The 112,644-nt window shown below is 40.9% G+C and overlaps 1 protein-coding gene across 1 annotated transcript; it reads right to left on the bottom strand.

Annotated features, from left to right (window-relative positions):
- Positions 1–27,950: 27,950 nt before the first annotated feature.
- On the bottom strand, positions 27,951–111,115 carry galnt18b (UDP-N-acetyl-alpha-D-galactosamine:polypeptide N-acetylgalactosaminyltransferase 18b). The gene is made up of 11 exons (XM_066647549.1): positions 110,101–111,115; positions 70,752–70,947; positions 68,818–68,984; positions 56,502–56,685; positions 54,615–54,812; positions 53,305–53,419; positions 41,232–41,417; positions 39,673–39,810; positions 37,044–37,139; positions 32,963–33,127; positions 27,951–28,592 (listed from the first exon to the last, which is right to left on the bottom strand). Exons 1-11 carry the CDS (start codon positions 110,336–110,338, stop codon positions 28,446–28,448), a joined length of 1,830 nt encoding a protein of 609 aa, XP_066503646.1. The 5' UTR covers positions 110,339–111,115; the 3' UTR covers positions 27,951–28,445.
- Between the last annotated feature and the right edge of the window lie 1,529 nt (positions 111,116–112,644).

Here is a 112,644-nt window from a genome sequence, read left to right on the forward strand (position 1 = left end):
GCATGGGTTTCCTCTGGGTGACTGTTTGTGAGGAGTGTGGTGTGTTCTCCCTGTGTCTGCGTGGGTTTCCTCCGGGTGACTGTTTGTGAGGAGTGTGGTGTGTTCTCCCTGTGTCTGCATGGGTTTCCTCTGGGTGACTGTTTGTGATGAGTGTGGTGTGTTCTCCCTGTGTCTGTGTGGGTTTCCTCCGGGTGACTGTTTGTGAGGAGTGTGGTGTGTTCTCCCTGTGTCTGCGTGGGTTTCCGCCGGGTGACTGTCTGTGAGGAGTGTGGTGTGTTCTCCCTGTGTCTGCGTGGGTTTCCTCCGGGTGACTGTCTGAGAGATATGTGGTGTGTTCTCTCTGTGTCTGCGTGGGTTTCCTCCGACTGACTGTCTGTGAGGAGTGTGGTGTGTTCTCCCTGTGTCTGCATGGGTTTCCTCCGGGTGCTCCGGTTTCCTCCCACGGTTCAAAAACACACGTTGGTATGTGTGTGAATGAATATGCGAGTGTGTGTCGCCCTCCTCCAGTGTGTGTTTCCACCTTGCACCCAGTGATTCCGGGTAGGCGCTGATCCTGAATTGGATAAATGGTTACAGATAATTAATGAATGAATGAATGAATGAAAGGAGCAGATTTAAAAAAAGGGCTATAACTTGATGCCTTTTATCTGCTGTTCTCCATGATCTAGGTCCAAGCCTTCTGCATCTTTTATACTGCGAAAGACAACACAGTAGCACAACATGAGGCTCTGATTATATAGCTGCCAGCAGGGAGGTTCATGGGACATAAGGAGCAAAACCAGATCTAGTGTCCAAGATTGTATTTACCCAAGTTTTTTCTCCTGTTTAGTCAATGTAAAATCCCACATGCTTTTCAGATGAGGAGGCCTAATCCTCCTCAGGCCTTCCACATAGTTAGATGACAGATGGTACAAAAGGAACAGGGCATATTTATTAAAAGGAGGGCTGATTTAATGGGGGGTAAATGTCCAAAGGTGCTAGGTCTGGGATGAAATCATCAGAGCATGTCTTAGCACATAAATTGCAAACCATATTGCTGTCAGCAGTAATGCTCTCTGTTGGAATGAGAGATCTGGTGCAGCTTCATCTATGTAACACACCGTGTGCTATTAATCATTCCAGGCCTGCCTCATTAATAATGTCACACACTCTCCTGCTTTCTCTTCACAATCAAAACATGTGACTCAAGTGTTGTTTGTGGGAGTGCGTTGTCATGTTGTACCAGCGTATGAGAGAGAGAGTGTGTGTGTGGGGGGGTTGTGTCTTCCTCTGCTCCCTGCCTTCTGCTGACAGGCCTGCGTCTGTTTGAGGCACATTGACACTGATAGCTGGGGCCCACATGGCACAGCGCCGAGCTTTTCTCCTGGAGTCTGCTTCACATGATGACAGATGTCACCGAACATAACCGCAGACGCGGAGCCTGTCCCCGTAGCGAGAAGCGACTGGGTGAGAATTGTGCCGCGACTTGGGGGGGGAGAGAGGCTCCATCCGAGCTCGAGTAATGTGCTGCCATTCCCCAGAGTCTGCTCGGCACGGAAGGAGACAAGCCTCCAGTCGGACGCCACGGAGGCACGGGCCGCTCCTGTAATCTGTCACAGGAGATCAGACTCAGGGGTGGACTCTGAAACCTCGCTCAATCACACAGCCGTCTGCAGCCTCTAGGCGCTCAATGCTGAACCCACCACAACACAAAGAAGAGGATGGTCTGACCAAAATAATCGAAATAGATATCGCTGTATTGCTAAACTACATTTGGGCACAAATGTACACAATATGGCCATAAGACAATACCAATGGGCAGCTCAACACACCTGGAGGAGCACACACACTGCCCAGTAGTGTCACGCCCTCGTCCTGTCATGTCTGTTTTCTCCGCCATGTGCTCTTTTAGCACATGACTCTGTTTGTTATTGTCCATGTCTCTGCCCATGTCCCGCCTTTGTTCCACCTCCTTGTCCGTCCTCCTCGTTATCTGTTTCAGGTGTGTCTTGTCTGTGTTATGTATTTAGGTCCCCTTGTCTCACTTCCTCCGGTCGGTCATTCGTTCCTATTCCCAGTCTTGTTGTTTCCTTTCCCAAGTCGTGTTGTGTTCTCGTTTCACTCCCTAGGTCATGTTCTCATTCTGTCTGTCTGTCTCTGTTATTAATCGTTTCATTTTCCATTGTCTTGTTGCTCCCAAGTCTGTCTGTCTCTGTTGATCCTCTTTTAGGTTTGTTCCCTGATTAGTCCTCTGTTTATGACTCTGTCTAGCTCTCTAGTCTGTATATCCCATTAGCACTGTTTAGCACTCCATGTTTATGTTTAGTCTGTTTTGTACTCTGTTAGGCTTCGTCTGTTTAACTCCTAGTGTCCTAGTTAAGTTTGCTTAGCTCCTTATGTCCAAGTCTCTGTTAGCTCTCTGTTTGTTTTCTTATTATCACTGTTTTAGCGTGTGCGTCCGCAGGGCTGTACCATATCATATCGTTTGCAATAATATCATATTTTTTTTAATGATAATATCAATATCATGATAATCGTGATATTCTGACTTGTTTGCATAAAAGTATTTTTCAGTGTTTTGTTCATATCGCCAAGAATATTATCGCCAAAAACCCCTGAAATATCATGATATTATTTTAGAATCATATCGTCCACCCCTACTGCCCAGTTCTGTTATGTTAACTAACAGATGACTTTGTTATTGGGAGATCATCAGCATGGTTGAAATCCATGAACTCTGATGATAAGGTCAATGCTTAGATACTTGTGACACTCAGGAGTCCCTCACAAGCTCATTAATGCATACATGATGGTGTGCCGTTAAACTCAGTAACTATTCCATCTTTAGGAGAGTCCATGACTTTCCCTCTGCTGACAGAAAGACGAGGCCTGGTGACACGTTTGTGTTTGATGTCGGAAAAGGCACAGCTCTGGTTCATGTGCATCAGGAAACATCAAAGCTAGGAGAGTTATGCTGCATCTGAGCGCTGGTGGGAAACGAGAGCAGAAATGTCTGAAAGTTCAGAGAGAAAGTAGACCTCAGAGGAGGCTCCCTCAGATCAGTCCCACTTCTGTCCATCACTGCTTTTAATCATATGTTAATTAAGGGTTGCACAGTAGCACTGGTGCTTGTTTCATAGGCAAGGCTAACAGCATGTTAAACTCTACTCAACTGTCATTTATAGAATAAGCAGAGAGCTAGAGTGAGGTATGATTAGTCATTCAATCATTCATTTTCTGTAACAGATTTATCCTGATCAAGGTCAAAGTGTGTCTGGAGTCAGGGGGTGCAAACAGGAATAACCTGAATAGGGCATCCGTTCATCGCACACTCACCCAGTCACTCACACTTGTGGACAACTTCACACAGCCAATCCACAGCCAACATAAGTTTCTACAGGGTGGGCCATTTATATGGATACACCTTAATAAAATGGGAATGGTTGGTGATATTAACTTCCTGTTTGTGGCACATTAGTGTATGGGAGGGGGGAAACCTTTTCAAGATGGGTGGTGACCATGGCGGCCATTTTGAAGTTGGCAATTTTGGATCCAACTTTTATTTTTTCAATGGGAAGAGGGTCATGTGACACATCAAACGTAATGGGAATTTCACAAGGAAAACAATAGTGTGTTTTTAATGTAACTTTATTCTTTCATGAGTTATTTACAAGTATTTGACCGCTTATGAAATGTGTTCAGAGTGCTGTCCATTGTGTTGGATTGTCAATGCAACCCTTGTGCAAGATTGTGGGAGGAAACCAGAGGACCTGGAGGATACCTAAGCTGGCACAGGGAGACCACACCAAGCTCCTCAATGACATCGATTTGAAGCAAAGATCAAAGCAATGACCCCAGGACCCTGCAGCCATGTAGTACCCTACAATTAGGTATTTGCCGAAATAAACCAATATTTTTCATGACAATTTCTAAACCTTACTCTTCTAAGTCTCTGTAAATCACATGATGCTAAATCACAAGCTTGGAGGGTGAAATCAAGCACTTCCTCACATCACATTGCAACTGGATAAGAAAAACTATATCTTCCAGTGGAATAAGACACTTTCACAGCATAAACTGACTTTAAACTAACAAAAGATGTCTTGAAATAACTTGATTAACCCTGTAATGTTCTTACAGTTATTAGACACATTGACAAGGTTTTGCTCTGATATCATTATGTGCCGTGTATAATCAAGCAGCCGGAGCCAACCCTCAGATTTCAACTCTTCCCTGATCTAAACCGAGCTTTCTGCTGCTGTCTGTGGGAGGTTTGGAACAGGTCGATATGCATGACTGATAGGAGAGAGATTTTTCAGCTTGCTTTGTCTCTCTGTTTTAAACTCTGCCCTTCAGACCACGATTTAACAGTCCACACCGCTGAAGCCAACAGCTTTCCGTAGCACCGAACCTCTCTGAACGTAATAAATGACAGTGCCACGTAAACTGCTGATATCCAAGATGTCTTCATACATTTGTTTATGTTTTTTTTTCTTTAAATGCCACACTCCGGGTGGCTGTCTCAGGTGGATTAGTAATGAGCTTCAGTCCCTCCATTCTGCTGGGCCCCCGCTGTGATCAGAGCCGGAGCCTGGCTGGATGCATTGGCACATTTTGTGATGAGAATCATCTGCTTTTTTCAGCGGCCTCGAAACTGCATAGAGTACACTGGGTTTGAACAGAAGTGGCTCGTCTTGGGCACTGTCTGAAATGTGATCAGGGCCCTGTCTTGATCTGATTGAGGAAATGTAATCTGATATAACGTTTGTGCTCTACATGCAACCTCCATTTTGAAGAGGCTATTTTGTGTTCCAATTATACACTACAGGGTTCAGAGTAAATAAAGATGTTAATACTGAGTTTGTACTCAATTTCCTTCAGGAAAGGATTTAACCTTGATATTATAAAGTTTCAGCGAGGATTTGGTTGCACTCAGCCACATAAACATTAGTAATGGATGTAGCTCCATTACTCCAAAGAACACTGCTCAACTCCTGGGTGTTTATACCCCTCTGTCTGATGCTTGGCATTGAGTAACCTTAATGTGTGGCTGCTCCAGAGCGTCCCATTTCATATTTTCATTGCATGGTATCGGGTTTATACAAACTGTATGTGTGAAACTGAACCAATTGTATACACTTTATTCCAGACAAACTCCATCATAAGGGGTATCTACAAATATTTAGAAGGTATACAGCATTCCAAATGTCATCCTGAGGGAATGCAGACAATGAACATCTGCATATGCCACTGTACAAGGTATTTAAGTAATCTTTCAAAGCTTTCACAGCCTTTAAAATCCTTTTGGTGCACCCGTTCCAATCATTAAAGGAAGCTGACTCTATTGATGTAATCTATTATCGCAAGACGCACATGAAAATGAAGTCAAGGCACCAAAGTAATTGGAGTAAAATAACAACTCTGCTTATCAAACCATACTGAGAGGTTACTTCATTCAATTAAAGCAGCTATGTTTATCACTTCATGAGTGAAAATGACTACTAATTGGCAGTAAATACACAGTACTGAGAGAATTGAGAGAGAGTAGGAAGGGCTGGGCTCAGTATTCTGCCGATGCTTGATTTGGAACAGCAATGGATGATTCCAGTTCTGGCAGGACACATCTTCTGAACCTCATTCAGCTCATCAAGGCTTTGGTAATTAGCTGTGAAGTTGAGCCAGGTGTCTCAGAGCAGGAAAATCTCTCTAACTATCCAAGGCTTAGAATTGGCCACAGTTGACGAGTTCTGTTGGCCTTGGACGAATTGCTTTTTCTACCCCTTACTGCATATATGTCATCCATCCATAATATTTTACTGTGAGCTTTACCTCCTGTTGGTACAGCAACATGAGCAGGAAACACTGACTCCTCACAATTTGCTTACTCAGGTAAACCTACTACGATATGCCAGCATGAGACCCTGGGAAAGACTCTTAACACTACAGTTACTTCTGTAGCAGGTTCAGAATTGATTGACTCTGGATAAGGTAATTTTTATTGACTTTCAGAAGTAAATGTGATTAAACACATTGTCTACAGTGAACGTAAATAGGACATTTTTCTACAAGTTTTAAAGCACACTTGAAAAACACGCAAACAAACAAAAACATGTAATTTAACCATGGTGCCCATAAATGTGTATACTACTGTATGCCCCTACTGCACAGAAAAGAATAGTTATGCAATGATAAAAATAGCAACATTTGTAATAGGTCTGTGTTGAGCTGCTAGTGAGCAAGTAGCAGTGACAAACAGGGGACTTGTTTTTCACTTGTTTTGACTAGTTTTGACTTGTTTTGTTTAGAGAGAACACAGGACAAATTTTAATATTCATTCATTTATGTCACACTTTTTTCTGAGAATTCAATCCACCAGCCAATGTGTGTTTTTGGACCATGGGAGGAAACTGGAGCACATGGAGGAAACCCAAATGGACACTGGGAGAACACAGTGATTTAAAAAAAATTTGATTTCACTTCACTTTGATTTGTGTGAACGGTGGTGCAGCAGGTAGTCACACAGCTCCAGGGACCTCTAGGTTGTGGGTTCAGGTCCCGCTCTGGGTGATTGTGAGTTTAGTGTGTTCTCCCTGTGTCGGTGTGGGTTTCTTCCAGGTGTTCTGGTCTCCTCCCACAGTCCAAAAACACATGCTAATAGGTGGATGTGCGATTCAAAAAGTGTCCATAGGTGTGAGTGAATGTGTGATGTGTGTTGCCCTGTGAAGGACTGGCGCCACCTCCAGGGTGTATTCCTGCCTTGCGCCCAATGATTCCGGGTAGGGTCCGGACCCACCACGACCCTGAACTGGATAAGAGGTTACAGATAATGAATGAATGAATTTTCACTTCTTGCATTTATTTGTGCTTGGATCAAACTACAAAATAATGCAAACTCTTGAAAGTTAATTATTAACATGATGTTCAACATTAAATGCGTCACCACACAGTGGCACAGCAAAAGAAATAACTAGCTGTCCACTATTGTCATGCACTGACTATATATATTTTTGGGCTTTGTTCCAGCCACAGGAAGCACATATGGGTTTGTGTGAAAGTAGAGGCTCAGTGGGAGAGACTACGACAAAATTAGAGCTTTCTCCATGGCTGTGAAAGCTCATTAAATGTGCTCTTTCACACTGAAGCTGGAAAATGAAGTGGATATAACAAAACAGAGTAAAGATCTGGCTCTAACACCACACAAATACAGAGCTATCCAACAACATTTCACCAGCACTGTCTGCTGCACACACTGTGTGACCTACTGTACAATGATACAATTATTAAAGTATGTAACACAAGGAAAGGGTGGAGCCCAGGACCCTGAGATCCTGGAGCTGTCTGACAGTGGCGCTGCATGCAGTGCCATGTGGCGACCCACCACAGAGAATAACTTACAGAGTTATAATAAAAGGCATGAGGCAGGGGCTGAAGCTTCTCTATAGCTTCTATTATAAGTGCTTTCAATAATTGTGGTTTTCTTTGATAAAATCCCAATGTATAATCTATAGAAATCAACCATAAGCTAGACATGCACTAGACAGAGACTCAGCTCCAAATCTCAGTAGTGTACCTTTAATATCCCCAACAGAGGAGGAAGCACAAAAACCAACAAATATAGAGACAAGGAAACTCTACTTAATAAACAAAACCAGATAAATCACCTTCTCAATACAACAGCAGCACTCACAGTAGTTTGTCTGTTTTTACCGTTATCATTTCCAGGTTATTAACAGGGTCTGCTGCGCTAATAACTGAAACTGACTTATTGGAAACACATGAACCTTCATTAGAGCATGAGAGCGAACAGGGAGATTAACGGAAGACGAGCTGCTGGGCCTCTGTCTTTATCCCCGAGAGCTGAATTAAAGAAATACTCCAGTGCTTTTTAATCTAATCTCTATCAGCGGGATCATCCAGTTGAATACCAGACACAATAACTTTGATGCATTTTCCTGTAACACAACGTCATGAAACACAATCTTAATAAGAGCTGCTTAAAAAAGGGCAGCTTTCCACTGGCTTTTATTATGTGTCATCACTAAGTGCTTTACTTTTCTTTTCAACTGATCACAGGGAGATAAAGGAGGAATCTCAAAAACATAGTGGCCAATTTGTATTTAAAATACGAGTCTGTGGACTCTGTTCCTTTAACAATTCTACTGAATTTAAGGTGATCACGTGGATCAGACGCAGCAGTGCCGCTGGTGTTTTTAAAGCTCTCAGTGTCACTGCTGGACTGAGAATAGTCCACCAACCAAAAATATCCTGTTTCCACTGATGAAGCATTAGAGGATGAGCTACTGTGTCTAACTTTAAATCTACAAGGTGGACCAATGAGGTAGGTGTGTCTCAAAGAGTGGACACCTTGTGCAGCCCTGCTGTGTCTAATCCGCACATCCCAGTGCAACATACTAACACACCAACACCACATCACTGTCACTGCAGCGCTGAGAATGATCCACCTCCCAAATCGTACCTGCTCTGTGCTGGGTCCGGCCCATTGCAGAACAGGGTGAACTGAGGATAATAAAGTATGCAGAGCAACAGATGGACTACAGTCTGTAATTTTAGAACTACAAAATGCTCCTGTAGGGTCAGTGGAGCTGATTAAATGAACAACGAGTGATCATTCAGTGTATATTTAAATCAACAAAATGCATGTCTTGTCCAGGGGGCGTCAACATTCTACCACATTCTCAGAACAAAGGAACTCGTCAGAAATGATTGTCTGTGGTAATTGTATACGCAACATGCGGCAGATCGAGATTAGGCCTGAAAATAACAGGAGTATTTCTTTAACAGGCCCCTGGCACAGGCGGAAGCACAAAAAACAAAATGGCCAGCGTATTCTGGCAGTGGTGGGAGGAACAATTAAAGAGCGGGGGATGAGGAGAGGTGTAGCTCATTGAGGCAGAGAGCAGCTCCGCGTGAGGGGCAGGAGAGGTCACCTGGATCTCGTCTCCGGGCAGATGAGCGCAGCTGAAAACCCGTCCTCTGAAGCCTGGGTTCTGGCCTCAGTCTGGCTCGGGGTTAATTAATCATGGCCTTGAGCATTGTTCGGTTTCTGTGTCTTTGCAGTGAAGACCGCTGCACTTAAACACTTCGGGCAAGTTCCGCACAACACCCCAATCACAAAGGAAACAAAGCCGCGAGTCCGGATTCCCGTCGAGACACTTAACCAAGCACATTGTCTATTGATTTTTTTTTTGGGCGCGATTAAGAATGACAGGCATTGTGGCTACATTTAAATGGAAGTGCACTGAGGTTTTAGGGACTCCAGCGGCGCATTTGTTGCCTATTCTCATTCGCCTCTGTGCATCCACTGTATAATTAATTTGGGTTCAGTGTCCTTGCCGCCAGAAACAATTTACTGAGGATTAGGGCTTTTCTCTCAAACAGTGTAACTTCTCCCACCTCATTAAATCTATCAGCACAGATGTAGAGTGGCCCCAGGGAGAGATTCTGACTCACAATAACAAAAGCAAAGACAAACGCCCCCTTCGTGAAGATCTGATGTCAGAGTTTTGATGCATGACAAATTGTTCGACAATGTGGCCGTACCAACGTCTCCAAAGAGGTCAAGACTAATGAGTAAATTGTCCCCAGCTGGGAGCAAAATGTGTCCTCTAGGATACAATTATGATGAAGGTTAGAGGAACTCCCAATATCCATCCACAGCATCACAGATCAATAGGAATCTCATAACAGAAAAGCTTTGTGCAAAAGTTGAAAATGCATGCAGATAAACAATGGGTAAGTCACGCATCCATCCATTATATTTTAAAACAATAGACAATGCAGCTATTTATTTATCAGTAACAAAGCAACACATTACAGAAGCCTCATTGACACAGAACTTATAGTTCAAAATTTAATGTCCAGCTACTGCAGTGGTATTCAGTTAAAATTAAGTGAGGACTAGCGATTTAAAATCCATCCCAGCAAAGGTCCAAACTTCATAAAGTTTAAATAATGTCTAATAGCCTACACCTCTGCCATTGGTTAAAATCAACAGCTTTTCATATACTTATAATATATGTCGTATGATATTTTTAAGACAAGCCTTGAACTTGAATGGCACTTGAATGGTAAAAGATAACCATATTTACCAATACTTAACCATATATATATATATATATATATATATATATATAAAAAATTAAGAAATCAAGACAGAATTTTCAGAATAAAATAATTTAGAAAAAGTGCACAACCAGGGGTGGCACGGTGGCGCAGCAGGTAGTGTCGCAGTCACACAGCTCCAGGGAACTGGAAGTTGTGGGTTTGAGTCCTGGTCCGGGTGACTTCTGTGAGGAGTTTGGTGTGTTCTCCCTGTGTCCGCGTGGGTTTCCTCCGGGTGCTCCAGTTTCCTCCCACAGTCCAAAAACACATTGGTTTGTGAATTGGCGACTCAAAAGTGTCTGTAGGTGTGAGTGAGTGTATGTGAAGGACTGGCGCCCCCTTCAGGGTGTATTCCCGCCTTGCGCCCAATGATTCCAGGTAGGCTCTGGACCCACCATGACCCTGAACTGGATAAGCGGGTACAGGTAACAGGTAATGAATGTTAAAAGATTTTAAAAAATTCAAAACTAGGGATCTAAAAGGATGTGTAACTATCAAGTAACTAGTTCTAAGAGTAAAGTTCGACGAAAAAAATGACTTTGCAGGTTTCATTAAAAGCTATGATAAAGCAGTAAATCTGGCATTATTATTACAGATCCATTTATAATTTTGATTAAATAACTTAGAATAATTTTTGACATTCAATATAACGTTATTTTTTCAGATGGAAGAGATGGCAATATTTAGCATTCACAGCTAATGCAGTTAATATAGCAATAGATTCACTTAATTAAATCAGTCAAATGGTTTGTTTATCCTGCATGGTTAGATCACTAAAGAGAACGGGAGTGAAACTTGGACAACACGGCTTGCTTTAAAAAAATGTTTATAAAAATGAAAAAGCTAATTGAGGGAAAAGGGGTTCAATGGTTGTGCATTCATTCATTGTCTTTAACCACTTATTGAGTTCAGGGTCATGGTGGGTCCAGAGCCTACCTGGAATTATTGGGCACAAGGTGGGAACACACCCTGGAGGGGGCGCCAGTCCTTCACAGGGCAACACATACACATACATACACTCACACCTAAGAACACTTTTGAGTCGCCAATCCACCTACCAACGTGTGTTTCTGGACCGTTGGAAGAAACCCACAAGAAACTAGAGCACCCGGAGGAAACCCACGTGGACACGGGGAGAACACACCAAACAGTCACCCAGAGTGAGACTCGAACCCACAACCTTGAGGTCCCTGGAGCTGCGTGACTACCTGCTGCGCCACCATGCCGCCCTAAACTTATGTCAACACATTATATTTCTAGCTCTATTAGCATTTTTCAAAGCATGGCCTTTGATTTTAGTTACAGCATTTATGAATTTTCATTAGCGCTCAAAATACTTCATAACTATATGGCTTCATACTGTTCGGCATTCTGAAATGGCATGTCATGGCGTTGTCACATGTCAAATCTGTGCTAATTCTCTGGCTGTTGCTCTTTTCCTGGGCGCTTTGAACCCGCAGACAGACAGACAGACAGTGTGGGAGGTGTAGGACCTCCTCTGGGAGCATGAGCCTGTCTCCCACTGCTCAGAAACACAATGCAGGAGGGGCGGTCTCTCTGGGACCACCATGCCAATCAAAACCTTAAATAACACAGCAACTCACAAGCTTTTCCCTCGCGCAGGAGCCAGGAACATAGCTACAAAGAAAATAAAGAGAACAATTATATGTGCTTAAGCGCTAATGACAGACTCTGAAATCCAGCTTGAGCCTCAGCCAACGCTGCTGTTAGCATTAAGAGCTAAAGGTACCCCCAAACGCCAGCTCTCGCTCTTCCTCCGTCTGCTCCTCTGCGCGACTTTATTAGCACTTCAAACAGCTCCAGCATGTGTCACACTCATGTTAAGAAACCACACACACTATGTGAACAACCCTAACCCTTAATTGCTTGGCGCCCTGTGTTATTACAGTCAGGTGTGTTCAGTAGCACTAGATCCTTGGGTGCATCTGTACCTGGATTATAGGCATAATTTACTGAGTGGACATGCATTAGATAACTAGCACCATGCCACCAAGATGGAAAGCTGGGATGTCTAGTAGACAGTTCAACTCGCTTGGATGAGAACCCTAACTGCAGTCTTCTGTTATATCAGCTAACCGGCTCCTGTGGGGGGCAGCATTGTGCTAAGTGAATGCAGAGAAGTGAAGGACTCTTAGACATCTGCTGTTAAATGGCTGAAGCAGTACAGAGAATTGAACCATTCAATGACAAACTGATGATTTTTGTAGATTCCCCATTGAGAAGACAGTGGTTTAGTTTTACACCTACATCTTGTATAATCTCTATAGAGAGGCATGGAAAGTTGGAGCACTGGAATTTAAGATCTTCATAGCCATTGTGCTACAGTTCTAAGCCACCTGCACTGGGCTGTGGAGTAATGGAACTGTTTCGTTTGAAATGATGAAGCACCATTCATTACTTTTGGAATGAGTTGGACTTGCGTTTTTATCCAGAACTAATCATGCAACATCAGTAACTCACTTCATTCACGTTCATGTAACAGAATGCAATTAAATTCTCACAAAAATGTTGCAATATCTAGTGTAAAGCCTGTAATTCTTTACTGATCCTCACTGATTCTCTACATTTCAGAAGAAATATTTGTTGATATTTTTTTCACTAGCTCCTCTCAATTCAGTAACACTTTGGCTTTATTCGGAGGTCTGTATTTTAATCCATAGCACAGTGCTTCCTTCCAGAAGCTGCAATGAACAAGGAGACAAGGCTCTATAGATAAACTGCTAAACAAACAGGTGAAAGCAAACCCACACGCTCCCTTGTCTCATTGAAACCCCAAGGCTGTAGAGAAAGCAATGAGATAATGGCGCGTCTGGTTGCTTTTCGCCTGGAATACTGACGAGCATGTGTGTGTGTGTGTGTGTGTGTGTGTGTGAAAAAAAAAGAGAGTGAGAGAGAGTTTGAAGAGGTGTGTTTGTGTGTGCCTTGGTGGTCGGCAATGATCCTGAGCTCCTCCAGGTCTGGACGTATTCCAAACAGCAAGAAATGATGCGATGGAGGAAAATCTCAAAATACCTGATTTTGAGATGGACTTAAGAGTAAGATTTTGTAAATCTTTATTGACACATTTACTTGTTCAGTAGTAAAAAACATCTTACTGTGTTACCAGATACCTTTGCACATTTTAAGGGAAAGTCTTGAAATATCCAAATTACCTGTCAATATGGTGAGATATTCTTGTTGATAATTTTCCTTAAGCCCTGTCCAGAGTGTGTTCCTGCTTTGCTGTAAATGATTCTGGGTAGACTCTTGACCCAACATGACCCTTATCATTATGAAGCAGTTACAGGAAATGAATGAATGAAATATACTTAAAAGGGTCATAATATAATTATCATTGCATGTTTATATTCATTTTTGTATCTGGAGCCTACCAACCTACAAACTGGGAAACAAGACCAACCAAGCAGTGGTCTGAAAATAATGAATTAAAGAAGCTTTTCTGATTTTGCTTTAAACAGAGCAAAACAAACAGGATTTTAAAACAAATATTGAGAAGAAAGAAAAGTAAACAAAATGAGAGCAAAATGAGAAAGTGGGTGAACTGTGAAGCTGATATGAGTCGTTCTGAACAGGGCTGTTTAGATGGGGTGAACGGTGCAGGGCTGTTTGATCCTTGTGGTATTTTTCCCAAAGAGGGAATTGTGCTGCTTTTTGGAAAAGTGGTATAAAAATGTATATATATTGTATATATAATGTATGTATATATATATATATATATATATATATATATATATATATATATATATATATATATATATATAATAAAAAATATCTACAAAATTATCAAAAATCAAATAATATTTTATATAATATATTCTAATTTCCAAATGGGTCATATTAAATACAAATATATTTTTAATATAGATTAAAGATGATTTCATTTGCCAACACATCATTTTTCACAGTCTAATCAGTCCTGCAGTTGGTTTGAGTCGCAGGAAGATAAAGGCCGCACGATAACGGAGAGCAGACAGACCGCATTGCGGAAGCTAATAACATCAGGGAACCAATGAACCAATTTACACACACCCCTCCACCAGCATATATTAATGCCCAGGGAACACTCTCCACTCGTTGGGCTCAGCCCCAGTGTTAGGTCACGTTGAAGAAGCCTGACACAAGAGACAGAGGCTCAGATTCAAATTATGATTACATTTAATGCTGTGTCTGCGAGGTTCTCCCATTGCTTAAGCTGGTAGGGTCAAAACAGAATTAATATTTATTCCAGCACATCATTATCTGTCAGGGGTTTCACACAAAAATGAAGATTAATAGAGTTAAACTGGTATGCAGGCCATTTTGACCAGGGCTGTTTATGACTATGAACTATATAAGTAATCGCTTAAGAGCCTCAGAGTCAGCAGGAGGTCTGACCAAAACATTCTTAGACTCAGTGAGTTTATAGTAATGATGTTGACACAGTCTCTAGGGGCTCCTGATATTCTCAACCAAAGACAATGAGACAGTGAGCAGCTTTTCCATTGCATTGACTCTTTAATGGTGTAGTCATGCTTTCGCTATTGATAAACACCACTGTTGCTTTTCCAATGCATGGTATCTACTCGGCTCGACTTGGCTTCACACAAGTTTCCTGGCACTGGTTGGTTTTCCCTTACAATGGCTACCCAGTTCATGTAGCCGATGACATTTCAAAACACCATCTCTATGGGTGGTGTGGACTTTGGAAATCACAACAATGGCAGTGTTAACGTTAAGTGCTATTTACTCGTTGTTTAAGTGTGTTGTTTTTCTTTTTGGTGGGGAATGGAACTAGGCTCAATTCAGACAGATCAGTAGAGTTTATTAATTCCATGTTGAATTTACACTGAATTCTTTAGTTGGCCACAGATCTAAGGAGTGTTTGAACCCCTTCAAAAAGGCACGGTGTAATTTTAAGCGCTGCAATTTAAAGTCAGAGTCAGATGAAAAACCAATGTGAACTCAACTGTAGTGTGGAGACTTTACAAATGCCTAGTTTGGGCTGAATGTCTACTTTTTGTCATGATTGACATGTCTCTTTGGTCAATCAGCGCTCTGCAAGGTTTACACATCAGGGTTAAGTCCCTACTTGGCTCACTTGGAACTATAAGCATGCAGGCAGTAAAATAGTACCTGGTTCCAGGTACTATGCATCAAATTAGCCTGAAGAAAAAGCAAAACATTAGAGTAGAGCTGATTCAAGTAGGTACCATGCATTGGAAAAAAAATGTTGATATAACACTGGTGAATTTGCTGTGTATATGTACACTGATCAGGGCTCTAAGCCTCTGGTTTAAGAACCCAAAGACTCACAAAGGAGTGGGGTGGTGACCCAGAGAAACATAAAACAACATGACAATTGTGCACACACAAAATAACTGAGTGGAAAAATACAGTGCATCAATGAGTTGCAGTGTCACCTGCTGTCCCACCTTCCTTTCTCTCTCACACACACATAGCTCAGTGTATGCTGCTTAGCGTTCATGGTGAGAAATACCACAATAAAATGCAACATGAAAGGTGCCACAGTTAGCATTGTGTATAAGGCAGGAAGACACTCTGTGGACACGGTTGAATAGCCATTCCACCTACCAACAAGTAATTTTTGGACTGTGAGTGGAATTCAGGGCGCAGAAGAAACCCACCAAACTCCTCACACACAGGGACCTGAGGAGCGGTTTGAATTCACAACCCCAGCACCGTGCAGCTGTTTGAAAACCCTAGCATTAGCATTCATTTTTAAAATTCACGATCGAATGAATGATGACTGATTGACTATGTTCTCACCTAGAATTACGTGACCAATTTGGGAAAGTAACTGAGGTAAGTTGTGATTTAAGACTTTTTCATCTTAAAGAAATGCAGGCAAGAAAGACATTTTAAAGTTGGAAATAATAAATGAAAGTTTTAGCTTGCACAGCTACATTAGCATTTTTGTGTGGGACACATTCTAGACATGGTATTAAGTCACAAAGGAGACTAAGACCCCGATTTAATTTATGATAAAACGCAGAGTTTCTCTAGCAGCTACTATTATGCTTAAGCTAGCCAGAATGAAACCAGAATTAAGATTCATTCGAGCACATCACTATCAGTCATTTCCATAGTCGCTCAGACGAGTGTGGACCTGAGGGCTGGTGTCTGGGCAGTGAAGGCCTGCACTCATCCGGGAGACGTCATTACGGAGGCTAATTCTGCCCTGAGCTCAGTCTTTCTCCGTTCTCCTATTAGCATAGCTACGCTATCGCCTTTGACAAGAGCCTGGGATATGCTGACAAATGAGTTCCTGACACATTGTCTGTTTTACTATCCAATTAGCCCCAGACCTTGGATCATCTGTTAAAATCCATCTCCACTATGTAGGACTGAACACCCCTAGCATATATTTGGTTTTTTTTTAACCCAGATTTTTTGTCATAGTCCATCCATCCCATTACCTATGTCTCCCCCAGCCCCACAATGCTACAAATCCTGCAGAGTAAAAGCTAGAAAATGCTTGCTCTGGCACATATGAAGCAAACCTTTACTTCTTTTCAAACAGATGATAATATGGCATTTTTGAGTTTAGCACATTTAAAAGAGAGTGCCTCTTGTCTGGCACCACGTAATGGGAAGATGGAGTGTCAAGCTAGTTGTGTTTGGACTCCCAGACCCTGGATATCCCTTCATACTCAAGATTAACATGAAGCTTAGGAAGCTGACAGAGCTTCAAGATCTGTGGAAACGTCTCCAGAAATGGCTGGAGCTCCATCGCTCCTTACCACCACAATGACAGAGCAGTTTCAGCCCAGAATTATGTTTCTCTGTGGTGGAACAAAAGGATCAATTTTACAGCTGTATGCCACGCTCTAGGGAGTGTTATGAATTGTAGGCAACACTGGGTTCTGAGGCAGCTATACAATACTTCCTTTACTTCTAGGAAAAAAAGTACATACACCATTACAGTGCTGTTAGTATAACTTCACAACTCCGTCACTTTTCTGCCTAAAACTCTGTGTATGAGAAATATAAACAAAAATTAAACGCATCAATTGGTTAAAATAATTTTGATCTGTGTTTTTAAATATATGCAATATGCAAATATATAGACTCAATTAAGAATATAGAAGCAAACTGCTGTACTTGTTAATCATTCTGTTACTTATTGTTGTGCAGCTGATAAAGTAAACAGGTTTACTTCTTTATTCCTCTGTAATGAAACATAGAATGATGTGAAAAAATCACTCAAACTTTAAAGATAAATGTTCATCACTGATCTAATTCTCTCTGTTTTTTTTTAGGCCACTGTTATGAGTGACACTATGATTTCTGAGTCAGAATTGTTGCCAGTATTATGGTGGGAAGACGTCTATGATGTTCTTCAGTGGTTTGAGTGAATTTTTGGGAGCAGATTTTAACTGTTTTACTGAGATGACTGTTGCTAGTGAAGACAGTAGGAAGAATTTTGAAAATGTTGCTTCAGTATGGGGCTGTACAGTAGCGCAGCAGGCAGTGTCAGTGTCACACAGCTCCAGGATCCTGGGGCTGGGGTTGTGGGTTTGAGCCCCACTCCACATGACGCTCTGTGAGGAGTTTGGTGTGTTCTCCTCGTGTCCGCGTGGGTTTCCTCCGGGCGCTTCGTTTTCCGGCCACGGTCCAAAAACACATGTTGGTAGGTAGATTGGCGACTCAAAAGTGTCCGTAGGTGTGAGTGAATGTGTGAGTGTGTGTCGCCCTGCGGCGGCCTGGCGCCCCTTCCAGGCTGTGTTCCCACCTTGAGCCACATGATTCTGGGTACGCTCCGGACTCACCGTGACCCTGAATTGGATAAGCGGTTACAGATAATGAATGAATGAATGAGCTTTAGTACAGTCTGAAATGCATGTAACAATTCATAATAAGGACATTTCCTGTTCTAACTTATTGTCTTAATTTTTCATTGAGGAAACTGCAGCACAGTCTCTCATTCTGAAACACTTCCAATGCTTTAAATAGTTCTTTCTTTGATGACAAGTAGAATCATTCAAAACATCAATGCAATTTATAAAATGATATAAAGTTCATAGCATGATAATCATGATATTCTGATTTGTTTACATAATGATGTCATGCATTTACCCATAATATCATTTAGGCACAGCAACAAGTACGGCAGAAGTGTCTCAGTGGTAGGAGAACTGTTCCAAAAAAGGGGAATGCCTTCAGCCGTGAGGTTTGTGTACAAAATATCAAAGGAACAACACACCACGGTAAGATATAAGATATGCAAGAAGCCTGGGGAAACACAGCTAATCTGTTTCATCACCTCAACCAGAACCAGAGAACAGCTGAGAAGAGTCGAGAACAATACTAAATTAAAACATAAACATTTATTTGTTTGCAATAGTATGTTCTTTCAGTGTTTTATTATATCGCCACAAAAATCATTATTGCAAAAATACCCTGAAATATTACAGAGCCATATTATCCACCCTGAACGGCAGCTTCTTATTATGCGTTGAACATGGAAGTGTGCAAAGAGTCTATTCATTGTGGTCAAGGGTGTAACATATAAACGAATACAAGCTTGGCTGAAGAACTGTTGCCTCGCAGTGGTTTCTGCAATGAGTGCTTTTATGTTTACATCAGTTAAAGTCTCTGATTTTGCCATTAGCCTCAAGGGCCCTATGCACAATCTGGCAATCAGCACTCAGAGACCTCACTGTGTCCTCATAAAAAAGCAGAGCTAAGGGACTGAAGTAGCACGCCCAAAAAGTTAATGAAGCTAATGGAAAACATGACTGTATTCCATTTCTTTCTCCTTGTCATTGATGGTTATTATTATGTATTCTGGCTGTGTGAGTGGTGGCTTGGAAGGCAAAATTGTGTGCGAGAAGATAAACAACGCTTGGTTATGAAAGGACTTCAGTCACTGAAATATGAAAATCGTGGTCCACACGTAGCACAGCAACCCAGAGAAAGCGAACCCAAACAAAATTAAACTTTAATTTGGTTGACATGCACTAATGAGGGTGAACGTCTGCGGGATGACTCCCGTGTTTGCGCGGCGATAACCAAACAAACAGCAAAACAAACATCAAATTATCCTCTCTTCCTTTTGTGAAATAGCCTCTGTGTAAAATCTGATTAAGTGGGGTTTTAAAAAGTAGTGCTTTTCCAAGGTTTTAGTGGTAAGGGAAACTATAATAAATAAATCATTAAATAAACAGGAAAAAGGATTAAGTATTTAGTAGATTCCTCATAAAGTCAAGGGTTATTTTATTTGATCTTTTCTTATTATGTTCTGTTAAATGTGCGTGCTGTGAGAGATGGCAAAGGGCTGGGTGAAATCAATGGATCCATGAATAGACACGTAATTAAAAAAATAAAATAAAAAACACAGACCCAAAGACTAAGCAATATTTGTTGATCAACAGACATGAAAAAGCTTGCTGTTTGCTTTGCAGGTAATCTATGATTAATCCTCCACATAAACTAAACAGCTCTGATAGCTGTATTCAGTCTAAACAGAAAGTTAATTACCCTGCATGTGGTTCAAAGAAAAACAGTCTGCTAAACCAAGCCTCGTTTTATATTGATTTTGTCAAAAGAACACCTTTTTTTTTTTTCCTTTTTTTGCTCGAGCTGCGCATTTTCTTCAAAAAGCCGCTTGCTTAAAGCAGAATCTTTCTCAGAGCCAGACAGGATGTACCTTACTCCTGCAGCAGATAAACTCCTGACTGAAGAAATGCTGACCCCTGCGAAAAAGAAAAGTTTCTGTCTGGGTTTGGATGAAGTGAATGGATTGGTTGATTTTAGGAAAGTAAGATTAATGTGGCCCCTTAATATGGCACTACTGCTTCACGTTTCATCTTAACCTTCAAGGGTACATTCAAAGAGTTCCTCCTCCACAGACACTACATCTGAATGAAAACAAACCGCCTCATAGTTTATACCTTGCATTCACACGCGATTTCAGGAACCGGATCACGTTCGGATTTCACTTGACATATAAAAGGCCAGGTTTAACTCTTGGCACTTTTCCACTGCATGGTACCTACTCTACTTGACTCTACCTGGCTTTACTCACTTTTTTGGTGCCTGGTGCCTGGATGGTCCCCCTCAAATTGTGGCAAGCTCTGTTTACTCATCGTGTATTCATTGTTCAGACCTTTGTGTGTGTAAATGCAGTGTGATTTGATCTGTGTGTGTATAAACACAATGCATCTTGTTGGCATTCATGGTCAAATGAGGCTCTGCTCTCATCTTTCTATTGTTGCTGCTCATCTCATTGTTTCTGAGGAGATCTTTTCATAGGAAAATCTGACTAGGACCAGTGTAATTGCTTTGTGTCTTAACTGGATGAAGATCCAATCACAGTGATCGGATAAGGCCCCTGTGTTTCTGGGACTTTGCGTAAGTAAAATTGATTCACCTGGTCAAAACAGAAACACATTTCAGTGAAAAATGTAAACAGAAATAGACAAATTTGAAAATGAAACACTCGTTATTGCAGGGTGTAGAGAGCTTCATAGAAGAGATCCGTGATGGCTATATTATGCTGAGGATTATTAATATTTAAGCCACTGCAATGGAACATTCGTTAACTTTCTCAGCGCTGATGGAGTAATCAGGATAGGCAAGATGGGACCGACTCTGCCCAAGTGAGATTTTATAATTTTGTAGCAACACGAATGCTACGGCAGAGCGTATTTCAGACATTAATACTAAAGAGCACTTGGAAAGAAACAAACGTGCTGATGGATCACAGTCTGTATTCGCTCCCAGTGACGAATGCTGAGAACAATAATACTCAGGAACATTGCTTTGTCTGCACTGGGATGACTGACAGATTCAATTACACTTTGTATAAATCTGGACCTGAACACTCAGCTTGCCTTCCGTTTATCTGTGTGTAACACTTTGCTTATGCCTTTGCATGTTGGATGTGCAAAGCAGGGCCTGACCGATTCTAAGGGTTTTAAATAAATAGCCATTTTTAAAGCAAAACTATTTTTGTGTAATTTATATCAGCAAATATGAACAGACAAAAATACTAAAAGAACAATCAGTCAGTTATTGACTGTGTGAGGCTGTTAATTTTCACCTGTACATTGCCAATACACTCTGAGCATATCATTGCTCACTAGCAGCTCAACGCAAAGTCACTACGTTTCAAACACTCAATTTTCAAACATTCAATAGGAAAATAGCTGAGGGATATTTATACTGGACAGTCTTCAACTCTGGCCTTTTGTACTCCACTATACCAATAACCAGTGTAATATGATTAAAAAATGGAATTCACAAGCAGGATTTAGGAGTTAGCTACATAACTTAAGCTCAGAGTTCAATACGGTCCAGTAGGAATGTCCCGCAGCACTATTCCAAATTGACAGTTTTATCTCTAGCTGACTTTAATGCACAGCCCGCAGAGTGACTTCCAGTTGTAATCACCTGCAGAGTTAAAATTCTTATTGATGTAGCATTGGCTGGTTACACAGGTGGGGATTTGTACCTTAGTCTGATGTGTAGAACTCATCAGGTTTACCCATTACACTTTACAAACCACAACATCGGTCAGTTTTCTGAATACATTTGTCAGGCCCTAATGCTAAGGCATGTGATTAAAATAGAAAAAAAAAGAAAAAAACAAAACATAATGGCTCTGATTGCATGCCCATGCACTCCTTATCTCCATTAGGCACAAAACTAGATTGAGTACTGTGGCTTTTTTGCAGGCACAATGTGCTCTTCTACATCTACCCACGGAAGGCTGCAGTAAATTAATGGTGCCATTAATGCATTTGAGGGGAAAAGATGTTAAAAAAAATGTCTTTTTGACCCATTTCGCTGATTAGCGCCAGGCTCAGCAGGAAAGTTCATTTCATTAAGTTTTTAATAAAGGGGGCCTTCATGCCTATGTGTGTGTGTGTGTGTGTGTGTGTGTGTGTGGGCAAGATTAGAAACATTAAACTGGGGCAATATCCACTCACCTGTCTATTCTGTCGTCCTTTTTTAATGAAGTGAGTCTGCTCCATCAGCAGTGACCCATGGGTGCGTCTCATCCCAGCAAAGAACATAATAACTGCCTGGATGTGGCGGGACGTCCCCGCTGCCTCAAGGCAATCATTCTAAACGACACAGAAGCACATTAGCAGCATCGAGAAATTACACGAAACGAAACCTCTCAGTACCTTATTGAAGTTTAAAAAATGGTTTCATCTAAAGTTTAACAAGAGATTCCATTCTGTTCGTGATGATCTAAATTGAATTGTTTCGAACTTAAATGCAGTGAATTAGATTGAATTTTTGAACCCCTGAAAATGTACAGGCTTTATGTGGAAACACAATTCATTATTCACAAAAATATAGAACTTACACACTGTTACTGGGAAAAAAACCTTGCTTGTTTCTTCTGTCACGCCCTGGCCCTGTACTGTTTGTTGTTCCCACCATGTGTTTATTTAGCACATGGCTCTCTGTTATTGTTTTGTTCTTGTCTCCGCCCTAGTCCTGCCTCTGTCTTATTATTGTCTGCAGGTGTTCCTTGTTTGTCCTGTCTTTATATACCTCTGTGGTTTGAATGCTCCTTGGTCTGGTGTTGTGTGTGTAGATGTGTGTTTCTCAGTCTTTCCGTTTACACGGGTCTACCCTGGTTAACGGCTCTTCCCTGTCTGTCTTTGTTTAGTTCATAGTTTAGTCTTGTCTAGTTTCCCTGTATCTACCCATGTTTGTTTTGTTTGTATTTTGCTTCTGTCCTGTTTAATAAATTCCTTGCATTGACGTCCGTCTCCTCGCCCTCCCTGCAGCCGTGACATCTACACATTTTACATAATCTGAATGTAATAGCTGTCCTGTACACTGTGTAACACTGTAATGTAAGTGGACCAACAAAAATGCTCAAAAAAACCTTCTTCTTTCCTCAGAACTCAAGAATGTTTTCCTTCTCCTGTCCAAAAGTGACATCGTAGACACCCCTGAACCCAGACTGCATACAGATAGCAAAGATGGTAAAGATGTGGCACTTCTGCCCCACTGTCAGCACTTCTTAAAAATGCTTATTTGGCACCTTATGTGAATACCTCAATTCCACTTCTGGCAAAGATGTAACTGTGATGGATGTTCTGAACTGGATGTGAGCCACAAATGACCAAGAAAGAGACTTCTGGCGATGTGTCGCTAATTTGAAGTTTATGTAGCCCTATAAGTGAGTCATTGCAAGTTTTCTTTTCCAGTGCACCAAACTAAATTTATTGTGGGTTTCCTGGGGAAAATCACAGGGTTTAAACCTGTGGTAAAGTTTCCACAACAGCTGTATCAACATTAGCACAAACTAGACTACAGCTGCTAAAGCAACCAAGCTATTTCATGAAGTTTGCTGGTTTGTAGAAGGTATTATAGTGAATTCGCAGGTTTTGATGAGGTTGCCAGGTCTACGATATCAATTCAGTGTGAAGCAGCGTTAGCTTGCAGGTAGCAATCATACTTAGGCTTCTTAACAACCTTGCTTTTCTGAGGATCTAGTGGAGATATGTCTGCACAACAGAACACAGTAACTTTGGAAACACCTTGGGCTCACACAGTTGCTATTTATGAAAGCATCATTCATTTTTCTCACAGAGAGGACCCACTCAGTTCCTAATATGGGTATGACACCAACTATAGCAACAATGATAGAGGTCCATTGCTTGTGTGGTATTTGCTAAACTATTAGCAGTATTCATAAAAATTCTACAATGTCAACAACACCTTAATTAACCAATTGGTTTAGAAGCTCTGGGATTACATTAATTATATTCTGGAAACATGAAATCACTCGGATTGGCAAACGATTTGTGTTGAGTCTGTCCATAAAGCAAAAAGTACACATGTGTAAAGCTAAAAGGTCAGAAATGAATGTTGCATGAAGCAAGAGACGGGGTTTAGCGGGCTTGTTTGAGAGCTCTTACATGAGTCCATGCCTTGGGGTGTCTAAAACAGCTCTGATTCAAGTCTAGTAACCATGGGAACATGAGGAAAAGCCCTCCTGGCTCTGCGGAGACGGGGTGAAGGTAATCTGGAGATTAATACCGACTGACAGTGACGTTTAACTACTCCACACTCAGGATTTATCTCCACAAATCTGGCCCAGCAAAGCTCTTTGGATGGAGGAAGGGGCGTGGCTCTGCAGAGGAAATTAAATAATAGATTAAAGAATAACATCATAAAGCCCATGGCTCTTCTGTGACTATTAAATACGTTTGCTCCATGGCAGATTGTAACATGCTTTAAACCGCAGAGTCCCGCAAGGATTTGATGCTCAGGTTAATAACATTAATATAAACGGAATATAAATCTGTGGTTTAAAGGCAATGTTCACTCAGTGTTTCCTCACCATTTGCTAGCTCTCCAGTCTGTTTACTCAACAGAAAATATACAGTATTTCTACACAACCCTGTCTCAGTACATGGGAAATGTTTTGGTCTGAACTGGCTCAGAAGCCCTCTCCCTACGTTGCCCACTCAGAAAGGGCAGCGAAATGGCATCTGGAGTCGTGTGGATAGTGGAGAAACTTATTTCTACTCTTCCTTAAGGAGGAACTAACTCCAAACTGCATGAAAATAAACATAAACCGAAAATGCTAAAGTGTGAAGCCTTAACCATCCATAGCTAGGTAATGACTAATATTTGGAGCTGAACATTTATCAAAAAAAAATTAGGGAGACACAAAACAGCTCAGTACTGACAATGTAAACTGGTAAATGTAAACTACTTACAGGGTTAATGACTCTTAATATTTTTAGAAGCTCTAGGGCTATTTCTGCCATGATCTTGAGACTACACTGAAGGGTAGACGGATTAGACGCAGATAAAGGACACAAATGTGATGTTAAAAAGTGTCCTGTCTCTCGGTGGTAGACTCCAGCACCTGTGGCATACCTGCAGCATGCAAAACAAAGAGGAGCGCTCTTCTGCTCCACTGGAGCCAGCAGAGTCTAGCGGGAGGCGCGCTCATTCTCAATTCAGCTTAGCTGCTGGCTCCCTCCATATGCTCAACCCCACCTCATCTATTCCCCTGCTTATATTCAACTTGTTTGGTGCCAAAAATATCTCTCTCTTTTTTTTTTTTTAAACTGGTGTTGTTATATTGCTGCGTCAGGGGCAGCGCTGCCAGTGTGAGTGTGTTATCTATGTGTGTGTGTGTGCGCGCTCCATTCTTTCATCACCATCCCCCCAAGAGAGGGACACCTGAATAATAGATCCAGTCAGGGGCAGAGACAGGGGAGGGACATTACTGCTTTATCGAGCTTATTGCCTTTGCTTTTTTTTCCACCCTCACACTGACTTCCAGAGGAACAAAAAGAGAGGAAAAAGCCCCGCAAGCACGAATCATGAAAGCCAAGTGCCCTCACACTGAGGAAATGAAAGTGTTCCAGACAATAAACCCACGCCCGATGGTCGCCACTTCTGGCCAATTTAAATGCTCAAGTTCCTCGTTTCTCACTTTCCGAGCTGATCTTATTCCTCGTCTTCCTGTGCAGAGGGAATGTGTGTACTCTCAGCAAACACTGTACGCTCAAACATTTGTAGACACCTGCTCGTCCAACATTTCCTCTGGAAGAAAGGGCTCCATTAGGGAGTTTTGTTCCATTTTCCATTTTGCTGCAGTAGCAACAAAGGCTTTCCACTAGATATCGGAACATCTGATGGCATTCAGCCACATAACCCTTAGTGAGATCGGGTACTGATGTTGGATGATTACGTCTGGATCACAAACAACACTCAAAACTCATTTGAAATGTACTGGATGGAAAATCACTCCAAAGAATGCTGATCCTTTGCCAACACTGAGCTTTGTGAAGAATGGAGAAATTAAACTAATCAAGAGGGTCACTTTTTTGAATGTTTTCTTTGTACATAATTCATTCATTCATTCACTTATTCATTATCTGTAACCGCTTATCCAATTCAGGGTCACGGTGGGTCCGGAGCCTACCCAGAATCATTGGGTGCAAGACGGGAACACACCCTGGAGGTGGCGCCAGTCCTTCACAGGGCGACACACACTCACACATTCACTCACACCTACGGTCACTTTTGAGTCGCCAATCCACCTACCAACGTGTGTTTTTGAACCGTGGGAACAAACCGGAGCACCCGGAGGAAACCCACACAGACACAGGGAGAACACACCAAACTCCAGGTCCCTGGAGCTGTGTGACCGTGCCACCTGTACAAAAATCATTTAAAGTAATTATATATATTAGATTTAAAAGCTGTTTATCAGAGCAGTACACGTACATTTGCTCACACCAACCCCCCAAAAAACCCTAATATTAAAATAAGAACCACATTATTGCAGCAATAGTGATACTGTGTGTATGAATGTGTTGGTTTAACCTTTTCCAGATCTCTCCTTGTGGCAGTCAGGTATTATCTGAGGTTACCATCCAATACCTTGTTTTATCCGTTAATAAATACTTCAAGGGTGCTGTTGATTTACCAAATTCATACGATTAGAGAATACAGAAATTAACTTTGTTTTTCACACTCACTCACAACACATTTACTACTTAAAAAAATCCATTTACTTTTATTCTGTTTGCAAGTTTGTTCCACGCTAACATTTACCCTGAGATATAGCGGTGTTAGACCTAGTCCAATAAGCCTGTGTGCACTGTGCGAGCACGTGTAGGGGAAGAGGACACTCCAGGTACCAGCCTTATCTTTTTTTTCCCCCACAAGGGCACTGCAAGATGAATGGCTGAATGAAATATTGATTCCACAAGTCTCCTTTAAAACAAATAGTTCATAGATGACTGCTGACGCTGTTCTGGCGTCCTGGGTTGTGGCAGGGAAAAGTGAAGCAGTGAAGCTCTGTGACACTCCTTCATCTTCGCAGCAAGATCATGAAAAATTCAACTTTTTTTTCCTCTCTCAACAATCTTGTCTTTAAATGAAACACTTTCAAGGGCAAAAAGCGGACACACGCTAATTATGCATCAAAAAGCACACTCGATTTGAAGTGTATGTGTGTGTGGGGGGGGGCTGAAAATTGAATGAAGATGTGTTTTCCATGCACGGTGATGCTTTTTCTTGAAAAATATCATTAGTCAAGAACAGACAGAACTTGGTAGAGCTTTGAAAATCTGTCCTTAGCTAAGAAAGCTACAACATTAAATAGCTGCGGCTGACTGTTGTGGCGTTTTAAGGCTGGTGCAAAACGAATGTGCATGTATATTTAATAGCAAAATTCCCACTGGCCCAGCAGGAGTGTAGATGGTAATGAGGACTGGCAAGTCGAAAACCGAAAGTGCCACTTGTCTCCTCCTTCCATCCATACACAAGGGAGAGAGAGACACAGACATTAAGTAAGAAAGAGAGAGAGAGAGAAATAGAGAGAGTGAGGTTTAAGAAAAACAAGAAAACAAGAAGCAAAATCTGTCCACTTCCGCAATCTGAAAGTGAGAGTGCGTTATCTGAGACAAAAGCCTGAGATGTTTAAAATATAGATGAAAAAAAGAAACGTAGGGGAACACAGGAGATGGTGTGGTTAGTACACAGCAGATTGATAGCGCTTGCATCATGAGCGTACACCGAGATACAGCTGAACAATTCCAGGCAGAGAACATGCTAACATGACTGTGATAATTGCCCATAGAACTTGACTTTGAGGCGGATGGTACATTATGCTAAGCAGCATGGCATTAAGCCAAGTACGTACTGACACGCACACCAGGGGGAGAGCATCCGACGGCACTGGAGTGTTGCGGAGAACTTACTCACCTGTCAGCTGCCAACCACCGTGATAAGTGTTTTTATCAAGATAATGGTTTAAGGTCACGTTTTTCATGAAAATAAACAAACGCGGCTTGTTTTCTATCACCACCTCTTCCTTTAATGTCGTATATTATAAATACTGAGGATATTTACAGGTAAATATAAAATACTTGATTGTATCTAGATATATCCCAACGTATTGGTATGTCCCCAAAATGTACAGCTTGATTTCAAAATAATCTCCAACTACAAACCTGAGACACTAGAAGGAAAGGAATACAGCAAGAAACATTGCCAAAGCTTGCTACACAGTAGCAAAAATATGGGCAGAATACATAAAAATCATTGCCTTGGGCCCAGTAAAACCTTCAGGTCAACACAAACTCAGGGAATACCTTGCACAAAATAGAACAGTGTGGAACTTCATAAATGCACAATGCGGCTCATGCCAAACGTGGCTGACGCATATGCACATGTACAGTAGCTAATAGGGAAAAATGTGTAACATTTATCATATGATGTCAAGTTCAAATAGAGACATCCAGGTGCATCACGGTCTTGTCAGAGCTTCTCGGTGGCGTCCAGTGTAGTGACTCCAGCTGCTCTTCACTCTGAAAATTCCATTACAAGGTGCTACCAGGCAGTATATTGGTGATAGTCCATTTCTGTCCAGTGCATTTTTGGAGAGCCAACTGATAGCCGAACTCATTGTCATTGCTTTCCACCAGCTCTAGGCATCGTTTTGACTTTCTGTTCTGTATGGAGCCTCCCTGGAAGAAAAACCAAAACAAAAAAAAAGGACAGATTGAGTATAGACATGTTTTGTTCTGATGCTGTTTCCTGCTGCGCCAATTTGAGCAGCTTAAGGTTCCTCTGCTCAAAATGTCTGAAAATCCCAGGGTGAAAATGCACTACGGCATAACAAACATTTCAGCCTGCGCTACTCCAAATATCCTTCACAGCACAGCAGAAGAGGCAACAGTCTGAGACGGACAGTGATCAGAAAACAATAGTGACTCAAGAGATGGAAAAAGTTAGGGGCAAAAATACATTCCGCCCAAAATTTCAAAGCATGTCGAATATATCAAATTCATCTTCATTTTCCTTCATATTTTGCCTGCTTTCCTAAGGTGGGGGAGGGGGTATCCTGGCACTTTCTCCACACGAGGGGGGGAAGTCAGAGCAACGCATTGAGCCTCAGACATAAAAGTGAAGGCTAAGGGCCTAAGGCAGGGAGATAGCACTGATCTCCGGCCTGTGGAGGAGAGTTTACAGAGGCACATGTATCTGCCTAACTCTTCCCCTGCCAGCTCTCAGGTCAGAGTGCAGTGGAGCAGGCTTTCAGTGCTAACACCAGGGTTCAGGACGGATAGAAATCAAACACTATGACTGTGTCTGCTGGTGGGCAGAAAGAACTCTTTAGAGCAACAGTTCGGAAAGAAATCAATTTACACAATCCCCCCTTTAGCCCTTCATTCAGCCAAGTCATGCTTAGCGTGTGTGACGTTCGCCTCTGTATTGTTACACTGCAACTAGAGGCCAGTGCAATTAGCAAGTAATGGAAGCTTACATAATGATTAAAACGCAATGGTTGTTATCAGTACAGACAAAATCCAACCAGCCATGACATTACACCCCCTCCTCGTTTCTACACTCACATTTTATCAGCGCCACTTACTATGTAGGTGCACTTAATGGTGTTCTAAAATAACATACTGTGGTCCAGCTGTTGCTAAGCATACTTTCTTAACCCGCTTTTACCCTGTTTCTTTAATGTTTAGGATCCACACAGGCTGGTGGATCAATCTCAGCACTGGTGGTGGCGTGTTAGTGTGTGCTGTTCAGACACAGCAGTGCTGCTGGAGTTTTTAAACACCACAGTGTCACTGCTGGACTGAGAATAGTCCACCCACTCAAGTCTCTGACTTTATCTACACGGTGGTCCAACAAGGTAGAAGTGTTTAATAAAGTGAGCACTGAGTGGCAACTCCAGAAGCACTGCTGTGTCTGATCCACTCGTACCAGCCCAACACACACACTAACACCACCACCACCACTTCATTGTCATTGCAGCGCAGAGAAAGATCCACCACCCCAAATCATAGATGATCTGTGGTGGTCCTCAAAACATCAAAAATGACAAGGTGCACCTGTATAGTAAGTGGTATAGAGGCAAACGTTATTCTGTCAACGTTATTGCTGATCATCTTCCATCCATCCATCCATCCCTCTGTCCACCTAGTGACTAGTGACCTACCTACCTGCGTATGGCTATAGTACAAGAGATGAAAACACAGGGCACCAATCATGTCCTTCATCTGATTTGACAATAAGACTTGACTGAGTGTCTGCAGTGGGGGTCAGTAGATTTAAATTAATTTTTTGCTGCTATTTTAAAAGCAGAAGGGGCCAGTTCTGCCGCATTTATCCAGCAGCAAGTCCCATTTCAAGCCTCAGTTCAGACTCACAGTACACAGTACACTCGCAGGATGATAATGAGTGCAACATCACATTACAGCACCATACAGGAGGTAGTTCAGTTTAGCTGCTCATTAACGGCTGTGTTCTAAATCGCGAAACCATGGTTTACTAGTGTAGCTGTCAAAATTCACTGCAAGGGTAATTAATTATGATTCTGCCACAGAGGCGTCCTGGTGTGTGGTACATACAGTAACTGTGGTACAGATTTAGTGTTGTTTTGTGTTAGTGTTACTTTTATTTTTGTTTTGTTTAGCCCTGTAAGGCTGACTTTCCTTCAGGCCACTGAACAAAGTAATTGCCTGCTTCAATGCACTGTGTACAACACTGGGAAGATAAAGCTCATCATTTCAATGTGTAATCTGTTTCTAATCCGTCACTGTGAGTTTGCACATGAAACAAGATGAATCACTCGGAGAAAGAAAACGAACAAGCCACTCGTGCAAAATCTGGGATGCAGTTTAAACGCAACATATTTATCTGAGTGGGGCAAACAACATAAGAAAGAGTGTGTATCAATAATTACTCAAAGTGATCTAGACAAAGACAATGGTGATGAAAAAAGAAAACGTACACAAAACACGGAAAATGTCTTCTGAGGCACTGGTTCTGGAAATCTTATTAAAAAATCTGTTTGTGGACGAGCTTTGTCTTGTTTTCATTTATCTAGAAATGAGATAAGCTCATCTTATCTTTAGGACATGAGTTCTAGGGTCTAGATTCGTGAAATAAAAAAGGGCATCTAAACCAGGCAGAGGATGCAGAGTTCTGTGCTTTGCTATCATCCTATTTTGCCCAAAGCAATGTCAAAAATATTCTCGGCTCATTGGAAACACTCACAAGTACATTTATTTCCCTAGAAATCCTCCTCACTTCAACCTAATTTCACTCTGATTTGTCATGCTGCATGGAGCATTTCACATTATAAGCCGGAGAAAATCACCTGAGGTAAAATGTCTCAACCTGTACACATAGTGAGTGTAGGTAAGAATTATAACATTCAGATGTTTCACTGACCTCATACTTTCACGGCTTTGAAATGGGTCCTGCTGAGACAAAAAAGAACCAATCTATAAAGGGCCTATGAAGGTTCTGTTGCATGAAAAAAATCAAAAATAAAAATCCAAGCTCCACCCACATTTACGTTCACTGGCAAAATAATCACATAATGAGAAACCATAGACTAGTGGCTAGGCTGCTTAGAAGTGTCATCTTTTAATCTGAAAGCAAAATTAATTTGGGTATCATTCATATATCTTTACATAATAGAGCATTTTTTATTTATTATCTGCTCTGATTTATTTTATATGAAAGATCTGTCAGTGATCAAGTGAATAACTGCTTACTCTCTGCTTCAGAAACTGGATTTTTCTGGTTAAATATGACCAACATTTTGTCCAATGCTGCGGCTTTAAAGTACAGTCTGAGGGCTATACGTTATATTTCCTACCTTCCTTTTATATTTGGAAGTGTACATTCTTACCATGGTGTAGTTTGCCTTTAACTAGCTCCTATTCGGATGAAGAAGATTATGGTGTAGAGTGGGTTTGGATGTGACTTTGTTTTGCTATTTGTGGAAACTAAATTGCCTCAGCAGTATTCGCTGCTGATGTACTACCTGAGATGGACCTTAAGTTGGCAGAACCCCAGGCTGCTTTCAGCTGCCTCTTGACTGAGTGTGTGTGGGAGAGTGCCAGACCAACACATTGATTTGCTATAAAGAATAGGCTGGGTGGCTGTTATGATAATTGCTGTAGGTTCAACTTCAGGGTTAGGGGGTGAACTAACTTGAGATCACTCTATCACTACATTGATCCCTTCCATTGATATATAGACAGGAACGTGTGTGCGAGTTAAAAGGTGAGTGTGTGTATGTGTGTGTGGAGAAAGAGAGTAGGACATTAATGAGTTTTATTCAAGAGCAGCAGAAGATAATTTTAAGGTACTAAAGCTGACTACAGACAAAAATGATCTAAAAATAAAATTTGGTGCATTTGGTGGGGTACAACTTAATTAATGAAATCACTAAGAGTGAAAATATAATAGTGCCATCGTTATCTTTCCTCTGAAATAAAACCACCTTAATCAACAGGCACCAAATCCCTGGCCTAACTTGCACCAGACGGTGTAATCAATGGCGTTAAAAGTCATTATCTTCTGTTAGTTCTATTTCCAGAATCTCTTTTTTTCTGCTTTGTAGTCAGGAAGTCACCAGACACTGCCTGTTCAAAAGCTCATTGTTTTACAAAACTGTTTTAATTGCATCTTCATTTGGCTCTTTTCTTCAACCAACTAGTTTGATGTCGCCTTCGTTATGTAGCAATGCTCAGGGGCCCAGGCACATAATGGGCAGAGGGAAACTCGTTACAATGCATTTACAGTTCACAAGTGAATGAAGATGAGGAATGTGTAAGTCTGTGTGCATGTGTGTGAGTGTGTGTGAAGTGGAAGGGTTTCTCTGTATCCTGCTGGCCTCCGTGAGCTCTAATGAGAGGTCTGGATTAGCACATAGAACCAAATCCCTCCCAGTAGCTCAGCTTTCTACCTCACACAGTGCTTTCCTCTCTGGCTCATTTAAAGCTTGTTTTTTGGTCCTCTCTGAGCTCTACATTTTTGTTCCCTGGTTTGTCTTTTGTTTTCTTGCTTTGTGAGGCTTTCTTACCTGAGTAAAAAGCCAGTGGAGCTTCATGCGCTTAGCTGCGGCATAGCTGCACTCAATCAGCCTCGGCCGGCTGTTCACGTCCACCAGGCACTTGTTGTCGTCGTCGTCGATGGTGGGGCTGAGAATGCCCACGTAGAGCTGCTGAGTGCTGGTGTAGTACACATTCTGAAACAACAAAGAGCCTAGATTAGAAAACAAGCAATTGGCAGGGAGTATAATAAAAATAAAACAAAGGATTTATAAAAAGCTTGCAGCCTGTTAGGCTTTCTGTTTCATGAGCAAAGGGTGAAAAAGAAACAGAGAGTGTATACGGGTGAAGACTGGATTTGCCGAATGATGCAAATTACAACGGCAGAGAGAAGCAATTAGTCACTTCTATACCTCCTGCTCCTGTAAGAAACCAAGTTAACAGATAAATACATCCAGTTTATGAACTGTCAAGCTGCTTGTGAATATGGTGTAGCAGCAAAACAGTGAGCCATGTAAACACAAGGAAATACTAGAAGCTGTAAAATGAGTACACCATGCGTTACCGCCCTTCAAAGTCTAACAACAAAATAACAGTCATTCCACATTCACCACAGGTACCCCCCATGAGCAGCCACGCTGTCACTTATGGAAAATTTATGTGGGAAGAATTAGAGAGCATGCACTGCATGCAAATCCAAATCGAAATTTTGCACCTGCGACTGCAAATTAGGAAGATGTAATAATGGTGTTTTGATACAAACTGCACCATTTAAAGCTATAAAAAGCTCAGATGTTTCCAAAATACCTTTTAAATGGAAATGTGCACAAGCTTTCCTCACAAGTTAATTGAGCAAGCCACGTCATGGCTGCCCAAAATACAGTGCCCAAAAAAGTGGAGCAGATCACTCCTTAAATCTGTAACCATGACAACATCCATCAGAAAGAACAAACATTTGCAGACGACGCGTCCGCAAATAAAACCTCTCTCTCTCTCTCTCTCTTAGTGCAAGCTAAAAATTTATTTTAAAAAAGTCCAAGAATGACGTGTCCAATGCATGACTTGCATGCCAAAAAAAAATGCACGCTAAAAATACTTAATGTGAATGAAATGTAGGTGTTTTATTTGTGCCGTGAAGATTTCCTAGGGAGGATTAGACATGACAGGATATGACTTTTGTGTCATGGAAAGAGAAGAATGAGTCACAGATCCATCCAGCACGAAACCGTAATGTGTCCTTGTTATTTCCTGCAATTCCTGTGTTTCAAGGGCACACATTTGGGAGCAGAAAGTGCACTAGGAACACTAGTGGCATCTGCTGAAAGCAGGAAAAATAAAATGGACAGCCACCACAGATGGCAATGGAGTCCCACTGCAGTTGACTGGCATACTGGAAGAAGGAACCTAAGATGTATATTTTCAGAGGGGATGAACATAAGGGGGCACAACCCAGAGGCTGAGTAACATCTGGCAGGCATGTCTTTCACTCTGTGCCTGAGGCAAGTGAGTGCCGAAGTCATGTGTCCACTTGTCCTCAGAATTCTCACACTTCGGGGCTTATCTGTCTGAGTCTAAACACACACCAGAATATCCAGCTTGTTTAAGGTGCACCCACTGTGGACACAAATTCGAGTTTGTTTAATCTTTAAGCACTAATTTTCAGAGTTCCCTCATCATCAAAAGATGTGTGAAACATCTTTTTGAAGATTATTAGCATGGAGGGGAGTGCTCATGCCTTCCACACTGGTCTCTAGGCAATAAGAGAATCATAATTTCATGGCAAGCAACACAATTTGACAAGAGGTCAAGCCGAGTGGAACAAGGTCAGCACTGAACACCTGATTGCTTCAAAACCTTTGTTGTAAAGAACACCTGTTTTTCAAGTTTATAATGCAGTGGGTACTTGGAATCCCTGCAATATTGGATCCAAATAGTCAGACAGAAATTGCTTTTGAGAACTTTAAAAATAGAAAATACATCATACTGATTATTTCGTACAAGGCTGGGTGAACAAACTATAACAGCTTCAAATCAATACCAAACTTACATCACAACTACAAAGCCAATCACTGAGAAAGCACTTCTGAACCTACTTCATTTGTAAAATCACAAATATAGCTCTGATCAAAGCCGGTTGCTCTGTTTTAAGCCTGTCATAATTATTACTAAATCTGATTTCAATTACAAAAGCTCACAGCAAATATGTCCCACATTCTGCTGTAACATGTTTATATATTTCCTTACTTCATTTGAATATGAGTTCCATCTTTACCACTGCGTTAAAATTTCACAGTAGATCGATGCATCAAATTCTGTGCTCCAGAATGTCTTTATGTAGTTTTGTAAACAAAACAAACACCCATAAACTGTCCTCAGTTATTAATATATCCATTGGCCGTCATTAATAATTTCATGGGGATGGGCCAGTTTTTCACTGTTATTTCACTATTCACTGCATGCACCCTGTTTTTATTTTAGAGATGGTTTGGCATGGAGCCAGCACAGCAAATCTCCTCAGGTAAACAACAACGTGTGCATCAGTCTGACCCGAGCTAAGGCAATGTCGAGGAGTGGCCTCCAGCAGAAACAGTTATCAGCTAACGTCTGCTCAAAGTCGACCAAAACATATCAGCTCTGAACAGTTCCAGCTATCGTTCCTCCTCCACACAACAAATGGCAAGTGGAAGGAGAGAAAGAGAGGGAGCGAGAGACAGGAGTTAATCTCCTTGGGAACAGTGCAGTATCCATATATTCAATGCGCTCAGTGTACTCCAATGAAGTGGCCTGAGACCAGCTCAGCAAAATCAGACACATTTTCATAGACGCTTGTGTCTCCTATCTGCTGTTTAAACAGAAAAAGTTCTGTTTTTTTTTTAATATATTCTGAGATATGATGTAGGTTTCCAGGGATTCTTGCCTCTCCTTTTCACTGCTGACCGCTGGATAGGGCAGTGGATGTTTTACTGTGGAGAGGGGATGATGCTGAACTGGGCTTTAAAAAACTCCTCAAATATAAATGAGCGTCCTTTGTGAGAGAGATGAGAAGCGAGGGAGACAGTTCAGCTCCTCGGCTGGCAGCTCTCCACCTTTTTAATAACTCCACCAGCTGAACGAGGACTCGCTCCACACACACTCCACGACATTATACTGTGAGTCATGGTGTTTATGTGGAGTACACGCACACACGAAACAAAGACAAGCCTTTGTTCATCCAGGAAGGCTCGGATACAGAAGTCTAAGACATACTATTATCATCTGACCATTTGTGGAATCTGCTGAAGGAGCTCTGAGCTCGATTTGAAAATAAAAGGTCTGTTTCTTTCCTGTTAGAACTAGAAAGGAAATGTAAATTAAACAGGTGAACTAAAAAAAATCTAATTTAACTGCTAGTCTCAGAGTGAATATTATATTATGTTAATATTGCTGCTGTGTTTACATTTTGTTTGTTGTCGTTAAAATCGCCCCCTTCTGGACACAATTCAGACTGCTAAATAGTGGTAAGCAAGTTCCATATCTGCGTGCTTAACATAACATAAACAAGTGATTAATTTTGTTACAGAGGAGGCACATTTCAAGCTTTATTCAAGCAAGTTTTTTTTGTCTACTTTTCTTGCAATTCAAATAATACAAATCTATCTCCTCTTCAGCTCATGAACACACATGTGGTATCAGCTCACAATTCCAAATCAGTACTCTGGATATAATTCCTTCCATTATTTCAAGGAGCTCCTAGTGAGATTTAATAACAAAATATTACATGTTTTGATGCAGATACCCCATGGGTGATATAATGGGAGCAAACAAAAATTCGCTTTTTAATTCTGGGTTACTGCAGCCCTCAAATGTGATTTGGTGAGCACATAAGTGGTCTCATTTAAAGGAAGGACAGCTCTCAAATGAACAGAGTCCTGATTACAAACTCCTGTGGGGGCCCTCTGTTAACAGGACCACATGCATGAATTCAGGCAAGGATTAAAGGAACAGGCTGGGCCAGGACTGGCATGCATGTGGTGGATCAACAGACAAAATGATCAGGGTCATAGGAGTAGACTGAGAAAGAGGAGAGCGGAGAGAGCGTGAGAGACATAGAGAGAGGTTAGGAAGGCTACCCACCTGAGGAGTCATCCCGTGGCAGAGGTACAAGATTGGAACGTTGTCCGTGTCTGGGCCCTGATCCAAACACAGTTCACTCTTCAGAGAGTTCTTCAACTGTTGACAAGACAAAGACACAAAACAAAACACGGTTGGAACCCAGAGTTTAAAAAATGACGATCAGTAAAGATCTCTTTAGAATCCACTTCTTTTTTTATTGGTAAAAGAATGCTAACAGTGGAATTATGGCTCAAGGCTGTTTCTTTGTAAATGGTCATTGTGTCACTGCTGTCCCTCAAGCTTTCAGGATTGTTTGCTATTTTCCCTGAGGCTGCATGGCAGCATTTCCTCTACACTACAGCCTCTACCTCATCTTTCAAAAAGCATCTGAACAATCTACATCTCTAATACATATAAATGTATTTATTGTGTATTATTAATAATCCATATGGGAAGCACTATGGCACTACAGTGTCACTGACACACAGTTTTCAGGTCTTGGGTTGTGTGAAACTGTCCACGGGTGCGAATCACTGGGTGTCTCTGATGTATTCACCCAAGTTCTGATCGACGGTGACCCTGCTCAGGATGTTACAAAAATTACTAAGTGAATGAATGAATGAAGGAAGCACTTGCTTATAGTGCATACCCTTAGAAAACAGTGTCTCTACAAGAAGACTGCAGTGGATACTACAGATAAACAACACTGAGTTAGCAGTGTGCTTTCCCATATTGGTGAATCAATCATGTGACTTGGTTAATGATTAGGCGTAACTGCATTCATTTGATTAAAGTCATTTACTTTTGCAGGACAGCTTGAATACATTGGTTCACCCCCCACAGATACACTTATCTGGAGCTGCTATTGCTCAGGGCACATGCAAAACATTTTCTTAAAGCTTATTTGAATATTGAAGCCTTCTGCTACTCTACCATTTAAAAGTGAATCACCACCCTTCATTTATTTTTTTCCCAGTAAATATGGACATTAAGCACAGTGAATACTGAACATTTTAAGTATTTGTGTAATTTATTGTTTAATACATAGCTGGTGTCCAAAGAAATACATGCATCTCTATTTTTGTGAATTTTTATTATAGATCACTTCATAATTTGTACACAGCTTCTGACCTCCATGTTGAAATGCTCCAAAATTACTCTGAATTAAATCGTTTTATGGACCCCACTTCAAGATGTGCTCCCACCTTGCGCCCAGTGATTCAGGGTAGGCTCCAGACCCACTGCGACCCTGAACTGGACACGCTTTTACAGACAATGAATGAAAATGAATAAATCTTTTTACATTGTCTTCCATTGAAAGTTCAGAAAGTTACTACATTGGAGATTGAAGTTTTTCTATGCTTATTTCACCTGAAATACAAATAGTTATGACTAGAAATTAAATAAACGAATGGTGCATGTGCCTTTCTCACAGTGATGTATATCACAATTGCTAAAGCTAGTATTTATTTTCTGAACATTGTTTTTTGTGGCTTATGACTCTGCATTTTAGTGCCCTGTGTTCAGCTTCCAGACCCCAGTTTGATTGACAGGCCGTGGAGTAATGAGGGCGAGAGTTATTTCTGAACCCTTTTACTCTCAGAATTAATTTTAATAAGGCTGACCTATTTTCCACACTGTCTCCACCTTTTCATTTCAGCTAGGAAAAACACATCAGAAGAAATCAACCAGAAAATGAACAGGCCACCTTCAAGAAGTGGAGTGTTTGTGTTTGTGGAGAGGAGAAAATACAGAGGACGATTTGTAGGGATTTGACATGAATGGCGAATCGGAAGTAGCGGAGGTACGCTTCAATGGCCCGGCTCAGAAAATGCAGACAGCGTTTTGTCAAGCAATTCAGGAAATCCCATTCAGTTTCCTCAGACAGAACAGGGAGTGGATGTCACACGTGGCAAGCACAGCTCCCGAATTCCAGCTCTGAGGGACAATGCTGTGCATACACAAAGAGCCCGAGCTGCAGCTTATTCAGCAGCCAGAGGAGCAGCTTTAGAGGCAGCCAGCGATGCACACGCCTCAGCTCTGTCCGTCACTGCCACTGCTCCGGAGTGGATTTGCTTTGGTCTCCAGGATTTTACCATATCACACCAGCACATATACAGTACTCTCTTAAATATGCACAAAGATCTGCTGGGACAAGCAAGGTGAAAGTATAGCTTAGAGTTTTCCACCACCTCATGCTTTTATACAGAATGAAGATAAATGTGGAGCTGGGCTACACTAAAAAACTGGGATTATTCCCATTACCACTGTCCTACCTGCCAACTGCTGCAGCCCAAATCGACTTTCATTTGATTTAAATATATTTATCCTGTATGTTTTTTTAAACAGTTTTGTTGTTGTTGAATAAATAATGAAGTGAACTGCCCTGTGATGGACTGGTGCCACATCCAAGTTGTGTTCCTATGCTCAGTGTTTCTGTGTAGGCTGCAGACCCACTGCGAACCTGAACTGTATAAGAGGTTACAGAAATCATCATTTTTCAAGTATATTTGAAGTTAATGATAACGTGTGACTACATTTCCTTATTTCCCAGGTCAGCTTTGTCGGGTGTGTGTTTAAAACAGGTTTAACATACTCTCTCTGAGTAAGTCCACAATGAATAAATAAAATAAATAAAGTGAATGCTCACCACTCCATAGGCAATTGTATCTGTATACATTCTCATTTCAGGGTAGATGTTCACCAGGTACCATCGGAACGTCTTACACTGCAGCCTTTTCCTCAGGGCTTTCCTTTCTGAGATGTCTCCAATGTCTATGCCTGAATCCTAACACACACACACACACACACACACACACACACTCCAGGGTAAAGCAAGATAGCGATAAATCTCTTTGATTTTAATGCTATTCTATTAACTGTACCCTTCTAATAGAAGAGAAGAACAGTGGACTCTACATGAAAGAGAATAGTAGGTTGGCACTCCAGGAAAAGAGAAGTAGTAGAATTCCTAATGAAGGCTTAGGAAGAGCTGATCTATTCTACAGATCACGATCAAGCGCATCTCTTTACATCAGAGTTTCTCTTTGGTTTAACTTTGGTTGCCTCTTATTTGCCAAGCTCCTGCTGCTTTAATTCACCCACCTGTTTTGATGTCTGTTACGTCCAGACTGACCTTCAACAAGCACTCTAAGACGTATAATAATGACCAAGCACTGGGAAACAACTCATCCATTTCACTTCCACCAATCAAGTTCCATAAGCTCGGGTTGGCGTGGCTGAACTCATGAAGCTCTTTATGCTGGCTCTCTGGCACTGAGGCATGGCTTCTACAAAAAACAATGACCTTCCCGTCACTGAAGCTGAAATATGAGGTCTCGTCTCAGCTCATGTAATTCAAAGCTCAGAACGATTCCGAGATCCAGAGCCCACCGTATCCTCTCTCTCTGCCCCTCTCCCAGCAGAGCCCCAGCATGGCAATCCACAATGATCTGACTATGCCTTCCGTTCCACCCCAAAATTATCTTAATTGCTGTCTGGATGATAAACGCGTGATCCGGGCCGAGGCTCCTGAATACGGGATGAGTGGCTCGAGGACACGAGCAGGGCTAGGGAACTATAAATGAGGTAATGGCTGCTTAACAGACAATAACAACACGTGTATTGCTCCACGCCGCCTAATTGTTTCTCTGCGCACTTTTCTAATCAGATCTGTCCCTGCAGTGCACAGTGAAGCAGGAGATTAGAGTTCGGAGATAGATTAGACAGCGCAGAATTCTGCACGTTACAGCACACTATAAACTAGGAGAAAAACAAACATCGGCCTGGAAGTGATTACACAGATTTAATCTTTAAGCTCACAGTTGTTAATATCTGCATCAAACAGGTGTCGGAAAACCTGACACAGCAGTATATTTACAGATCTGTACATGCATATTGCTGCTTCTGGAGCATGATCCTGTAACTGCATTTTAACATGATCTTGTACCTGTAACTCTTCAGGACTTGTAAATGAACGAACCAATCAAAAAGTTAATCAAAGAGAAAAGTCTCTTCCAACAATGACAGTATTCAAATATACACACAATCTTTACTGGGGTCACTGAGACTACAATCTTTCTGAAGGAACTTAGACCGAGGTGTTAACAGCTCGTCACGCTGTACCTCATACCACCATCAATGTGCCCTTATTAAGTTAAACAGTATCGCATTTGTAAGTTAAAAATGAAAACCACTGCTAGCTCTCACCTCCTGTGGAATGTTCCAGGCCATGTAAACGTGACTCTTGAACTCGTCCATCCACACCTCAGCCATTCTGAGGGCGTTGCGGCGCACATGTGCGGTTAAGTCCTCTGTGTAGGGCTTATGAGCACGCTCAATGTGGGCGATTCTGGAACATGGCAACACCTCCACGCTGCCACCACACTGCCATACCTACACCAAGATAGATACATACACACAAATGTACACAGAAATCAGGCACTAGTTCTATAATCCTGACACAAACAGAATGATAAATCTAGTCAGAGACCACTTTTCATTTATAATTTCTAGTCGCAGCAGTCACTGAAAACACATTATTCATATTTCAAGCTTAGGATAAAAAGGAAAACATACGCTTTATGAAACAGAAAACATAATAGCATCCGTTTTATTACATAATTCAACTTAAAATGTCTTATTTTATTATTTAATAATTTATACTGTGGGCGGTGCGGTGGCACAGCAGGTAGTGTCGCAGTCACACAGCTCCAGGGGCCTAGGGGTTGTGGTTTTGAGTCCCGCTCAGGTTGACTGTCTGTGAAGAGTTGGTGTGTTCTCCCCGTGTCCGCATGGGTTTCCTCCGGGTGCTCCGGTTTCCTCCCACAGTCCAGAAACACACCTTGGTAGGTGGATTGGCGACTCAAAAAGTGTCCGTAGGTGTGAGTGTGTGTGTGTTGCCCTGTGAAGGACTGGCGCCCCCTCCAGGGTGTATTCCCACCTTGCGCCCAGTGATTCCAGGTAGGCTCTGGATCCACCTCGACCCTGAACTGGATAAGCGGTTACAGATAATGAATGAATGAATTTATACTGTCCACTTAGTTTAGGTTCAGTGGTCTTAGAATTTGTTTGCATTTTGTGCTTATTAAGTTCTGTACAATACCAAACACATTTAATGACGCTGAGGTCTGGTTTCATGATTGTGAGGCCACTGTTCTGCAAATAGCACTACCTTCATCATTTTTGCAAATTTTCCTTTTCTCTCAACAGCTTTTAGAGAGCACCTTGTCCTTTCAGACACACATGACAAGATGGACAAAGACACCAGTGGATTTTTTAGCTCTGAAAGATAAAAGTGTATGTACTACTTATCTGATGACGACAGTATTGGTGGTCTACCTCCTTTATCACAATTGTCTGGAGGCTATTCAAACTATCATTCAGAAACTCCTTCTTAAGGCTAGTGGATTATATTAATTGTAATCTCCCTGAATAACTTCCTGAGAAATTAATAATTTGAAACACCTGGAAATGAACTGGAAATTAAATAAATGATAAAAGAAGGGTTTTGACTTTTGCAGAGTACTGCATATGCCTTCATAAAAGTAACTGGGAGAATGTGGGTTTCTTTGAGAGAGTGTGAGATTGATTTCTCAGACATAGACAATCCTGTCTCCAGGGGAACATAAACTATGAGCTATACAGCCTGTCTCTGCAGTACACCTTTAATCTAATGCACAGGCCTCAGTAGGACAATGATAAAAAGCTGACATCCACTTTGAAAGTTAACTTTGTACGTTATTTATAACACAGCAAATGCTCTTAATGAGAAAGCCTCATACACTGCGTTAACCACAGCCTATATACACAGGCTGAATCTCACAAGGATGCGCCATGGAGTCCGCTTAATCTTCAGCTGCTCTGTTTTATAATGTGGAGAGCAGAGCTGCTGGTTCAGCTACAATGGGCTGGGACTTGACTCGAGAACAGGGCTGTGTGTGTGTGTGTGTGTGTGTGTTTGAGCTTGAGTGTATGCACTGACTCATACGCTTCTCATATTCAAAGCCTGAGAGTGGCTAAGGCAGACAGTTAAGGCAAAACTGTCGCTGCGCTCTCCACTCTACTCCTTTGTCAAATGGAAAGCAATAATCAAATAGCCATGGCTTTTGCACTGGAAAGTTCTAAAATGACCCATAAGTGCACTTTTTCTTCCATCAAACTGCTGAACACTCCAGAAGATGGAGGTAGGAGAGACAGGCAGGTAGAGCTTAATGGCTTCAGTGCTGAAAATATAAGCTACACAGTCGATTTCCAGATGACAGTATTACCTTGACAGAATCAGAGTGCCGACGCAGTGGGGAAGGGATAATGTGTTTCAAACTAGTCAGTTTCCTCCAGCCTTTAATGTCTGTAGGATTCCTTCAGAGACACAAGAACTGCCTCCAAAATTTGCAACTGCTTTTCCTGCCCAGTTAGATGCACGGACATCAGCCTTGATCAGGTTCATCTGCTTGTCTGTCCTCCATGCAGTTAGACCACCAGGAAGCCTCCTGCATATGCATTTGACCCCAAGGTACAGACTCTACTTGGTGTCAACCACAGGAACAGTCTGATTACTTTTGGATAACAATATAAACACATTGTCACCGTCGGTGTGGAGTTTGGTATGTTCTCCCTGTGTCTGCGTGGGTTTCCACCCACAGTAAAAAAAACAACAACAAACAAACAAACAAAAAACGTTTGAGTGGAGATTTTAGACTGAATTAATGAACTAATTAATTAATTAATTTGTTAGTTTCACAGGGATAAAAATCCTAACCTATAGAAGGCTTTTCATAACTGTCCTAGGAATGTCTAAATTGTCACAGGAGGAAAGTGCCTAGTTGTAAAGGACAAAAGTCAACAGTACAACAACTGAAAGCAGTCAATAAATTATAAAAACATAACAATTTATTCTGGTAAATGTAAATTTTAGACATGAACAGTTAATCCACATTTTAGTTCATTAAAGTTCCATAAAAATCCATTAATTTCTTCAAAACATGCTAGCGAGCTAAAAACAGCCATTTCTCAACCTCAGTGTTTGTTTATCACTTCAGTCACATGCCATGACAACAAGATCCTCCATTGAGAAAACTACAACCACATCCAACATGACATATAATATCTGATCTTACTAACTCTCTCATGGCCCAGTGCCATCAAATCCTGTCAGAAATGTTCCAAATTTAACTTAAAGCCTTCACAGAAGAGCAGAAGCTGTTAGTGCAGCAAAGACTCATTAATACCCTTCAAAAGAAAAGTGGGTACAACAGTGTCCACAAGCTTAAACATATAGTATAGTTACTGAATAGCACTCAGCTCTGAGTACTTCAACGTCTCTACATCTTTAAAGTCCAACAGTGGGAGTTATGCAAGACTGGCAAACTATAGTATGGCAAATAAAGGCTTTAACTTCCTGCTGTTCAGTTCTCTGCAGGGCTCTCAAATCTGTGTTTGTGTGGATGATCTGCTGTTTGTTTCCCACTGATATCCACTGTCTCAGTACCTAGCGAGCTGACTACAAAGGAAGCATTTGGCAGCAACAAATGGATTTTTTAATATTAATGTAGTGGTGTTTAGTCATTTGATTATGTTCGGTAAATCAGTGGTGTTTTTAGCTAGCTCTACGAGCTCAGGCTATTTTTTCTACTAAGTAAGTTGCTAGCTAACTTGTTAGCATGGGCGTAATCGTCACTCTCCCTTTGTAGAACATTATTACTTGAGTAAAATTAACAGGAATAATCGCTGATTTAATCACTAAGTAAAGTGATAAATAGCGTTATGTTTGTTAAAATGCTGCTGAACTTACACAACACCTATAAAGGCAATAGGAGTAAGGCAACTCACAAGAGATTGAGAAACACCCATCACACACTTGCTCAAAGCTAACAAACAGCATTGTAACTTTCCTCACACTTCACCTGGCCAAGTTTCTACACCCTCCAACTGCTATGCTCTGTTATGCAAAAGTTTAGTGGCTCAGGTCAAATTCAAGGTTCAAGAGTTTTATTGCCATGTGTTTAGTTACAACGAACAATGCAAATCTTATTCTTCAAAATAAACTAAAAATATAAATACTAAAAAAAAAACCCAGAGAAATAAAAAAGGGAAAAATAAGAAAAATAAGAGCATTTACTATGTACAAATGAGACAGGGCGGTATATAATGTGCAGCAAGGCCACAGAATAAAGCTTCAGGCCTTAATAGTTCTAGTGCAATAAACAGTCCAATTGCTCAAGTTGAAGTCCAGTGTTTTTTGTGTGTGTTGAAGCTAATTAGAAGTTGGATGGATAGTGTGTTAGTGGTAGTTTCTGTGTGTTGTTGTTTTTGATTTTTCACTCCTTGATGGCATATATTATCGATTTTCTAAGAGAAAACATGCACATCCTCAATACAGAACATCATGCAAACAACGTATTTAACGTTTAGAAAAATCAACAAAACATGTAATGTGACTAGGGCTATCCAAACTTTTCTAAATAACTGCATTCACACAAGCGTGCTACTCTGTGCACCATGTGAAAAGCTGCCTTTAGAAGTTTTCGGCTGGCGGCCAGGCTCACTGACTGAAGTGACAGCTGCTCTTGCTACTTATGTTGCATTTGCTCCCCAAATGCTGACTCACCTGTGCTCCACTTTATCCCACCATGCTAAATACCGACTCTAAAGAACATTTTAGTTGAAATGAAGTGAACCGTCATTCATACTTTTCAGCAAAAATTTGTTTGGTGGAGCCTCCATTCCAGCCATTCCAGCACAGAAGATCTCTATTCATTCCTCAGAGCAGGGAGACGTCTGGGCTAGTGAGAGCAGAACACACAGGCCTGCCAAGTGCCCCAGCTCTCTCTAATCTGTCTGTCCAGAGCAAAGAAAGCCAGTCACACACAGCTCAGAGATCTGGCAGAAAGATCAGCCTAAAAGCCTGCCACGTCCCACACACAAAGACGTGCACAAACACTCACTCACACAAACACTTGTTTTTAAAAGGATGTCAGGACACTTATGTCCTATTTAATACAAGGATTATGTACATATCCTTCTTAAATATAGCACAGGTACAGAACAAAATAAACCTACATTTTTTAAAATTACATACAGCATTATAACCGCTCTGGTGTAGAGCAGACAAAAACAGCCAAAACTGCCCACAAATATCACATGAATGAAAGCTTATAAGTTACAGCGCCAACTTTCTCAAATATATCTGTCCTGTACAACAGAAAAATCTGCCATTTTCCAGTCAGAATGAACATTAATTATTGCCACTTTATATCAAGGTTATTTTAATGTTAGCAATACTAATACTAGGGGCGGCACAGTGGTGCAGCAGGTAGTGTCGCAGTCACACAGCTCCAGGGACCTGGAGGTTGTGGGTTCGATTCCCGCTCCGGGTGACTGTCTGTGAGGAGTTGGTGTGTTCTCCCTGTGTCTGTGTGGGTTTCCTCTGGGTGCTCCGGTTTCCTCCCACAGTCCAAAAACACACGTTGGTAGGTGGATTGGTGACTCAAAAGTGTCCATAGGTGTGTGTGTGTGTCTGTGTTGCCCTGTGAAGGACTGGCGCCCCCTCCAGGGTGTATTCCCACCTTGTGCCCAATGATTCCAGGTAGGCTCTGGACCCACCACGACCCTGTATTGGATAAGCGGTTACAGATAATGAATGAATACTAATACTAAGCATAAATAATTATTTAAGTAATGACTCCAAAAATAATTTAAAATGATATAACTAGGGTTGGGTGGTATAGGAATAATACAGCATACCACAGTATTTAATAATGTGGACTGTATCTCAAAAAAATGAGGGCAGTATTTATGATGTGTGTGTGGTGGGTCAAATATCTGTTATGCGTTATTAAGTACAAGGCCAGAGTTCATTCTTGTGCATTTAAGAGAGCCACAGGGAGGGGGAGCTTGGCGCTCAGTTTGGGTTAAAAAATGAACCTGAAAACAAAATATTCAAAAGATCCTCACTTGACTTTAAACTGACATTTAACCTATAAATGTGTGCGATTTGAGACTCAGTTTCAAAACTCAAATTTGAGACAAGTGCCTAGTAGGTGGCCAGCTATGCTTCTAAACAGCGTGGGACCTGCTTGTTTTCAGCAGTCTCTCAGAAATATTTTTTTTTTATAGTTAGCAGGGGTGTCGCTGTTGGGCTGTGCTTAGCTGAAGTGCCCAGTGCAGAAAACCCTGCATTCAAGCCACACTCACATATGAGGCTCACGCAGCCCAACAGTGCACTCTCCGCCCAACCCCCCCCCCCCCCCCCTCCACCCCCAGGTAATACTGTACACCGCGACAAAATTTTGAGACGGTGTGATAGTATGAAAAATGTGGATGTCATTACATCTCTAGATATAACCCTTGTACAAAGTTAACAGAGTTACCTGGGGTCAGCAACATACTTTAAAATACCACAAGGATCAAACAATACAGCACCTTTCTCCTCATTCCATTCCATTATTATTTTTTTTGTCAATTTTTGTTAATTTTTGTTAATCAATTTTTAACAGTAACACATAAAAAGCACATATGCAAATACATAGGTACATTGTAATGCTTAATCTTAACCTTAAACTTAACCTCAACCATATCTTGAAAATTGTAGAAATGAAAAATATTTTTTCTACCAAAAAAAACTGAACAACCACATCAGTGCCATACGATGAGTAGGCGTTCAGAAGATGACATTTTGCTGCTATTCCAAGCATCAGCTTTGCTCTCAGTTCACGTCTCTACAACTTTGTGAACACTCCACATCTGAAAACTTTCCCTCTTCTACCTCTCTGGAGTGCAGAGCGAACCAAGGGCGGAACGGCGATGTTGGAGCAGGCTCGTTAGTCAATATTGCCCCTGTGTCCTGGGCCACCGGGGCGGGTGAGTGGAGGGAGCTGCATCGTCTCTCCCTGATTGGAGAGAAGCTCTAAGTCATTCCCATCAACCTCCCACCATCCTCCACCACAGAGCACTGCTTCATCAGCAATCAGCAATCCTGTTCTCTTCAGAGAGGCAGGGGACACAGCGAGAACCAGTGAGAGAAAGACACACTACGAGAGAGAGAACGAGAAATAGGAGGAAAGCAGAGGTGATAGGTGCACAGTCCTGGGCCACGTACACAATGGTAAAACATTATGCTTTTAATAAGCAAAAACAAATAACACCGTGAAGTAACTTAGTACAAGAAACTTGACTCCAGGATGAGATCTAGGGCCAATTCTTCATGGCTAGCGTTCAGCCTCTGAACTGGGGCTGAATGAAGTTTATATCACTATTCCGATATCAATATGAACAGAATAAAGTCCACTGAAAAACGTCCAAGAACAAACAAGAAACATGACATCACCGTCAAACCAAAACCAATTGGCTTTGTCAATATTAATACTTTAAAACTAAACCGATATTGAATTGTCTTGAGGTCATTCCTCTTTTCATGAGCAGGAAGCAAGCCTTTTATATTCTTCTTCAAAATTCTAAAAATATCCGTTGTTAAAACCATTAAAACCTTTTTAGTTTAGCCATTTCTGGCTTGTCCCAATTGTGTCAGCAGGGGAGTGAAGTCTAATCCTAAACTTAACCTGAGTGAGAGAGAGAGAGGTAGGAGAAGGTGATAAAGCCAGAGAGAAAAGAAAGTAAGAATGAGAGTGTGGGAGGAGGTGGCCTCACACAGAGCTGCTTATTGTCCTTCAGAACCTGGCCCTGAAATAAAAATACCTGTGACCCTCTCTTCCCTTTATCCTTCCCTAGACTTGTTCAAGCACCGGCCAGTGAAATAAGCACTGCACCTTTTTCCCCGGCACCCTGGAACAATCAATGGCACCTGATTTATTTAGAGGGTAAAAGGAAAAGTTGGAAACCCTCAGGTGAGTTGAAGGATTATTTTTAGGTGAAAGTAACGCTTGTTATGTGAAAAACTGCAGCTCATGACTGAAAAAAAAACAGCATCATACAAGCCTCCAAGACAGCAGAGATCCCCTTCAATCCTGCAAGCCAGGGAAACTGTTGCCGAGCTCCCGTGTCGAGTCAACACACTTCATCATGAGACATTCATGTCTTATCCAGGGTACATTATTCCTCCCATACATCTGGTGAGGAATCATTTTTTATGTAATGCTGTTCCAAGCATTTGCATAAATGCTTTATAAGCTTCACCACTGTGCATTTGGCGCTATATTTTTCACCTCAGTGAGCTTGGCAGTCAGAGTCTGTCCCACATGTGATTCATCACCACAGACTTACAAACACAATGCAGACACTTAAGGATTTTCTTTGAGAAATGTTCAAGCAGAGGAGCCTTAATACTGCAGCTTCTTTGGGGCCTAGAAATCTGCGGCTCACACTAATGAACACACTACTCTGAGCTTGAATAGAGGAAATTAGCTTCAAAGAATCAATTACTCATTTCTTCAGTGGTTCTTCTTCAGTTTATGAAACATCTCGTATACTGACACCTAGTGGGCTGGATGTAAAAAAAAAAAAAACGTTTCTGTCCTAAACATAAGGTCACTGTGTGTATGTTCACAGGGCAACACACACACACCCTCACACATTCACACCTACGGACACTTTTGAGTCACCAATCCACCTCACAGTCACCCGGAGGAAACCCACGCAGACACAGGGAGAACACACCACACTCCTCACAGACAGTCACCAGGAGGAAACCCACACAGACACAGAGAGAACACACCACACTCCTCACAGACAGTCACCCGGAGCAGGAATCGAACCCACAACTTCCAGGTCTCTGGAGCTGTGTGACTGCGACAACTACCTGCTGCGCCACCGTGACGCCCTCTTAATTTACAATGGAAGACAATGTAAAAAAAAAAAAGCTTAGAATGAAAAAAAAAACACATTTTGGAGCATTTCTATTGGTCGTTTCATTACAGAAGTTTCGAAAGTCACTTGAAGTGTTCAAATGATGTAGTAAACTGCCCTGCACCTGTGAGGTATCAATGGTCATGTGACATGTTCTGTCCTGTTTACACTGGCACTGACCAGGTTTGAGCAGGATTTCTCAAACATCAGCCGGGCTTAGGTTCTAATTTCCACATTAGACGTTTTCAGCTTTTTTTTATGCATTTACTTTATTCATTTTACCATCAGCTGAGTTCACCCACATCCATGAGCCCAGCATGAAAACAAACACGTTCTAGACGTGACGTGAATCCACATCAAGGTCCAATTAATTGCTCTGAAAAAAGCACAGTAAAAAGCAGGTTTATATAGATTCGGACCAATATGTCAATCCTGATTGACCAAAAATTGAACGCTTGATAAAAGAAGCCAAAACCGACAAGCTTGATTACAGTTCTAGTTCCTGCCTCCTACAAAATAGCAGCCAAAATAGCAGCTAAATTCTGGTTGGATCCAAAAATGTCAGGCCTGATTAAAGTTCTACTTCCTGCTTCCTATAAGTCATCAGCCAAAAGAGCAGCTGAACTCCAGTTAGGTCCAAAAATTTCAGGCCTGATTGAAGTTCTTGTTCCTGTCTCTTGCAAAATAGCAGCTACAGCAGGAAGTGACAGAGCAGGTGGTCAGCAGCTAGTCCCAATATGTTGGCTGCAGCTGGGCTCTGCTGGGGCTGAAGTGGAGCTCCTGCTCTGGGGGCAGTGCCAGGGCTTCTGTGGCACTGGTCCTGGTCCTCTCTCTTTCTCCCTACCTTCTGCTTGGTGACCATACTGGGATGCAATTAACCCTCAGGACCAAGGGCACATCCCACAGAAAAGCCTCTACCTCCTGCTGCTTGTAACCTGCGATGAGCAAGGAAGCAGGATGTGTGTAAAAATCTGTCAAGCTGGGCCTCTTTTGTGATTGCTAATGCAATCAGAATGATTCACGTGTCTTATATATCCCAGAGGGCTGGGGATGTCAGGAAAAGAAAAAACTCTCTGAAAGAAAATTGAGCATGATCCCGAAGAAAAAGCAATCAGCAGGCCATTATCAAGAATAAAAATCTTAAAAGCATGTCATTCAGGGATGAAAAATTACCAAGGAGGGCCATATCCCACTCCTCCTCATCCTGGCCCTTTTACACTGATTAGTGATTAATGATTATATCATTGTGTGTGCCGCAAATGGTTCTGTACGTACCACATGCAATGGTCAGTCGGGCAGTCCACTGCTCTACTGAGATTTTTACACCTTTACTACCACTTTTAGAGAGGCTTACTTTCATTCTCTCCAAGAAATAATAGCTTCTCGACAGCTCCTTACCCTTTCAGACCCATAGTGGTGAGTTGTGAGATGTCATGGCTGTGTTTGTGCTGCTCCTGCCCTTAATGCATGCTCTGCTTTTTTGCTCCCTATTATTAGCTTCGCTCTGGGACCTTAACACCTCTTCTGGACCATCTCATAATGCACTCACTTCATAGTAAGTCTCCCAAGATGTGCTGCAGCCGAAGAACCTATCATGAGAAACAAAACACAGTCTACAGGATTCAAACCTACAGCCCTACAGTGCTGATTATAAAAATTCAGTGCCTATGTGATATCACAGATACCAAGTACTCCTTATGAATGAAACCTCGAGGCCAAGCAGGCAATATTTCTTTTTCAGGGTCGGAAATCAATATTTTTCTGACAGATTATTTACAGACGTCTCAACAGCTAAATATAGTTTGTCCATCGTTTGCCTTTATTGCAACATCCATTCATTTCAGGACACTTGCTTTCATATATTTATATAAATTACAGCTTCTTGACGGCTCCACGTTCACTCAAACCTACGACAGAGGAAGGATGGACACAAACATCTCAGGACTATTTCACTTCAGAGGCACTGAAGGACTTTTAACTGATGGGGACTGTTTTGGTGGTCTATCAGAGTCCCACTTCATTTTAATTTGTTTTTGGACTCCTGTTTGCAGTGGGTTATTTTATATTTAATCACCTCAGAAATATTGAAAAATGAACAACCTGTACTTATTTACTGTTCTCGACTGGTGGGTGGTCTTTGACTTTTGCACAACACTGTGCAGCATGTAGGGAATGGGCGGTGTCCAATTTTTTATACTTTTTTAATCATACTGTGTCAAAACCATGAGTGTGTCACTGTTGCGCAGTTCAGCTGAACAAATACACAGCCCGACATCACACATAAATGCACGTCAATTAATTGTATGGCATTGTACTTAGTTGAGTCAGACGCAGAACAGATATTTGACACCCCTAACACATCATCATTTTTAAATACAGTCCTTGTTTTGAGATAACGTCCACATTGTAATATGCCGCAGTAGATGGTATTACCGATCTACCACCAAAACTAACAGCTTGTAGCCTCTAGTGCAGAAATCTAAAATGTGTAATTAAATATGTGCATTCATATATGCTTTGTATTTTAATAAAATAGTGCTAAGTATTATTCAGGAACTGGTTTTAGTGTCAGTACCATAAACTGTGAATGATGTACAGAGCGGGATGAGAAAGCAGGAAAAGTCAAGATGTTGAACCTGAACAGAGATGGAAGTAAATTGTAATTTCGAGCAGAGGCACAGGAAATGCTGGTCTTTATGAGACCAACACTGATATTTAATATCGAATAATTTAGTTTCTGGACTACTTTCAAAGCACAAACAAAAACAAGGCAAAATACAGACACACCAACCTCCACATACCTAACCACCTGGGCACACACCCACACAAGAGCAGAAGTACCACTCCAAACATCCATCCGTTCTCTCTTGAGAGAGACAATGAATTATTTATACCAGCGTTGATACAATGTCTTATTCACAGTGTGCAGGATAAGACCGCTGCTATATTAAACAAGTCCCCCACTATAATGTAAACAAGTGTTAGAAAAGTGTTAGAAAATTTTGACACCAATTAAAATTTTAATAATTCGCTAATAGAGATAGCCTCTGTACATAGTTTACAGTTGTAATCATGCACCATCTGCAGTACTATTTACAGCATAAGTACCAGTACATGAGGAAAAACTGAACATGTATTTATATAAGAAGCACTACTCTACTCCATCTATAGCAGTTAATATATCACCTTAGTTACATTACTATGGTGTGTTTTGTTAATGTGCAACTACACTGCTATTAAAGACACTTAAAATAAAGTGGGATCATAATTTCTGGCCCATCTTGCTTAGAAATTCCAATTCCAGGCTGGCGAGGGAAGAGAAATCATGTTGATAGTTTGATCAGTGGTCACATGAATGAAGTGACAGATTTTCTATGGGTCCTGCCAAAAGCAGGGGAAGTCATTATTGTTGGTAATCCTTTAGGAGGGAGACCATTATGTTCATTAGCTGTGCCCTGTAGAGAGAACACTCATCACTCACCCTCACGCCCAGCTCCACATTCTCCCCGCCGTAGATCTCCATGCCTTCATCTAGCAGCCCAATCTCTGCAAAGTACTGCCTGTCCACCACGAAGCAGCCAATCAGAGCAGGACTCCTGGAAAGAGCAGGAAACACGACTAAACTCAGATGCACATAAACGTTAAAATTAAATTTCTACATGTGAAGAGTACAGCAAACAAGGGACCACTCACAACTTCTTTGGCAAACTTCTGAGGAAGCATTACCATCACACCCTGGTCAGTCAGATCAATTATGTAAGAGCAGTCTGTAACATCCTAGAGCTAAGCGAGCCATAGGTATAAATAGTTCTAAAACTAAAAGACTGCTATATTTTAGACTGGCAAAATTTTCATGGCCGCAACTCATATGTTCAGCTCTACAGCTCATTCCACAAATAAATGTACCTTACAAATGTGGCACCATTTAAAAGGGAAATAAACAAGCTTTCCAACGGTAGAAGATGTATTGCCAAAAAGCATTGTTACAACAAAGAAATAATCTACCAAACACAAATTCCCTTACTTTTTGTGGTTATTTGGTGGAAATTGTGAAATAGTCACACTATACTGACAGATAATTTGAATGTTTCAAGTTTGTGTTTGTGAATGTTAAAATTTAAAATCCGCAACCCATACCCACCTTTTAGTATACAATAAAGCCATCTATTTATTTACATTTCCTCCATCTCTGTTTATAGCAGCAGTAGGTGAAAACGTTATTTATTATTGTGGAATAATAATTTACTCTCTCAATACTCTGTCTTAGTCTCTTTTAACTATGACCTGATTTATTATGTCAAATAAATAATGCATGGCATTTCAAGAAATTCATTTTCGGGGACTGTAACTCATTCTGGGATCACAACAAAATACGTTATTGAAAAAATGAATACGGTATTTATATTAGTTAAAAAAAAACAAACAGTTCTTTTTCTTCTCTTTGGGTTGGGAATGCAAATGTGATTTTAATTACATTTTTAAAATGTGTGAGAAATGCTCGGTTAGGTAGTAATTTGTTATGACTGAAGATACCATCAGCATCTAAATATGAAAAGACTATTGTGAGTGTTAATTTATCAGAGCATAGTAAGCTAATCTGTGCTACTAGCAGGACTTGAGTAGCTTCAGGCAAGTGCAATCATCCTGATTCTAATTGATATATCTAATTTTGCCCATTCTGAGACTGCTGTGATAAAACTATAAGATTACATTTATTTCTAAACATGTTGCTTGTTGTGCTAAATTCATCAGATAAAATGAAGTCAGCATATAGGCAGTAAGTTATCCTACCTGATTGGAGCCGTGTTGTTGTTCAGGTTCCACCAGGACTTGGGTGGGTTCAGGTATCGACACCACAGCTCCCAGTCGAAACCCTGGGCAGAGAGGGGGTATTCCTCCACCTCAAAAGTGTCGTATTTAATGTTGTCGAAAGATGGTGAAATGATCCGGGTTCTGTCTTCCTTGATCCTCTGGAGAATAGGCTCAGCCCTGATGCCAAAGGAAAAATGCAGTTGAAGTAGGCTTCTTACTACAAACACACAGCATAAAGTGGTGACTCTTCATGTGAAATCTCCTTCAGTTCATTCAATGTATCTAATATTTCTCATGGATGGTATAGTATAGTGATTAAAACTGCTGCTCTCCATGTAGCATACTGGGGTTTGATTACCAACCCAGGCAACCACACTACCCCCCAACCCCCAGCTGCTCCCCCATGTGTGCTCACTGCCCCCTAGTGTTCACTAGTGTGTGTGTAAATATGTGTTTCACTGCACGGATTGGGTTAAATGCACAAATTCCTCTATGCGCAAGCACAGTGGCCAATAAAGTGATTCTAATTCTAATTCTTTATTCAAGGCTACATTTGTCTACAGCCTGTTATCTCTATTAACAAGTAACTCTGGATGAGAAAATCAAATGCTGTAAATATAACATTTTGTGAGAAGAATATTATAAAATTATTTACATTTTTTTTACACATTACAGCTAAGATGAAAGTTAGCAAAACACTGAAAAATCTTGCAATTTTCTTTCAACATCAAAATGATAAATAAAATACTTTATGAAATCTAGATATATTTATTATATTTAAGATTATTTGACTTGCCAAGACTTTTTCACAGTGAGCGTATCACCACATGATATTTAACATGTTTATAAAATGTAAGACTTGTGCATTATGTGTCAGCTACGTGTCGGAATAAGCACATAAGCCTAAAACGTTATGCTTGGGAACTGACTTGGGCTTGTGTTGTAGTGTTGGGGTTCAGATTCACATAAAAGCCGATTAAAGTCAGGAAGATTGTGGATGTTGTTCAAACTGCACTGACATATCTGGGTCAAGTTATTAAGTGAGAGACTATGAAAGCCTACGTGAGTTACGGAATGTGGTATGTGTTTCAGATAGTGTGCAATGATAACGAAGATTGGATGGCGGGGGGTGGGGAAGGCAAGAATTATGCTTTTGTCTTCAAAGGGGAAACACCTGGATGTATTCCCTGGATCAGAGGGAGTGCTTTGATTTGAAGTGGCAGCTCAGATGTTTCATCTTTCCAGACTTTGGCTCACCCTGGCAGAACACACACAAGTGCACTCTAACAATGCATGTCAACATCACTGCACGTTATAAAGGATGTTCATTCAATATTAATGTGGTATTTGTCCCCTGTGCCTCTTCATGTGTGAATGACTAATGTCAGAGTGTGAGTATGTCATGCAGAGATCGCCAGGTTTGATGCCTGTTGATGCATCAGCCATTCAAAGAGAAAACCACTGGCCTCACTCTCTCTGGGTGCGGATACTGGTCCTCCGTCTCCCCCTTTACTCAGTGCTAGCCCAGCCAATAGGAGCATCTGTTAGCTAACATGACAGATCAGGACATTTAATGTTCTCCATGATGCGTCTCCAGCTGTCTGTTTACGATAGCAACAGTTTAAAAGATTTGGTTGCTGCCTTCAATTCTCACACATTATTGTATTAATATTATACAAAACAAAATCACTTAACCAGTGACATTAGACATATTAACAAGATCTAAGATCATTTCACATGTTAAGGCATCTCATTTTGTGTAGTGCAGCTTAGAAGCATCATGTGTAATTGGAGAAAGACCTAGCTGGCAATGACTACACTGGGGGATGGGGGCGTAAACGTGTGTGACAGTGTCATTTCACCCACCAGCCAGTGTTGAACTCCACGTGGGCGTCGAAGAGGGCCACTACGGGAGCAGTGGCAGCCCTCCAGCCACTCACACGCGAGCGAATCAGACCCTCCTGCTTACTGTGGCGGACCACCTTGATGAAGCCGGAGCGCTTAGAATTCATCTCCTCCACAAACTCCTGCAGCTTCTCCTTCAACTCCTCTAGAGAGAGAGTGTGTGTGTGTGTGAGAAAGAGAGAGAGAGAGAGAGAGAATCACATTACTTCAGATCCCAGGGCTCTATCCTCATTATCCCCTAGTTACAAGACATGGTGGTCTCTGATTAAGTTAATACAGCCTCTCACACTTGCCACTGTCTCCACTTAAAAAGACAGTCTATGGCAACAGGATGCCGAACTGACTACAGAACTCTGACAATTACACAATTAAACTCAATTATTCACTGATTAAAATCTACCTTCTCAATAAATCAGCAATGATTAGTGAATAAATTGTGCGATGATGAAGGCGTATTTTAAATTCTCCTAACAGTCTCTCACAGTAAGAAATAGAGCCTAATGATACAGAGCCTGTTCTGAAGTCAGTTTAAAGGTTTCCCTGTTAATCATTGGCCGGTGAAATAATTCTAAATCTTCTTAAAGGTTTGCGTGGCGTAGTATTGGAGCTTGAAATATCATATTCACATTTATGTTCTCATAGCCCACATCCCACTTCTAATGTATATGCTCTGCATTCTACTCGGTTGTAGTTTTGCTGCTCAGAAATGTGTTGTACCTGGGTCTGTTTTGATCTCAAGACATGGTTAAAATGTCTTACAATTCGGTCTTGACTGCTGCTCACTTTGTACTATTCAGTTAAATCTCTTTAAACATATTAAATTTGTTACAATTAAATGCATTACTTCCATTTATTACATAGACATTTTGAAAAGCACTGGTATCTCAATAGCATTTAAGGTTGCATTGACTATTGTCGATTCTGAAAATGGGTTAGCAGGGTTCTGTTCCCTGCCCCGGTTACCACACCATGCTGCAACAATAAGAGTCTTTTAGGCAAGACTTCATTTAACATTTAGATAAATGTTCCTTGAAAATGACAAGCCTATTTCGCACTGGTGCTCACTCGAGCGGCGGATGAATATTATTAACTGTTATAGTGACGTTGGCCTTTATAATATGAATATCACCAAAGACTATAATATGCAAATGATGCTCACAACTCACAGTAAAACTAAATGTTTTATTGTGTGCTGTGAGCACTGTGACTTACTCTAACTCCAGATTAGTTTCTGTGAGCACATGGAACAAGACCTTCATAAGATACTGCAAACGCAATTCTAATTGGTCAAAAAAGAAACTGGCCAATCTCAAGATCGTGTCAAAGAGCCTAATGAATTTTTAATATATATGTTAAGTTACACTGTAATAAGAAGATGAAGCCATATAATATTAATATGATTATTTTGTCAGCTACAAGCAGTGCTAGTGTTCACGTCCCTTCACTCTGTCACTTCCGCCAGGCAGTCTGCATACGACCTTCACGACCTCCATTTTGGCCTCAGTTTCAGACTCGGATGATAAACAACAGGATACACACTGTACATTATGCATTGCCTTAAAAACCAACATTATATTCATACAACCCCTTCATGAATTACACATCCGTTCCTCGCTAAAGGTTTATCGCTGGTTTGGGATGCACAGTAAAATGCCAGAGTTAGAGAAACTTTTGCAGAGGTCACTTTTGGTGTTCTGTGCTGAACACTGCAGAACTCGGTTTGCCCCTCGTGGAATTCATTTAATACTGGAGAATATTCTGTGGAGGTGCCAGCCTAGCTGTGAAACCAAGGCAGCACTAATAGCTGTTCTGCCTGAATATGTTACATGCATCACATGAATGTGTTGATTATTAAGCCTTATTAGCACTTCTGTCTATTTCTGTTTCCAGGTTCATCTCGCTTCCCTTTCTTCTTCAAAGACGAGTTGCAGAAGAATTCATCTGGAATGTTTTTTCTGAACAAGCAGGATGTAAAATACATATTCAAATTACTGTCAACGTAAGTATTACACTAATCTATACTCAACTATACGAACTATTCAATTAAACCCAGTAACCAGGCATTAACACATCACGTTTTCTTGTTTCTTGTCCCGACTACAACATTCACACTGTGGTCACTGAACGCACACAGGCTTTGGCCTTTTGCTCTGTTTAACTTAAATTTGAACACTCACATAAACGTGTCTCCAGTGCTGTAATCACTGTAATAGCTAACACAACAACAACCCACGTCTTCCAGAAGTTTCTTCACGACTTGTTGTGACTGCTTTGTTGTTTTTGGTAGTGCCATAAGAAGAACGTGATGGTCTGTTGAGCATATCCTGTTTCTCTGATAGGAAGACACCACGTGTTCATTCTTTACCAGAAGAAATTTGTTTAGAAAACACAATATTTAAATATTTCAAAAACAGAGTGCTGATATTGATAATCTCTAATCCTAATAACAAACTCATAGGGCTGACTGATCTAAGCCTTATGAAGATGGAGGTAGGTCAGTGGGGTTGAAGGATACTGGCTGACTACAATGTAGAACTTGAGTATTCACAGCTCTCCCTGGTTTGATAAACACAATGAAGATAACAGAGTCTATACGAGAAGTAACAAGTAACATCTTAATGGCTTTTGCTGCTATGTGTACAACAAATAATGCCCAACATTAGAATAAAACCAAATAACATTTCTCCAGTGAGTGATACTCTGAGTGTGAATGTGTTGGTTTTTTAAATTTTTCCAAATCTCTCCTCGTGGAGTCTGTATTATTTGAGGTTATCATCCAACACCTAGTTTTAGTGGTTAATAAATAATTACTTTAAATAATGAGTGCTGTTGATTTAACAAATTCATGCAGAATCTGAACAAAACATTTTTCTTCAAACTCACTCACACCTACTACTTTATAGAAAAAAAAGATCTTATATTTCTTATTTGTTTTTTATATATATATATTGCATTTACTGTGATTATATATAACTTTATACAAGCACCACACTTACCCAGAAGGCATTAGTTCAAATATATATAATTATCTTAGCTGCCTAAGCACAGTACTGTATATAAATCATCTTTATATTCATTGCTTCTTGGTCAGTGAAATGTATATATCTTTCTGTTCCTACCAGTAATATATCGGTGCTGAAACACTATTCTGTATGTAAGCAATGCAATGTTTACTGTCTGATAGCTGACAAAAGAAAAGTGGCTTCAAATAATGTTTGGATTTCCTGATGGCTTGATATTCCTTCCAAATGGTTCCTTCATGGGAGTGAGAGTACCCATTTGTGTGTGCACAAATCACTTCCAATCTCCCTGCATGACAAACATTTAGTTTCTTACGATAACAAGCAGATGGTATGGCCAAAGGCCACAGAGTAATCCGATCCTACCAGCACAATTATGCATATGTTGCTGCTAAAACAAATAAATGATCAAAGGCTTCATGAATGTAACACTACAGGACGAAGCGCAGCGGCTCACAATGGCTTCCAAGCACCAAAGGCAACAGAAAGACATGAGTGGAATAATATGTGGAAAAGACTCTTCCTGCTGTGTACAGAGAGAACCAAGGCCCTCTTGTCTGGTTTCCCTACAGCTTCACTGCCCAGTGTCATTACATATTAGCATCAGCTAATGAATGGATTTGCTTTCAATGGCCTCATGGGATGTGAGAAGCGAGAGGGGGCAGGCTGCAATATGAGTTCTCTTAGACTTTCAATATGCCACCATAGTGAATCCTGAGTAGTTTCAATTACTGGAACATATATTAATACTAATCAACTATGTTTATTTTATAAACTTGGATCCCATTTTAGAACAAAAAAAATACCATTAATAACGGTTTATAAATGGTTTAAAATTTGTTCAGTAACGTTTATTAATTAGGTCAAAAGTAATTAATAATCAGTTAAAACACAGACAGAAAAGGAAACAGTGACTTCATGTTTGCCATATAGCCAAAACATCAAATAACTTTCCGAAAATGTCAAGAATATACTTAGACTTAAGAATATGAATTTAGTCATTCCATAAATTATATTAAGGTTAGCTACATTTTCATTCTAAAAATACATTCATTCATTATCCTTATTACATTATATATGCAACCTCTTTTCCAATTCAGGGTCACAGTGGATCAGAGACTAGCCAGAATCATTGGACACAAGGCAGAACACACCCTTGAGGGGCTCCAGTCCTTCACAGGGCAACACACATGGACACTTTTGAGTCACCAATCCACCTACCAACATGTGTTTTTGGACTGTGTGTGGAAACCGGAGCACCTGGAGGAAACCTACGCAGACAAAGGGAGAACACACCAACTCCTCACAGACAGTCACCCGGAGCAGGACTTGAACCCACAACCTCCAGGTCCCTGGAGCTGTATGACTGCGACACTACCTGCTGCGCCATAGTGCCGCCCTCTAAAAATACACATTTTTATTACATGTAAAACCTTTTATCAGATGTATAAATCAGATTTAATACATGCCAATTCCTCCACATGCTGCTAGCAATCTAAGACATTGAAGACTAGCATATCCTTCTGAGACATGTGAATCCGGACCAATAATTTTTATAAAATTGCCACCAATGCAATGCCACTAGACTGGTCAACAACGCTTGGAGGAGAGAGCTTTCACACACCCATGCAGAGAGAGTGAGGCCAACTGCACTCTTTTGGCTGAGACATCACTGGGGTTTAAACTTACAGGCTCTTGATGATTAAACCACTGTTTAGACTGCACCACTTGGGGGGAAAAATAAACTCGAGTAAATACCATGTCTGTTCCATGGGCAAAGACTTACAGAAAGGAAAGCACTGCTGTTATAGAAGTTAATTTAGACAACACCGGACCTGTCTGTTGAGGTAAGAGTTGTTCTGGAACCCCCTGCCTCACCAGCACCACAAAGCAATTCACCTTCCCCTTGAGCAGGTTGTTCAGTTTAGCCGAGCACACTCCTGTGTGGTTTATCCTTGAGCAAACTGTGACCCTCATCGATCACTGAGAAGGTAGAATTGCATGAGGGAACGCGATGAGAATTGCCGGGGTGATGTTTTTTTCCTTTCACGCAAAGTTTGATATGAGTTCCCAGCTCAAACTGCATTAATGCTGTCCTCCTCCTGTGGCTTTTTTTTGGCCAATTTGTCAATGTTTTTTCAAAGACATCCTTGATATCTGGTGAAAAGCTTTATAATCCCAATATCTACTCCAGTCATTTGCATAGCTTTCTTAAATACCACCACAAGCACATCAGAAAGAACATAATGGCACATTGATGAGCTCACGTATGCATAACAACTGATATTGGTCTTCCTTAAGGACAGGGGTGGAAACAGTCCATCAAACATAAAATCACCTACTGTATTAATATAATTGTATTTATTGTAATATTAGTGTTTACTGTGCAACTAAATGCTTACAGCACAGACAACAACAGAAAGGAAAGATTTTCCTGTGCCCATTAGAGCATCACTTTTTATCATATTTCTCTCCAGATTAATAATTAACACATTCAAATGAAAGAGAATTGATTAGAATGGAGAATAATGGCCAGTAATGGTTTAGCATGAATCACAATAAAGGCGCAGAGCATAACAGGTCCATTATCTCAGGGCTGCTGGTGTCATGACCCACAATATCAATCTTTCATAAATCATAACCTCAAGTGCACTTACTAAATTAGAAAATGCAGGAGAATTAGGAACAGAAGCATGGTTTGTCTATTTGTTCAACTGAAGAACATCATTTTCTCAGGACTCAGTGCACATTGTCTGATATCCACGCTGTTGAAAATGACATTCATTTTACTCCACTCTTGTGTTTAGCTCTGACATTTCGAGCTCTCTCTGCTGTGTTTTCTATTCCCCAAGGTGCTGTCTGTCAGTGGAGAAGAGGACGTCCATCACTCTGTCTGTGTGGAGGTGAAAAATCCTGCCAGCTGAGAAAGCACGGATACATAACCATAAACGTGGATTAACTGCTTAAAGACCTGTGGGTTTATACACTATGGACCCAGGCCTTTTACATCTTGGACAAATGTAAGCATTGCCTGGTCTAGTTTGCTAGTCCTGAATAATGAAACAATGGACAGTGTTTATTTATGAACTGCTGTACAAGTCTTATATAATGTTCCTTGGCATAAAAGTCATCATAAAGAAAAAAAAGTCACCGCAAATTTGCCTTTGGGTTTAGAGGCTGTGCATCTGGGCAACTTTACAGGGACCCAACATTGCATTGCACCAAAAAAGGCATTGCATTTCCAGCCAAAAATGACATTAAAAGGGACATATTATGAAAAGCATAATTTTTTCTGTATATTTTAATATTTTGGGGATCTGGAAATCCTACCCACCCACAAAATGTGAACTAAAACAACAGTCATTTTTATTTTTACCCGTAGCTGTTCAGATTTTGCATTTAGAATTGTCCCACCTCCTGGTATATGTCTCTCTAATCACAACGCTGGCCCTGTGTTTATGTGAGTGCACAAAGATGTGGTTAAACAGAGAAAAACAAACACAATGAGCACTGAGAAATATGAGCACTGATTAAATAAGGTGAATAAGCGAGACTGGAAAAGAGAGAGAACTAAGGGAAAAGGGCAAAAATCCAGAGTTTCTGCTCTTCACTTCTGGGCTCTTGAGCTGGACTGAGCTCTGGTGCACTCTCATTTAAAGGCTAAGCACCACTTAATGGACCTCCATGAATATTTCACACTATTTTAGTTACAGACATATATAAGTATGAATTAAAATGAAAATAGCAGCTTAATTTGCTTTAAAACTGACAATTTTATTAAATTGACGGAAAAACCCGAGCTCGCTACGGAAATTCTTGAACGCAACCGTGACGTCACTGGTGGACAACAGCTGAACAACGCCACGGTAAAACACCGTTATGACTGACTGTTATGACAGTATCTAGCTAAATAACCAACATTATTCATGACAATAGCCTAGCAATAAGCTAAACTCAAATTTAGAGGTACCGTTATTCTTGTGAATGTGATCGAAGTCGAACTCAAATTCATCCGAAACTATAAACCTCCGTAATGCAACTACGTAGCCGAGTATAATCTGAGACACTGAGTTTAGCAAGTCAAGCTAACGTTAACTAACACCTACTAAAACAGGCGAAGTTGACAAATTTAGTCCATTTTCTTAATATTTTGGGATGTTTGGGCCATTTGTTCACAGATGTCCCACTGTACATTGAATGATTGCAGCCAAAAACAACACACCTTTTCATCATTTTGCATTAAATTAAGTGCAGCTTCTAGAGTTGTTGTCCACCATCTACGTCACAGGCAAGACGCCTATTAGAGTTTCCGAACACCGTTGAGGGGTGGACCACTGGTCTTTTAAACCTTATTCCTTGAATTAGTAAGAAGTAACATGTTTTCTGACTATCAATAAACACAAGTTAGGAACTCAGATTCCATTGTATTTATTTGTTTGACACTTTCATAGAGCTGGTGCTTAGCCTTTAAAGGGATAGGTCCTTGTGTTACTTTGACTGCAGAGCTGGGTTTACTTGTGGAAAAGGTACATAAATAACCCTTTAACGCACAACCTATATATTTTTCACTGGTGGGAAACATTTTGAAAGAGACAATAAAAAACAGAAGCATCACAAACTCCACTGTCAATATCAAAATATTAAGCAAATCTTTGTTTTCACTGCATTGTTTTCAGGAGGACTACGCACTTTTCTTCAAAGAAATCTGCAGGGAAATATTCTTTAGACAAGTCAGAAGAATTCTTGGATTTGGGTATCTAGACCCAAAATTGTGCATTGTCTTCACATTTGCCAAAATATGGCAAGAAATTTATTTGCACCGTTGGGGTAATAATGTAATAATTCTGGTCCTTGCCACTGGCCCATGGGCACAAACCCAGTCACTGTGGTTAATTATCCTTGCTTGTACATTACCCCGATTTTCTGTAAAAACCTCCATGCTGAGCAGAGCCAAAGCCAGTTTCTGAGTGTGAGTGACCTGCTGATGTGTCTGAGCGGTCACATTGACCGAGACCACCAGGGGTAAAGCCTCATATACTTTCTGTGACCAGAGGAACAGCATAGAAGCCTTAAGAAGCAGAAGAGGACAGGAGGCTAAGGGAGTGGATTAAGATTCCAAATCCCACTCCATGTCCTGCAGATATTTAGAGCGGGAGAGAGAGGAAAAAGCGAGAGACCGTCTGTTTTGATGTTTTCAAAGGTGGTGCAGGGATTAGTGTTAGCGCCACTGCTTTTCGCACTCCTAATTCATTTTCCACCCGTCGGCAGCTCAGTGAAACCTGACAGGAGATGGGTCTCCTGTTACGGTGCCAGTGTTGACTTTCTTGCAGGAGTGGACACATGGTGTTGCTCGGTTCAGATGAAGAGACAGTGCCTTCAGAGTTTGGAGACGCTCCATGATACTCAGTGCCCTCAGAACAGTCCGAAGCTCCACAGAATCATCCAATTAGCACCAGGTCGCGTTGCCCTTCCTCCCACGGTGGTCACTCTGCTGGCAGCATGCTAATGAAGTGCACAGTGACCCCGGCCCATTACGCAGTCCTGACTGCAGGTGGATACTGAGAGGCTCCACACAGCCGCACAAGTGACAACAGTTAGCAGAGATAAGATAAGCAATCATAGCCTTCGTGATAAAGACAAATCTATCCTTGGCAGCGTCTGACATAATGCTCCGGTGCACTCGCTGCAATGCTATTAGCCATATGTCAGCGTCGCCGTGACCTGGCTTTGTGAACAGGTGCAAATATCAAACAGCAAAAGATGTGAAGAAAAAAATTCTACTTATTCCTAAGTTTAACTTTCTGAAAAAATAAAATAAAATGTGCTATAACTTTGCAAAAGCGATGTTATTATTGTTACATTTAAATTATTTGCATACCGAATTATTAGTTGTCTCCAATTCCACCCTGAAAGCTGATAGCTGAACTAACCCTATCACACACCATGCCACAAATACTGAAAGGGTGAGGATAACCAGGGTTTAATTTGTAAACCATGAGGTAAGGTTACACCTACAATGGAGTGATTCAGCAAGTGCTTATGCAGTGTGAATGCTCTGGAATACGTCGCTGGACCGTGCATGTGTTTGCGTGTGTATAGACACAATGACTAATATAAAACACCCATGTACATAGGTTCATGATGTTCATTAAGCAATAACACGATAACCATGTGCTTCCTTCAAACCATGTGATGTCAACTGTGGCCTCTTTTTCCACTGCCTCTAATGCTCCATCACTGGACTGCCCCATGCATCAGAGGAGAGCGCCAACTGCTCAGGTCTGTCACATTAGCTGACAGGCGCCCATGCTGGCTGGCAGTGTACCATGTAATGAGGGAAGGGAGGGAGCCATCCCACCCATACACATAGCAAAATCCAATGTAGCTCCTTTAGGACTCCCAGCCTTAGACGACTGAGGCATCACTGGGATCGAACCAACGATCTCCAGCTGACAGGGCCAAAGCTTAGACCATTACATAACTCAGCAGCACGTCACAGGACACTTTTTATTTGTCATTGTGTGCCCACAATTATTAATTTAAATACATTTCAAACATATGCCAAAAAAAAGAGCAGCATAAACTTTTGCATAAACATTGGCAGCTGCTCCGAGGTGTCTGAGGGTTTATAGGGTATATTAAGTGAATCCAGTGTGAGCCGTGCATGTTCGTGTGTGTAGCAGATCTCCCTCTACCTCCTCTCAGAAGGATTTCCATATGTTCTCGCTGACCCACTTGCAAAAGCCGTCAGATGCTTATGGCGTACGAAGAAACAAAATATTTCTCTCTCCATTAAAAGCAGGAGAAGATGGCTGTCAACCCTCAAAAGCTGGGCACTACCTCTCTCAGGCATAATCTTCTCTGGGCAAATATTTCCACTTTTGCTTCTGATTAGTATTCTTACACCTATCGCTTTAATCCAACACGCATAGTCTCTAATTAAGCACATTAAAAGGGTTAGATTAAAGAACGAAAGTCAATAACATATACAGGGGGTAATCATTAAGACAATAAGCAAGGCACGGAGAAGAAGTGGAACATGGGAGATGACAAAAAAGAAGAACGTGTTCCCGCTAAATGCTTTGCTCCATATTTATCCTAGACACAGTCCCAGGAAATTATACACTTAAACATAAAAGCCGCCAAAAGCGGGTTCTTTGAAGAATAACTTTTTTCAGTTTCCCTAAAGAACCTTTCAACGGATGGTTTTTCAAAAAAGATGAGTGGGAAGAATCTTTTCAAAGTTTCACGGACCTCAACGCAATATAAATAGTTCTGAAATATTACTTTGGGGCTGAGGTGTAGCCTGAGGGTGGGGTGGGCAGGAGGGGTTTTGGGAGAGTGGTTTGAGGAGAATAATGATGCAATGTTGATGTAAACTTTGACCATTGTTGAAACGTCTAGAGTCACTTCATCAAACTATTTTTATTTTATTTAAAGTTCCTACCATTCTTCTTCTTCTTATTTTTTAAAATCTCTGCAAACAAAATATTTCCTCAAACGGTTTATCGTTTTTCCCCAAATGTAACATTAAAATGTAGGGGTTTGTCATTGATTTTGATTGCTTTTTACCCAGCTACTGTGGGGGCGTAGACACCTGTGGATTGACTGATGCAGGTTGGAAATCAAATTACATGAATGCCCAACATGTATGAACCTGAAAATTACAGCCTTGTAGCAGCTGCTAAGTGGTATTGTTTACATCCTGATTCTATTCTTGTCTTAGCCTCCTCCCTACCATCTATATAGAGCACTACATGAATCTTAATACACTGGCTCAGGAACCCAGACAATATATGATGTGTTTAACAAACACACACTGGGGGATCAGTCATGTATTATACAGCTCTTACATACAGAGATTTAGGATGCAGCCTGAGCCTTAGAATCTATCATTGGCCAATTGTCAGCTTAAAAAACAGGGCTTAAACGTATGTGAGAGAGCAATAAACATGCTCTGAGTAATTAAATAACAAACATTTTTCAGTCATATTGCAACATGGGGTGAGGATTCTCAGTTTTATATTTGAGCTATATGCAGTAAACAGTGTAAGATGAATCGTAAGAGCTAATTGTAAACCAATCCAGAGGCTCATTCAGAAGAAACCTTTCCGAAGAAACTTAAACACACTTCTGAAGAAAACACATCTAATAAAACACTGCCCTTTAGAGTGATACTCAGAGTGAGTGAGGACGAAAAAAAAAACAAGGTGGGAGCTTTAATAATAACTTGCGCAGTACAAATACTATGAGCTAGATGCCAGAAGGTTTTTTTTCTTTTGGTGGGGGGAAGAGCAAGAAGATATTAAATGATAAATAATAGATTGAAATTTACAAAATGTATAATAATTTCTTTCATACATTTTCTGCCTAAAGATTTGATCATCACTTTTTAAACAGGAGCTATTCTGGATATGAATATTGTCATAATCTTATTATTTTTGTTTTCTTAGTTACACAACTCTCAGCTCTCCTTTAAGGCATAGTTGGCAATTGTAATCAAAAAACACTTTTTATAAAATTCAGATGGTGTTTCCCCACCATCTGCTAGCTCTCCAGTCTGTTTGCATGCTGGAAACTAGTCTGATGTGCTCACGAAGCCCTGTCTGCAGATGAGTTTAAACTAGCTTGGTCTGGTATGCTAGGCTTTCGCTCTCTCTCTCTCTCTCTCTCTCTCTGCTAATGGCAGAGGCATCTCGAGTATTTTTAGACAACGGAAAGAACACCAAGCGTTGAAAAGCATGAACTGAAATGAGGATATTGCCCATGATTGTTCCATATGTGCTGTTTCGGTTATTTAAGGTGGAAATGTCTCCAAATTCAACAGTAACTGCATTAACAAAACTGCTACAAAATTAAACAACTCAAGTTACAAATGAGATTCGGTGGTAATTCAAACAGTAAATAAACACTTTAAGACAAATTCGACTTCATCCATGTAAAGACAGTCGGTTATTTACCCTCAAACACACTGTTCCACCTTAAAAGATGGGTAGCTTTGGAATGTAAACAACCAGACAGTATAATAAATAGTTAAAACTGTTAAAAACCTTTAAAATTCATATAACAACAATAATTTTACAAACTCAAAGTAAATTAAAAATAAAAGTTTTATCAGAATGTATCCACTTCATACGCTGCACTCAAATGTTTCTGCCTAGTCTCTTTCTGAGCAGTGGTGAAGTAAAAACAACAAACATGTAGCACAGTTACCACAAAAGAGCATAATTTGCTTTGAGTGCTGGTTGTAAACCCACCACTGTTGCTGTTGTCATCCACCAGTACGATCTCTTTGAGCAGGTGGCGGGGAGTTGTGTGCATGGCGGAGTGGATGGAGCGCAGGATGACAGAGAGTGCCTCGTTCACAAAGATGAACACGATGCTGACCTGGGGGAGATTGGATGGGTAGGTGATGTTCTTACACCTGCAGAAAGAGTGGGAGGTAAGAGAGGAAGAGGAAGAAAAAGCGCACTGAAGAACCAGCAGTCTGAAAATCACAAGCATTTTCTCAAATGTCAGCACACCAATCGAAATGTTTTTTTTATTTTACTTTTTTCTTTTTTCCCCTGCGTTATTTCAGTCAACAATTTGAAGGCTCTGACATGCACACAGACTGGTGTTTGGTTGAGTCGACGTTCTGATGTTCCTGACAGGGTTACTGACTTGAGTGTATAATAAGCTGCTGAAAACTAGATCGATGTGGGAGTTTTTCAGGTCGTTCAAAGTGCTTGCGAGAGCCGTGAACAGACCGGCTGTGACATTCGCCAGAATTTTACTTCATTCAGAGGAAAAAAGATGTGAGCGAGTCTCTCCACAACGAAGATACAGCCAGTAATTACAGGTCAGAGAATAGTGCTTTTCTTTTCAAAACTAACACGCCACTTTCAAGCCTTGTCAAAATAGTGTTGGTCTGGGAAAGATATAGAGCTGTATACTAACAGAGCAAACAAGAAATAAAAACTTCTAAAGGATTTGGAACAATACTGACTTTTTTCTTAACACTTTTCCATACTCTGTCACCTTACGAGAGCAGCCAATCTCATCTTAATAGTGTTAAAAATATCTCTGAAGCAATACCTTCAAGTAAAAGGGTTCAGAATAAGAAAAAATACAAAATGGCTGTCCGTTGTGGTGTAGAGAGAGCTGAGCAGGAAAGCAAAGCTCTCGATTTACCGTTCAATCTACGTCCCAACCCTCACATATGGTCACGAGCTTTGGGTAGTGACCGAAAGAACGAGAGCATGGGTACAAGCGGCTGAAATGAGTTTTCTCCGCAGGGTGTCTGGACTCCCCTTAGAGACGCATATCCAGTTCAGGGTCGCAGTGTGTCTAGAGCCTACTCGGAATCACTGGGCGCAAGGCAGAAACACACCCTAGAGGGGGCACCAGTCCTCCGCAGGGCAACACACACTCACACTTTCGAGCCAACAATCCACCTACCAACATGTGTTTTTGGACCTTGGGAGGAAACCCACGCGGACACGGGGAGAACACACCAAACTCCTCACAGACCCCACTGAACCCACAACCTCCAGGTCCCTGGAGCTGTGTGACTGCGACACTACCTGCTGCCCCACCGTGCCGCTCCGTTCTCCTTTTGATTAACATTTTCAGTCTCAGCTGTGTTTCAGAGTTTAATTTGGTAACAATATTAAATCTACCCATATAATGTGCATTTTAATCACAGAAAAAACTAACAAGCTGAAATTAAAAGTGTAATATGTAAGGATTTAATAATACATTTAAAATTTGTAGCAGCCTTTATGAAGTTAAATGATGTTGGCTGATCGGCTATTTGGCTTCCACGTTGTTGATACTGATAACAGACAGCAGCTAAGGCCCAAATAAACAAACAATACTCATGGTTGCTATTAATTACATTAGAGCACTCAGTTAGAGCACAGAGCCTGAAGTTAAGGTTCTTAATTGCTGAGACCCAATATATGTCTGAAGAGATGTGTGGCCCACTCTTTCTCTCATAGCATTGTGGAAGCTTACAATGCAATAACAATGAACATAAAGCCTAAGAACTAAAAGCTGGAGACTTTCCGAAACATTCTGATGGCATCCTAATCAAATCTACCAGTAGGTCAATCAGCTCAAGTGCACTACAAGTGTAATTCTAGTGAAGATTTAAGCAGCAAATCATGCAAGAGCCCTATGAAGCCCTCAAGTCAAAGAGCTGTCTCACCCATCAGGTCTGTAGTCTGGGATGGATCTGTCCATGGACAGCCGGTCACTGAGGTAGCCGTTGTAGCCGTAGTACTGGAACATCTTTAGTGCCACCCTCCGGCTCTCAGGATTCAACTCCTGACCCCAGTGGTTAAACAGGGAGGAGTCAGAGAATGATCGGTCTTCCTGATTGTCATCTCCTTTCAGTGGGGTCTCTGTCAAAGAAAGATACATACAATGATACACCAGGTTTTATATGAGATCCTCTGCACACACGTTATCCAATGTTCCACCTGTGGTTGGTGTATTACAGTGGGCGACACTGCTGCCTTTTACATAGAGGGCTAGGGTTTGATTTCCTGCTTGGGGACGCACACTGAAGAATGAGTCATGGAAGCAAGACTCGCAATAATCACAATATGGTAACACCGTGCTATTGACCAGCCAACCGCAGTGAATGGCAAGAACCTTCAAACCGCAGTGCATTTGTTTTCCCTTTTATTGCATGGTCTTTCTTGTTTTACACTTCAATGTGTCTGTAAAGTATATTTTTAAAATCTGTTTAAAAAAACACGAGCAAAGAGAAAGTTGGCAAGCCTAGTTTTGCCCGAGTGCCTTAGCCATATAGCCATTGTCACAGAGATGTTTCTGTGAAACACTGTGTTTCAAAAACAGTGAAAGCCTTGTCATTGGAAGGTCTGGAGAAGCTTTGGTGCTTCATATCAATGTCTTTATTTACATTGGGTATTTATTATGTGATTGTTTATAGTATATAACACAGACATCAGTGGTTTTTCTTGTTAATTTTTTTTGTTTAAAAATAAATACTAGATGATCTACCACCCAAGAACATTTTGTTGATTTTAATATTTACAATTACTTATTTATTCAATGTAACTGGTTAAAGCATGTGAAGTTTAAGGAGGTTGTAGCTATATGGAGTTTTATAAATACACTACTGCAACAAAATGTCTTCCACCATTTCCTTTTACAAAATTTCAAGCAAATACACACACTCACATGAAATAAGATAAATTCAGCAGTCTTTTTCTCTCTGTCAGATATACTTGTGTGAATGTTGCAGAGTTCAGAGCCATCCTGCTGAGCTTGTGAACTAACCAATGCCGAGCTGAGGCTCTGGCCAAACACAGCCCCAGAAACACACACAAACAGAGCGTGTTTCTGTCTTATTTCCTATTATTCAGCCATGGTTTATGCTCAAGAACCTACTATTCTTTGGTTCCAGCTGGGAACTAATATTTCTAGTTCAGTTTATGTAGGTGGAAATGTGCAGAATGGTTCCAAATTTAGTTCATGAACTGGAATGTGAAATATGGCTAAACTTACAATAGACGGTGTAGTAGCACCACCTTAAGTTCTCTCTGTGAAATACAGCTGAACTAACATTTCCTGCTCACACATGTATGTTTTCAATATTAGGATTCAGTCAGTCAGTCAGTCAATCAGCAAGTGAAAAAATGCCTCTTCTAGGCCGGCCTGGTAGGCAGTCCGGCAAAAACTGTATAAAAATAAAAAGTCTTTGAGTGTAATTTTTCCTAACTTTTGGAATCTGAACTTCTGAATGACCTTCAACAAATGGTCTTCATTTCATAAAATGGACACAATTGCAGCAAACCTACCTGCAAAACCAAATGTAATATTACCAGTTTGGGAGCATTTTGGCTTTCAACCAAATGAAAAGAGAGAGCCAGGCAATTTAGACAAGGCAACATGCAAAATCTGTGCCAGAAAGTTGCTGTGAAATGGGGAAATGCGAATTTGAGATCTCATCTAGCTACTTATCATCTAGCTATCAAAGCCCTACTGCCTTCACCAGTACCAAGTCATAAATCAACCTCAAAAGGAACAGCTCAGGCCGGTTCCAGGTGACAGTGAGTAGTGCAGCACTGGAGTCAGGATAAATTAAATAATTTGAGTCGGTAATATCACATATCGCAGTGTCCCCATTTAAACACAGTACAGGATATACTTTCAACACGACAGCCCTTGATGAGTGTCTGCTAAATGCCATCAATGTAAACCGCAGAGATAGAAATGGAGAAGTGGTCCTTCTGAGGTGAAAGCAACCTGCAAAACTGATCGATTACTGAGGGAGATTTGTGCCACTTCAGCTGTATTTTGCTACATTCACGTTAAAAGGTCAACCTGCAGTTTCATGGCCATCAGCTTACACTGTGTAATCTCCAATATTGTTGGCCGGTTTCATAAAGGCGGAGGAATCTGATTCAGTATCCGTATAATACAGTGATAAAAAAATAATCTTCTTGTCTGAGAGAAAGAGATTCATAGTCACAACAAAACTTACACAAAGCCAATGGATCTTACAAGCTCCAGTGAATGTGATAAGAAGTAAGAAAATAACATTTGAGTCGCCAAAATGCCAGAGCATTCTAGCAGGAGATTGTTTACCTCTTAAATAGGATTGGATTTAAATAGACTCTGCTTTATGGCCCAAATAAAGCCTTCCACTAAAGCTCCCATAGGTCCACATTACATCTCGAGGCTATTATGTAATGAGAGCAGTCAAACTCAACAATACACTGTGATATTAAACTAAGCTGCAAGTGGAACGTTTACAGAGGGGTGAGCTTGTATTTCACACACACGATTACAGATTGGTGACTCTTTCTGGCTCAGCTATGCAGCTGAAATTCGCACAAAGTAAATCTGTGGATTCATTTACCCCAAAATGATCTTAAAGCTTGAGGGGACAGGCAACTGCATTGAGACTTGTTGACAGACTGCATCCACTGTGATAGTTTGTCAATCAAAATCGGTGATTTATATGTCCACAACTTCCTGTGTCCCCTTATGGTACAAGCATCAATCAGTCACAGCCAGTGGGGTGTGAATAGACAACACTATGCCCAAAGGTTATGTAAACAATCCTTATAATAGTGGATACAAACACATGGCTTCTCTCCGCAGAGAAACAGGACATGAAATGGGAGGCTCTGGAGCAGTTCCACGAGTCTAAGGTCACTATACTCAATCCCAAATGTCAGCTAAAAGGACTGTGCAGCTGTAGAACTTTACTCTCTTGAGTGAGGAGCAGCATTCAATACCGTTGAGATGTGTTAGAGTGGCTTTTGTGATGCATAACTAATCATCCAACATCAGTTCCTGACCTCATTAATGTTCGTGTGGTTAAATACAATCAAATCCTCACAGTATTACCCTTTTTAAAAAAATGTCATTAAATTCAAAATTATATTATTTATTTCTAAAATGTTTCCTCACCATTTGCTAACTCTCTAGTCTGTTTGAGCATTGAAAAAACAGCCAGTGTTTGTACACAGCCCTGGCTCTGTAAATGGGAAACAAAGTTTCTCTGCCTGATCTGGCCCAGGAGCTCCCTTCCTCCTTGACCTCCTTTACTTTCTCTTCTTTCCTCACTATCAGTGCGTGTTTACATGCAGTTTATTGTCTGAAAACTGCACAAAAATTTGTGGCTATCATACTCTTGGGAAATCAGATCATGGCCGATTGTGCGTCAGACTATAATCTGATTTTTGCTGCGACTTTCAGTAAATATGGACTCAATTTACTTGCAGATATGGATCATGACTTTTAATATTCTTTCTCTGCATTGCTGCTGAGACGGAGACAAGCTTTTGTAAACGAGCATCTGTTCCTGGACGCAGCGTGTGTCCCTCCATTACAGACAGAGACCCGAGCTGCTGGACGTGTTTTGCGATGAGTACTGGTGGAACTGAGTGGTATTTAATGAATTTTCAGAAACAGAACAAAAGAACTTCAGAAGTGTCGCTCTCTCCCTCGCACGCACACAGCCCTGAGATAGAACAATGTGAGATTCTGCACACACACTGCTAAAGTAAATAGAGCTGCGTGGCTCATGTTTTGAATGCAGTGTTTTCCAAAGCCAAGCACACTGACAACGGAGTTTTCAAAAATGTCCACCTTGTAAAGCAGTTTCAAAGTGACCTACAATGCCATTGTTGTGTGAACAGAACAGAACGGAAGTTGCCATAAATTCATGGTAAGATGTGGAATGAAATGTGGATCGCTGAGGTGTCCTGTTACTCTATGTTGTGTTGGACTTTGTTGGACTGAGGTGTTTGTTGAGGTTGTTGAGAATGAGTCACGCGCGTGTGAAGAGAGTAAGAAGAGATGTTTTATTTTAAAGAAGAGATGGAAAAGTTAACAGACATGTTTCTTGGTCGCGACTCCGTCAGTGGGAGCAAACACATATTATAGAAAATGTTATCACCCTCAATTGTTCCATAAACAATCCCCCCACCCCAAGCATCAAGGTTATAAACCGATGATACACAGGCAGAGAAGAGACAAACAACTCTGAAAGAGTTCACATTAACCTTAAACAAAGTATAACAGAATCAGAATAAAATATGGAATTAATATGAAATTAATCACTTTCCAACAGTTGTTACGACTGATTCATCGTCCAGCGCAAGCTCCGGACTGGAATACATAGCAACTGTTACACTACTTAAGGAGGAACTGACTCCAAATTAGAGAGACTACAAGTGCTACAAATCTAAACATTCATTCATTCATTCATTATCTGTAACCGCTTATCCAGTTCAGGGTCGCGGTGGGTCCAGAGCCTACCTGGAATCATTGGGCGCAAGGCAGGACTACACCCTGCAGGGGGCACCAGTCCTTCACAGGGCAACACAGACACACACACACATTCGGACACTTTTGAGTCACCCATCCACCTACCAACATGTGTTTTTGGACTGTGGGAGGAAACTGAAGCACCTGGAGGAAACCCACGCGGACACAGGGAGAACACACCACACTCCTCAAAGACAGTCACCTGGAGCGGGAATCGAACCCACAACCTCCAGGTCCCTGGAGCTGTGTGACTGCGACACTACCTGCTGCTCCACCGTGCCGCCCAAAATGTACACTTATGTTCCCTAATTAAAGGTATGAATATTTACCACAATGACTGTTTTACTGAGTGTAACATTTTTATGTTTATGTTTCCTATAATTCCAGAAGAAATATTAAATGAGCAGTTGTTCAAAAACAATGGGCCTTGTAAAGTACACTGCATACAATATTATAAGCTTAGAATACTTCTAACATACTCTGTCTGCAGAGTCTGCAGTGTAGTGTTGATTACTGCAGACAGTAATGTCGATATGTTTCCCTGTTTTAGTAAATAAGCCAAAAACATATTGACGACTAAAGCACCTAAAGAAACTAGCCTCTGGCTTCTGTTATTTGTGTTTTTCGACTCCACAGACTTTCTATACTTTTTGAGGAAATGATTGTCTGTCAAAAGGATGGTATTGACCATGTGCTACACATGTGGCTGATGTTGCCACTCTCTTGTTTACACAATCTATTTGACCAGAAAAGAAAAAAACTAAATGCTTTAGGCCACGAGGACCTATAATTGTGCTATTATTTCTATTACAGCAAACACAGACTTTTTTATTTTTTTTTTGTCCGTTTGCTCTGACAATATTTCATTTTGCTTGACCTTTCTAGTTTGAATGTCTGTGGTGACCTTTTCTGGTGAGACAGCTGGGGACACTCCGTTTTGGAGGATGTTGATACAATAGCAGATCCCCAACCCAGTTACTGAACTGAAAAGCTCTGAGCTAAATCACATTCTATCAGACCCTGGAGGTCTGATACGTTAGCATCAAACAAGTTGGAGGTAATGTATCCATTTTCCTAAGGTAGCACACAAAGGAGGAGCTGGCATGCCCTAAAACAACCATATTCACCATCGTCTGTATCGCCGGAGCCAGCCAGAGAGGTTTCTTATTACGATGCAGGTGCGTACCCCACAAAGCTGTTAGGGCTTTCTTAAGAGCTACTGTTTATTCGAGCCGAGCACTTGATACCCTTCACAAAGACGGGCTGGAGGACCTGATGGAGGGCAGATATTCAGCATGAGGAAGTGGCATTGTGGACAGCCACTGAGGGAACATGGCCAAGAAGTCAGCAGTGAGGAAAGTGAGATGGTGCGGGTCAGCCACCGAGCACAGGGCTGAATCAAAGACGGCTCTGTTGGGTCCAGAAAGCTGGGTGTCTGTCCACTTCTAGCGTCGGCTCTGAGTAAACAGTGTCCCTCCCAGCGCAGCTGCGCATTTATACTTTGGGTTGCCTTATGCACTCTGGCAGAAATGGGCTCCGTCAAGCTGAGTGCCCCTATGTCCTGCTACACAGCCTGGATAAAATGTAATTTCAGTATGTAGAGGGTTATGTGCCCTCTAACCAGTGCAAAAAAATAATCCTCCCTCATGCGTGAAGCTGTGTGTGTGATTTCATTACCTCTCATTCCATTCCCTCTAGTCTAAGGCAAGCCGGATAGCTCTTTCTAAGCGGTAACACCACCAAAAACCTGGCTAGCAATGAGCAATACCAACAGCACAGAATATGTTCAAAAACAACCTCAAGAAAGTGGAAAAAAAAGTGCCTACTATGTTTTCATTCATAACACAAAGACATGTTTAATGTTTAATCAGTATCACTGTATTTTTATACACCACTGCAAAAACTAACACAGCTGAGCAATTAAACATGTAAATGTTGGAGAGTAGCACTAAGCAAATTCATGCCCCTTACAGCTATTTACATGTTTGGCCTCCATACAGTAATTGCTCTGACAGCAATTTAATTTATAAAAAAAAAAAAAAAGAAGAGAAAAGAGACTGACAGAGGGCAAAAGCAACCTTCATCTGAGAAGTGGCTTCTGTTTAAGGCCAGGTTTCATTGTAACCTTCATCATCAGGCACCGGAGGAGAGCTATACATGTTAAGATTCTTTTACACAGGTTCTTCCTATCACTGAGGAAAGGAATCAGAAACCTGCGTGCTATGAACAGAGCTCTATAAAATTATTTACGCCTATGTTATTTAAGTACTTACTGCATGAACGCAATGTTGAGCATTCTTTACATTCTGATTCTGCCTATTTGAATCTAAACATATAAAAACATTCTTAACAGAAAATTACACAGAAGAATTTAAATCTTAAGTCTATGAAGTCTTTGCATTTCTTTTTTACACCTTCTCTTCTTTTCACAAGTCAGGTATTCACAGATCTGCTGGGTTATTCTGCTATGCGTCTAGTAAACACTTATAAAGTTAGTCACAGAAAAAAACAAATGACATAAGTGCTCATTAAACACTGCTCTAAGGTGATCATTTCTTTTAATTTATTTATTTATTTTTTTGTCATTTGTACCATGAAGTTCAGATGTCTCCTTACAGAGGAATGACAGACAGAGAAAGAATAGATTATGGCTGGGCAATTGATTAAAAATTAATTGAAAATGTAATATAATAGCTCACCCAGGGATGGGGTAGAACCAAGGAACCCTGAGTGAGCTACTACTGGAGTAGTTGGTTAATGGACTCCAGTGCAGAATAAACAGAAAATGAAATTTAACTAAAAGTTATCCAACAAGGGGTTTGAGAGAGTCAACCAAGGGAAAACTGAATGGCTCAAAAAGGAGCTTCCCAAATTAAAGAAGGAAAAGACAAATAGGTGAAGATGCCAAACCAAAAGATTTGAGAAAAGAAGAAAAGCAATAAGCTTAGAAACCTGAGAAAATGTATATATATATATATATGCTGCTGATTTCTCTTAATTAAGGTGTGTTGGCTCCATGTCTCCCTCTGTTGGCTGGGGTTGGCCTAGTGGGCAACTGGGTCCCTGTCTGAACCCTTACACGAAATCGACATTCAGAACTTCTAATCGACATAATCTTGTTTATATCGATTATTTTAATGTGTTATGATGCCACTGTGTGTTCATGTACTGTCCCTTTAAAACCATGCTACCAAGCTGTAGTCATGTGATTCTGCCCCTATGTGCCACAGGGTAGCAACCTAAACGTGAGGCTGACCCAGTGACTTGAGCATCTTGTACCAAAAAAAAAACAAAAAAACACAGCGTCTGTGGTTTGGACGTGCTGTGTTTGGACAATAATTAAGATGACACTGAATAAAAAAACGGTTTCAGCGACCACAGCACAATCACACACCAAATATAAACAGTGTTCAGAAAACAAGAGAGGAACAAGCTCCCAGCAACATTAGAAAAAGTATTCCATCTGTAATACTGGAGCATATTAATAGTACAAGCCTCGTCACTGAACTATGAGGGTCAAAAATACAAAAACAAAACAATCGTTCATTAATCGTAATCGAGGTAAAATGTACAATTAATCGTGATATTGATTTGTGCTCGTATCGCCCAGCACTAGAATAAATAGTTGTGGAAACTCCTGTTTTGATTTCTTTTTCTCATTTATTGTCACTTGTATTCACCCTCCCCTTGATTATATAAGCAAACGTAGATCTAATCCTGAGAAATACACCCTTAAATATTCATTACTTCATGAATAATTCTGAATGGAAACTAAAGGGTGGTCTCTTGTTAGTCATTGTGCCTTTTCAGTCTTTCATAAGGCAAACTCATTAACCAAACTAGAGCGTCATACATCTTAGTTGTAAAAGGTGATATGGCCTGACAAGGACAAAACCACAGACTCAAATGACTCCCATTAGCCTTAAAGGCTCGTCTGCAGTCAGCCGTGATCACTTTAGGAATTAGTGCTGTGCATTTGTATTCATCAGACAATCTGAAAAAAAATTGTAATTCATAAATTTAGTGTTGATATTCAGTAATTAATTGGTAAATAATCAAAGATTTAAAGAAAATATTAACTTAAATATGTCCCCACCAAAACGTGTTATATATCAGTTCACAAAAAGTGCAGTATCCATTGAAGTCGAGCATTACGCCAGAGGCACTTCTCAGCATTGGGGAAAAAAGTCTTTGGCTGGAGAGAAGAAAGGAAGGCACCATTCTTCGGTGGGAACATGTTAATTATGACAGAAATATAAGTCTGAAAGTTTTGAAATCTCCGCCCGAAGGCTTATTCATACGACTAGTTGGAATGGTGATTAATTAGGTCTGCAGAGACTGCTTCCTCAGGAGGAAGAGGAGGCTCCACTGTTTCGGTCAGGGGTTGCTTTTGTAGACTCTGTAACCTAGGCAGCGTGCCAGCATGCCGTCCCAGAGGTTCTTTGTTGGTAAAGGAATTCTGTGCTTCCACGAACATGTAGGTCGACTATTACACACGTTCAGCAGCACAAAAGAGACACGTGAAGACATCAGGAAGTGTTTGGAGCGCTTCATTAGGCACGTGAAACCATTGTTGATATGCGAAGGTACAGTACTGTGCACGTCTTAGGCACCTACGATTATTAGTATTATTCCAATTACAAAAGATGCCAAATTTAAAAAGCTTTTTTTTCTAAAATGTAGTAGATCTGTCGTGAGCAAAGAACATTTTGGTTTCAGGAGCTGCTCCTTTAAATGAGAATGAGCCTTGTTTACTACAAACACATGAACCAGAGCATTGAGGCATTAGAAGCAGAAATGCTGGACTTTAGTCATTTTCACTTTGTACACTTTTTTCTCCATTCTCATTCATTCATTCATTCATTCATTATCTGTAAGCGCTTATCCAGTTCAGGGTCACGGTGGGTCCACAGCCTACTTGGAATCAATGGACGTAAGGCAGGAATACACCCTGGAGGGGGCGCCAGTCCTTCAGAGGGCAACACACACACACACACACACTCACACCTACGGACACTTTTTGAGTCTCTCCATTCTCATATTCCTCATATTTAATCAGTACTCTTATTTCTCAGCACTCAGTGTGTTTGCTTTGCTCCGTTTCTCCTCATGTATGTGCTCTCATATAAACAAGGGTCCAGTGCTGCGATTGGAGAGACTTGGACAAGGAGGCGGGACAATTCAGAAGTGTCTGCCTTCTATGCAATGCACAGGACAAAATCAGCTCCAGATTCCCACATTATATTTACTAATCATTTTGTTCATACCAGGTCCCCTTAAATGTGTGTGTGTGTGTTTATGTGTGTGTGTGTGTGTGTGTGTGTGTGTGTGTGTGTGTGTGTGTGTGTGTGTGCAGGCTAAATGACTCTGATAAGCCCATCTAAGAAGGTGTGAGGTTCCTGTAGAACTGGTTATGGTCTGGTTATATCCTGAGAGTTTATAGTCAGGGGCTCTCTCACCAAGCCCAGTCATAGACCCCATTTACAGCAAGATCAGCAATCTCCTGGCCTCTGCTCCCACGAGACAAAGAATAAAATATACCGCAGCTTGCAACAAACATGTTTCCATGACAACATAAAACTCGCCTGTGAGGACGAGCAAGGTGTCAGTACAGTAATAAGAGGCCAGTTCTGCTACTGCATGAGGCTTAGAATAAAACAGGAATAGCATCAAAGATTTAGACAAAAAGTTCACACTGGGTACTTCAACTAAAGCTTGTGAATTAATAACAAAACATACTGCTTAAAGAAACAAAGGACATTAGAGATGGTGCAGTAGCGCTTACTCTTTTCTGCTATAGAAATTCTTGCTTTAAATTCTACTAAGCCATGTTTAATTCAAACACTCCACCTCAGGACATTTACCAAACTGCTCAAACACATTAGAAAGCCTTTGATCATTTGTAAAGGCTTAGCTATTACAACGTGTGCTGTCTCCCATGAAGGCTGCTTTATCAACTTGAATGTCAATTTCGGTTACGGTGACATCAATGGTTTCTAACACTTTCACATTAACGCATTCATTCATTCGTATATTATTTCTTCTTCTGTGAGTGGGCATGGATTCACAAGGCTCAAGGCAGAAACACACCCTGGACAAGGTACCAGCCCATCACACGGCACTACACACCCATCCACTCATACCTTAGACATCGACCTACTGATGTGTTTTTGGACTGTGGGAGGAAACTGTGGAGAAACTCCTCAGAGATTGACCCCGAAGGGCCCTGAGACCCTGGAGCTGTGTGGCTGTGACTGTGCTGCACACATTATCAGAGTTCTTGAGTATCATGGCACAGCGTGTTACAACAGCGTTCATGGCCAGTCTAATGAATCATCGTAGGATCCTGTTTATAAATGGCATGCTGGTTTTTGTCAGTTTTCATTAAAGCAACACCAAGTAAGATTTAGTATTTTTGCTTCTGGGCTCCTCAGAGTGTAATTCATTTTTACAGCACTGTCATAAAATCAATGAGAAGGTGCGAGGGAAGTTTCCTACCCTCCTTCCCAAGTCACATAGTGCAGTTTCTGCAGTGTTGAGCCCAGAGTAGCAATGACAGAGGCTTTATTCGCCCTATTACTGCTCAGTGGAGCATCAAAATGACACTGAAGCTGTAATTCTAAGTTAGAAATACTACATAGTGTTGCTTTAACAGCTCATGCATGTGTCATGCAGCTTTACCATGTGTCCAGAAGGCAACACATTTCCCTGTTTCTGCTCAGTTCTGCTTCATTCTCTGCACGCATAAACACAGATTCAGCTCTGTGGTTGAGATACTCAGTGGGCGGTACAGTTCTAATGTCACCACATTTGACATCATTTTTATTATTATTATTTATTCTAAGATAGAGCGGCACGGTGGCTCAGCAGGTAGTGTCGCAGTCACACAGCTCCACGGGCCTGGAGGTTGTGGGTTCAATTCCCGCTCTGGGTGACTGTCTGTGAGGAGTGTGGTGTGTTCTCCCTGTGTCCGTGTGGGTTTCCTCCGGGTGCTCCGGTTTCCTCCCACAGTCCAAAAACACACGTTGGTAGGTGGATTGGCGACTCAAAAGTGTGTGTGTGTGTTGCCCTGTGAAGGACTGTCGCCCTCTCCAGGGTGTATTACTGCCTTGTGTACAATGATTCCAGGTAGGCTCTGGACCCACCGCAACCCTAAAGTGGATAAGCAGTTACAGATAATGAATGAATGTATTCTAAGATATCTGAATTAGAAGCCCAAATTAAAGTTATAATACACTGAAAAAGCTATTCATTTTCTTATTTTCCCCTGTAATACTTACCTACATTAGTGTCTGCAGTTTGGTTTATTCATCATTCAAAAACAATTGCCAAATTAGACTCAAACAAACATAAACAAAAGAATCTAGCAGAATACAACCACGCTAGCACGATGCTCCCATAACCTCAGGCTAAATTCGGCTTGTGTTGTAGTCACATAACCTGCTTTATTGTCTGGTTCATTAGGTGGTTTTATAAGCAATTCTGTGGTATTCCAGGGTAGATTTGCTTCTGTTCATCCTCTTTGCTCCTCTGAGGTCTGATCCAGCATTTTCTGCTAGTAACCACCCCATACCGATACTGGCCCGGATATCTCCAGAGGGCACAAGATCACATTACACACATTAATATTAAGAGGAGGTCATTTCTCATAGCCCCCTGTCTGCCTCTTCTGTTTCCTTATCTGATAAATGTCTCTTCTTCCTGCAGGTAATTAAGGCTCAACATCTCCCCCCACACTCACTCTCAGCATGTCGCTCCAGCAAACACAGGTGTAGTGCTGCATGGACTAAGCTGATCATTAAGCCGAGGCAAGCTCTGAGTGAAAAGATTTAAAAGCTGAACAGAGCCCAGCCATGCTATGGTGGGTTATATCCCCTATAATGAAACGGTCCCTAATGCAGATGTATTCCATAGTGGCTGCCTGGCAATCAGTGTCATTCTAGGCCTTTGAAAAAGTGCCAGGTGCAAACTTTCTCTGGGCTGCAACCTTTAAATTGCTCAATATAAAGTCCATATACTCGCTAATCCACAGAGGGGCCTGCAGACAAGCTGCGAAAATTCAAAGCAGTGTGTGCAATTGGTGTCATCTTACCATTAGCACAGAGCTGGTATTTATCCAGGGAGCACTGACAGGTTTGAGACAGCTCCAGACTTGTGTAGCTTTGTCATGGTGAAGGGTGGGGTTCTCTGGTGCAGACTAGGTGGGCTCGCAGAACAGACCTTATAGGGGTGGGCCCGGAGGCTGCCCGGTTCAGCACCCGAAGTCAGCCAAGCTGCGAGCATGACAGGAACATGTTGTAGGCTGCAAGTGGCCAGGAATGATCAAAATAGCCCTGTGTGGTGCTAAATCACCTCCTACGTGATCATATTAATAGCATGAGCGCAGTTCCCCTTCTTTTTTCCGCTGTTCAGCACAAGGCTGAAAGGGTACTGGCATATTTCAAACCGTGTTGACAACTAATCATACGTTTTAATAGAAGGGTGAAAAAAGGAACGTTTGTCTACTCCTTCTTTCTTCCACACTCCTTCCTGTTACACTCTTCTTCCTTGTGTCTTCAAGATGTCTGACAGCAAATTAGTGAGTGATTTGATGGATCTTCCCCAACTGACTTGGGTTAAAAACAGTAACAATGCTCGATTCCATTACATCTCTCTCAGCTGGATACATTCTGCTTACACTGTGTAACTGTGTCCAGTTTCATCAGTAATTAATCAGCTGAGAACAGCACTCTAATAATATTGTATGTAATATATCATTAAAAAAATCCCTGCTGAGGGGGGTATATGTGTTGGTTGCTTACACTCTCTCTCTCTATAGCCTACACTTAAAGCATTAAAATGTAATTTCTTGGTGGCGCCAAAGTGGTGCAGTGATCTAAGTGTCTGCCGAGTTCAATCCCTGGTGATGCCTCAGCCATCCAAGGCTGGGAGTCCTAGAGAGCACAAATAGCCTTGCTCTCTGGTGAATAGAACTGCCCTGCTTTCTGTCCATCTCTCTGCTCACAGTGCTGGTTAGCACAGGCAATTGTCTCTGGATGTGACAGGTCTGGGCTGTTTGTGTGTTCCTCTGATGCGTAAAGATGTTCAGTGTCATTGCTCTAGCAGCAGCTCAAAAAGAAATGGTGGGTTGACCTCACATGCCTCAGAGTAAAAACCTGAATTACTGTATTTTCAGACAGAAAGAGCAGATTTATGAGCATTATTTTAACATTTTTTTCTTTTATTAGGGCTTCTTAAGAGAGAATAATGTGGGGATAGAGAGATTCAGTTGGCATTACTGACATTACAAATAGAACATTATGAAAGGTTTTTGTAAGTGTCACACAGCCTTGTGAATTATGATATTCAGTGAAGTGTTACTAACAAATATGAAAGTACAGTTTCTGCATACACCAAGAACAATCTCTAACACCCTCATAAAAACCTAAGAAAATGTATGACAAAGAAAAAGCACCAGAACCAAGAACTAAACCAAAGAAAAATAATGAAAATACCCAAAAATATCAAGGAAAGAGACTACAAAGGACAAATGATTACACCAAGACAAGCCAACTGGAAATGAGGCATGAACTAAAACAGACAACAGATACAGGAAAGATGCTACAAAAGAATGACAACTATGAAGAACTACAATAGAGATTAACAGTGATAGAAACAGAGAAATTAACTAATTCAAAAAACAACAAAGTAGGTTTAATTAAACATGAAAAACACTGAAGAACAAAGACATAAACTAACACCAGAAAGGAACTAGAAAACAATGAGTGCTAGAGACAGCAACACCAAAAAACATGAGAAAACACAGACTACAGCCACGAATGATCAACAAACACTGAGATATCTGACACAGGCCTTCTTATATTATATCTGGAGCCAGGTATATCCCAACCAAGTCGACACTACAGAGCTCTGACTGAATCACCAACTGCAGAGCTCCAGCACAAATAGTCACATGAGACATGAGGAAGGGGGTGTGGCTACACGAAAATGAGGATGGCGCATGCACAAGTTCAATATAAATTAAATATTTATACTTACAAAATAAAATATTTCTGAATTTCTGAAAATCCTGGGATCCCTCCATTTTGCAAATCGTGTTGTGACAACGCAAATACTATATGTAGCTACAAGGTCAATTTCAAGGTCAATCTGTTTCTTGATGTTCCCCAGCAGGCACATAACATTTCAGCATCCAATAGAATTATAAATATTTCAGTGTCTAATACTCGATAATGAGTTTGCAGATCTTTTTCATTCTATATATCAGTTCAGCTTCCTGGACTAAGCTCTGCAATGTGCAGACACACATATGCATGAAAGTGTGTGACAGTTAGCAGCCAATTAGCCTGTTCAGGGCTGGGGAGGAGCACATTCTCTCATATCAGGTCCGGCAGTGAGGGTCTGGGCAGTGGGTCAGTCTTTAAGGCAGGCATTCGCTCATTAGAGCACATCAGTGGCTCACACATCTTCTTGACAATGTTCTTCATAGGCACATGTCTGGGGCACTGGGTGGGAAAAGGGCTCTCTGAGAGGCTCTGTGTTCTACGCCCTATTCTATGAGTTTTTTCCTGAGAAAGGAAATGTGTAGTGTCAGAGCTGGGTGTAACACAGGAGATGGGTGCAGTTTCATCTTATTGAAACAATACAATCATGGCTTTCCCTCAGAGGACAGAGCTCAAGTTCCCTATACTGCTCCCTTCATGAAAAAAATACTTTATTTAAATAAACAATATGTCCTTACAAACACGTAAAAATAGGCTGGCACTGGGCCAGATTTGTTTCCCTCACAAAGCACTAGCAAGCCACTTCTTTCAATCAGCTCTCTTTTCACTGCTACACTGGTGTTATTATTTTTCTTCCCATTGACAGTTGTGTTTCGGAGAGCTGCGTTTAAATGCCCTGGGCTCCTAAAGCCACCGCCTCCCCCTGATGATTTTAGGATGTTATTCTTTAGTTCCTTGTGCTTTGAATATGATTTCTCCTGCAGGAGTTTTCTGCTTTCTGTGGAAATGGGGCCACGGATGTGGCCTTTGTGTTGGAGGGAAGGGCTGACTCTAGGAAACAAATCAAAACATTGCAGCCAAACCCTGCAGAGAGGCAACCCGCACAATGCAGCTGCATACCAGTGGATGATAAAAAGAAAACACTGATTGTAAGCAATGCTATTTCCCACAGGGCTTCTAAACAAAATAAGTGAGTAAGAAAATGTGACAATATTCTAAAGTTCCTGCCCTCCAAAAAACTTGCTCCAGTCCATCTAAACACAGCAGTGGTGTGACGAATGGCCAAATCAGAGGCGTTCCGTTCACATTTCATCAAAACTCTAATGCTGTGTAGACTGTTATAGTCCGGATTGTTGCTGAGGGAGTAGCGAAATATGGAATGGCTGGTTTATTTGGGTTAAATCTTAGCCTAGAATGGACTTCAACCTCAGTAACAAATGCAAGCTACAGCACATACAAGACAACTGGCTTTGAAAAATGATATTTGCACAAAGAATAACATTTTGTATTGATTTTGCTGGGCCCTGGGATGCTCAATTCTTGTTAAGATTAGGGCCAGAAAACCACAAGGACATCTGTCCATATATTGTTCAGTTTACTTTAACTATTTGGGACCATATAAAATTGTAGATTTGCTCACGAATGTAACACACCGTCAATGCAATTTTTATCCAATACACGCGAGTCTAGAACAATTTATTACGTTGTGTAGCCTCTGGTTATCCATCATGTTTCATGTGTGCATAAGGCAGAGAAACTGACCAGCTATAGATCAACGAATGGCAGGGAGCCTGTCAACCTGAAATGGACACAACATATTTAGTTTAATGAACTGAAAAAACACCAAGCCAAATCATTAAGGCTCTACCACTCCCTTTCAATCTTAGCTTTCAGTTTGTGCTTAAAGCAGTGGCCTAATGACTTTGAAAAAACAGGCAAAATGATGACCACTTTTGTTTTTTTTCATCATAATCTCGTTCGTTTACAGAACGCCATCCATCTCAGTTCTTCCAAACGTAGCACAGCTGGGTCAGGTACGTTTCTATTCAAATTAAAAGAACTGAAAGTCAACCCGACGTAAATATTTGACAATAACGTGGACGTCAATCTGGGTGCAGCCCAAAGGTAAGTTATTCATAGATGTATAATTGGGTAAGAATGGTAGTCCAGCTCATAAAACCCTTCTGTTCCTTCCCTGCTTCTTAAATTAGATTACCGATTTGGTAAACAGATACTTTGCTCAAATTAGATTCAAAGACCCAAAGCAGTGTGATATTAAAAACTCATTCTCACCCATTAGAGGAATAAAGGGCCTTAAAAAAGATGAGATTTGGGCTTGTGCCATTACAGATGAACATGAATTTTCAGTGCAGCCTCTGTAAGACGGATGATAATCACATCATCTTGTATCATCATAACACAGGGATAATACGAGCACGGAAGAGCTGGAGAGGAGGCTATGTGTGGATAGTTTAATACCTCACAGCCCGTCTTAAAATCTTGCAATAAGACAGGAGATATATATCTGCACATTTGAGTAAAACTGAATTGTTCAACCTCCGCCTCGCTACATTTTGAATTCCATATTCTACATTGCCTTTAGGTGTGCCATCATGCTGCCCTTATTTTAAAATATCACAATATGTACATGACCCTACACATTGTTACAGAGCAAGGAGGGCAATGCCATTTTATTTAAAACATGCTTTGAACATTGCCTTAGGAAAAAACAATTTCCAGTTGATGATATGGATGATTAGATTCAATAACTACCAGAGCAAACCGTATAATGTCAATTTGTAGAAACATCAGTTAAATACAAGAATGTGAATATTCTAGCTGCAGGCAATAATGCATTCAGAATCTCAGCATGCTGTAAATGAGTAGCCAACACAATAAATAAAATCAGACAACGTCTACCAATGCCAGAAAACATGAATGCTTCTTCACGTGAACAATTTAAAGTCATTTGAGGGAGTACATAAGAATGCATTGAGCTTATTTGGGAGCTGATGTTTTAAGTTGAAAGTACTGTGACAAAACTCTATAAAGTAAAAATCTAATTCTGAGCAGACAGTGATCATTCAAACTCACTCAGACTCAAAGTCTCGCTTTGAGGGGCTCGTATGTCATAACTTCCAAATGAATGTGAACTGCAGGGCCAAGCACGCGGCTTCTCCTCACAGCACAGTTATTCCAACCACTGCTGCCGTTCATAAATAATGCAAGAGCAGAGGCCATTTCTCCCTCTAGCAGTGAGGGATGGTGGAAATCTGGTGTGGGTCACTCAGAGCTGAGACCCAGGCATCATCATATCTATGAAGAATGCTCCTCATACAGCGTTTGACTCGTGACAATAGGTCACTTCAAATGAAGTAAATCTGACTTCAACTGCACTCAGTTCTGTACTTGAACTCAAAGAGAAGTGCTTCCATATAGTAGAGAGTAATGCAATTTCATATCTGAGGGGAGTTTTTCTCTTGGTTTCAATGGTTCTATTGTAGTAGATAAACATATAGCTGACTAATCAAAACCTGGACTGAGAATGTGAAAGTTCCATTCTCTTCTATAGACCATTAAAGGCCCCCATCACTTAAATGATCAGGCTAGGAGGTCTCAGGCTTTCTGTATGACCTTCAGAAGGAATAGAGGTCCTATTATTGTAAAACCTATTCTTCACCTCCAACAGGCTTTATAAGTCTACCAAATAGATCTTGAAAAGAGCAGGAAATCACTGCCATCTAAATGAGCCTTCCACCTCTATCCTAACGGCACAAGGGACTGGTGGCTGACGAGACGTGCTTCCATTTTCAAAAAAAGAAACCAATGAAATCCAGGATCTCCACTTTTGGTCGACTATTAGCTCAGTAACTGGATCTGACAGCAGGTTCGACAAGTTAGTGGTTACACATAGGAAAGGCTGAAGTTCTGGTGGGGTGTTCTCTTACATGACTGGACTCTTGATCAGTAGTGACGATAAGCCACTTAAACATGTCTGTATGAGCACCAGAGGAGCAGTGGGGTCTTAGTGCAGCTGGTGTCCGCTTCAGGTGTACGCTGCCTTCCATCCGTACAGATTATTCCTGCAAAGGCTCTTCCCTTAACAGTGTTTTCACTCTTAAAATATTTATGACGGGATAAAAGCTTGCGAGCTTATGATAAATAGGCCTCCCATCATTTTGGCGAGGGCCTTCTTTTTCTTCTTCTTGGTTTTTTCTTCCTTCCTCACAGAAAAGTTCCTCTGGCAGCCCTCTGACAGCTCCGGCGGCACCTGCGCATGTTTCATTTCAGCACATCACAAAGGTTCCCTGTGCTGATGGCACAACAGATTGGCCGCCTATTAGCACACATGAAAGGGGCGCGCTGGCTTTGGGCGTGGAGGTGTCTCATAAACAAGATTATTACAGGAGAACAAAGACTTTGTGTTTATGCTAAATTGCTACTGCATGTTGGGAAAAAGAAAAAAAAAAACCACCGAGGTTTTAGCGTTGAGTTAGAGGAATCACTCATTGCGGTTACAAGACGCTGCAGTTCAGAGGAAAAAAAAAAATAATCCATGCAACACAAATTAAGTGCAAAATGGACTGACTGAACAGGAGAGGCAGGGGATCAGCAGGCCAAGCGCCAATCTTGTGCTTACGGGCAAGCAATTACAAACGGGCTCGAAACAGTATGTGGCAACAATTTAGGACACTGATACAGCTGGATGGTTTAAGTGCTGAAGAAGGAAACTGCTTGATATAGAGTTTCAACACCGCCTTAATGCCTATAATATATGGCGTGCGCTGTGCATCGTTTAGCACCACACTGCAGTCCCTCCCAAGCCCAAACCACTTCAATCAAACAATTTGAGAGTTTAATTTATGACATCGCTTGGCTAAGACAAGATGCTGAAAGAGATGAACAGGACTCGAGGCCTTATCTTCACCCTGGCAGATACGATGTGAGCGGACATAAGAGAGGAGTTTATGCAAGCCCTGTTCCCTAAAGCCTCAGGTCATGTGGAGGGGCAGGAAGGGGTGGAGGGGGGGCACCTCCTGCTCCAAATGCCAGAGTGACAACAACCTGTGTCTACCGGCTATGCCTCTTAGCTTTCTGATCCGTCCTGTTTCCCAGATCCCGTACATCATCCAAATGAAAGACGTCTCAGAGACCAGCCATTTAGCACGCTGAAAAGTAAATGTACAGTATGCCTTTGAGCTTTTCAGTCCGCCAAGGTTCTGCATTAATGCTTTCAACATTCTGCTCACAGCTGGGCCTTTCTGTTCTTTTCTTTAGTGGAAGAGATTGGAGATAGCACAGTTATGACTTTTGACACATTTTCATACTGTGCAAGTTTCAGGCATAATTACGCAGCGTGATTACAAACCTCTAGATTACCCTGGTGGCCATAATGAAAACCTCAGTCCTGTCACTGTACTATGCCCAGACTTCTGACTGAAAAAGCTTTGGAACATTTTTCACCGGAAAGAGAAAAGACACGCCATGACCTCACTGAATCTAAACAAAGATCGGTCACCACCGATGCTCTCCTCTCATGAGTTCCATTCTGAAATCCTGCTCTTCTTTCTCAGACCACAAATGCTGCACAAACCAGCAGAGATGCTCAGATGCAAATACCAACAGCATTTAAGAATCTTTGGGCGAATGCTTAATGACCTTATACAGTAACTCTCAGCATTACCAACATAAAACAGTCTATTTTTACATGCGGGATTTGCATTCTGAAGGCTGCAGTGCATATTTGATGCCCTGCACTTGTACAGGAAAAAGGCAGAGAGAGGGCTGAGTGTAGGCAGATTGCTGAAAGCGTACTCTTCACGAGTAGTACCCACAGTCCAACACCGCAGGCTCTTACTGGAGTGGGCTGAATCTCTCAAAGTCTTTCTCCTTGATGCAGAACAAACGCACTCCTGAATCAATAAACCAGGCAGAAGCTGAAGCAGGTCCAAATATCAAGCTCGATTTTAACAGGCCACTGGCAAAACAGAATGTGACCAAGACAGAGCACAAACAGACTGAATAGAGAGGAAGATTTTAGAGTCTCTGTTGTTTGGATTTCTCTTTTGCTGTTTCTAATTGAAGATCTTCTGCCAACTTCCGTTAAGAGGCTCTTGCTGACACAAAAAAGAGAAAAAAAAATCCCATCCGTTATAATACATAAAATGGTATAGGCCTAATGCAAAAGTTTGGGAACTAATCAGATTACGTCGGGATAATGCTCTATCGGAGACGTGGTGGCACTGCCAGTAGTGTCGCTGCCACAGAGCTTCAGGATCTCAGAGTCCTGTGCTTAATCCCTACCACATATCACTGCCTGGTGTGTTCTCCCCTTGTCTGTGTGGGTGTCTTCTGGGAGCTTTAGTTTCCTCCATGGTAGGAGGATTGGCTTTGTGAAATTGCCCATTGCTGTGAATGTTTGAGTGACTGGGCAAGTGTGTAATGCCTGGTGATGAACTGGTGACTTGTCTAGGGTGTGTTTCTGACTTTGCACCCAATGATTCTGGGTAGGCTCCGGACACAACCCTGAAAATGACTGACTGAAAAAAATTACTGGGGGGGGGAGAGACCTGTGCATAATGTAGGTCAAATTTTCCTTTTTTTTTCAATAGATTTACCCAAGAAAAAAAACAGAAGTGCTTGTAATTATGTCATCATTCAAGGTTGTTTATTGGTAGAGTGAATGTCCTATTTTCCCATACAACAAAAACTATACATGGATATCAGCCAAAGGTTTTCAAACAAATTCATAAAACGGCATCTTTCCAATCGAGACCTGTAGATCTTCAGAGACTGAACCCACCGAAAATAAGACGACTACCAACAAGCCCAGTGACTACAAACCTGTGACCTGTGCCTGTCAGCGAATCCTCTGGGAACAGGTAGGTCACTTGGACATCTGTCCCAGACAACATCATTATTTTCACAGCCAAACCAGTTGCGACTCCGGGATGTCCCCTCGGGTGCAGCCTGTAGCTATGATGGGATGACAATCCACGCTTCATCTCTGAGGTGTGGAAGATTTCTCACACTAGCGGACAGATGGTCCACTTCTGAAGCCAAACCACAGAACTCCAAAAAAACAATTTGCCTCTCTATTATAGCAAACACACCACACTTCAAATGAGACCTATGTACAAAGATTTACCAACACAGGAGTTACTCATCTTAATCATCATGAACAAATTATATTCATCACATAGCACAGTAGGGAAAAAAAAGGTTTGTAATGCAAGCAAGATGTATTTTTCCAGATTAGCTGTGCTCAGCAAATAACCGAGATGTTTTTCTTTCAGCAAAGAAAAAACACACATTGTGACACAGTAATACCCATGCAACATTTCATCCAAAACTCCTGCTAGCAAATTAGATCATACAAACGAGCGCGCAACACAAGCGCCACTGATGCAATTCAAGTGAAAGCCCTAAACTTCAAAGAAGCATTTATCAGTACCTTTACTGTATCCGTTACCTCCTAAGAAGCCATTGAATAATTGCATATCTGTTTTTATAGCAGTTTTTTATCCTTGTTTTTTGGAACCTCTCCATTGTGACACGGCCAGTGTGTGCAGTTATCAACATAAAGCCTCTGACGCAGACCCCTCAGATCCCAATGCCCTGTAGATCTGAATGCTCTGAGGGGGAGGAATGCTAAAACCAGGAGCACAGCAGCACAAAGACCCGTGTTTGTTCTTTTTCTTTTTAAAATGTCAACGTTGGTGGCCCGCTAGAAATGAAAGACTACAGAGGGCAGTGACAGAGTCTGCATGGCTTCATGGTCTCAGCAGTCATATGTGTGGCACTGTTATTAGCCATTGTTGAGGGTAATGAGGTACAAAGTAAGAAAATGACATACTACAGTGATGGAATGACTTGCTTTCCTGTTACAAAGTAGAAAATCAAATTTGTGTAAATACATAGCAGTTACTGACAGTGGCTATTACTTTTGTTACTCATTTATCTCCATCAGAGTAATATCATCCCCTTCTTTTCTGCTTGTATATCAAGTATTCAAACTTTTGAACAGGAGGTCTACATCATCAGTTTTTGTGCACATGCTCAGTGTTCTCTTGATGTGTCTGATCTCACTAATATAAACATGAATGGAAAAAGATCACAACTTTACCCTGAAAAATGCATTTTTTTCTTAAAGATTTTATTTTGAACAGCAGCTTTTAAATGAGTGGCATGTGGCAAAAATCAAATACATATCTGATATTTACAAAGTCTTGTACAGAGGCATGATCTATTTAAAGCACGCCTTAACATTCCTAGAGATCCAATCTCCAGCTCTAATGAGGCTGAGAAATGTTCAAATGAGGTAATTCCCCCAATTCCCAAACTTGCAGCTCAGAGCACTTCTTATCGTACACACCTTGTGAAGGACTGGATAAGACATCTTGAGTGATTAGGTTGTTTGCTCTGTACCAAGCGAACATCCCTATCTTAAACGCTTTCTTTTTCTTTTCTTTTTTTTTTGTTGAGGCACCATTCGATGGACAAGGCTATTTTTTGTTGATCTTCTTTACTTGATGCAGTGCTGTGATACATCGACACAATCACCTCCACTTTCTTTTACCATCCATCCTAACTCCTCTGCAGAAATACTGCCAATGCAGGACAACTGGTACTCAATGGCAAGCTGTTAAAACCAAACACAGGCTGTATTAGCGCCGATGCTACGCCCTAAGATTATGTTAGGACACTGCACTCTTTCCTGACATTTGAAACAGATGATCACCTTCAGGCTTTACTTAGCAATAAAATGTTGTCTCTAACAACATTTCAAGCCCCTTCACAGCTTGCTACAAATAGGTTCTCCCTCAAAAAAAGCTCTTTTGACACAACCAGGGCATAATTTCCCTGCACCTGCGAAAAATTCAACAGCTTTCAGACACGTAGCATGTGGTACTGTCAGCACTTTATTTAGTCTACCAACCTGTTTGGTCTTAAATATGTATTTTTCTATTTCATTATTCCCTTTTCAGTTTAGAAAATTATTACACTAACACTACGTTCAGCTGATTAACACAGACATTCATGGCAATGAAGAAAGTCTTTATTTGTTTTGAGTGTAACTGTCCTTTGGAGGGTCCTAAGTAATTTAAGAGAAAATGAGGCCGGTGTGAATATAAAATTTTCAGGTAAAAATAAGGGAAGTAAATCTGGTGATAAAAAACACAGATCTTCATTGAAAGTTGAGCTTCTGTATTTCGCAACACATTGCAATCGCACACAAAATTTCACAGAGCAATGAAGAGAGTGGAATACATTTGCTTCATTAAAATGCCATGCACAGAAATTAACAGCTCATCTGCACTCTGCTACAGCACCTGCTACTTTACACTATATTCAAAGTCCTCTCACAAACACAACCAGATCTGCTTGTCTTGAAGTCTCTGTGAGCATATATAAGTCTCTATATGCAGCCATCATGGGCATTTACAGCTAGCACTGTGATTTGATATGAATCCCCAGGACTGGATAATGAGATGGCCCTACACTTCATTTAATGGGATAAGCAGCAAAACAGCCAGATAGTGATATGCCTTAGGGGGAGAGATGTAATAACAGACCACAACAGTTTTGACAGCGATTGCGAATGACAAGACGACGACACTGCCCAGTAGACGAGGGCAACATCTCTGGTTGCTATGAAGAGTCTATGGTCGGAAAAAAATCACGTGGCGTAGTTTGTATGTGAGTAGCAGCATAAACACAGAAATGCTGGTAATTAATTCCCTCAGTAGAAGTAATAAGAAGAGATAAAGCGATAATTATGTCATAGTCCTTAATTATCCTCGAGGTACGCAGCAGAAAACAACGGTGTGTAGTGGTCACTTTTCTTGAATGATGCTCTGATTCTTAGTGCACGCATTTTGGCTCTGGGACAAAAGATTCTTTTTTGGCTGCGGTTCCCAAATGGTGCATGCCCTGAGTCTTTATTAATGAGTAACTGTTTACTGTTGTTTGTGTTTCAAATTCAGAAACTGTAGCATGGCAAAAAGTAGTAGGAAGTAAAATGTGTGTGAAAGGGTAGGAGCCAATGTTTTGGCCTTTAGGTCAGTGTGAATGGGATTTTAAACCTTTTTTAAAAAGGTTTTAAAATAATTCCTTGGGATGCAAAATGAGAAGATCTCATGAGGTCTTTTCTCACTGTATCTTCAACATTTTGATGGAAGTATTTTGTCTTCTGAATGGTATGAGACGATGAACCATGTTAAAAATGACCAGAGACATAGATTAACATGGAGGAAGGAAAAGGAAAAAACAAAAACTCAGCTTGGGGGTGGCACAGTGGCACACAGTCACACAGCTCCAGGATTCTGGGCTTGTGGGTTTGAGCCCTGCTCCGGGTGACTGTCTGTGAGTAGTTCTCCTTGTGTCTGCATAGGTTTCCTCTAGGTGGACCAGGTTCATCCCACAGTCTAAAAACACACGTTGGTAGGTGGAATGGCGACTCAAAAGTGTCCGTAGGTGCAACTGAATGTGAGAGTGTGTGTCACCCTGTGAAGGACTGGCACCCCCTCCTTGCGCCCAATGATTCCAGGTAGGCTCTGGACCCAACGCGACCCTGAACTGGATAAGCGCTTACAGACAATGAATGAATGAAAGAATGAATGAATGAATGAACTCAGCTTGGATTTCAGGCTGGCTTTCATTTTCTGTTGCAAACCAAAATTAGTTCAGCATAAGATAACTTCCCTTGATTTTTAACTTTTCTTTCACTGACACTAACTGAGACTAAACATTTCTAAACAAAAGTGGACAAACAGAATCATTTCAGGAGGTTGTATGGGTCCACTTGCTGACCCGATGTGACAGTTAGTGATTTAGTAACTTGTGGCTATGAGCACTTGGAGAAGAGGCGGTGAGCGGAGATGAGAAATTTGGACGATCTGGACAGCTTAATTAAAAATTAAACCTCAAAGCCAGTAAGGTTTCTTCAAACAGCAAAGACTTGAGATGCCCCCGTTAGGCTTCAAAGCCTTTAATCTTTCCCTCCACCTGTGATAATCACAGTTTATCATTTCCAGATACAGTACAGTTATTATCAATGAAACAATACAGAAAGCAGCTCTGATGAAATCAGTCGTACACGGAAGATGAAAAAAAGGCTTTCATCCAAATGCTACCACAAGGAAAATACTTTGATACATGGCATGCATTGATTAAAGAGCTCTGGCTGCTGTTCTGAAATGCAGGCACTGCGTTACGCGCTCCACTGTAGCATGACCTCGATTTGCACCAGCGTGCCAACTGTTCCTTCTCCTGTTCCTCGGGGACTATGAATGTGAATTCCTAAATAAGAAAAAAATTGTGTGTGTGCATTTCTCAGTGCACCTCTGCCTGAGATCAGCAGGTTAGTGTCTCTAATAAGAATACAGCAGACAGTGCACAATAAGGTTGAACTGCAGTGATATATTCTTATGTCGCTAAAGAACAACAGAGCAAGTTTGGTTTCACAGCTGCAGCAAAAAAAGAAAAAAAATTGCAGTGAATCAGCACCAGTGAGTTATTACGAGTGTTTCAGGCAAACGACAATAAAGCTGATTCCTATCTTTTAGGCTGAGTCATTTTTGCTCATTCATAACTATGCTGAATTATTTGTAACTAACTAAACCATGGTGACAGAAGCGTTTTTTTTCCCTCTGAACATCTGCAATGTTAGCTTGGCAGGAAAACAGGCCCTTCAGTTCGTAATTGGAGCCTATTCAGATCCTCAGCCTACAAAGTGCTTGCTAGATAGAATAACCTCTCCCTGTGCCCAAACGTACACTCAGCAAATAGAGTAAGCCGATATGAGTGACTGCAACAAATTGCCCTGAAAGAAGCTAGCTTGTAGGGTGAAGAACCAACTATACAAGGAGACAAGGCAAACACAGAAACAATAATGCCTCGTGTCTCTTCTTTTACTGAGGTCATCGGTTCTTTAATCTGCCTGTGGATATTTAAGGCACTGTGGTAAATTGTGCCCTCCTGCTTTAAAAGTGTATGAAACTGAGATGTGAAAAGAAGATATAATGTGTCGTATACTGCCATATTAAAGGCAACCACCAGAAATCTATGGAAAAATGTTCATAGGCACCTGATTATCCAAAATTTCTTCTGAAATTAAGGTTTTAATATGAGGTTTGTCTTCTACTCTTGTGACTTCTTTCACTTATGTATGTAAATGTGCTCATAGTCTCACTGTCAGGTCCAAGGAACTAGGGTTTTTAACTACAAAGGTCTGACCACCGGTGTAAATGTGTAAATCAGTCATCCCCCTCATCCATCAGTGATATATTTTTCATTAAAAAAAAGAAAATGTTGTACCTTTAAAAGCAGAGTGTTTTTTTTCTGAGAGTGCAGCGATTGAGCCTATTGATCTGATTCTCAAGAGGGACATCTCCTCCACCTGTTTATAAACCCTCACATTCTCCCCCGCCCCCCCGAGCTCTTTCTTAGCCCTGTCTGCTGAACATCAGCCATTCTGTACAAGCACTTACTGGCGAGAAGCGCTAAAAAAGATTAATTGTTCTTTTATCTCTGAAGTCGCTGATGTGCTTCTGCCATCATCGTCCCCAGGAGAACTGTCTCACCCTTAACACCAATTCCAAGCTAAGCATAACCTCCGCACACATTCCACATCCTCCATTCAAGTGGCATGAGGCGAGTGCCATGCTCCATTTGTTGTTTGGGAGTAGATTTGAGGTTGTCAGCATGAAACTCCCTATCCAGTCTAAACAGAATAAATCTGATGAGCTTTTCGCAGCCTGTGGCATGTAGCGCCTTGAAAAGCACTGCACAAGTGGGTTCATCACACTGCAGGAACACACATGAAATATGACAGGGTTTATGCAGTACCCATAATTTTGGACCACTTCCTGTCATAGCAGCTTTCACCCTTCAGCTTCAAAATAATTAATTGTTTTCGTTATCAGTCCTCCTTCGCTCCATTTACTGTAATTAAATGCTCATTCCATTTCACAGAGACAAAAATCAACATGCTTGAGTTTTACTCAAACACGCCCACTCTGCTTCAGCTTGAGCAGAGGAGTACTCCAGTGATGGGATTTTTTTTTCCTCCACTTGCATTAATTTAAATGTTAAAAAGCTTATAAGAAATATAATGGAAAAATGTGTTGGGATTTTATCAGTCAAACTGTTATAATCACCATACCAAACCAAATTTAATGAAACTGTGGTATAAGCCTCTTGGAAGAAATCCTGTATCAAGTGTTGTACAGGCAAACCACCATTAATCTTAGTTTTGGTATTAATCCTGTCACTTTCCTTAAATGTTTGCTTGCAATTAACTGGGAAATGAATAATTGTGATTAACAATTACTCACAGCTACCTTCTAGAGGAGTTAACAAACGTCTAACAAACAAACACTGCTCTTTGATTTGGTGCCACACTGCCACACTACTCCAGGGTCCTGGGGATGTGGGTTCAATCCCCACCTCAGGTGACTGTCAGCCCTTTTCCACCAACTTTTTTCTGTTTTGAAATTGGAGAACAAGAAATGACCCATTATTCAATTTCTGATTTGGAATGACAACTGGGAAATAAGAAGGAATAAAACAGGAACATCCTCCATCAGTGTCAGCAGAAATTAAGGCATGTCAGTTCATTTTCTTCGCTGGTCTCACTGCTCACAAACTCCATAAGACTTTTATCACATAGCACTATGATATGAAACAACTGTAAACAGTGGATATACCATGACTCCGTCCTGACTCAATCTGTTTTACCTGTGGTTCTGGCACTGAATTCAGTCACAGTAATTCTGGATAGCACCCCAGTTCTAAGAATCCTGAACAGAACTAGTTGAAGAACCAGAGTTCTTCCTTAGTTTTCCTCCCACAGTCCAAAAACACATGGTAGGTTTATTGGCTGTGTAAAGCGTCTATAGGTGTAAGTGACTAAGAGACTGAGTGAGTGTGTGATGGATTGTGTCCTGCCTTGTGTTCAATTATTCCAGGCTCTGGACACACAGTGACCCTAAACAGAATAAAGCAGGTTCAGGAAAAGAACAAATGAATGTTCTTTGTTTCCCATTAAAAGTCTTACAAACAAACATCAAGCAAACATTCACATTTTGTCTACTGCAACATAAACATATGATGATGAAATGCTGTTAGCTCATATAATAACGATGGGGATGTTGTAACCACATAACATAATATGTTAGATGCTTACATTGGGGAACTCTATTTTCATGCCAAGCACAGTTAGCATGCTTCATGCAACAAAAGCTAAGGTCTAAAAATATGCCCCCTTCTAGTGGTGTGTGATCTTCCCTGATTAATTGCCCCTGTCTCTCCGGCTGGGGGACGTTGCAATGTCTTAGGCTAACAGAGCTCATTGAGATTATCACAGGATAACCTGCTCCCCACAGCCATAAATCAGGCAGCGAGAAGGGCTTTCACTCAAGCCAAACAGGACACCTGACTGGCACAGCCATTTGTAAGTCTTTCAGTTAGAACATGGTTAGAAAGTTCAAAAGAGTCTTCATGCAGACACTACCCACAACTCAATGTCTTTTACAGTTCCATGATTAAAAGTTTCTTGCTTTCACCACTTTCTCTAATTATTGACTGCTGTGGTAATAAACCTTGACCTACTGATCATAAGAGAGAAGCTATATGAAGCAAAGAATGAGACGGAAGTCAGCAATCGCAGCTTCTTCCTCCTGCTGCAGAGCTCAAGGAAGCTCTGTTCTAAGCTATTCATGTTCATAATGTCAAACTGTCACCACTCAACATAACAAAACAAAACTGATCCTCAGTCTATGCTCAGGCGGCTCTCTAGGGGATTCTTGACAAATATAATAATCGCAATTCTTAAAATACAACAGAAAAAGTGTGATGACTCTAACAGTAAACTTAAGGAGTTACAATGAAACACACCAGTGATACCTTAATATTAAAGTCACCTCCTTGTTTCTATGCATTGTCCAATTTATCATCTCTCCTGACCATACAGTTGCACTTTGTGGTTCTAATTACAGACTGTACTCCATCTGTTGCTCTTCTTACTGTGTTAGCCCACTTTCACGTTCCGCAATGGTCAAGGACCCCCAGAGGATGACAGAGGAAGTATTATTTGGGATTATTTGTGGATCATACTCAACAATGTAGTGACACTGTGTCGGCTTGAGATCATAGAAGAATTTGTTGAGAATCAACTGACAGGACCACGAATGAGTAAGATTTATTTGAAGACAGAGATGTAAATGTATTATAGAGATGTTACTATGTTGCTCCTTCTTCCCTTTTTCTCACCGTAAGTGGAAGCATACACAGATTATAGAGTGTTATCACCCTCAGTTGTTCCAAAAACGTTCTTCCCTCCAAGCATCAAGGTTATAGATAAGTGATAAACAGGCAGAGGAGAGATAAACAACTCTGACATAACAAGTATGAAATATAGAATTAATATGAAATGTACCACTTTTCAACAATCCCACCTTGATCATATAATGAAAAACAAGTCTAGGCAAGCCTAGTTTTGCCGAACCTCCATTGGCCATATAGACAATATCACAGAAGTGTTTGTGGCATTTCAAAAACAGGAAAGTTCAAAATACATACCCTTGTAATTGGAAGGTCTGGAGAAGCTTTGGTGCGTCATATCAGTGTCTTTGTTTACATGTGTTTTTTATTATGTGATTGTGTGTGTACAGAAATTCTGGAGGGCAGGACTAATAAGTGGAGAAACGTAGTTAACCAATGCCAAGCCAAGGCTCTGGCCAATGTGCATGGTGTCATGCCAAACACAGCCCCAGAAACAAACACAAACGAAGCGTGTTTATTTCCTATTATTTATTTATATGCAACTTTGCAAATAACCCCTTCCAGTTCCACTGGGCTGTATTTGAGGATCTGAGCTCTTTCTTGACTTACTGAACCTCTACACACCCACAGACGTAGCCACGGTTCATGCTGAAGAACCTTAACTTTAATTTTTTAACTACTAGGTGTGTAGGATCTGTAGGATTGCTGCACAATTTTATTGTACACTGTGCAATGACTATAAAGGGTATCTTATGTTAATGTTAGAGTTCTAAAAACCAAACTTCTTGTTCCACAGACTACACACTCCTCACATCCAGTTACAAAGCTTTTTTAACAAAAACATTAAGGACTCCTTTCAGATTTCAAGGACTTTGTTTTGCTTCCAATTGACTTAACTTTCCCTGAAAGTTTAACTTAGGATTTAGACATTTTATTTGCTTCTGTCTCTTTGTAATTCGCATCCTCATTAGAAATCAATGTGCGCAGGGCTTTCTAGTTTGTTTAATGGCTTAATTTGACATCGACTGACAAACAAATTAGCATCATGTTCCCCTCACTCACCAGAAGCCATTCTGTTTTAGTATTTGTTTAATGGATCTCTTACCTCATTCGTTCAAATTGCAGGCCTTTGAACTACAGACAGACGACTGCACAATTACCATTGCTTTTAAATTCTGCAGCTCTATGGCAGTAAAAAACAGACATAAGATACAAATGAATGGGTAGATATGCTCTATGCCTACATATCTGTAATCTGCTGCAGTAAGTAGCATTAAACAAATTGGATATGAATATGCCTAGCACTAATATGAAGGATCTAGGAATGTTATTATTACTGTAGTACAAATGTTTTCTGCATATAACTGTTATATAACAATATTCACAACTGATTCACATTATTAGTATAGAACCAAAAACTCCAAGGTCTTTGGTATATTGGTCTAAGATTTCAGAAATATAATATTCATTTATTCATTATCTGTAACCCTTATCCAGTTCAGGGTTGCGGTGGGTCCAGAGCCTACCTGGAATCATTGGGCGCAAGGCAGGAATACACCCTGGAGGGGGCACCAGTCCTTCACAGGGCAACACAGACACACACGGACACTTTTTGAGTCGTCAATCCACCTACCAACGTGTGTTTTTGGACTGTGGGAGGAAACCGGAGCACCCGGAGGAAATCCACGTGGACACGGGGAGAGCACACCAACTGCTCACAGACAGTCACCCGGAGTGGGACTCGAACCCACAACCTCCAGGTCCCTAGAGCTGTGTGACTATATTATAATATATTATACAAATTAATTATCATAATTTGGATGTTTTTTGGCAATATTATTCATATTTAATATGATATTGTGCAAAGTTGATGTGTAATGTAACCTCTTATCATTGTATCTTTTCATAAAACAAACATTCAAAAAACATTGTGGGAGAACAAATCAAAAAACATTGTGGGAGAACTAGATATCATTATAATGCTATCTGTCAAATGGAATCAGGTAATGAATCACACTGTGTGCTACTGAAATGTAATGAGGAAGGGAAAAGACTCATTAGCCATTTGTTTGACTAAGTGCAGGGTATGTTGGCAAGTTAATTTATTTTAAAAACAACTGGATGCAAATGATCTCATCAGTCCCTTTACGCTGAGTAGCCTCATCCAGACGTCACACTGAAGTTGTTCAGAAAAAGCCCGAATTTAAAGTGTATATTGTATCGTGATGTGAAGGAAACCCACACAATGAACTGTTAAACCTAACAGGACATCTTCAAGAAAGCTGACTCTGAATGTATTGAGTCATTTCTGTGCCCCACTGCCTCCACAAAGGAACCAGCACACACTGTGAATAGATTCTTTAAAGAATAAAGTATTTTCTACAATAAGCCTGAAATACATTGAAAGCTGTTAAACAAACCTGCTGATCTTTTTATAACTGTCCTATAGCGCTACTTTTAAAGAACAGATGAGGTCAGGAATCAAGCAAGAGGGATTTTTAGACTGCACTTTAGCGGTTTATGCTAACCTGTCAAGTCTGTTCTTCTGATGCAATGATTCAGCTGGAAAGTACAGTGTCAGAGGTGTCCCACTGTGTCATCTCTCTGGGTTTTAATAAGGAAAGGCTTTGCAGTAGTAGAGACTCACTGAGGAAGAACACTGCTTTTTCACCATGACAAAAAGACCAGACAGACTTTCCTCACAGCTGGTGGAGCCAGCTGGTAAAGCCACAGCTGGCATGTACCTCCACTATGTGAATTGATCATTCCAGCAAGGGCTTGTGGGCACTGCAGAGAAAAAACCTGTGCAAGGTGTTCACATGGCATGCTGGACTTGAGTTGAGCTCATGCTCAACCAGTCGTATACTGAAAATGTGGCATGAAGGTAAGTTCTGACACAAGTCAGTAAGTTCACATTTCAAAGGGCGGAGGGGCTCAGGGAAGACTGCATGTTACTTTATCTTCAAATGGTCAAAATTTGAACAATCTCATTGAACAATACCCACTACACCAACCAAAATGATGCCTAAACCAACTAAGACCAGTCATTACAGTGACAGTTCATGTGAAATCAATGAGTCTTACTAAGCAAAAATGCTGCGTGACTACAACTTCCTTGCCCATTTAAACTCAAACATCACAAACATGAATGACATGAATAACTGCCATAAACATAACAGATTAAAGCTGCACTATGTAAGTTTGGGGATTTGGAGACACTCTGCTGGAAATAAACCGGGAATGCATGGAAAATATTTTTTGATGTTAGCTGTGCTGCTGAACCATTTCCCCAAATATATTAATCTGCAAGCGCACTCACATTCAAGAAATATTCAAAGAGAACCCAATCAAAACTTGCTGAACCTAAGGTCTCCCAAGAATGTCTGTTAACGAATGGTCTACTACTGCCATGTCTTAGTCACTATAATGAATGGATGAAATACAATGCAGATGTAATGTAGATATGGTGCTGAACCCTCCTTTGTGCTGGCAATAGACAGACCTGAAAAAACGAGAATATATCTGCACTTGATATATTAAAAAAAAAAGTCAAGAGTATTACATTCTGCCTGTTCTCAGCTCTTATTATAATTAGGCACTGGGAGAATTTAACTTGTAATCAGCTGGTGTAATGGCCCCTGTTAATTGCTAATAGCTGCAAATATGGTAAGGTTTAATATTTTGGTTGAGGTTAAGTTCTGGATGGACTGAGTGTATTAATAGTGGATTCAATTTAATGCATTAATGCATTAATGCAACTGGCAAGGTGTTAAAGAAAAGGCAAGTTTCTACAAAACATATACAGAGGACAATCTGTATTAAATATTAAAAGTGTTGCTAAAAATCGTTGGCAACAATCAAAACAAGAAACAACTAGAAAGAGCAAAGGTGTGTTTGGGATGATGTCCAAAAGCCCTCACTGAGCTGTAAGCATCTTCCCTGAAGTGTTAGGACTAGAGAAATCTGTCCCTAATGCACTCGGTTTGCCGAAAGCCTTCCAGCAACTGACTGTCTGTGCCAAACAGTAAAATGTGTCTGACTGCAGCAAGGGAATGTTTGCTTAAGTAATCAGCCGAGCATCGCTGCCTCTTTGCTCAGTGGGGTCCATTTGTGGCTAGGATTTAGGATTGGGTGCCACCCTGTCTGTCTGAAAGCTCACTGCCACAACATATTCATCAGACGTCTTACGCAGACTCCAGCATGTATGATTCAAATCATGGTGGGAAAATGATGTTATTGCTGGAATATGTTTTGAGCTAGAATAAGTAAACATGCTAGCATCCTGCTTACGGTAAAGAAGTAATTGGGCATGTTGGAATATTTAAAAAACATAAACTGTTTATATGTTTCTAAGCCTTATGAATGGATCATTAGCAAATAAGATTGCTTTCAAAACCAGACACTGTGGCAGCAGCACATTTGCTAGGGTACAAAGGCTTTTTGTCACAGTTTTAAAGTCACAGAGAGGGATTTCAGAAGATCAAAGTGACAGACCAAGGACCCTCTTCCACAAATCACCAAAGGAAAAGACTGAAGGCATGCTGACCTCCTGTAGTTCACAGACACAAATCTAAAAGTCATCACTGGAACTCATTTGCTAGATATTAAATCATATATTAACATCTAAAAATTGATATACTTTCCAGTAAAACAACAACATTTTCTCTTTTAATCAGATTCCAAATGTGATTGATGACTAACAGAAACCTTGCATTTTTCCTCACAGCGCTGGTAGCGTTTCACACTACTTTTAAGCAATGCTTTCACAAACCTCAACTGGAAACAGGGCTCCCATATTCATCTAAAATGTGTGGAAAGAATATACATTTAGTGAGAATTTCCTTGATTGCCTTTGTAGAGGTTCATACATATTGAAGTTACTTTGTGTAAGCAAAGTCCGACTGCCATTACCCAGCAGACACTAAGTACATCTGTCCTACTTTAATAATAGCTCAGGTTACGGAAATTGTGCTGCTTTATGTTAAGTCCTGAAAACGCCAACATGATTTTTTTGAAGGAATTTTATATAAACAGACCATGGAAATACAGTTAAAGCATTTCTGAACAGAGAACTGCAGTTCTAAAAGGAGAACTGCTTTACAATTCTGGGCCTCTGCTTTCTTCTGCCTACGAATTAATATTAATTTCTAGATAAAAATAATGGGCCCAGATATTTATAATAAAAACTATGCATATAATTACAAATAACAATAATAAAATAAATAAAGCCATCTCATTAGGTGGCATAAAGTACATCATAAGCTATGCAGAGCTTCAAGCATGATATCTCATCTTAATCAGGGACTAATTAAGGCTTTAGCCATATCCGCACTAAATATCAGCTGAATTGTGAAATCAGCAAGATGTGATAAGAAATCACATTTGCCATAGTTATACAAACTGCTAAAGGATGAAACTGATGCTCTGACCTCATGTACACACAGCTACAGGGAAACTCAGAGACGACACACAGCTTGCCTTAAAAACACTGGATTATACTTCAGAATGCATGTTTGTCACTGGAAAGCCGCTCACAAACACATCGAAAGCCTTGATAAGAAACTGAACGAACTGCACGAAACACATTGTGGGAGTGGGGGGGGTGGATGACGTTGCGGGAAACCCTGCCATCCACCTGGAGGACACCCACACAGACACGGGGAGAACACACCACACTCCTCACAGACAGTAACCCAGAGCGGGACTCGAACCCACAAATCCAGGACCTGGGGGCTGCGTGACAGCGACACTACATGTTGCGCACCTGAAGAGCTTCTAACGGATTCTAAAACCACTAAAACCATTGCACATCCCTACAGCCAGCCTTAAATGCTTTAGATGGCATTAAATATGATTTCTGAGTTCAAAAATAGGAGGATGAATCTCTATCCTAAAGAGAAAACTGAACTTACAACTTTTCAAACCTGATACTAAGCTAATATTTTCAATTTTAGGGGAAAAGACACAGGAATATGCATCCACACATTTGTCTAAATCATAAATTTAGTAATATATTTTACTTGAATAGAGAGCTACTAATAATATTCAGACTACTATAAACATGTCAAGGCAGGTGGAAAATAAATCTGGAATGTACTCAACATTGAAAGTAGTCTCTGCCAATGCACACCAATTTTTTATTTCCTAAGACATATTTATTATGTAACGCTGAGGAAATGCAGCATAAATCACTTATGCAGCAGGTGCCCTGCTAGTACTCTGTCACAGGGACGAGAATCACTTGCTCAAGATTTAAATACTAAGTCTGCAGTCGGTTATTCCGTTGTATAAACTGTTTACAGGAATATTCTGTATATTTATTAAAAGTTATTCTGAATAATTAAATGAGAAATTGTTATAGAGAAGCTTACCTTTAAACATGGTGGTTGGAAACAGGTTGTAGTTCTGTTTTTCAGGCCAGAGAACTAAAATATTAGTTAAAATATAAACATTTTAAATGTAATATTCATAATAGTGAATTCAGTGGAAATACCTTTTAAGTAACTCATATATTCATATGTGGTCAAAGGTAAATTATGGTGTGTACTTTTTCTACAAGATGTCATTTTAATACAAAAGAGACCTATTTGTTTCTGATTTTTTTGTAATGTATCAGATGTTCAAATGAACAGACTTTTACGTACACTTTGTTAGGATTTGGTGGCTTGGACTTTTGACTGCTTAACCTGAATAAAACAATATGGGCAGTCTTACACACGCATCTAACAAAGCCTTACTGGAATTTATGCCAATTCCTCCAGACAGAAATGCTGTTGTTCAGTCAAGTTTACTGGCCTCCTTGATCAAACATGCCTTTTCACTTCAACCTACAAATTTTCTTTGGCATTCAGGTCAGGACATTTCAGTGACCACTCCCAACACATTCATCATGATGCCATTAAGCCATTTTGTCACAATTTTGGAAGAATGCTTGGGGTCATTGTCCTGCAGGAAGACCCACTTGAGGCCAGGTCTCAGCTTTCAGGTTCATGCCTTAAGGTTTCGCTTCAGTAAATAACCCTCCTTCATCATGAGTCATCTACTCTTAAGTTCACCAGTTGCTAGTGGAACGAAAGGCATTGACTGTAAAGACAGGCCTTTAAATACTGTCAGGTTAAAAAATGTAAGACAGTTGGCCAATCAGAGGCTTTGAAAAGTCACTACATCAGTTTCTGAAATCCCTCAGACTGTTTAAAGCGACAATCAACCAGGTGTAAACTTCTGACTCACTTAATATCTGATACAGTGAATTTAAGCTGAAATAAATCTCTAATACATAGTTTTTAGAAAGACCTATAGGTACTACATTACAATATGAATAGTTTATACATATTTATGCATGGTTTAAAATTAGTTTACTATTGTTTATTGTTTATTATTATTATAAATTACCCCTAAATATCCCTAAAAATCAGTGACAATGCACAAATAGAAGTTCTACAGAGGCCTATTACATGATGAATATGAATACAGGATTAAGCTGACAGGTATAATAACACTGACTGATGAAGAAGACAACGGGAGATCAATAAGCAGCAGATCTGAGGTTCAGCAGAGTAAATTAATGTGAATGAACTATGTGAACTCATCCCCTTTTGATGTGCTCTAACTGCTTACAGTCATATGCAAATGTCTGAGTGCCCCTGGTTAAATGACATGTTTTATTGATTCTCCAAGTGAAAATAAGTTAAGAGACCCCTGCGCCTTTTACTGCACAATTAGCACTTCATTTCTGAATAAACATATTGGGAGACAAATGTGGTCTGTGCAACTTATGGCCCATTTAATATTGAACAGTTTATTTTTCCAAGTTTGGTAAACTAAACAAATGAAGATAAATGATGTACTTAAACTGTCAAAACAATATGTTATAGCAAGTTTTGTTCCCAGTGAAGGATGTGTTAATTTATTTTCACTTAGACGATTAACAAAAAACTGTCCAAATATTTCATGATTTAGCATTATTTATAGCTGTGCTACAGCAGTGATATACTAACGTTAATACTGAAATCATATTATTCTCTGTAGATATTGGTAAGACCGTATTTACACACTGTAAACCCTAATGTTCAAAGTAATTAACTGGATTGAGTGATTCTAACTTAAAATATATTGGAGAAGTTTCACTCAATTAAACAATTCAATTATTTTCAACAATATCTTGTTTTTGAGTTTGTGAAACTGTAAAACTTTGATTTAGCCGAAACCAGTGCAGCAATTTTCATCCAAGATGGCAGATGCTCTGGGGTTCATTGCTTTTTAGTGAATTTGGAGAGGTTCATGTGTTTTTTATTCAGTGCAATGGGCGGTAACAGGTAGAGTCACAATCGCATAGACCCAGAGCCCTAGGGTCATGGGTGTGAGACCCGCATTGGGTCAGTGCTTGGAGGTGTTTGGTGTGTTCCCCCAAAGTGCAAAATGTGTCCATAGGTGTTACAGACGATGAATGAATCTATAGTTAAATTAGTTAATTGTACATAACAGTATTTATTGAGTTGTATTAAGCATTAAATTAAGTTGTAGACACTTAACATAAATGTGTACGCATACTTCTGACATTTGAGTTTAGGAACTTTAGGAACAGATTGCCTTAATTTTCTGCTAGAGTTCTGCTAACACACTCAGGTTTACAGTGCACCTAAAATTTCCAGATATGTCAAAATCATTTTCTGATGATTCAATTCTGGGTTCTTGTGACATGAGTGAATCATTCATTGTACTGCATATGTGCGCCTACAGAAATCAGATTTGTATTTCTCTACAATCCAAGTGCACATGAAAGAAGCTCTCATATTTATTATAAATGTGTTTTTTATTTGTTGATATTATGTCAAAAAAAAAGCGTAAGAAGTCCACCTCTAATCATCAATTAAAGCCTCAAAATCTAACCACGTAAAATCACATACTTATTTAGATATTACCATCAAGAAAAATCCTCTTCATGTCTTAAACTTGTCTTAGCTCTAACTCTGCACCTTCACCTTCATTCAGAACGAGTGGATCTAAAAATACACAAATACTCATTGCCTTTACCTTTACTTTCCCCTCTGCAGCTCCAAGCCCCATGCAGCAAGTTGATGGATTGGCTCCTTAGGTTTATGACATAAGAAATGCAGGCTGTCTTAATCAGCCCGTTTGAGACTGTCTATAGAACATGCTCAGTGATAGTGTGAGGTGTTTATTAATGATATGCCTTCTAGCTTATATAAAACACCACAAGCTATAGTCTGAAATATCTTTATTTTTATACTGATATAGCTGAACCGATAATTTGTAATTTTCCATCATATGTTATGGATGTCCCCTTAATAGATATTATTGACGTTTACATTTTTAAAGATATTTTAAATAAGCATTAATAAATCAATCCGTAAAACACTTCCGCAAAATGGAAGTCTTATTGTAAATATGTTCCAGAATAACGCACTACAGTGAGGTGATCTCAGCTCTGCGTACCTTGTATGTGCTGATTGACCACATTCTCCAGCCGGTCGAGTCGTTCTATAATCCGCAATGTTTCTCCCTTTTTGTCGCCCTCCAACTTTTTGGCCGGGACAGGCACGGGAACTTTGATGTAGACGCTGGCGATGTAGTTGGTGACCCAGCCGACATACAGCAGGCACACGATGTTGGTCATCCCACTCAGGATCACGCACGTCGACACCAAAGTTTTGGTTCTCCTCGTACAAGCCATGAGGACATATCTGCCTCAGAAGCTCACACTGCGGCTTCCTCCGACCACTCTCTCCCGGAGCTCAAAGAGCGCCTTCCACCACTACAATCCCCTCAGCCGGGTTCCCCCACCACTCTCTCTGGGGAGTCAGGAGTTCACACAGACGCTTCCTCCACCACAGTCAGCCGGAGCTCGGAGCGCAGAGCGCGGATTCCTCCACCACACTCGCCCGTAGCCCGGAGCGCATACAGCGACTCTCTCCACCAGACTCAGTGGGAGCGCACGGACCACCTTCCTCGACCACACTCTCCTCACGACGCGCTAGGAGCGCAGAGAGCGGCTTCCTCCACCACTCTCCGCCGAAGCCCGGGAGCTCAAAGAGCGGCTGGAGAAGAAGCTGAAATTCCTCCAACGGTCAAGCCGCGCGTGCCATTGCGCGAGCACCTTTCGGCGTCCCCCCTCAGAAATTTAACGGATTTCTTTACTGTTACTTCCAGTAAAACGGGACAGTTACACTCGCCTTGTTGGTAAATTTCTCTTCTTACGACTCGGATAAATTCCTCCAACTGCCTGCCATTCCAGCCGCGACCTCCTGACTCTCACACTTTTCGTAGAAATTTTTTCTTCACCGAAAATGAGGGGTTACCTTAGCATTTAAACTGTCTGTGCAAATTACTTGTCAACTCTAATTGTCCATTTTTAAACTCCCCCGCCGCATTCTGGCCCAACTGAAGACATTTGTTTATCCAAAGGCATTTTTAATGTTTAAATAATATGACCGTTACCGTACTCAACACCTTCGCCTGCCATCGCCAACCCTCAGCAACGTGTTATAGGAAAGGGGAGGTGTCAGTGGGTGGGACCTACAGGATGAGACTCGGCTTATTCGGCCAGTCATAGGTGACCTAGGTGTAGTCCTCGCCCCTGATTGGATAATGAGCCAAAAATAATTCCAGGGAAGGCGTGTCCTGCTGTAATCTTAATAAAAACTGTTTCCAAACAAGAGCGGTTGCTGCATTGTTTCCGTAAAAATGCTGCTTCACCTTTGTGTTGTGTTTGGTTTTCTCCGGAGGTATTCGAATAAGCAGCTTAAAGAAATGTTTGTGAAATGTTCCTTTTTGGCAGGAAAACAACTCTGGTTCAAATAACACTTTATGGACTACACATTTGATAGCTGGTGTAACTTACTAGCCAGTACCTACAAGCCCAAATAAGAAGCAAGGTAGCAGCTCTGAGACACTCCACAGCAGCTGCACATGACATTAAAGTCACCATGCTCAATTCCAACTGTGGGTTAAATATCCCTTCTAAAACTGGGCCGTGTAGCAGTGGAATTTCTGGTGTTTACTAGCTGTTAAAGTGGGGTGACCAGACGTCCCGGACATGTCCTCCTTTTTAGACTTAAAAAAATGTCTGGGCGGAATTTCACAAAGTGGAATTTTGTTTTTCTGGAGCTTACATAGAACTTCGAGAAGCGTTTCGTTCACAAACTAGTCCCGCCCTCCCCTACTCCGATTGGTTCTCTTGAGTAAAAAAGGGGGCGTGGTGAAGTAGCCTAAAATCTTCTGATTGGACGGTCTGACTGTAGAGCTACCGTTATTGGTCGATAACCTTCTCTGTAAACATTTAATTGGTCAGTCTGCACGTCAGTAGTCCTTGTTTACATCAGGCAAAGCTCATGTACCCACCCTCATCTCGAGCAGCTGTGCCTAAACGTAAATGTAAGTTCTCACAAGAGCTCATCCGAGACGTGTCCTCTTTTTCACCATCTCAGATTTGGTCACCCTAGTTAAAGGAGTAGATCACAATTGTAACCAAAAAACACTTTTTATAAATTCAGAAGATGTTTCCTCACCATTTGCTAGCTCTCCAGTCTGTTTGCTTGCTTGAACCTAGTCTGATGTGTTTTCTCTCTCTCTCTCTCTCTCTCTCTGCCTCATGGCAGAGGCATCTGGAGTATTTTAGACAATGGGGAGAACTCCACATGTTGAAAAGAACTGAAATGAGGATATTGCTCATGACAGCTCCATAGGTGGGCAATATAGACTTTTTTTGGCTACATTTCAGATCACTTAATGCGGAAATGTCTTAAAATTCAGGAGGCAGCTAACTGCATTACTGAAAGTGCTACAAAGCTAAAAGACTTGAGTTACAAATGAGTTTCTGCGGTAATTCAAAAAGTGAATAAAATCTTAGACAAGTTAAACTTCATCAAAAAAAGAAAGAAACTGCGAACAAAATAACACTTGTTTTTTTCTCTTAAACACATCATTCCACTTAAAAGGACACTTAGCTTCAGAATGTAAACAACCAGAGAGAACTGCAAA

The sequence above is a fragment of the Hoplias malabaricus genome, chromosome 16, assembly GCF_029633855.1.
Source record: "Hoplias malabaricus isolate fHopMal1 chromosome 16, fHopMal1.hap1, whole genome shotgun sequence".
NCBI lineage: Eukaryota > Metazoa > Chordata > Actinopteri > Characiformes > Erythrinidae > Hoplias > Hoplias malabaricus.

What these genes read in the sequence shown, in the direction of transcription:
- galnt18b (XM_066647549.1), bottom strand. Translation starts at nt 110,338, where the DNA reads ATGGCTTGTACGAGGAGAACCAAAACTTTGGTGTCGACGTGCGTGATC. An exon ending in ATACAATTGCCTATGGAGTG is followed by an intron (nt 37,140 to 39,672) that starts GTGAGCATTCAC and finishes TCTTGTCAACAG; the next exon opens with TTGAAGAACTCTCTGAAGAG. An exon ending in TCCACTGGCTTTTTACTCAG is followed by an intron (nt 28,593 to 32,962) that starts GTAAGAAAGCCT and finishes TTTTTCTTCCAG; the next exon opens with GGAGGCTCCATACAGAACAG.